Source organism: Neovison vison, chromosome 1 (assembly GCF_020171115.1).
Source record: "Neovison vison isolate M4711 chromosome 1, ASM_NN_V1, whole genome shotgun sequence".
NCBI classification, from domain to species: Eukaryota; Metazoa; Chordata; class Mammalia; order Carnivora; family Mustelidae; genus Neogale; species Neogale vison.
Window position 1 is genome coordinate 127361490 of NC_058091.1, and position 144179 is coordinate 127505668.

Below are 144179 nucleotides of genomic sequence, written 5' to 3' on the forward strand. Positions count from 1 at the left end.
AGATTTATTTATTTATTAGAGAGAGAAGGAAGGAGGGCAAAGGGAGAGGAAGAGAGAGTTCCAAGCAGACTCTGTGCTGAGCCTGGAGCGAGACACATGGCTCAAAATTAAGAGAGATATGGGGGCGCCTGGGTGGCTCAGTGGGTTAAGCCACTGCCTTTGGCTCAGGTCATTATCTCAGGGTCCTGGGATCGAGTCCCGCATCGGGATCTCTGCTCAGTGGGGAACCTGCTTCCCTCTCTCTCTCTCTCTGCCTGCCTCTCCATCTACTTGTGATTTCTCTCTGTCAAATAAATACATAAAATCTTAAAAAAAAATTAACAGAGATATGTATAAAATCCTAACACACAGTGGAGAAGTGACAAAATTAAAGCTGTGCTAGACCGCTCAATAGGAATGGTACACTGCTAAGTTTTCAGTTACAGAGTAGAATAGATAGGCTCCCATGGAAGAGCATTTCCTAGGACCCAAAAGTTGAGTCTGCTTGAAGAGTCCCTCCCTTTGCACCTCCCCTCACTCATGTTCTCTCTCTCCCTCTAAAATAAATACATATTTAAAAATAAATAAATGAAGATTTATTTGTTTTAGGGAGAGAGTGTGTGTGGGTGTGCAAGTGGAGGAAGGGGCAGAGGAAGAAGGAAAGAGAGAATCTCAAGCAGATACCCTGCTGATCCCAGAGCTGGACATGGGGTTTGATCTCATGACTCTGAGATCATGACCTGAGCCAAAATCCACAGTCAGATGCTTAACTGATTGAGCCACCCAGGCACCAGGTTCTGCCTAAATTTTAAATGACTAAAAATAATCTATGAAAGCATCATTTTAGGTCTAAAAAAGAAAAAAAAATAAGGAAAACCTCAAAAATTTGAAACTGGGAAGAAATGTACCAAAATGTTAGTAGGATAATTTCTTGGTGGGAGAAATATAACCTATTTTTCACTTTATGGTGTTCCATATTTCCTAGCTTTTCTCCTAATAGCAAGCCACTTACAAACTGATGCAACTTTGTGGTTGTTGTTTTGTTTCCTTCAAATTCAGTGTGCAAATATGAATAAGAATTGTAGGCATGTGCACTGAAATGCTTAGGAATCCCAGGAAAAATTTTATCTAAAAAAAGCACAGCAATATGCAGATAATCTATAATCTTCAAAATGATTGTGAAGACCAATCTGAAATATTATTTTAATTCTATGAATTTTAGTTACTACAGGTATTATTTTAAACCTTCACCTATATATTTGCAGATCAATATACACTGATGATCATAAGATCAATATCTCAAACTAAATCCTATAGATGAAAAAAGCACAAGAATGAAGTTACAATTTATAAAAGAGTACAACACTAAAGGATGGAAATACTGTCTCAAATATAAAAATCATCCTTGCATATTCATACTGGTCTCATATTTGTTTAAGGTAGCCTTCTCTTCCTCCAAGTGTTTTACCCCTGCTCTCATCTCTTTCTCTTTTACTTTGGTAACTTTCAGTAACTAGTATTTGTATATAACCTTATAGACTACAGTGTACTTTTCACATATATTGTGTAATTAAGGGGAGCCACTCAGAATATTGAAATAAACCCGGTAATGTAGTAGAGTTGTCTAAAGTATTTCGAATAGTATACCTATAATTTCTTGTAGCAGTAATATTATAACCTGGCATTTATAGATTTTTGTTCCTGAAAAAATCAATGAACTTATGTGTACCTAAAAATTAGAAGCCATCTCACTGGCACCTTCATTTTAGAGTTTACAAGCCATTCCTATATTCTGTATGCATTCTAAAAAGTTCTTAGTATTGAAGTATAGTTGACAATGTTAATTTCAGGTGCACATCATGCTGGTTCAACAATTCTGTATATTACACGATGCTCACCAGAATAAATGTAGTCACCATCTGTCACCATACAATGTTATTACAATAACATTGACTGTATTTCCTATGCTGTACTTTTCATCTCTGTCATTTATTTATAACTGGAAGTTTGTACCTCTTGATCCCCTTTACCTATATCGCCCTTTCTTCCAGCCCCCTCGCCTCTGGCAACCACCAGTTTGTTCTCTGAATTAATAAATCTATTTCTATATGTTCGTTCATTTGTTTTTTAGATTCCACATAAGGGAAATGATATGGTGTTTGTTTTTCTCTGACTTATTTCACTTGCATTAATACTCTCTAGGTCTACCCATATTGTCACAATAGCAAGATCTCATTTTTTATGGTTGACTAATATTCCACCAAGTACATACCATACCAGCTTTAGACATTCATCTACTAATGGACATTTGGGTTGCTTCCATACCTTGGCTATTGTAAATAAGGGTGCATACATCTTTTAGAATTAGTGGGGTTTGGGGGGAGTAAATATCCAGTGGTGGGGAATTATGAGATCATGTAATATTTCTATTTTTATTTTTTAGGAAGCTTCATATTCTTTTCCACAGTGGTTGCACCAATTTATACTCCCACGGTGCACAAGTGTTCCTTTATTTCCACATCTTTGCCAACACTTCTTTTTTATAATACCTATTTTGACTGATGCGAGGTGATATCTCATTGTGGTTTTGATTTGCAATTCCTTAATGATTATAGAGGTGTTGAGCATCTTTTCATGTATCTGTTAACCATCTATATGTCTTCTTTGGAAAAATGTCTATCCATGTCCTCTGACTACTTTTAATGGGATTACTTGATGTTGAGTTGTAGGAGTTATTTATGTATTTTGAATATTAACCTCTTACTGAATATATCATTTGCAAGTATCTTCTCTTATTCAGTAGGATGCCTTTTCGTTTTGTTGACAGTTTCCTTTGCTATGCAAAAACTTTTTATTTTGGTGTAGTCCCAATAGTTAATTTTTGAACTCATTAGGACATTTAATACAAAGCAATTTCAATTTTCCCCAAAATACTACCTAGGACTTAAAACTTGGGACAGTGCCAACTAACCAACAAAAGGAAACAGTGGATTTACTTCCATGGAGAAAACCAAAGTTGCTACCAAAAGAGGAAAGAGCTCTCAAGAGTCCGGTAGCCAGTATCTTCTTCAAGATATAAGGAAAGTAAAGAAATGGTTCTCCTATAGAAATAATCTAATTCTGTCAGCTGTTTGTATGTCTTCTTTGGAGAAGTGTCTGTTCATGTCTTCTGCCCATTTTTTGACATGATTATTTGTGTGTGTGTTGAGTTTGAGGAGTTCTTTATGGATCTTGGATATCAGCCATTTGTCTATAATGTCATTTGTGAATATCTTCTCCCATTCTGTGGGTTGCTTCTTTGTTTTGCTGTTTCATTTGCTGTGCAGAAGCTTTTGATCTTGATGAAGTCCCAAAAGTTCATTTTCACTTTTGTTTCCTTTGCCTTTGGAGACTTGTCTTGAAAGAAGTTGCCATGGCCGATGTCAAAGAGGTTATTGCCTATGTCCTACTCTAGGATTTTGATAGATTCCTGCCTCACATTGAGGTCTTTTATTCATTTCAAATGGATAAAGAAGATATGGTCCATATATATAACAGAGTATTATGCCTCCTTCAGAAAGGTTGAATACCCAACTTTTATATCAACATGGACAGGACTGGAAGAGATTATGCTGAGTGAAGTAAGTCAAGCAGAGAGAGTCAATTATCATATGGTTTCACTTATTTGTGGAGCATAAGGAATAACATGGAGGACAATTGGGAGATGGAGAGGAGAAGGGAGTTGAGGGAAATTGGAGGGGGAGACAAACCATGAGAGACTGTGAACTCTGAAAAACAAACCAAGGGTTTTGGAGGGGAGGAGAGTCGGGGTTGGGTGAGCCTGGTGGTGGGTATTATGGAGAGCACATATCGCATGGAGCACTGGGTGTGGTGAATAAACAATAAATTGTGGAACACTGAAAAGAAATAAAATAAAATAAAATGAAAAAAAATGGTAACAAATGAAAACAACCCAAATGAGGGAAAAAAAATAATTCTGTAGCAGATCTCCTCACGGATAATATCTTGTCAGATTCTCTCCTAGTAAGAATCAGATTCTCTACTAATAATCTACAACAGGAAGTCAGTCATCAGTTTAATAAACACCAAAAGGAAGCAGTATCTATTCCAAATAGTTTGTTGAAATGGCAGAAGGCTATAAATAGACAGAAAATAACTTGAGGAAGCAGTGACAGATACTGACAACATCCCCAGGGTATAAAAATGGCATATGCCCTGGAAGCTTTGATTTTATGTTTTCTTTGGTCTCAAGGATATTTGTAGTACATAGCTATCTAGCATTTCTTCACTACTTTGGATTTGTGGCTATTAGGTTATACATTTTAAATTGTGCCTAGTTCCCTACTAATTTAAAAAGTTCAAAAGCAAACATCTATATAATTATATTTTATAATAATTTCAACAAGAAAACATTACAGGATACATTAAAACAAGATGATTTAACAGAAAATAAAGTAAAACACATAGGCTAGCCCAAGAGAAGCAGCAGGGAAGACATATCCATTGGGAAGGCAGTCTCATGCCCACAGTCCTTCCATCCCACTCAGCCATATAAGAACAGGCCTTGGGCAAGAACACTTCCTTACCAAGGCAAAGAGTCCACACAACCTGTGTTGATCTTATCACCTTGTGTAGGAAGATAAATCCCTGTTTCCGGCTCCTTTGTGTGTGCTCAGTGTGTGCTCCTTTGTCCTCCTGCTGAAATGAGTGCCTCAGAGGCCCTCAGACCTGCCCCTAGCATTCAGTATTTCAGTCTCCACCAGGGTGGGGGGTTGGGGGGTGGGGGGTGGTGTCAGGCCATTTGTCCTGCATTGGCTGTTAGGGGATCCACTGGCCATGGGGGACCAAAGCACACTGTTAGAGCTGATCTTGTTCTGCCTCTTCCATACATGAGTAAAAGCATTGCTCCATTCAGTACTTGACTGTGTTGTTTTCCTTGGCAACTCTGATACCAAGACACAGCAGGCAGAAGTGTCTGGACTTCTATTCCTGGTGCTAGCATAATGAGAAGCTATTCTATCCTCCATATAGTTGGAGTCTTCTCTGGACATGGGTAACCAGTACCCAGTGTTCGACTTAACAGGAATGGCAAAAGTAATCCCTCCCTCTTTTGTCTATTTGATTAACTTTTCTAACTATCACTGTAGTTCTCTAAGTATGGTCCATGAATCATTAGGGGTCCCCAAAACTTTTCTGTGGGGTTGACAATGTCAAAACTACTTTCATAATACAGGTTTCCCTCATTATCTGAAAGCAGAGCATTCCTATGAAACCTTCCATTAGGCAAAATGGGGTAAAGCGAAGAAGTGATTACCATTAATTTATTTTTTTTAAAAATGTTTTAAGTGTTTCCAGACCCCATAAAACCCCCTTAGGCTATTCTTATACCCTGCAACTCATCTTGCTAATGGATGCATGAAGTAAGTTGAGCTAAAGCACAGATGCTCACAGACACAGTTCAAAGTTATAGTGACTCTGCACTGAGATGGTGAGCATAGTTCCTGGGGAAAGAGCTTGGCAGTGCTGTCCTCCCTATTTGGGGGGCATAGCCTCTGTAACTGCCCACTGCAAAACAGATGCTCACAACTATTTCCATCTTACAGAAAAGTGGAAATCCTCTAAGGCTTTCATTTAGTTAGTGAAGAAAGACTATGACATAGGTCTTTCATAAATCCAAGATGGCAAAATGCAAACTTCCAAAAAAACAAGCGATACCTGTAATACCAAGATGCTATTTGCTTTGGGCTGTGCTTATATTGTACTGATGGCACAAAATCAAAGGTGGTAAAACCACCTTTTGGCATCTTAGTACACCAAAGGCAGTGGCATCAAACTGTACAAGCAATTCTTGTATTCTTCATGGTTTTAATTCACAGTAAACAGACAGTAAGTCTATTGAGATGTATCTTTAACTTTACAAAATTAGGGACATATAGTCAGACATAGATTAAAAGGAGACAATGTAATTCATACACTAGAAAATCATTTTCCACTTCCATGTGCTTTGATTATACCAAATTGTATCAAACTGCCTGAAATTATGCAAACAACAAGAGGTTAATCATACAGTTGCACTAAGATGCGCAGGTGCCATGACTGTTCATGTCTAAAATACAATTTCCAGAATATCACTTAAGATGAATGAGTAAAAACAGCAACAACAAAAAGAAATGTTCTAAACTTATGAGTGAAATTACTGAGCAGATTTAAATAAGTCATCATAATGATAAGTCTCCTGAGATTACTTCCATGTTCAGCTTCACAGAAACCTAAACATTATGAACACTAAAAAATACACTAAAAATGACTGATTCCCTTTCTTGGTGACTGATTCCTATGCACTCCCACCCATCATTTAGTTTCAAGAAAACTTTTTCCATATCAAGCACTTTTACTAGCATTTGAAATTTTAAGTGTCCTCCCTTGGAGTTCTAATCAGTCATGTGTCAACTACAATAGAAACATACAAATCCAAAAAGTCTCTTTTGACATTCACAGTGTAACAACTTCGGTCTAAGATACCATGCTACATAGAACGCTTCTCTCATCATAACATTTTAACAGGTGAACTCATGTCATTTCTTCCTTCTTTTCTGCCTTTTATCAATTCTCTGTTTTGAAACTACTTTGGACACTTTAATTATACCAAGGTTTTGAGATTGTATACTATAAACTCATTATAAACCAACAGTAGTAAAGCTCTCAGACTAGGTCTTTTATCTTTCCAACCTGATTTTAGCTCAGAGGATATCAGCCACAAGAGAGAAAAGCCCCTTAGCAGGAATTGTCTAGCTTCTTCAAACAATGTTCTTGCTTCATGTGTCTGGGGTACATGAGGACTGTTGTTTTGACCACCTGGAGTTAGAATCTGCACAAAGCATTTTGTGGGAGTACTCTACATTGATAACAGAAAAGGCATCTTTCTCAAGTTTTTTGTATTTTTTTGTCTTGTTTTATGAATAATCTTCATTCTAAAATTGTTGATGTGTTGTCTGAGTCAAAATTTATTTCCAGTTCAAAACCGTAATGCCACCTATCTTTTAGAAGAAAATTAAAATGTAGTTCTTGAGGTTTTTCTTTGTGCTCTGGTAAACTGGCAAAGCTTGCACCTATATATTTAATGAAAGTATTTCAACCAGTTGCAACTTGAGCTTCAAGTCCTTCCCCAGGGAAGAAAAAGGATTGGGCATCATGATTTCCTCTGATAATTGTCAGAATCTCATGAAATTTACTAGAATTTAAATTTGAACTCATTAACAACACAGACCTATAAATAGAACAACAACAACAACAAAAAAAAAAAACCCAGAGAAAAGAATGTATGATAAGGTGTTTTAAGACTGGTATTAAATTCTCTTGTTCTCACAGTTTTATTGAGATACACTTAACATACAAAGGGGCTAATGTTAAATGTGGTAGAGACTACAAGGCATAAAATTTAAAAAATAATCTATTGTGTGAGGCGCCTGGGTGGCTCAATCAGTTAAGCATCCGACTCTTTTTTTTTTTAATTTTTTTAAAGATTTTATTTATTTATTTGACAGAGAGAGATCACAAGTAGGCAGAGAGGCAGGCAGAGAGAGAGAGGAGGAAGCAGGCTCCCCACAGAGCAGAGAGCCCGATGTGGGGCTCGATCCCAGGACCCTGGGATCATGACCTGAGCCGAAGGCAGAGGCTTTAACCCACTGAGCCACCCAGGCGCCCCTGAGCATCGACTCTTGATTTCAGCTCAGGTCATGATCTCAGAGTCATGAGACTGAGACCCCTGTTAGGTTTCGTGCTCCGTGCAGAGTCTTCTTGAGAGTCTCTCCTTCTCCCTCTGCCCTTCCCCTCCTTGCAAGCCCTCTCTCACTCTCATAAATAAATAAATAAATAAATTCTTCTAAAAATTATCTATTATGAATGTGGAGGGAATAATGTTGCTAAAAAGACATCTAGTCATCTGTAATTCCACCCACTAACACAATGATACACTTATATACAGGTCTACCTCACAAATTTGCTAGCTGAGGGCTTTTTTAATAGATTCATTTTTTTAGAGCACTTTAGCATTACAGAAAAACTTAACAGAAAGTACAGTATCACCATATACAGTAGTCTCTCCTTACCTGCAAAGAATATGTTCCAAGACCAACAGTGGATGCCTGTAACCTGATAGTACTGAACCACGTATATACTGTTTTTTCCTATACAAACATACCCATGATAAAATTTAATTCATAAATTAACACAGTAAGAAATTAACAATAATAATACACTGTAATAAAAGCTATATGTATGTGGTCTCTCTCTCAAAATATTTTATTGCACTAGACTTCCTTCTTCTTGTGATGATATAAGATGATAAAACATCTATGTGATGAGAGGAAGTGAGATGAATGATGTAGGCACTGTGATGTAGTGCTAGGCTACTACTGACCTTCTGAAGATATAGCTGAAGGAGGATCATCTGTTTCTGAACCATGGTTGACCATAAGTAACTGAAACTGTAGAAAGTGAAACCATGAATCGGGGGCAGGGAGGACTACTGTAATCTCTCTCCCACCCCACCCTGTTTCCCCTATTATTAACATCTTGCATTGGTGTGGTACAGTCTTCACAATTAATGAACCAATATTGATTCAATTCAATAATGAATTATTATTAACTAAAGTCCCTGGTTTCCATTAGGCTTCACTCTCAGTGTTGTACATTCTTATAGGTATGGACAAATGTATAATGACATGTATACATCATTATAGTATCATACTATGCTATGACTTCTTTCACATACTAAGATTTCTTTCACTTAGCAATGTGCTTGTAATATTCCTCCATGTCTTTTCATAGCTTGATAGTTCATATCTTTCTATCACTGAGTGGTATTCCATTGTATGGATGTACAGTTTGTTTATCCATTTAAAAACATAGCCAAAGAAGAACGTAGTCTACTGAAGACTACTGCATTCAGTACATACAGATGTCTATTTCGCAAATTGCTGCAAATAAAAAAAATTTTTTTAAATATAAAGTGCTTTAAATTTTAGGCAGATTTACAGAATTTTATAAATTTTAGTGAAATGAAATTTAATGAATGAAATAAATTTAATGAAAAATTAAATCACAATAGATTATTGAGCCTATAACACATGGAAATGTTAACAATATGCTAAGGAGGTGGGTAGGAGCAAAGCTGTATTGGGCTAAAGAAATTATTTCAAATGGTAACATGAACCCACAAGGACAAGAAATGAAGAGAACCAGAAATCGTAAATAAGAAGGTCAAGGTCAAGGGTGCCCGACTGGCTCAGTTGACAGAGCATGTGACTCTAGATCTTGGGGTTGTAAGTTGAGCCCCACATTGGTAGAGGTAACTTAAAAATAAAATCTTTTTTTAAAAAAAAGTCAAGGTCAATATAATAAAAGCTATAAATATGTACTTGCTCTCTTACTGCTTCTTTAAAAGATATAAAGTAATCATTACAACAATGTATTGTTGGGTTTGTCACAACAATATATACAATATGTATAACAATTATGCCACAAAAAAGAGGGAGATACGGAATAAAATTAATTTAGAGCCAGGCTTTTAATCTCATAGGAATTAAGTTAGCACAAATCTAAAGCTGAGTCTAGTAAATTAAGATGTTTATGGTAAGCCCTAGAGCAACCACTAAAAAAATGCTTTTAAAAAGAGTAAAAAAAAAAAAAAAAAAAAAAATCTATGAATAAACTTAACCAAGGAGGTGAAAGATTTGTACTCTGAAAACTAAAATACATTGATGAAAGAAATTAAAGATGACATAAATAAAAAGAAAGGTCTTAAGTCCTCATGGATTATAAGAACCAATATAGTTAAAATGTTCATATGATCCAAAGCAAACTCAATACAATTCCTATGAAAATACCAATAGCATTTTTCACAGAACTAGAACAAATAATACTAACACCCGTGTGGAAACACAAATGATCCCAAATAGCCAGAGCAACCTGAGAACAAACAAAGCTAAAGGTATCGTAATTCCAGAATCTCAAGTTATACTACAAAGCTATCTAATCAAAACAGTATGGTACTATCACAAAAACAGACACATAGATCAGTAAAACAAAATAGCCCAGAAATAAACACAGGCTTATATCATAAATTAAGCTATGGCAGAGGAGGTAAGAATATACAATGGAAAAAAAAAAAAGTCTCTTTAACAAATGGTGCTGGCGAAACTGGACATGAAAAAGAATGAGGCTGGATGACTATCTTACACCCTACACAAAAATAAACTCAAAATGGATTAAAGACCTAAATGTGAGACACGAAGCCATAAAACTCCTAGAAGAAAACATAGGGAGTATTTCTTTGACATCAGCCACCACAAAATTTGCTAAATATGTGTCTTTAAGCAACAAAAACAAAAGTAAAAATAAACTATTGAGACTACACACACACACACACACAAAAACAACTTTTGCACCTCAAAGGAAACCATCAACAAAATGACAAGGCAACCTAGTAAATGGAAGAAGATATTTGCAAATGATATGTCTGGTAAGGAGTTAATATCCATAATATATAGAGAACTCATATAGCTCAACACCAAAACAAGACAAGACAAATAATCTGATTAAAAATGCACAGAATATCTGAATAGATATTTTTCCAAAAAAGAAACACAAATGGCCAATAGACACATGAAAAGATACTCAACATTACTAATCACTAGGAAAATGCAAATCAAAACTGCAATGAGATATCCCCTTATTACCTGTTAGAATGGCTAGAATCAAAAAGACAAGAAATAATAAGTGTTGGCAAGGATGTGGAGAAAATGAAACCTTTGTACACTACTGGTGAGGATACATATTGTTGTCGCCACTGTAGAAAACATTACGGAGCTTCCTCATAAGATTAAAAATTACAAATAGATAGGGTGACTGGGTGGCTCAGTGGGTTAAGCCTCTGCCTTCAGCTCAGGTCATGATCTCAGGGTCCTGGGATCGAGCCCCGCATCAGGCTCCAGAGAGCCTGCTTCCCCCCTCTCTCTCTGCCTGCCTCTCTGCCTACTTGTGATCTCTGTCTGTCAAATAAATAAATAAAATCTTAAAAAAAAAATTACAAATAGAATGATCCAGCAATTCCACTACTGAGTAATTACCCAAAGAAAATTAAAACACTAATTTAAAAAGATATATCCAGGGGCACCTGGGTGGCTCAGTCAGTTAAGCATCCAACTCTTGGTTTTGGCTCAGGTCATGATCTCACCGGTGGTGAGATCAAGCCTAGCATCAGGCTGTACATTCAGCAGGGTACCGGAATGACACTTTCTCCCCCCCCACCCACCACATATGTTTTTTTTCTTTCTAAAATAAATACATCTTTAAAAAAAAAAAAAAGATACATGCATCCCTGCACATTATTTACAATAGCCAAGATATGGAAGCAATACAAGTGTCCATCCATAGATGAATAGAGAAAGAGGTTGTGATATATATATATATATATACACACACATATATAAAATGGAATACCATTCAGCCATATAAAAGGATGAGATCTTGCCATTTGCAACAACATGAATGGACCTAAAGAGTAAAATGCTGAGTGAAATTAGACAAATACTGTATGATTTCATTCATATGCAAATTTAAGAAACAAAACAAATTAAAAAAGAGACAAAGAAAAAAAAGATCCTTAAATACAGAGAAAAACTGGTGGTTGCCAGTTTTGGAGGTTGCGTGTATGTTAATTATACTTCAATTTAAAAAAAAAAAAAAGGAGACAGAGTAAACAAATATCATTAGAGTAGCTGCTCCATTAGGAAATATTCACCTGGGGCAAAATAAAGCAGTAAAAGAGGGACAGAGGAACAAAAAAACACATTAGACATAGAGGGAAGAAAGTAACATGGCAGACATAATCCAACTTTATCAATAACATTGAATGCAAATGAATTAATCATTCTAATCAAGAGGCAGAGGTCATTAGACGAGATTTAAAAAGATACAACTAGGTGCTGTCAATAGGAGACACTACAACAGTGATCTATCATGCCAGCAGCAACCACAAAAGGGACATTTTGTAATGATAAATGTGTCAATCTAAATGGAAAAGATTTGTAAACATGCATGCACCTAGTAAGAGAAGTGAAAGGAGAAACAACTCAACAATAATTGAAGTTTTTAAGACCTCACTTCCAATAAGACACTAAGACTCCAAAGTGTGATCTGACTAAAACAGAACCCTTATTTCCGACTTAAAATCTGTTCCTCCTTCAGTCTCTATCTCTGGAAGCAGTAACTGCATCCATCCAATTGCTCAAGCCACACACCTCTAAGTCCAGTGACTTAGACTCTCTTGAGCCCCACATCCAAAGAATCACTTAATTCTATAGCTTGTCCTTCCAAAATATACCCAGAATCCAGCCACTTTTTCCATTTCCACCCTACTTGAAACCACCACCATCACTCAGGAGGATTACTTAATTATACTCCTAATTGGATTCCATCTTTCCTTTTCTGGTGCCCTGCTGTCTATCTCCACATAGCAGCCAAATGAACCCTCCAAAATAAATTAAATCAGGTCATTCCTCAGCCCTAAACTTATTCTATACATTTGAAATGAAATCTAAATTCTACTACCTCCCCTTCCGGCTTTTTTCCTATTCCTTAATGACTGCACTTTCTTCACACTGAACACTTTGTTAAAAATAACAATGTATGTATGTATGTATAAAAGGTGAGAAAGAATAGGCAGTACCATATAATGTGAATAATTATTTATAAATTATAGTCAAATATAACTTTTATTGAAAAAAATTTAAGTTTTCATGAATAATTCATGTAGTAAAGTATATAAAAAGTCTATGTAGAAAAACCCTTAGGCGCAATGTGGTGATAGTATTTAACTATATACCAAATATGGGAATAAACCATGCATATTACCAAGAAAATCATAACAAAAGAAATTTAAAAATACAAAAATCGGAAAAACTTTACATGTAGAAATAGTGTTTACTAATATATGATCCAGGCGCTTTCACATTCATTGTTTCAGTTAATTCCCATAAAAACCATTTGTGATGAGAACCATTATTCTCATGTTACTGATGTGTAAAATGAGGCTCAGAAAGGTTAAATAAAATGTTTGAAGTGGCAGAGTGGTGAAGCCCAGGTCAACTCCCCTTGAATGGTCATGTTCTACATACAATTCTAAATAGCGCTTCATCACGGTCATATACAATAGCGCAAAACTGAAATGACATACACATCCGCCAACAAAGGAAAAGAGACGTCACCTAGTTATAAAAATGTTTACTGAAACTAGAATTATGTAAAAATAGAAGGGTGTGTTACATGAAAAAGTGAACTATAGCATTCTACTCATGAGTACAAGAAAACTTGGTATTTTCATATGGGAATTGGCCAAAATAAGCCAATATGTTAATGTTGGTTCAGTTTCGACAATAGAACTCTGGGTGTTTTTGTTTTGCTTTGCTTTTTGTATTTTCCAGATTTTTCGTGAATGCATCAGAACTGTTTTTAAAACAAAACAAAAAACTAAATTTCATGGAACAAAAGTAAAAGTTTTTGTTTAGTAATTAAAAAAAAATTCAGCCTCCAGTGTCTTCCCAGTTACGGATTCCGAGTCTAGATCTAAACTAGATAAAATCTTAAGTATTATCTAAAAGGGGATCTACATTCTTTTAACTGACATCTGAGAACTCTCCTCGGAGCAGGAGTTTTCTTCAAAGGATTTTATGATACACTTTTCATTTTGTTGGTAGCCTACGCTAAGAGGAGCCAGTTAAGAGCTTATCAGGATTGATGACTGTGCAGCTAAGGCTGTCCAAACGTAATAATCTCTTGCCATGGGAGGAACATAATTCAAAAGCACTTTCAAACTACCCCTGGAGTGTGTATCTTGAACGAAAATAATAATACTTAAAAGGAACCAAAGATGGTAAGGAAAAATAAAAAGTCATGAGTACATGCTTGTGCCCAAAACCTTGTCTCTGGGGCAGAACACTTTGTGGTACTGTTTGGTAGCGGGGATCCAAGCGTTGTGGATTTTACGCTCCCCGTCTGCAAAACACAGTCAACGTCCACTTTTTTGAGTTAAGCCTTCGCTGGGGTCAGCAAAGCGTGCTGGGTCCCCTGGGCCCTAAACCGCGGCTCTCGGACCTACTCACACCAGTCGGATCGGCCCCGTAGCTCCTGAAAACCGCCCTGGCTGGAAAGGTACCAAGAGCGGCGAGGCCGACGAAGGCGAAAGAACGCAGGCTCAGGGCCCGAGGAAGGAAACGCCGCAGAGGTTGGGCGGTTTCTCCAGGCGCGACGAAAACGTACTGATCCGAGAAAGTAAGAGCCGTGGATACGGGGCGGGGAGTACAAGGGACCGCGCGGGCCACTGCCGCCCTCAGGCACGCCCACCCCTTTCGCCAGACGCACGCACGTACACACGTACACACGCCCGCGCGCTCTTCCCTGGGCGCGCGGACGGAATGCCCACGGTCGGGAAGCGCGAGCTCGCCGAACCCCCGCCTCTTCAGGGACTTCCGGCCGGTGGGTTCGGCCTCTACGCAGTCCTTCCTGCGCGGGCTGGGTCTCGCTGTGTCTGCACGTTTCCGGTGCGGCGGTTCCCGAACTCTGGGAGGAAAAGCAGAAGAGTGAAAACTTGGACTTAACATTGTCTCTTAATAAACGTTTGCTGAATTATTAAAGTAGTAAGTGCTGTTTGCCTTAATTTTAACTCCGCCTTGCCTAAACCCCATTCTTCCAAAACTACAACACAGTTTCGGGTGCACGCTTGACAAATCCCTCTTAGTGCCGTAGTAACCTACTAACTGGTAGTAACCTACTAACTGGTAGTAACTACTAACTGGTAGTAACCGTGTAAGGGAAAGCGAATTGGCGAGAAAATTCTAAAGGAAATTTGCCAGCATCATTTTCTGAAGTGTTTTGTTTTTGCTTTTACTATGCTCTTTTTTAAAAATTGGAAGGGTTTGTCCGAATCTGAGTTTGAACCAGTCATAACGTGGCTTCAAACCTGAACAGCTTAGCGTCTATTCTCCCCACTTGTTCTCCCTTACCCACACTCGTACAGCATGGTGAACATTGTCGAATCACTCTGTTACACATTTGAAACTAATAAAACATTGCATGTCAGTTACACTTACATTAAGAAATTTTTTAGATGGTGAGTGCAATGTGTAAACCTGACGATTCACAGACCCGTACCCCTGGGGCAAGTAATACATTATAATGTTAATAAAAATAATTAATAAAAAGTTTTTTTTTAAGAATCATACAGCAGAGGTGACAAGGCAGATAATACTGTGGTTGAGGAAATTGAGATTTGCCTATGAGCTTTCAGTAATAAGCTACTCAGCAATAAGGAAGACGCTACAGCCTTGGAACCCAAGGAAAACAAGATATCCGGATGCCCATCCAGTGCTCTTTCCATTACTTTTAACTCAAAAAAATATATATATTTTTTTGAGTATTAAAGAGCTGTGTGTGTTGCAAGGGGCGGGGGGTGCTCAACAAGTAGATGCTAAAAAAATGACATTTCTGTGGGAAGCAGCAGGGTAAGAGATGGGAACGACTGGAATTAGATTTCACTTCATATCCTAGCTTCACACTTGGTAACTAAGTCACCATAAGTTACCTTACCTCCTGGTACCAGTGCGCTAGGCTTCTTTTGCCTTAAGGTATATTCTACTTTATATCCAAGATGAGATCTCTTACAGATTTGCACTTACTTCCAAGAATAAATCTGAAATGGTTTTGTACATACATACACTATGTTCATATATTTTAATTTTAAAATTTATTTTTAAATAACTTTTTGTTATTTTAATAAAATCTGAGCCAATCTGGATACAATGTCACATGGCCTTGCCTTCATGGGGGGCTGGGGCAGAGAATATAGTAAACCATAAATATAAGACTGAATTCATGCTACTTTTGAAAAGAAATATAGGGATAAGAATTTAGAGGCAGAAAACAATTAGAACTCTGAAATCCCAACCCACACACTATTAGTACATAAATAGACATATGGTTGAATATATAAACCATCTTCAACCTATTTCTGAAAACTTTTTCCTATGAAGAATGTCTTCCAAGTTATACCTGAGTCTCATCGTTAAGGAGAAAGAAAAATCCTTCCCAAAGAAAGCAATATAATTAAGGACCATATAAAGAAATGCTACAGTGGAGTCAGGAAGGAGAAGGAATCCACAAAAATTAGTACTTATCCAAGGATTAATGTCCCATATTTAGAGAGTCCACGAAGGTAAAACGTCTAACATTTTGAACATGTTTAGGTGTAAGCCAATGAGGGACTCCTTTTGTACAAACATTTGTAAATCTTCCCTTCTGAAAACCAAGATATATAACAAAAAGGTCAAATTTCTATGGTGAAACAAAACTCAGTTTGGTTTCAAAAGCGATCGTCACCCTGATTTTGGGTTCCAGAGTATAAAGAAAGATATTTTTGAAAGAGAACGAATATAGTAATGAACGTGGTGTTAAAAGCTCTCCCAAGAGCTAGTAAATATTTTCTCATAAAATGTTTCATTTAATCGATTACTGTAGAACTCATTATAGAAAAAAAAAATGACATTGATTTGGATCAAAAATACTACTGAACCAGCAAACCCAACGACTCTCGAATTGCTACCCCCAAATTAAGCAAAAGCTGAAAGGAAATGCAAAAGATTCAGGTAAATGTATTAATAATAATTCCATATTAAAAAGACATTTACGTTCTAGATACAGTCCTCACCTCCCAGAATTCTCAAAATGTCTTTCTACAAACTTTCTCTTAATGCCATTTCAGATTGGATTATCTAGCCAGTAATAAGACATTTACTATGTTCCCATGCAACCCAGCAGCAAAATCACTTTGTTTGCCCTCGCTCGTTTAAGAATTAACTCAACTCGTGGGCCCCTCAGTGAAACTTGCTCTCGAAACCGCACACGAAATAACGATATCCGACTCCCTCTCTCCTTTATATAGCAAGTTATCAGAACCAAATGTCCGGTGCCAAGACTGACAAGCGGGTAAGCCTAAAGCACTCACCCCTAAACCCTTAGCAGGTGCCGCCTATACCTCCTCACACCCAACCCCCATCCCGGAAGTCGCGTCATGGCGCTCGTGCGCCATGTCCCCGGATGCACTTCTATATCCGGATTCTTAGAGCGGAATCAGAGCTCCGAGGTTCCCTACGCGGTTAGCACATGCGCGAGGGCTGTGCTCCCTCTTCCTCCACTTCCACTAGCTTCTACCGTCCGGGAAGCCGCCGCCACCGCCGCCGAGGAGTCAGGAAGTTCAAGATGGCCGCCGCGGAGACTCTGTCGCTGCGGGAACAGCCAGAGTAAGTAGTCTCCGCGAGCGGTGCGGAAGGCCGGCGCCCGGGAGACTGCCGAGTGGGAAACCGCGGAGACCTGCACGGGCGGGCGGGAAAGTTAAGGCCTAACGGCGGGAGCCAAACTTTGCCTTTCCCCGCGTGATAGGTTGTTGGGCGGGAGGCGTGGGGGGCGGGCGGGCGGACGGCCTTCCAGCTTCGCTCTCCCGGAGGCCGCGGCTGTTGGGTCGGAGGCGGCCGCGGCCTGCCGCGCGTCGTTGCCCTGGGAGGCGTACGCGCGAGCGGCCTCTACAGGTCCCGTGCGCGAGGCGCCTGCCGCGACTGTGCGGTCGCGCCTTAGTATTCCTTCCTCTGGGACCGAGCGGAGCTCCCTGGCTGCAGACTCAGTGGCATCGGAGTTGGGCACCCGAGGAGCAGTGGAGGGAGAGGGGCAAGCCACAAGACTTTGCAAGTCTTAAGACGTCCTGCGTTCGTCCCGCTGCTGGTGTCCTAAAGGACTTGAAAACAGGAAAAAGGGATGCTAGGGCCACCCTCTTTGACCCTCCTAGAGCTATGTAATAGTTTGTCGCTAGCGGGATACTTCCCCTGTGCTTTTACTCCAGCATCATTCGTTAATTTTTTTTTCCTCCTTTGCTTATTGGCAGCTTATTTGCCAACTTCCAAACTTGAGACAAAGTAAGATCAAGTTCTTGGTTTTGAGGCCTGACATTTTTGGCCTGAGTTTGTAGGGCTTCTTTGGGAGTACAAGAGGAAGAAGTAGCTGCTTCCAAACCCAGTTTATGTCTGTAATTAAGCTAACGTAAGAATCGACGTGGCCAAGTGAAAACACAATTTGTATATGCTACAAAGTCTAATCGTTGCTTAAAAGTAGTATTTTGTTCTGCTCATGTTGGGAAAACTCAAACAAGAACCGAAAACAGAGTGGACTTTAAAACAATTCATAGCGCGGTCGTTTTATGCATTAGCATTATCCGATTTTTTTTTAATCCATTTTAGGAAAGAGGTAGATATAGACTCCCAGCAGTTAGGGACTGGGAGGAGAAATTTTTACTACCAGGCGCCCCAGCATTTCATTGCTATAATTCTGTTCTAGACTCCTCAATCATTTGCTTTACTCAGAGAATTACACTGTTTTTCATTAAGGGCTTTTGAAGATTGCTCTATTATCTTCACAAATTGACTTAGAAGAGAGCAGATGGATTTTAAAGTTTTAATGAAACTTCACCTTTTTGTTTCTCATTGAGTCCACAGTGTGGCATGTTCCAGTATTTATGCCAATACAGTACAGATGTTAAGCAGCTGTTTCTTTCTAGCAACCTCTTCAAAGTTCTATAGTATTATGTCCATTTATTTGATTTCAGGGACTGTTCAGATTAATTTTGAGGAGTGCTTGAGTCATATTTTATATGCATATTCAAACTCTAGACTTAATAATTAGCATTTATTTATACCTCTGCAGTATGAGTGCCCCTGAAATAAATGGTCCTTAATTCCACCTCACCTCCCCCACAGAACTCTTGTTATAAATGGAGTATTTGGTCTGTAAGTGTTCCACTTAGTTGGAAATGTTTAACAAATAAAATAAATTTTGTATGAAAGCAAGTACTGTGTGTGCTCCTTATAGTGAATGCTGGAATATAGTGTCTAAACAGTTCTTTTAGAGGACACCAAGTAGTTTACAATTGTATGAACTCTGTTCGAAGTGGAACATTTGGGAAGAAATAAAAAATTTTAAGTACTTCAAGGCCTTTTAGTGGCTTTTACGTTTGTCCATCTCTTTAGCTCAGTCTCTTTGATGGTTTTAAACATTTAAATTTTTATCTGCATTCACTTATTTGCACTTACCAAGTACTTACTGTTCAAAGCACTGAACAAAATATCCTTATAACAACCCTATGGATGTAGTTGCTTTTTTACAAATGATTAAACTAAAGCACAGGGAAATTAAGTTAACTTGCCCAAGGTCACATTAAGTGACAGATCCAGGATTTAAATCCAGGTAGTCGAATTCTAGAGCCCTGCTCCTCTGTTGTCTAGCCATCCACTATACATGGTGGCTCCTTTTAAAAACAGCCTTTAAGGTTTGAAATCCTTTTTATTGACTTCCAGTGTCCCAGAAAAGGTCCATTTTATTTTGATGTGACAGCTCTAATTCTTTGAAGCTTAATTTTCCACACCCGATTTGGAAAAGGACGGGTGGAGGAGTTCATTTTAAGACTAGTTGGTTTTTTTGAATCCGTTCTTATTTTTACATCTACATTAATTCCGTATTAAAGTAGTTGAAGTTGTCAGAGAAACAGGCTTAATTACTTTCTTTGTAAAGAAGTAATGGCATTCACTTTGCTCGCCATTCTCTGTTTCCAGAGCATAAATTGAATGCCTCCCAAATAAGATGTCACTAAGAGTATTCTCTTTTAAAAATTTGAAATAGGAAATTAAAATAACAGTAGTGGTTCCTAATCAGTCTTTATTTTAAAGTTGTTTCATTGTACCAGATGCTCAGAGACCCTTGAATGAAGGATGAAACTTACACGTTGCATTTAACAATAAATGATAAAACCAGTCTTTTAATATTCGCATATAGTCTGCACTTCAAATCAGCTTCGTTTCCAAATAATGTGATTTGAAGGATATTACTCAGTTCTCAGTAAGTACTGTTTTATGACAAACTTGTTATAGACCATATTGGTTTAAATATAGACCTGCTAAATGTGTAAATTGCAAAAGTGTTAGATTGCAGAACGTAAATGCTAAAATGTAAATTCGCATATATGGAACTTAAATACCTGTGTTTATTACAGATTGAACTATGCAAGAAGACCATTTTGTTATCAGGGTACCTTTCTGTAAAGTTTTAGAAGAAAGTTGTTGATGTTGAACCTAAATTAGCTGCTTTAGCACAAGCTTGTTAGGTGTAATATGCCATCAATTCACTGAGTTCACAATTTCCTGATTTATGTATCAGACTTCAGCTGGTATTTTCTACGGAATTTGCATTGAGAGAGCAACTTGAGGGTGAAGGTCTACGAACCCTAGCATAGGAGAACTCTAGAACTATTAAGGTTAAATTAATGGGCCCTAAGTGCTTTTCGCAACTTTGTCAGTACTGTAATCATTTCTTTAGATAACATTCATTAAGTTACATTAGAAACTAGGGCCACTCAGATAAATAACTCTGAAGTGACACTGGACATCACGATATAGCTTCTAAATTCTCAGAAGCTTTAGGAGCTAGATTTTCTCTTGAAGGAAATTACTTCCTCGTTGGGTAAACTCTTAAGAATTTTGATTTGCAAGTCCTCGAACACTTGTAAATTGTAGAAAGCACTAGAAGAGGATTCAAAGAGTAGATTTTTCTTGGGGAGGGAGGTAATTAAATTTAAATCATTTTGAGGTACTGCATTCACCAGATAGGTGTATGCAGTGGACATATAATTGAGCAAAACCAAAATGTTTCCTATTAAGAGATCAGTGTAGTATAGGCAGTGTAAGCCGAGTTGTAGTCTAGTGAATACAATTTTTATGTGTTATCTATATAAATCATTTCATTGACACAACAAATTACTTACTGAGTACCTGGTTACTATAGGTTCAGAAGTTTACTAGGCCTTAGGGATAGAACAGTGAACTAATAAGTAAATTACAATTCTGCTCTCACAGGGCATATGTTACAATACAGAGAGGCAAACGAGAATTAGGTGGTGGCAGTTAATTCAGAGAAAAAAACTAAGAGCAAGGGGATATGTCTGTGGTAGGGTGAGGGTAATGATTAAAATGAATTGGTGAGGAAAACTTGACTGAGAAAGTAATTTAAGCAAAGATCTGAGGCTGGGGAAAGGAACCAGTAATGTATATGTCTGGGAAAAGCATTCTAGGTGGAGAAATGGCAAGGACCAATACCAAGGCCCTGAGATAGGTTTTTTGTTTGTTTGTTTGTTTTTTAAAGATTTTATTTATTTACTTAACATAGATCACAAGTAGGCAGAGAGGCAGCAGAGAGAGAGGAGGAAGCAGGCTCCCCAGCGAGCAGAGAGCCCGATGTAGAGCTGGATCCCAGGACCCTGGGATCATGACCTGAGCCAAAGGCAGAGGCTTTAACCCACTGAGCCACCCAGGCGCCCCCCCGAGATAGGTTTTAACTGTTGTTTAGGGGGAGCGATGTGGCTAAAGCATAGTGAGTGTGGGAGGAAAGTAGTCGGATCAGTGTATTGGGGAGATTGGGCAGATAGTATGGGGCCTTGTAAACAGTTATGGTTTTTACTCTGAATGTGATAGGAAGCAATAATGAACTGTCACACAGAGTAGTGATATGATCTGACATTTTAAAAGCATCCTCAATCAAATGGAAGAGCTCTTGACTGACTTGTAATACTAGCCTTCTCACTAGCTTGATGTGTGTTTGACCAAAGGCAGGACCCTTTAACTTTCTTGAAACTTAGTCTCCTCTGTCCTGGAGACTTAGACAGTATTTCTTCTGTAATTTGTGTGGTAACCTTTTATATATGAACTTATTGCTACAACACACCTGTGATTTATCAATACTGTTATTTCCCCAGTGTACAATTAAGAAAACTGAGGCATGGGGGAACAATTTGCCTAAGGTTACACTAGGTGTGTCATGTTGGAAACACCATTTGAACAAGGTAGTTTGACTCAGTCCATGCTTTTTGACCATTTTACTGAAAATAATAATCTTAGTGTCAGCCCTGACAGCTCTGCAATGTCGTAGTGAGAAAATTTATTTATCCAGTAAGAGTAATCTCTTCTGAGGCACTTGGTTTGTGCTAGGCACTATCATGAGCCTTAATAACATCTGTTAACAACAATGCAATCCTGACAGCTTGCTTTGAGTAGGTACTGTTTTCTCCATTTTGTAGATGAGGTGCCTGCAGAGCAGAGATAACTGAAATTTGCCTGAGGCCACACAGCTAATAAGTATTGCAATCAGGATTTGAACCCAGATAGTCTCACTCTGGAGACTGGTTCCTGAAGACACGTTAGAGGGTCTTTAGATAGTTTGAGTTTTAGCTTATTGACTAGAATTTTGTACTTTGAGACAGATTTTATATACATGAAAATTATTGTCAGCCTTTAAGCAGGTTCTCCATACTTGTATCCATACCTTAAATTAGCCTAATTCAGTTTTTCTCACATGTTTCCCCCTACAAGGTGAGTTTTGGGGGGGAAAAAAAAACATACACCATCACTTTCTAGATTGATGGGAGATTTCAGGTGAAGGGATGTGGTTACTTATATGAGGATACAGCCTGTATAAGGAACAAAGCTGAAATGACTTTGTATTGGGGCACCTGGGTGGCTTGGTTGGTTAAGCATCTGACTCTTGGTTTCAGCTCAGGTTTTGATCTCAGGGTCTTAGAACGAGCCCCATGGAGGTCCCCCATACTCAGCAGGGAGTCTGCTTAAGGATTCTCTTGCTCCCTCCCCCTTTGCGCACTCTCTCTCTCAAATATAAACCTTAAAAAATAAATCTTTGTATCTTTATTTAAATCTGTGATCTCCCCTCTCTGTTCGCCATAATAGAACTATACTGGGTTTAAGTCTTAGAAAATTTGACGATCCCGGAGAACCTTACTGTATTTATTCTGTCATCTTCATTCCCCATTAGAGAGAAGTCAGTCCATACTAAAACCTGTCATCCAGAAGATCCAGCTTTCTCTGCAGTTCCCTTCAGTACGCACAGTTCACAGTACCAAAATGGAGATTGGCAGTCTGACAAAAATTAAGGTTCTTGCTATGTGGTAGTTGTATGTTCTTCATGTTCTCCACACCACCTCATTATTACCAACCAAGAACTTTTCAAGCATACCTCTAGTATGTCACCTCCCTCTCCAAGCCTTCCAAGTTTACTGAAGACTGAGACCTGGCTGGGGGACCAGACTCCCCTCTGACTCCTGCTATAATGGCAGTGTCCTTACAGACCACTGTCTAGCAGTCTAACCCTGTAGATCTGGGCCTCTGACCCCGGTGAGCCTCTGACTCTATCTCAGCCATTATAGGAAGAATCTCCTGTAATATCTTTTTATCTCCTGGAATTGGTGCATTTGAGATCTTAGCATTTAGATCAGTTTCTTCACAAGTTTGATGCCTTGGCAACACTGATCTGCTTATAGTTTGCTATTTATAACTATACCTTTTGTCACCTTCCCCCCCGCCCCATCTAAAGTATTATTTTCCTTGTTAATTTCTTACTCATTCTTTAGGACATTATTACTCAGCCTTTATTTTCTGATCCATATTCCTTCTCAATAAATATTTCTTCTCACCTTTCAGAGTCTCTGCTTAACAAATAACTTGGGTTTTTCTGTGATCTCCTTGATCTTTTTCAGAGTGATGTTAGGTGATCAGTGTTCCATCATGCCCTTATTTGTGTCTTTTATCACTGCATTCTTCCAGTGTTTCATGTGACTTTCTTTGCCACTGGACTGTAATTTCCTTGAGGATGGCTGGTACTAGTCTTTTTCCTGCTACCTCCCTAAATGCCTGTATTAAGTGTAGTAATTTTAAAAACATATTAAAAGAAATTGAATTCAGGGTGCCTTGGTGGCTCAATCAGTGAAGGGTCTGATTCTCGATTTCGGCTCAGATCATGATCAAAGGGTCATGAAATTGGGGTGCCTGGGTGGCTCAGTGGGTTAAGCCTCTGCCTTTGGCTCAGGTCATGATCTCAGGGTCCTGGAATTGAGCCCTGCGTCAGGCTCTCTGCTCGGCAGGGAACCTATTCCCCCTCTCTCTGCCTGCCTCTATGCTACTTGTGATCTCTTTCTTTCTCTCTGTCAAATAAATTAATAAAATCTTTTAAAAAGGGGGTGGGGGTCATGAAATTGAGCCCGGGATCTGACTTTGTTCTGGGTGTGGAACCTGCTTAAGATTATCTCTCTCTTCCTCCTCCCTCCCCTTTCCCCTTCCTTCTCTTAAATGAAAAAAAAAATTGAATACCTTAGTTCTTAACTTTGGCACAAATCATAAATTTACTAGAAGTACAGGAGTACATAACTTGAAGGACTTAGACAAAATAATCCATATCTTCCTCCAGAAATAGTGTGATTGTCAGAATCCAGATGATTTAATGTCTGGGATGTGATGTTTTAGTAGGAAATGATTTTAAAGGAGAAGGTTAAATAATGCTATTGTATTCTGTGTTTAGCCTGGGGTTAATGAACTGCAAGGATTTAGCAAAATAATTTGGAATCATAAACTCAGCATAGTCTAAACATTTAAGCACAAAAGTTACCCCTTTGGTGTAATTAATTTTATTAGCATTATTTTTGCATGGCACCAATCAATATGAGCATACTTTGGGAAGCTAATCTCTCGTTTGAAATTTAAAGAGATTAAATAGCCCATTGAATAAATACTGGTTGAACTGTAAGCTTTGGCTGATATTGAACTATTGTTGACCTACAGGAGATCCTTTGATGTGATTCAGTCTAATACCACATGGCTGCTCAGTGGCCACTACAGGCTGAGCTTCATAACTCCTGGTCATATCACTCTGAAATTTTAACCCTTGGAAGGTGTGTTACGTTCAACATCAGCCACCACTGCACATTGGTAGAATGCCTGCTTTGGATATAGCTGAATACTGGTGGTAAAGATTTTAAAAAGAAGAAAAGTATACTTCTCAATTTAAAGTGGGGAAAGGTATGGGGGAGTGGCGCGTAGATTTGATTTTAAGTCTGTGTGGGAAATTATGGTTTAAAAGCAAGTTACTGAGTGACTGTAAATCAATATTAACATTTTATTATACTGGTTTTGGACTTTCTTTTTATTAAGTATACCTCATGTATGTAGTCTGTGTATTTGAGTTCAACCATTAAGTTAAATCGCTAAGTCAGTTTTTGCCATATATCTTTGCAGTAAAATGTCTGAAGCTGTTCCAAAAATATTTCAGTGACTAATTTCTTGTATTACATTGGGATGTATTTTATTATTATTTTGTTGTGACTAAATGCTTGATAAATGATAGAATTTTGAAATGTGTTTGATACATTTATAGGATAGAAGATGCTGATAATTCCGAAAAGAGTGTAAATGAAGAAAATGGAGAAGTATCAGAAGACCAATCTCAAAATAAGCACAGTCGTCACAAAAAAAAGAAGCATAAACACAGAAGTAAACATAAGAAACATAAACATTCCTCAGAAGAAGACAAGGATAAAAAACATAAACATAAGCATAAACATAAGAAACACAAAAGAAAAGAAGCTATTGATGCTTCTGACAAAGAAGGTCTGTCTCCAGCAAAAAGAACTAAACTTGATGATTTAGCATTGCTGGAAGACTTGGAAAAACAGAGAGCCTTGATTAAAGCTGAACTTGATAATGAGTTAATGGAAGGAAAGGTCCAATCTGGGATGGGGCTCATATTACAAGGTTATGAGTCTGGCTCTGAAGAAGAGGGGGAGATACATGAAAAAGCAAGAAATGGAAATAGGTCTAGTACCAGATCTTCAAGTACAAAGGGGAAACTTGAGCTAATGGACAATAAAAATAGTACAAAAAAGCGAAGTAAAAGCAGATCCAAAGAACGGACTAGACATAGGAGTGATAAAAAGAAAAGTAAGGGAGGTGTTGAAATAGTTAAAGAGAAGACAACTAGGAGCAAGTCAAAGGAGAGGAAAAAGTCCAAAAGTCCATCCAAGAGAAGTAAGTCTCAAGATCAAGCAAGGAAATCAAAATCTCCTACGCTTAGAAGGCGATCTCAAGAGAAAATTGGGAAGGCCAGATCTCCTGCTGATGACAAAGTTAAAATTGAAGATAAAAGTCGGTCAAAAGACAGGAAAAAATCCCCAATTATAAATGAAAGTAGAAGTCGTGATCGAGTCAAAAAATCCAGATCCCCAGTTGACTTAAGAGGTAAATCCAAAGACAGAAGATCACGGTCCAAAGAGAGAAAATCAAAACGGTCTGACACGGATAAAGAAAAGAAGCCAATTAAATCTCCCTCTAAAGATGCTTCTTCTGGGAAAGAAAATCGGTCACCCAGTAGAAGACCTGGTCGAAGTCCTAAAAGAAGAAGTTTGTCTCCAAAACAGCGGGATAAGTCAAGGAGAAGTAGATCTCCACTTGTAAATGATAGAAGGTCTAAACAAAGCAAATCACCTTCCCGAACTCTGTCTCCTGGTAGAAGAGCCAAGAGCCGATCCTTGGAAAGAAAACGAAGAGAACCAGAAAGGAGACGACTTTCTTCTCCAAGGTAACTTGTTTTCAAAATGTTAATACTTTTTACCAATGCACCAGATTTTAAAAAGGAGAAACTAGAACTTGTGGACAATAAAAAATAAGGTAATATAATCAGTTTTATGGTTTTAAGTAGTCTTAAGGTAGTCTTACGGTAGTTTTACGGTTGTAGGTAGTCTTACGGTAGTCTTATGGTAGTTTTACGGTTTCAAGAAGATCTTGTCCACTAATCATATTAATATTTGTACTTTTTTAATGAGTAGCTTGACTAAAAGATTTAAAGATTTATAAATACAGTTTTTTTTTTCCCCAAGTTCTTAATTTAGTATCAGATTTGCGGTCGCTCCTTTAAATCCAAGTAATTTGGCCGATAAATCACATAGACCCATTTATGTAGTCCCATTTATAGGAAGTGAGGGGAATTTATATAGTACTTTTAGCCCATCAGTTTTTTTCCCTCAAATTCTTGTGATTATCCCTCCTCACAAAGTGGAATGACTCTCATACTCAGTTTATAAGTGAGAAAATTTGTAGATTGAGAGATTATTCCGTTTACCTCGCATCATAGAACTAATAGGTATTTAAGGCACAAGAAGGATTTTAGCCGAGTGGGTGGGGATTATTTAGACTAGTTTAAACTACTTTAGAAACTGATGTTTTTAATATCTTTATATTGAATGATTGGATATGTGAAATTATCAGCCAGGTTTAGCTTAAAAGAAGATTTGCTTATACTACGTAAAGATAAAAAATTCCTGGCCACATGTTGTGTGTGAATATAAATACAAGCTGACCTTGAAGTTTAAATCGTTTTCTGAAAAATTTTAAGAACACTGTTTGCACAAAGTGCTGTATCTTAGATACTCTTAATTCTTTTAAGTGGCATTGTAATTAAATGGTCCCCTTCTTCCTTTAGCTTTCTAAATTGAGACAGTTAGTATTGCTGATTATGTCCTCTAAAGTGTTTCTAAATCTTTGTTTCTTTTGATTTGTCTTCAATTTGAAAAGGAAATTCTGAGCAGTTTGTTAAGGACTATAGTTGAATATTTGAAACAGTTTTTTTTTTTTTTAATTACAGAAAAGGTACTAATTAAAGAGAAATTCAGATAAGGCAGAAGCCTGTAAAGTCTTTCCCTTTTCATCTCTCCACTACAAGTGATAAGAATATGTCCTTCTAGTTCTTTTTTATGCACATACAATTATATGAATGTTCTTTCTTACAGAAATGGAGTCCTACATGTTAAAGTATGATCTGCTTTTTTTCCTGAAATTTTTCTGTGACAGTAAAGATCTCTTTTAGCTCTTTATATAGCAACACCGTATTTCATAGTATATATATACCAAGTTGAACTTTGAACAACATGTTATGGGCACCAGTCCTTTACAGTCAAAAATGGGCAGATAACTTTTGACTCTCTGGAAACTTCATTACTAATAGCTTACTGCTCACGGGAATCTTTACCAATAACTGAACACATATTTTGTATGCTCTAGTATTATGCATACTGTATTGTTATAATTAAGTTAGAGTTAAGAAAATCCTAAGGAAGATTAAATACATTTGTAGTACTGTACTGTAAAAGCAGTCTGCATGTGAGTGGACTTAACTCCATTCAAACCCATATTCAGGGGTCACTTCTAATCATTTACTTGTTGAAACACGAAAATTATGGTTGGTTCCAGTTTTTCAGGATTATTTGCAAAGATGTCCATTGTTTATATGTGAAGTTTTTAATAGAATAGATTCATAGAAGTGAAATCGCAAAGTGTAAGGTAATGTACATTTACATTTTATAAAGTATTATCACATGTCTTTCCAGGAAAGTTATATAATATGTATTTCCTTTAGTAGATGACTGTCCCTTTCTCTAAACGCTCAGTTACATTTTCTTTGTTCTAAGGTTAAGAGTGAGTGTAAGATGCTGTTACATGGAATATATTAAAAATAAGACACTATATTACAAAGATGTCAAAATTTAGACAAGTTTTTATTTGAGTTGTTTTTCTGGAATTAGAATCAGTGGCTTAACAAGGTGAATAACCTTTATAATTTTTCAAATTGTGAGATCAGAGGAAGTAGACCTTTTACTGTAGTGCGTACCATAACACCAAAATGTCATTGTGATTTTCTGAATTCAAGTTTTGTTGCAAAACATGTTAATCTCTGCACTGTCTTCAGGTTAGTGTGCCTTTCTTAAGATGTCTTTTATGTGCAAAACAAATTCATTAATATATTTTTCTATTAACCTGTATTTGGTCCCTTTAAGAACACGACCTCGAGATGATATCCTCAGTAGACGTGAAAGATCAAAAGATGCCAGCCCGATCAATAGGTGGTCTCCAACCCGAAGAAGAGCAAGTAGATCTCCCATTAGAAGACGGTCTCGTTCACCACTCAGACGTAGTAGGTCACCCAGGAGAAGAAGCAGGTCCCCTCGGAGGAGGTAGAGATATGTTACGTATATTGACCTTTTTAATTCTTTAAACTCTGTATGCTTCTCATATTAGCTCATTTGGTGGGTTCATATTAGCTCATGTGGTAGGTTTTCTTAAAGACCATTTTTCTCTGAAAAATTGTAGCTGCAGTACCAGATGGTTTTCTTTTTTCCACCTTGTGATATTTCACACACACTGATTTTCCTTTATCTTTTTTTCAAATTTAAATCAGTGGTTCATTAAAAATAATCTTTTGAAAGGGAGACATTTTTTTCCTACTTCTTGAGAAAGATAAATCCTACATGAACTATGCTTACAGGTTTGTTTTGATTTGTTTTGTTTTAAGCAGAATGGATCATAAGGTAATAAATAAGTAGCCCAGTTTCCAGTCTTTATGTAATTGCAGCTCTCCATTTTTCTATTAACTTGTATTTGGTCCTCTTAGAACATGATCTCAAGGTGCTATCCTCAGTAGTTGTGAAAGACTCTTGGGCAAACACTTGTTTAACTCAACAGTAGTAGAAACCATTTTTCGTGAAGCACACGTAGTGAGTTGGTTAATCAAAATGTTGGTTTGTAAAGCAGGAATCATTTTAAAATATATGCATTAAATTTATTTTAAAGGTATATCTGTTTTAGGGAAAGCATGCAAGTTAGGGGGAGGCAGAGGGAAAGAATCTCCCGCAGACTCCCCACTGGGCGCAGAGCCAGCCGCAGGCCCCATCTCCCACCCCTGAGGTCCGGACCTGAGCCAGAACAGAAGTCCACCACTGAAAACCTTAACCAGCTGAGCCACTTAGGCATTCCTGTGTTTAAACATTTTAACTCAGACATAAGTGGACTTTCATTTGCCAATTTTTTGAATGTTTTTAATTGAACTAATACATTAATATAGTTTAAAAAGACAGCACACCAAAGGCTTTTATTCCAGTTGGTAGATACATCATAGCATTCACTCCGAGTATTTTTGTATACTAGGTTTCTTGAAGCAGAAGTGCTTTGTCGGAGGTTGTGTGTATTTAAATTTTTGAAGTTACTGCCATATTATCTATTGATTTCTTACTTTGGGCAGTTATGTATGTTTGCTTTTTCTTTTTAAGTGGACTCCATGGTCATCGTGGAGCCCAGTGTGGGGTTTTAAACTCAAAACCCCATCTGAGATTAACACCTGAGCTGATACCGAGTTGGGCACTTAACAGACTGAGCCCCCCAGGCACCCCAGCATCTCTTTTTTTAATTCCACGCATCACACTTTCTCTTCTACCTAATTGTATAACATTTTTCTATGTTGCTGTTACAGTTATTATGCTCTTGCGCATATTGCTCTTTGTTGAGCCAAGTAGTCAGGGGAAGGGGACAAGGAAAGACCTTACTCCTAATGCTTCTGAACTTCTGGCTCCAAGCTGGCTAATGGGCCTGTTTATACAATTACTGTAGAATTTGTTTTCCATTTTCTGTCCTCCGGATATTCCCTTATTTCTGTCTTATTTTGTGATTCCCTTTCCTGTGTCCAGCATCATCAGGTTTTACTTCCTTGCTTTGTTAATGCATCTCCAGTAGCTTTCTATGAAAAGGATATTTTGGGGGACCTTTGTTTTTCAGAAGCCCCCGCCCCCCGTTTTTAAAATCCCCATTGCTGATTTGATTTGTCAAGGAGTAGAATTGTAAATTGAAATAATTTTTTCTTAAGAATTTTGAAATTGTTACTCCACCGATTTCTAGTTTCCAATACTGCTAGTGAGAAGTCCTGTTCTGATGCTTGGGCATTTCTTAAAGGACTTGCTTTTTCTCTCTCCCTCTCTTTATAATAAATGCCCTGTGTTCCTGAATTCCAATATAGTGTGCCTTGGTGCATGGCTCTTTTCTTTCCATTAATTTTGTTGGGCACTACATAGGCCCTTTAAAGCCAGAATATTATGGCTGCCTATTCTGGGAAATTTTATTTCTTTGGTTTTGGTTTTGGTTTGCTTTCTTGGCCATTTGCACCCTCCTTTACTAGACCTTCTTTATTGTTCCATTGATATCCCCCCCACACACAGTCCTCTTTCCTGTTTGTCCTTTGGTTCAATCTAGGAGATTTTCCCATTCACCCTTCTTACCTTTCTATTGATTTTTTCCCCCTGTGCTCGTGTATATTTATTTTTTATTTCTAAGAGTTGTTGGCTGTTTAATTTTTTTTATGCCCTTTTACTCATGTTTTATAGAAGTAACATCTCTTGGGTCAAAGGTGATAATGAGTTTATTTTATGGAATTTCTGTTCTTAATAGTTTTCTTACCTATGCTTTGTTTCTTCCCATATTTCTTTTGTTCCTTTACCTTTTTCATTTGAGCACTTTACACATAAACAGCTGGATCCTTCTTGTTTCCTATTCTCATTTAAAACTTAGCCACTGTGAAAGCTGAATGGAAGCTTTCTTCCATTCTGAGAATGTAGAATTTGTGTATTGGTGGGTATCACTTCAGTGTAATTAACTCTCTTTAGCATATCAGTGACTGTAGCTCTATTCTTTTGGGCTATCAGTTTTCCAGAATTCTCTCATCTTCTGGAGAATATTGACATGGCTGCTGGGAGAGTTGTGGTTCTTCATAATGTAGACTTCCCCTTAATCCTTTAATGTTCAGTACTGTGCCTCCCTGCTACCTTGGGTCAGTTTTTATAACAACCTACACCTCTCTATAAAATAAATTTTAAGTATTATGCCAGAAGGTGTAGGGGAATGTTTGGCATTTTCCGCTGAGTAAGGAATGGGACTGTACAGAGGCAAGCTGTTCCTAAGGCTTTCAACCAGTTCTTTTAGCTTTCACCTCACACTGCATCCAACAGAATATGTTGTCTCCAATTCCTGAGGCTTTGTTGGGTTTTGTGGCATGAATTTACTGGTTTCTTACTTACTTGTCTATATTGGACTAATATTTAAATTTGATTTGTTACTATTGGACTAATATTTAAATTTGATTTGTTACTATTTTATCCAGTTCACACATCAAGATTTTGTTGACATTTCTGTTGTCATAGATCTTCGCATTCTCTTTCCCTGAGGATTTTCTTTTCAGTTGTTCTTTTCATGTTATTTTAGTAAGGTTTCTTGAGAAATGTGACATAGCTTGGTAGTCAGATGTGACATTAACTGGGAGTTTGCCAATTCTTTGTAGACTTAGCAACCTTTTCTCTTTGGAGTTCCATAGCATCTTTCCAACATAAGCTTCACCTTTAATGCTTGAGCCATGATACAAGTTTTTGTTAGACATGAGGCAAGACCTTTATACACTTACAAAAACATCTGAAGGCCATATTAATTAGACTTGGAATTTTTGTCACATTTATCTGTTCTATACCTTATTACCAGTGATCTCTTTTTAAATTCGGTTTTATTTAAGCATTCACATAAAATCACCTTTTTGGTGTAAAGTTACCTGAGTTTTGACAAACATATAATCACCATAATCAAGAACATTTCCATTGCCCCCAAAGTTCTTTTGTGCCCCTTTGCAGTCCAGTAAGAACAATAGCTGTGTTTTAGTTATCTTCAGTTAAGCTGATTACCCCAATCTTTCTGATAATGTCACTTAACTTTAAATTTTAAATTAATCGCTTTTTAAAAGATTGCATTTTTAGAGCAGTTTTAGGTTCACAGCAAACTTGAGCTTTTGAAAAGTACAAGTTCCTATATACTACTGCCCCCAACACACCCACAGATTCTCTACCTTTAATTGATCTTTAAAATGTGTGTATGTATAATTCCCTCCCTTCCCCCCCCACCCCCAAAATAGGGACAGAGGTCGGAGGAGCCGGTCACGTTTGAGAAGACGGTCTCGATCACGGGGTGGTCGTAGACGTAGGAGCAGAAGCAAAGTAAAGGAAGATAAATTTAAAGGAAGTCTTTCTGAAGGAATGAAAGTTGAACAAGAATCTTCATCGGATGATAAGTAAGAATGGAATTTCCCATAATTTCCCTTTTTCCAATTTAGACAAGTACTATTGGACTTGGAAATATTTTAATTTCCACCTGGATATTATAAGTGACTCTATTTTATTTTATTTTTTTTTTAATTATTTATTTATTTATTTGACAGAGAGGATCACAAGTAAGCAGGCAGGGGGGTAGAGCGGGTGGCAGGGATGAACAGACTTCCCGCTGAGCAGAGAGCCTGGTGCAGGCCTCAGTCCCAGGACCCTGAGATCATGACCTGAGACGAAGGCAGAGGCTTAACCCACTGAGCTATCCAAGTGCCCTAAAAGTTTATTTTTTTGTACATATTCTATAGGTAACGTGGCAGAGATCATGGTTTTCTGAATTTAGAGGTTTCAATTTTGCCTGGAGTAAATATGAGCCTTCCCTTTTTCATTTTTACTAGAGACAACAGATCTGTTAGGTAGCCCTACCAATCTTGATTACAAGTTTTGCAGTGGTTGGGGTTGGAGGGATAAAGTAATTTTTAAACTTTTCAGTTTGTGAAAATGGTTACCTGCTTTGCAGTTGAGGCTGTCTGTTGTTAGGAAAGCCTATCACAGTGTGGAAAATACAGAAACATTTCAGTGTGTCTAGTGAGAAAATTTTTTTTTTTTAAAGATTTTATTTATTTATTTGACAGAGAGAGATCACAAGTAGACAGAGAGGCACGCAGAGGGAGAGAGATAGAGGGAAGCAGGCTCCCTGCTGAGCAGAAAGCCCGATGCGGGACTCGATCCCAGGACCCTGAGATCATGACCTGAGCCGAAGGCAGCAGCTTAACCCACTGAGCCACCCAGCTGCCCCGAGAAAATTTTTTAATGTGAATTTAGTTGTCTGGTTGGAACATCTCAAAAAATAAGATAATTTAGAGCATTGATCCTCAGCTGGGAGTAATCTGCCTTTCTGAGGACATTTTGGCAATATCTAAAGGTATTTCTGGTTGCCATCTTGTGGCTAGAGACCAGAGATACTATTCAACATCTGCCAGTGCACAGGGTAGCACATTCTCCCATAATGTATTGTCAAAATGTCAATAGTGCTAAGGTCATGAAAGCCCAGTCAGAGCTATGTGATATGCAAGTTAAGTTAAAGACCTATTGAACATAGGTTCTGATACCTTTAGACTACAGTTTGCTTACTAGTCTCTAGTGAACATTCAGCAGCTCATAAAAGAGGCTGTGTGGGGAGGAATTGTAAAGATTTGGAGGTCTTCAGGAGGAAATTGGGACCAGTCAGGGCCAGTGTCTGGAGGTAGAGCCACATTCTCTGTCAGATTATATGCATATATTTACATCTGCATTTTTTATAGGAAAAGGATCCATAGCTTTCTATGACCCAGAGAAGGTACTAGTTTTATGTGTCTCATTCTTGTTCTGTTAGGGGTTAAAACTGAGCCTGGCTAGGTGAAATGACTTTAGTAATACAAGGTCATGGTAGAGCCAGGGGTCACTTTTTTGAACTTAAGGGTCTTTCTTTTGTTCTCTAGTTTGGTGCCATGAAAAAAGTGAGGAGAAAAACAAGATATAGAGGGTTAAATTACTTGGCAGGATTCTAAACCAGGCAACTGAGAGAGTTTATAAAGAGTATAGAGTAAGATGGCTTAAAACTTTCGCTGGAACTTGTGGATGACCTATGTTTTCTAGTTTTTATTTTAATACTGTGTAACAGTTACGACTTTCTAATTAGGAATGTTTAGAATTAATTATGTGTATATATGTGTATTTTTTTTTTTTTAAAGCCTTGAAGACTTTGATGTAGAAGAAGAAGATGAAGAAGCCCTAATAGAACAGAGAAGAATACAGAGGCAGGCAATTGTTCAGGTATGTTATATTAGTAAAGTGTTGAGTAATCCTTTTTAAATAATTACTCTCCAAGTAAAAGGGGTTTTACTTTAATAAAGAATCAATGGTAGTAGCAATTGAGGAAGTCTTAAAGAAGTATATATGTGAAATTATCTTTATGAGATTTGAAAAGATAGTTTCTTAAGTTTAAATGGTTGTCCTTTTTTGTTATATAGGATTAAGATATAAACCTTTTATTAAAACAAAATTTGAAGGTTTTTTTTTTTAAACCCTCATAAATGAGTATAGAATAAATTGGAGGAATTTCATGTACCGAAAAATTACGTACTTGTTTCTTTGTGGGGGGGGGAGAAGAACCATTTTAATGTCTAAAAAAAACAAATATTGTATACAGATTCTTAAGTAAATGTGATTGCTTAAATGGAACATCTCAAAAATAATTTTAAATGTAGTTTAGAAGTAAGTGATTTAGAAAATGGGGTGGGGAGAGGGTGTTGTACATAGGTCTTTGTGTAGTCATTTAATAATAAGATTACCTGCCTTGGAAGATTGTCCATTATGTCTCAGGCACCCTGAGATAGAGCCATGGCCACTAGATCCTTTGTGGATGGCAATCCCTGTGAAGTGTAACACCTTCTCCTGATAATGGGAAGGTGAGTGATAAAGTTGAGAACACATTCTGGAAAAAGTGAAAAATGTTTATATGCTATCAGGAAGACAACAGGCAAAAGGAGAGAATAGTTTGTGCCAGCTTACGTACACATACATAGCAAATCATAAATAATGCACTAGTAGGTCAGAGCAAAGGAAAACTTGAATCACCAGAGGATGTAGGGCAAAACTGGAATTCCAGGAGAAACTTTTCTGGGGCAGTGATGAAATTGTTGTTACTAAACTGATATCCCTAGAGACTTGGTTGAATCTTTTTTTGTTCTTGCCCAGGTCCACAATCCCTTATCTCCAGCCCTTGGGGCCAGATGTGCTTCAGAACTCAGAACTATTTGAATTTTAGAAAGGTAATACGGTGCATCTATGTATATTACTTAGCCCCATCAGTGGGGTCTAGAACAGCACCCCACTATCAAACACATTAGTATTTCTACAGTGAGACATACTGTGTTCACACTGGGGGAGATAAAAATAATAACTCAAATAGTATCACATCTGTTCAGGTGAGGTTTTGTCACCTAATGAATGTGCACCAAACATAGAAGAACTTTTTCAGAATTTTGTGGATTTTGGAAATAAATGTAAGGGATTGTGGATCTGATTCAGTCAAGACATCAATACCTTTTAAAAATTTTTAACATTGACAGTGTCTTGAGTGCAATAACTTCTTGGCAAATACGCATCAGATTTTATGAAAATAATATGTTGTATTGTTGTTACAGAAATATAAATACCTTGCTGAAGATAGCAATATGTCTGTGCCATCTGAACCAAGCAGCCCCCAGAGCAGCACCTGTACACGGTCACCTTCTCCAGATGACATTCTGGAAAGGGTAGCTGCTGATGTGAAAGAGTATGAACGGGAAAATGTTGATACATTTGAGGCCTCAGTAAAAGCCAAGCATAACCTAATGACTGTTGAACAGAATAATGGTAAGTTAGATTTTTGTTTTGGTATGTTTTTCACTGAATTTTTAGTTCTGTAAATAATGAAAGAGATTGGGGATGGGTATAAGTGAAAGGGATTAGAAATTTTGCCCCTGCTAACTCTTAGAGTAATACAGTATTAAATGTGTCCCAGCAAATGTCCTTTATAAATGTTTTCAGTTGGTTTGCGTAATGTAAACAGTATTATACTGAATCTGATGTATTCATTACCTTCTGTTTGAGCCACCTGGCTGGTTCAGACAATAGAGCATGTGATTCTTGATCTCAGGTTTATGAGGTCAAGCCCAGTATTGGGCATAGAGCTCACTTTAAATACTTTTTTTTTTTTAAGATTTTTTTATTCATTTTTTTGACAGACAGAGATTACCAGTAGGCAGAGAGGAGAGAGAGGAGGAAGCAGGCTCCCTGCTGAGCAGAGAGTCCAATGCGGGGCTCAATCCCAGGCCCCTGGGATCATGACCTGAGCCGAAGGCAGAGGCTGTAACCCACTGAGCCACCCACGTGCCCCCATAGAGCACACTTAAAAGAAAAAAAAAAAAGAAAATGTCATTTCCTTCTGTTTTGCTTGCTAGAGTAATTTAAAGCAAATCCCAGCCATGATTTGATTGATTTCATCTGTAAATACTTCATTGTGTATCTATCTCTTCTAGATAAGGACTTTAAAAAAAAAAAAAGAAAAGAAAAGAAATGAAAAAAGCATTACTTGGGCACCTGGGTGGCTCAGTCTGTTAACTGTCCAGCTCATGATTTTGGTTCAAGTCATCTCAGGGTCCTGGGACTGAGCCCCATTTCAGGCTCCTTGGTCAGCATGGAGTCTATTTGAAGCTTCTCTTTCCTCTTCTCAGGGGAGCAGCCTCCCCCTGCTCGTGCTTTCTAAGTAAACAAAATCTTTAAAAAATAAAAAACATATCTAAAGAATTGGTCATTTTTATTTTTAAGTCTTTCTAATTACAATTGGTTGGTTTGAATCAAAATCCAAGTAAGATGCACATATCTCTTTTAAGATTTTATGTATTTATTGACAGAGATCACAAGTAGGCAGAGGGTGGGGGTGGGAAAGCAGGCTCCCTGCTTACCAGAGCGCCCGATAGGGGGCTCGATCGCAGGACCCTGGGGTCATGACCTGAGCCAAACGCAGAGGCTTTAACCCACTCAGCCACCCAGGCACCCCAAATGCACATATCTCTTAATCTCTCAGTCTTTAATAGTTATTCTCATCCTTCCCTTCCCCGCTTTCCATTTTCTTGTGATGATACTGAGGCCATGTGTCCTATAAACTTTTTTTTTCCAATCTGATTTTACCATGTTCTTGTTTCATTTATCTTGTTTCCTCTATCCTCTGTGTTTCTTGAAAACTAATAGAAGTGTTAGAGACCTGAGTAGATTTAAATTAATTTTTGGGGGCAAGAATACTGCCTAAGTAATGGTGTGTACTTGCATTGCATCAGGTGGCGTATGTCGTGTGTGCTTGTCCTATTTTGATTGAGATTGAGATTGTGTGTTTAGGTAAAATAATCACATCTGTCCAAAAGCTGAAGTTGCCCTTCAGCTGTTCACCTGGCAGTTTCAGCAGCCATTGGTGATCATTCCTTAGATCCACTGTTTTTCATGGAGGTTGAGGGCATGTGGACACACTCCAAAGTGGTGATTCTTTAATTTCCATATTTCTTTTTGAGTTATTAGCTGTAATTCCGTTAAAAAAAAAAGAGAGATTTCCATCCTTTGGTTACCCAGGAAATACAGTTTGTACAGGAAAGTCGGGATAAATGCTTGGTTGTTTTCTTTTATTGACTAATACTTACCATAGAATAGAATTGGTACATTAACAACCTCTGGAGATGACTGGTGAAATTGGGGTTTTGTCAGGTTTTTATTATTTGGTATCATGTACTTAAATTCTCTCTCCAACTGAGATGGGGAGGGAGGAAGCCTTTTTAAGTTGGTTTCCAGTGTCTTTTTGATCCAAACCCTAAGGATATATTGGTATTAATATATTTATTAATGTGTTTCTTTCTAGGACTGGTTAGCAACTCAGGTCAGGTAGTATTTAGGCTTTTGTAATTTATGTTTTTTTGTGTGTGTTCCAACTACTGAACCCTGCTCTTGTAATGCAGAAGCGGCTGTGTTCCCAAGAAAACTGTGTGAACACCAAAATTTTAAATTTGATATAATTTTCACATGTCACAAAGTATTCTCTTGTTTTCCCCAAAAACCTTTAAAAATGTAAAAATGGGCCATATAAAAACAAGCAGGGGACCAGATTTGCCCCACTCTGTAGTTTGCAAACTCCCGTTCTACTACATTGGAAGGTATCACAGGATCACCTTGCACATTATCACGTTCCAGAACAGAAACCACTATTGCTCCAAGGAACCGTGGTTCCATTTAATAGCAAATGCCCTTTAGACTTCACAAAGCACTTAGGAGTGCTCATTATTCATGGGATTTTTCAGTGGGCAAAGCTAGGACATACATACATTTTTGGAAAGGGGAGTTCATACTGAAAAATTGCCCTTTCAAACTTGAAATTATAGGAGTTTTAACATTGATTTTTTATTTTCTTATAGTGAAAAATGTGATCCTTAATAACATGATTATTTAGGTTATTTTGAAGCTTTTTTTTACATAGTTATCAGTATGATCACCAATACTGAATGTAGTGAATGCAAATTGAAAATTTAATGGTTCTTTTTATCCTTGGGGTACATTCTAAGGTGTAAAGTCATTTGAAATACTTCGGTATGCTTAGACCACACATTTGATAGATTTAGGTTAATTTAATTTGCTTTTGAGTTTTAGTATCTTCTGTTTGATTATTAAAATGTTTTTCACATGTGTGTATATTTTGCCCACACAAGCACACACTGAATTCAATATGCCACTTACTGGTATGAAAAGATCTTCATTCCTTTTTACAGTTATGTGCTATTCCAGTGTGATGAATGTGCCAAGGTTTATTCGAACTGTGTCTTCTAATGGTGGACGTTTGGGTTGTATCCAATTGTTGATTATTCATTGGAACATTAATTATAGTGGCATTGCACTCATTTTTTTAATGCTTACACTGTGTCTTTGAAATGATTTCCCAGAAGTGAGGTTGCTGGGTCAAAAGAGTGTAATTGTGCTCTGTTGCCTTACTCTGTAAGGCTTGCACAGTTTTTGCCCCCTGCAAGTAATGTCTGAGTACTTGCTTATCGGGGCCTTGTTACCAGGATATTGTCCTACTTTCGGGTTTTTTAGCCCATCTCAAAAGAGAAAGGGTATTTTGTTGTGATTTTAATTTGCATTTCCCTTACTATAAGTGAGATTGGATTTATGTTCTTATACTTAAAGCCATTACATTCCTTTTTTTAAGGAGTTCCTTTTATTTTGCCCAGTTTTTCTCAGGGTTATTGGCCTTTTTAGGGGATACATAGAGATCTAGATCTGTAGTGGGGTTGTTAACCTTTTGAGATTTAAGTTGCAATTTGGAAATAGAATTTTTTAAAGAGGAACTTTGATTTTAATACATAATCATCATTTAGCTATTAGCATATTAATTTAAATATTGGAGAAAACAGTGGAGAAAGTACTATCATTAAGCCTTTCAACTTTCTGAAATGCATCCTTTTAGTAAAAAAATGCATAACTTCATACATCTTAAGTGTTACAGAGTGACTTTAAGTTGTGTATTAATGAAAAACATGTACAAGTTTGAATTGCTAGTGATATTACATTGATGACTTATTTGTGTTTTAATTTGTATCTCTTCGTTTTTCAAATTATTACTGTCAATTTCCATTAAGGTTCATCTCAGAAAAAGCTCTTGGCACCTGATATGTTTACAGAATCTGATGATATGTTTGCCGCCTATTTTGATGTAAGTAATTTTAAATCCTAAAAACATAACTCTTAAACAAAATATATATAGGGGCACCTGGGTGGCTTAGTTGATTAAGTGGCTGCCTTTGACTCAGGTCAGTGATCCCTGGGTCCTGGAATCAAGCCTCACAGCAGGCTCCTTGCTCAGTGGGGAGCCTGCTTCTCCCCTGCCTGCTGCGTCCCCTGCTTGTGCTTGCTTTCTCCATCTCTCTCTGTGTCAAATAAATCTTTATTTTAAGAAAAACACACACATATATATATATGTGCATGTGTGTGTGTGTGTGTGTGTATAGTAAGTATGTGTTTGTGTTGTACAAAAAGAGAAAAAAAGGATAAAGCGAATTAATAAATATTAACATTTGGACAGTCTGAGTGAAGGGTTTCTGGAAACTCTTTGTACTAGTGTTGCAACATTTCTCTTAAGTCTAAAATTAGTCAAGATTTTAAAAACAAGTATGGTAGAGCAATTCAAGAGCTTCAGGAAAGTTAAACACCAGATGACTTAAACGTGTATTTTTTTGAAACTACTATTTTTTCGTTTTACAAACTGGGTTGGGGGGAGGGTTGTGGTGCATAGTTAGCTGAAACAAGGTGATGTCAGTAATTTCCAGGCCTATATTAGAACAGAGTCTCCTTTGGACTTCGATACTGTGGGTGATTGAGAACTTAGGATTTGGATCCTAGTACATTCACTGAAGAGTTGGGAATGTTATTACAAGGAAGTGATTAAGAAATTTTGGGTTTTTTTAGCTATTAGTGACTTTTTTGAAAAAATCTTAAAAACATATTTTAAAAGTATGAGACCATTTTCATTATAAATTCAAGAGAACATGAGAAATAGGGAAGCTTTAGCAAGGGAAAGTGGATGTAAAATAGAGAAATTAAAAATAGAGTAAGATTAAGCAGTCTGTGTCCATCACCCTGAAGACATTGGTCATTGGCTTAAGTAATGTATCTCTACTTTGCAGCAGGAACGTCAAAATGAAGCTTAGGTTAAGAGAGAATGAAATGATTAAGCCATTGAAAGTATCCGTGCACATCATTTGCTTGGACCTGGAAGGGTCTTCTGGGTATCATGGAAGATGGTGCATCATACTCCTCAGAAGTCCAGATACTCTTAATTTCCCACACGAACTGTTAGTGCAGCATATATGTGAAGAGAAATCATCAGTAAAAGAAATGTGAAAATTGGTAGGAGAGTTGAATACTGTTAACTGAATGCCCATCTGTAATTTTTGTCCTCCTTTGTCTGTTAATAGCTGTTGAAAACAATATCTGGTTTTTGAGTTTTTATTTTCATTTATAATCCCCTAGTCATAGTCCTAAGAGTTTTTGAAGATACCTTTGTTCATTTTTCTCCTGAGCATCATTGTGATGTGAGACTTTGCTAATTGTGTTTCCAGGTACATTGCATTTACGTAGCTCATAGTGAGAGTTGACTTAATTTGGCTAAAATGTTTTTCTTAAGTTATAGCCGGTTTTCCCCATTTTGGTTTTAAAGGAAATGCTTTAAGTGTCTGCCTGATTAGTAGGTAAATAGCTTTTGTTGCCTCCTTCATTTCAGAGTGCTCGTCTTCGGGCTGCTGGCATTGGAAAGGATTTCAAAGAGAATCCCAACCTCAGGGATAACTGGACAGATGCAGAAGGCTATTACCGTAAGTTCACAGTTCTGATTAATTTTAGGTTTGTTAACAACATTTTTTAGAAGTATGTTGCTTGATGCAGTCACACGCTGAAGAGCTCTGAAAGTCACATCCCAGTGCCATCACTTAAAATGGATGGCACATCTAATAGCTGCGTGAAGCCATGTTCTATTCCATTAAGCAGCTCAGGAGCTTCATGCATAGAAGTGAGGTAAAGACTTGATGTGCAACCTAAATCTATTCAAAGTTGTTTTCAGCCATGAGATAATCCTCCAGGAGGAAGGGGGAACGTCACTTCCTCGTCTTGATCTGAAACCAAGAAAAACGACACACAAGGAACTTGGGATGCCAGTCATGCAGTATTTGTCATTCAGGACTACAGTTGGAAACACTTCAGTGAGCACATTTCTTCCCTACTCAATGTTAAAATCCTCAGCAGTTAATAGGAAGTGGGCATGCAGCTTGAACCACATTATGAAAGAGTGACTGATGGCGGCTCATCTTTGATTCTCTGTGGTGTCTAGGAAACCAGGCACACAGTAGAGATTTGACACTTTTTTTTTTTTAAGTGACTGCACTGTGTTTCTTTGTACTTTATTATGTGTATCTCGTAGTTTTGTTAAGTATTTATTATGGTCAAAATTCCCATTTTTTAATTTACTTTTTTAGGTGTGAACATAGGTGAAGTCCTAGATAAGCGTTACAATGTGTATGGCTACACTGGCCAGGGTGTCTTCAGTAATGTTGTACGAGCCAGAGATAATGCAAGAGCCAACCAAGAAGTGGCTGTAAAAATCATCAGAAACAATGAGCTCATGTAAGTTCAGAAGACCTATGTACTGAAACCTAAAAACACAGGTATTCACAAGTGAACATTTTAAAAAAGTAACACAATCTATAAAAGTATTGCAGTTTTAAAATGACAGAAGGCTGGTAGTGAATCTGTTGCCTTTTTTTCTTTTGTATAATAGAGGTAATTGTCAAACCCATAGGTTTTATTAAGCACAGTCTCTACCACACACTGAGCTGATGTTAAAGTCAACTTGCCATCAGCTTTAAAACACTGAAAAGAACTGTTATATTATAGATACACATAAACATCTTCAGCTACCATAGGCTTAGAAAACATTTTTAAAGCCATTTTAAAAATATGACCTATTTGACAAATGATAACCAAAATTCTAGAGGAAAACCAAATACTAATATTTGGTAAGACATCTGTTCTTAGACTCTTACATAGTGTGGTTCCATTTTTGTTAAAATAGCATTTACATCAAGATGTCTTTGAAATAAAAATAGGTAAGATTTGGGGCACCTGCGTGGTTTAGTCATTTAAGTATCAGACTCTTGATTTCAGTTCAGGTCATGACCTCAGGGTTGTGAGATCAAGCCCATGTCCAGCTCCGAGCTGGGTGTGGAACCTGCTTAGGATTCTCCCTCTGCCCCTCCCCTCTCCCTGGAAAGAAAAAAAAGAAAAAAAGAAAGAAAATGTACAAGATTGAATATCCTTCAGGCAAGGTGGGTTTATTCCTGCAGTATTTCTTTCTATTAATTATTGTGGAAATAAGCTCCAGGGGAACCGTATTTGACTAAGTATAAAATACTGTGTGAGTGACATACAAAGTTGTCATTCCTTAACAGAATTACTATTAGTACTTAAAAAATCCGAGCTACTTACCATCTATGATACATCAAACTGGAACTAGTAAATATTATTTAGTTTTCTTCTGTATTCAGTTTTGAACTAATTCTCTTTTTCTTTTCAGGCAAAAAACTGGCTTAAAAGAACTAGAATTCCTGAAAAAACTTAACGATGCTGATCCTGATGACAAATTTCATTGTTTGCGACTCTTCAGACACTTTTACCACAAACAGCATCTCTGTCTCGTATTTGAGCCTCTAAGGTACACTGTCAACCCTGTACATTACTAAAAATTTAGATAAACAGCACGAGAAATTTCTGTGTGTTTATTTTTACTAGTTAGCTGGTTTTGTTGTTTACTTTTGGTTAAGAACTAGCTTTGTGACAATCATTAATGTAGAAAGTAATTGACCTGTGTGTCAGACACTAACCTAATGTAGCCTTCAGCTCAACAAGAGATTCTCTGAAAGTTAAATACGTCAAGAAAGGATCACAATGTAATAAAAAGAAATGGGAGTAGTGAAGTAGAAATACAGTTTTGATCTTCAAAAGTATGGCTTCAGTTTTGGACTTTGAAATGTAAACCCATTCTAAAATCAATCGGAACTTTACCACTGTATGTCTTCCCTTCCATTTATTTTGAAAATTGAGTTTTATTGGAGAATTGTCTTACATACACACAGGTTCGTGTGCTTTCATTTCAGTGTAGAGTAATTTGTTAAACATCTGAGAGGGCTCATGAACAGATACTTTCATTTTAATTAATATTTTGGGTTTGATTTGATTTTATGCTTGAACATATTTTTGCCTTTTTTATTTCCGTTTTGCATTTTAACCCCTAATTTTGTGGGTTGTTGTTTTTTTCTCTCCTAAAAGTATGAATTTACGAGAGGTGTTAAAAAAATACGGTAAGGATGTTGGTCTTCATATTAAAGCTGTAAGATCCTACAGTCAGCAGTTGTTCTTGGCATTAAAACTCCTTAAAAGATGCAATATTCTACATGCAGATATCAAGCCAGACAATATCCTGGTAAGTTAAACAATCATGCTGCCTTGTACATCCATATAGGTTATGAGTAATGTGATAACCACTGTATTATTCTAGAAATGATGTCTTAAAAGAATAACTCAGCATACTACCCATTACAAAGGACTTAGCCAGTGTTTACTTTTTTAGAAATGAGTCCGTGAAATTTTATAGTAAAGTACAAAGAAAGAGGAAATAGGCTGTTGTCTCAGTTTTATCCTTTAAGATTGATGGATTTAGAGTACACACAAATCCCAAAAGGGCCTTAATACAATAATGATGGGCTTCCTCTGGTACCTAAACACAAAAAATGCACATCTTGCTGATTTGAAATAGTGTTGACAGCTCTTGGTTCTCTGATTTGTGGTCTCACAGGCTTAGAGACATTTAAAGGAATTATCTCTTAAATAGTTGTATAGAGTAGTGTTTTTATAGGTGCCCAGGAAGGGCCCAAAGACAGAAGAGCTCAGTTGTGATTAGGTAGGTGTTAAGTTGAAAGGTGTTCCTTTCACATTCCTCACCTCTTAACTAAAGACTTCTGGAGTGGTAATACACAACTTTCACGGGGTTTGTGTTTCTTAAATTTAGAAATAATACATTTTCATAGGGGAATGATGAATGCACACAATGCATACATACCACTTCCTTCCCTGGCCCCATTTCTTTAACCCTGTTCTGAGGTATTCAGAATTGGGGGTATGTTCACAACTTGGGGAATTCCTAGCTTGTCTGCTGATAACATTCCACACTTTTTTTTTTTTTTTTTTTAAGATTTTTAAAATTTATTTGACAGAGAGATCACAAGTAGGCAGAGAGGCAGGCAGAGAGAGAGAGGGCAGCAGGCTCCCCGCCAAGCAGAGAGCCCAATGCGGGGCTCAATCCCAGGACTCTGAGATCATGAGCTGAGCCAAAGGCAGATGCTTAACTGCCTTGAGGGACCCAGGTACCCCATATTCTACCCTTTTAAAAGATTATGATCCCATTAAAGTTCATTAAGAACACCTCATCAATAGCTTAGCTTTTACTCAGATTTTTTTTCTCTTTTAATACCTTAAAACATTTCCTTCCAGATGACCACATTAGTTATGAAACATGCCGTTGTAGTAGATTTTATTTGACTTCACAGTCTGTTACACATCTAATATAACTTGGGTGTAGAGGAGCTAAATAATTACAGTGAAATAAATGAATTGTAGACTTCATGTTACGAATGAATTGTAGATTTGTCTAGTCAGCTTCATAGTTAATTTTTACCTCAATTTTATTTCTCTTGTAAATTGTGAAATATATCATCTGTATCAAAGCAGGTATACAATATGTAAAATTTAAAGGTAACTAACTATGCAGTGAACATCTGTGTAACCACCATAGAAGTTAAAGAATAAGACATTTGCCAGAATCTTAGGAGCTCTTGTTTTTAAAACTTTGTTTTCCTTAAGTTAATGCTACGCTAGTATAGGTTTACACCTGGACTTCAGACCCTGGATGTTGTCTCCTTCCTGAGAAAGGGGGAAAGTAGACATCAGAAACTAGAGGGAGCTGTTTGTGAATGAAAATCCAAAGCTTTTAGCCCAGAATCAACCATCAGTGTGGTAAGGAGTACCATGTTCCTCAGGGAGGATAGATGTTGTCTAGCCAAACTGGTGGAGTGCATATAAGTGTGGATACCCAGCAATTGTTAAAGGCATTTTAGCCAGCCCAAGAGTCCTACTGATAGGTTCTAATTTTAAAATTGTCCCAGGATTTCTCTGGGTTCTAAACTGCATCCTTAAGTAGCTGAATGCAGTTTATACCTCAGAAAGCTTCAAAAGTACTTTTGCATTTGAATATACCGATTTTCCTGGTCCTCCAGGAGAAGAGAATGGTTATGGATATGGCAGTGAGAAATAATCATTTCCATTAATAGCTTAATTCCGTGGGTATCATCTGTAATGGGCCAATCTGTAACACTGACCAAACTTTATGATATCCCAGTAGAAAGTGCGTAAGGCTATTTATTTAAACTGCTATGTTTCTTTGGGGTGGGAACGATAGGCCAAGTTCAAGTCCCAACTCGGAATTTGTGTGTGTCTCTTTTGAAGGGGGGAAGGGACTCTGGAATATGAATTATCTTCACTTGTTAATCCTGAACATGCTTCTGACTCATGAGTGGCAGCAGCCATGGGAGCAACTCCAGCCTTTCTCAGCAGATGTCACTGTTACTGTGTATGTTGAAGTATTTACAAAGGAAAAAAGAAACAAATAACTAATATAGAGTTCATATTTATCAGTTGTGCCAAATGTATTTAACATTTTCTTGACTAATACCTTCTTTATATTTAAGGGATTTAATATTTTTTTAGACTTGAAGTGATTGCTAAATTTGGGATGGTCTAGCAGCTACGGATGAAGAATGTTTTTATTCTGTTTTTGTCCAGATTTAATCTGAATCATCCTCTGCTTTCATTGCTATCATAATTTTCTGGCAACTGAAAGTTAACTTCAGTCAGTTGAAAGTTAATCTAAGTCTGATTGTTTATTAATGAATTATCTTCATGTTCCTTTAAATAGCAACTCAACTTTATTCAGGTATTCTGGGCATTTTTAGAAGATGCTTTGCTTCAATGAGATTTTTCTCTTACTCCTCCCCTTCTCGAAGTAACATTGGTTAAAATTGAATGTACTTGGTATTATCCCATACTTCGTTACTGAAAAAAGTTCTTTTACTAATTATATTCAAATATTTGATAGCTCTTAATTTTTTATAATTAGGAAATTGAATTATAAGATAATTAGAAAAGGAATTGTAAAATGGGTAACTTTGTTTTCAGTATTGGAAGTAACTTCTCAAAGCCAATTATTTTTATCTGATTACTTGCCTTAATTATTTCTGGCATGAATTAAACTTCCATGATAAAATGTTTTGCAGGTTAATGAATCAAAAACTATTTTAAAGCTCTGCGATTTTGGGTCAGCTTCACATGTTGCGGATAATGACATAACACCTTATCTTGTCAGTAGATTTTATCGTGCTCCTGAAATCAGTAAGTTTCTTCAAATGTTTTTTGACCTGGGCCATCATACACAGTGGAAACAGCATATTTAATGTCTAAGTACTGTTTTCCATCGCACTTCAGCAGCTGCACGAGGTCATTGATGAGGAAGGGAACCGTAGCAAGTTCATCCTCCTCAGGTGGAATGGTGGTAGTTGTGACAGGAGTCTTGATCATGTCTGGCAAGAGTAGCAAAACAGTTGTGGAAAATCCTCGGCTTTAGAAGACTGCTCTTGATTACACAAGGTCTGATTATCAAATTTATGGATTGTATGGGACCTTTGTTTTTTGCTCTTCCTGTTGCCTTGGTTGAGGCTGGTTAGCACCTCCACCAAAGGTGAAATGAGAAAAGAAATATTCATTTCCTTCTGCCCCCCCACCCTTTGAATTCCTTCCTCATTCCCTCATTTTTTAAGAGTCTGTTAAGAATTAGTGGGGAAAAAACATGAAGCTAATGCCAAAGTGAGGTATTAAGATTGCAGTTATGTAGGCCAAGCTAAAGTAAACCCCCATTAACGAAAACAGTTGATTGTTTCTCTCATCGTGTATTAAACTTCGGTTTTGTTTTCAGTTATAGGTAAAAGCTATGATTATGGTATAGATATGTGGTCTGTAGGTTGTACCTTATATGAACTCTACACTGGAAAAATTTTATTTCCTGGCAAAACCAATAACCATATGTTGAAGCTCGCCATGGATCTCAAAGGAAAGATGCCAAATAAGGTAGGACATTAACATGAGCTGTTTTGGGTGGTTTTTCAAGGTCTTAGCAATAGTTTACTGTAGACCAGTGGATGGCTGCCACTTTACTCATCACTAATGGCTATAAAACCATTTCAGAAAGGCAGGTGTATGGTTACTGTGATTGCTTAGCTCTTTTAAATTTCTGCTGTTTAAAAATAATGGTTCTCATCATCCAAGAGCTATCCGAAGTGATTAAGGGAACTCCATTTTCCTGTTCACCTCTAATGTCTCTTTGCTTTTCTTTACTCTGTTAAGCAGGAGGGTAGGGTCCTACAGTTTAGAGTAGAAGTGGAGTTGAGGAAGAGAGATTGATGAGCATAAATTTGTTAAGCACCATACTTGTATATATATGACTGTTTCATATCTTTGTTCTTCCCTTGTTCCATTTATTATCCTTTAATGATGGGCAGAGAAGCAGCCTTGGGAGCACACCGTTATTGGTAACAGCACCAAACATGCTTGAGAGGTGGAATGAAAAAAGATGCAGGTCAGGTTAGTTCAGATGTGAAGAAGGGCTCAGTTGTCAGAGAATGACGGGGTGAATATTGGAAAAGGAACTTGATGGCAATCAGTTTATTAAAGATTGAAAGTTATTTGGGAAAGGTACCAAGAAAAACTCACTTAAAATTGACCTCTTTCTAACACAAAACTCACCCTTAATGCTTCAGGTACAATAATTAGTTTCAGAAATGAAGCAGAAATTTCAGGCATTTATAAACCTGTCCCAGGGCCATATCTTAAACTTTGGTAATTTTAGTTTATTTGCTGAATTTATGAGCGAGTACAGATTTTGCCCCATATAAGTCAGAAGCCATTATGTTTTTTATTTGTTAGGTGCTGTCCCAATTCTCTCATGTTGGACTCGTTTAGAATAAGTTACACAGGAATTAGTTATGTTGGTATTTGTTTTAACAAGGTCTGACCTGTATCATTTCAGGGCTCTTGGAATATAATTTGTGAAACGTCATCGGGTTTCTTAAACTGCCAAGAGAAAAGGCCCCAAATGTGTACTATTTTTCCTAAGAACAAATGATTTCATATTTGAGTCTCAGTTTTGAGTAGTGAAAGCATAATGTGATATTACAATTGGTTTAAGTCATTGCCTGGGAAAATATAATTTCAGGTTATTAAGTAGTTACAGGCACAGCATTTATATTAGCTTTTTCGAATATGTTAAACCCTCCAGAGCAAGGAATCTAAGAGATTCCTTAAATGAGAATAGAAATCCAGAGAGACTGAATAAGTCTTATTTGTGACTTGTTATGTATTAAATTGTTGGTAGGCCAGACTGTTTCGTAATAGTTCAAAACCCAAGTTTTATTTTGCTTTATTGCCAGATGATTCGGAAAGGCGTATTCAAAGACCAACATTTTGATCAAAACCTCAACTTCATGTATATAGAAGTTGATAAAGTAACAGAGAGGGTAAGTCCCTTTTAACTGTGCTACGTTAAATGATTGTCTTTCTGTAAACAAGCTGAATACTGGGTGGTACTAGGAGCTGTGAATATTTAAAACACTAAAAATAATTTCTTTTTGCTGGTGGCCAATTCCTGAATAAAACACAATGAGGTTATGAGAAAGAGGAAGGGAATTAAAAATGTTTGTCTAGTATAATGACTCTATTTTTATGATAGGTCATATTTAGGCCCTCTTCCTCTGTTCTTGGGAGCATTTTCTTTCTCTGCCCTCCTATCCAGCTTCTGGACTGCTTACCAGAGTGATCTTTTTGAAAAAACAAATCTTATCATGTTATTCTCGGTGCTTAAAATCCTTATCCTTTTGTTGGGTTCCTCTCTGATGAACTCTGTGGTCTTGAGCAGTTTGCCCACCCCCTCAGGGTCTCTGTAACCTCCCCCATTCCACACTTGGCAGTCAGCTGAAGGGCGTGCCACGTCATGTCTCTCTCTGCCTTTGTTCACAGACCATCCTGACCTTACTTGCCTCCTCTCCCTCCTCATCCCCTAAAAATAACTTACCAACTTCAAGCGTCAGGGGAAATACATGCTTTGTATGAGCTTTTCCAAATCCTCTAGGTTGAAGTATAGGGACTTTTCCCCTTTTTTGCCCCATTATATGGTCTGTTCCTAACTTTGTCAGAGCACTTAACCAGCACACAGTTCCATGTCTGTCTGTCACCACTTCAGGGCAGGGAGAGGAGAGTTGAAACAGGAAGTGCTTCCTGTTGTTATTACTAATTACTGTTATTGCTCTTAATCATATAATTATTAATTATGTAACAGTGTGGGGATTTTCATAGACTTCCTGTTAGCAGTTCGATCTTTGTACAAACTTACAGTATGTTTTTTAAAAACCTTCATAGCTAACTTGGGGTTGTTTTTTTCTTTTCTGGTGGGGGGGGGTGGGGTTTTTTTCATTCAGTTTTCAGTTGGTTCTTACAAAGATAAAGAATAGGGGCATCTGGGTGGCTCAGTCGTTAAGCATCTGCCTTCAGCTTGGGTCATGACCCAGTGGTCCTTGGATAGAGCCCCACATTGGGCACCCTGCTCAGCAGGAAGCCTGCTTCTCTCCCTTTCCTACTCTCCTACTTGTGTTCCCTTTCTCGCAGTCTGTCAAAATGAAGTTTTAAATGAATAGATGATATATATATCATCTATACAGATATATAGATGTATATATCTATATCTATCTATGTATATATCTATACAGATATATAGATGATATATATATGTACATATATTAAAATTTCCGATAGACCAATCAGTCTGATTTAAGATACATATGCTCAGTAACTCTATAAAAGTAGACATAGACATCTTTAAAAATTATTTTTAGGAGAAAGTTACTGTCATGAGCACCATTAATCCAACCAAGGACCTGTTGGCTGACTTGATTGGGTGCCAGCGGCTTCCTGAAGACCAACGTAAAAAAGTACACCAGCTAAAGGACTTGTTGGACCAGATCCTAATGTTGGACCCCGCTAAACGAATAAGCATCAACCAGGCCCTACAGCATGCGTTCATCCAGGAAAAAATTTAAATGAGATGAAGAAGCTCCAAGGGTTTGAGTAATTAAATACAAAGACTGAAGAAATTTCACAGCAGTTTATTAATGTATATAAACTTATAAATATTTCTCCAGCAAATTTGAGGAAGCATGATATATTTGAATTAACACCAAGGGTGATATTTCTTTTAGAAATGTTAGTTAATCTGTTTTGTGTCTTATGTGAAATTTCACTGTAGAACTGTTTTAATTGCCAAGACTGCACAAAATTACAGTGCTAATGTACATGGTTGCAGTTCACATAAAAGACAAAAGCATCTGTTATAAAATGAGTAGTAATACTGGGTGGTTGATTTATTTTTAGCAAACTTGGCTTCATATTGGTCTTCAGATAAAATGGCCAGCATAAATGCTGTTTATATTCACGTTTTCCTAGGTGTGTGTGTGCAGGCCACAGCAGCATGCCCTTGGTGTAGTCAGTGCCGAAAGGGGTCTGTTCCTTCTTGAGCCTGCCTGCAGGGATGGTCTCCTCTTTTAAAGCAGGTTGTGTACAACATTCAGTACACTGAAGGTAAGCTAAACCATCAACATCACTGGTGTTTTAAGATGTTATTTTATTGGAACAGTTGACAATGAGGGATATTAGCTTTGTGGCAGAATTCCCTGCATGTGTGATAGCTGATGTTGTGTTATTTTTGGCATTGCAACTGTGGCGTAGTTACAGTTTCCTTTCTGTTCATCGCATTTAAAATCGGAAGAGTGTGCGCTTGATGGACACAGCGCCTTCAGTGTACTGTTTCTTACTGACTTTCAGTTTTTTAGACCAACTTGCTATAGACTTTATATACATTTTGTTAGATACAGTTCGTAGTGACGTAGAGACAAGGCATCGTTTTCCTTTACTAATGACACATGTTGAGGCCTAATTCTGAAAGTCCTCATATTTAAAAGTTAGACAACATAATGAAATTTTTAACTATTTGTATGTCATTTTGAAAGTGTACTGCTTTATGGTAAAAGTGTTTTTCATTTGTTCATTGTTTTCATTATTTGTGATCATGTTGTCTTTCAATACAGGCATAAACCTTCCACTCTTGAACAAAGCAGCTGCTTTTTAAAAGCGGTAATTGCTTCTTTACCTTTTATTTCTTTTGTAAATGAAGCTTTTCTTTAAGAATGTGACTTTAAAGTGTTGTCTATTGCATAAAACAGTTGACACTCACTTATTGTAAAGTGAAGATTGTTCTCCTGCATGTGAAGTGGACCATGCAGATTTCTGTATGTTCTCAGTATGCATCACTAGATAATAAAGTCTTTTGTGAACAAGGCATTTGTAGCCATTTTTAAAAGTTTTTGTCTTCAGTGCTGGTAAGTCAGGTAAACCATAAATAGTTAAAAAGCAACCTTTCATTTCTTCCTTTAAGTCTTTAAAAGATTTTTTTGTTAAAGATGTAAGCTTAGCCACAAGTTGATTGTTTTATTAATAATCAGGATCCTAACTATTTCATCAAAAAAAAAAAAATCCTACAAATATTGTCAGCTTTCAGTGTAGTGAGATAATTCCTGTAGGTTATGGGGTGTAATTCAGGATTTAACTAATGTTTCTGCTATTTTCTCACTTTTCCTTTTGATGGTGCGGAAAGAGAAAAGGAAAACGGGGCACAGGCCACTCACCGCCTTCTCCAAGGGGTCTGATTTGCTGAGACACCAGCTTCACCTTCTTAACAAGGTTATTTCTGACAGCATGTGTAGATAAACATTTAGCAACAATTTAAAACCAAATCATGTAAATCAGCTTGGTTTTGCAACACAAAGGAATTTGTATTTTTAACATGGTAGGAGAGAATTTTCAGAAATGTATGTACATCTTTTCTGTTTGGGTGGTAAAATTAATGCTTATCTTCCTGAGCATTGTGGAAAATAACCAGATTTTGGGGGTTTAAATAATATTTTTAAATTGTAAATGGGATTTTTTTATTCACCCAGGCACCTAATTACAACAAGCATGCACATTTTGGTGCATTCAAGAATGGAAAATCAGAATAGCAGCATTCTTCTGGTGGGTTTTGCTCCATTTAAAGACATGAACTACAGCCAGGAAGGTGATAGATGATATAATAAGCCAACTTTGAATCTACACCCCGTCTCTTCATGGTTTAGACTTACTAAAAATAAATAAAAGGTGGTTTCCATCTTCAGGTAGAGTGAAGCCTTTTAAATAAGGCCTCACGGGTGCAGCTTGTCTACCTTCCCAAAATGGGTAGTGATTTTCCCACCATGACTTACTTTATTTTGGTGATAATATGCTGCATATTCAAGTCTTTTGTAGTTATTTTCACTCAAAAGTAGTAAACATTTTGATGCTTCTGGTGATTTTCATGGCTTCATTTTATATAAGTATTTAATAAATAAGTTAACTTCCACTAGAAACAGTTCATCTTATGCCTTCAAAACTATTACCTATTCCTTAAAAAACAAAGTTGCTTGTTACTTGTTCTTTGTGTTTTAGGTGCAGTTCAGTGGAAGATGATGACAGCCAGAAGACATGAGCTAAGGTTTCTGTCCTATAAAAGATTTAAAAAAAAAAAGAAAAAGAAAAAAAGGAATTCTCCATTTAATTTTTGTCTAATTTTTTAGTTTTCAGCATTATGATTTGGGTTTCATTAATGTTTGGCACTTAGAGTAGTAGTGCTATTGTGGTGTCCATCTGTAAAGTGCTTGTTTTATCATACTTTCTGCTTCCCTCCCTCCCTCCCACTAAAAGCAGTGGTTAAATGTAGTAATATTATGGAAGGCTCTTGAATGTGAGATTCCACATAATACATGGCCATCAAAATTGGTTCCTAGGAGTTACTAGAAAAATAGAAACCACCACAATCACATACATCAAAAAGTAGTTTTTAGCTTTAAGTATCTTATCTCCTTGGCAGAGGCAAAAGAATAGAAAGTGGAACTTGAAGAGTGCTGTTGCCCAACTCCATTAATACTCTGTTCCCTGACTTTCTCTTTCAGTAACTATTTTTGTAAATAACTTCAGTCATGGTCTTAAGATAGATAAATATTTAGAACCACTGTCAGTTTTTCTTCTTAAGTGAGAGAAGTAGATCTTTGTTCCCAAATTTAGCATTCCTAGGTTTGTCTACTCTAAAGGAACCCTGCAAACATTCTTTATATACATATACATGATTTTATTAGAATTAGTAATTTTGCTGAGGCAGAGATTTGGAACTCTGTTTAGGCCTCTATTAGATGGTGGTCATAATTTAGTGAATTCTCTTTAGCCTGCATTCATTTTTCAAAGTAGCTATATAGTTTTTAAATAAGTTAATCTCTGATAAAGCATTTGGGTTTTTTTAGACTTCACAGCAAAATATCACATGGTTGTCAGACGTCAGGGTTCCTAAGTCTTAGGACATAACCCTAGAAAAGGTCATAGTTCTTTCTGTAGTCAGGGGGTAAGTGAGATCCAGAAACCAGATATGCTGTAGTCCCCGTTCTCTATGTGGACCTTCTTCTCAAAGGTATCAGACATCAGGTGGGAGCATCGAGGTTTTGAAGGAAAGGGAGTATCTTGCAATAAATTTTAAAGACCTTCCCAGTATTTCTGTTTTCCTCTTAGTCCTTATTAGTTGCATCCTTATTATTCCCCAATGTAGAACTCATTCCACTCTACTACTTTCAAAATGAGTTTTTTAAGATACTCTAATTTTTTTTTTCATTATAGTAACCACCTTTTTTTTCTCCAAAACAAATACTCAGGACATTTCTACAATACAAAAAATGTATGTTTTATGGTATGTGGTAGAGGCAGAGAAATGTAATAGTCTCAGATCTATTTGATATTTGCATTCCTCCTACTATGCTCTACTTGTTCTTTATCATTTTGTAATACTAGCTGGTTACGTAGAAATAAGATCTCTGGAATGAAGCAGAGGAATCAAATATCTTCAAATTTAAGCCAAATAGTTAAAGAATGCCCTTTTAAATGTTGGAGATAGGAAAAAAAAAATGGATACTCAAATAAGTAATTTCCTTTCATTAATCATGATGACATCATTGGAAGTTGGGCTTCATAAAAAGTGTTTCTTTCCTTTTCATACCCTAGTTCAAGCATATTTTCAACATGAGTTTTATCATCCTTCTAGATGGGATGTCTTCCTTATGGAAATGTTCATACAAATTCATTTGTGTTTTTTTACATGTCAATAATGTACAATTGACTTTAAAAATGTTTTCCAGTTACTTGATAGATATCATCATGGCATCTTTAATTTTTTTTTCTCCTTCTATATGTAGGGTAAGGGACTGTTCTTCTGAAGAATCTTTCCATTTAATGATCAAGATATGGAAGCTGGTCTCTGAAAATAATATGTATCCCAGTTACTGTGGTATCATGTGAATTGTAACTTGCATTTTAGCAGCAATGTTTCCAATTATTGGAAAACTTAATAAAATATGCCTCTTGTTACCATACTGTTTCCTGATATTTCCTTTGCTGGGGTTTGCTATTTTACGTTTAGTTTTAAGTTAAAACCGCATTCTCTCTCTCAAGGTTTCTGATATGCTATTTCATTGGTGTTCATAGATGTGCTTTGAAAGGTATTTTCTGCCCAAATATGATTGGCAACTGTCAGATTAAATTTAAATATTTATGTTAAAACTTCTCAGAAGATATCTGATATGCATTGTGAACCTCAGTGAAGGAGAACGGTGTAGAGAGAAGTTTACCAAACCACTTGGCAGAACCTGCTGCGTGGAAACAGCCAATTTAGTATCTTCCTTACAAACATCAAAATACTTCTAGCAGCTAAGTGCAGAACATCTGCCAAATAGAAACATCATAAGTAAGGAGGTAGCTCCCTTTTCTGTAATGATTTAAATCAGTTGGTTCATTGTACATGGGGAAGCCTGACAAATAGGGACCATATCCTTAGAGTATCCACTTCTCATTTTCTTCTAAAGAAATGTCCTCAGCTTAAAACAAAAAAACTGTAAAATACCTAAAAGAGGGACAAGGAGATCTTATCTTCAACATAAAGCAGGATTGGCGGAGGCAGGGCCAGAGTGGCTGGCTGTGCCGGGTGCACCCATCTAGCAGGTGCTATTTTCTCTACCTAATGGTCAGTCCTAGTTGTTCTAAGAAATGGGCCAGAATGGCAGTGACTCTGGACGGCCGCCTTGCAAAGGCCCCAGCTGTAGTGTTCCACTTGGGCTGGCAGAGGATGAAGAACTACATATTCTGTCTAAAGCAACTGACAAGGGTCACGAGATCCTGCTTTTTATTAGGGAAGGTAGTATGCAGGTTGCATTGGGTTTGGTGGGGGCTGGGGGTGGGGGGTTATGGCAAACTTGGAAGAGACTTTTCTCCCTGTGCTTTCATTGATGAGAAAAGAATCTGCCTCGGTTAAGATCCAAAAAGGAGCCAAGAAAAGGTGTCAGTACTGGACAGCCAAAGTATGGGAAATTTTTAAGCAAGCCAGAAAGCCAAATTCAACTGAAGTTTCCTGAACAAGAATCACTTCAATTTATAGGTAGCTGCCAAGTGTTTCTTCAAAAATAGTGGTGGAAGTTGGCTTCCAACAGGTTTGAAAAATTGCTAAGTCTTCCAAGTCTTTTGGTAACTACAGTACTCCCAACCCCCAATGATAAGTTTTTCTCTTAGCCAAATATTGCCTGTTTTACTCCCATCATTTGACAAGATGAATTTAGGATGGCTACATCTACTTCCCATGTATGTGCCTTTTCTGACCTCATTTTAGGGACTCTGCTTTAAAAATTCCACTATTCTTACTAATCATATTAAAATAAGTACCTGTGCCTTATAATTGAAATCAGCATTGCTGCTAAAGCATTTTTTACATAGTTAAATTTAAAACAATTTGGGACTAATAGGAAACTCTGATAAGTGTTTCAGTAACTAGCTCCTTTTTCAGGTCTAATGGCAACCTAAATAAAGTAGCTCGGTTATGTTTCCAGTAAGATTTGCCCTGCCTGTCTCTAAGACATCAAAGCCTCCCAACCCCACCAAAGCAATCCTTCGGTGCAGAAATCTATTTCTTGGAACTGCGGACACAGTGATCTTCCATTACCCCTACCTCTGAAATACTCCTCCCTACCTCCTGTTTCCTCTCTCCGATGTCCACTCCCACTCTTGGTCTTCCTGGAAACAAGGGCTTGTGTCTTCACTCCGCAGCGTGTTCCTGATGGTGGACACCTGTCTTGTAAGAAGCAGGACGTGAATAATCCTGAGTTGTTATTCCAGTGACGGTTAATTTAGTCCCAAGGCGGCCCATTTCATCCAGTCTGCCCTCCTGTGTCATTCATGTCTTTCCTCTGATCTGCTTTTTAATTTGCCAGGCACTTGATTCAATCCTCACATGATTATGTGCGCTGAAAGATCCGCTACCTTCCTGACACATTAGGAAAGTGAAGAACTGAGGTTAAGGAACCTGCCTGAGGTGCAGATCGGTCACATGGCAGAGCCTGACTGTGGAGAAGGCCCTCATGACTGCTCTCACATAACCGTTCTCGAGGCTGGGCCGAGTCCTTTCCCTAACCCAGGGTATCTACATACCACGCAATGACTGTTTGGGATAGAGTGATGAACAGAACAGGCATGTCCCTTTCCTGAAGCTTTTACAAATAAAAATTACATCATTATGACCCTAAAAGTGAAGGGATAAGATCCAAGCAGGTAAAGAAGGTAAAAATGAGAATGGGTACGAAGGCTGCCAAATAAGGCTCAGGACTCAAGTGAGAATTGTAAGAATGAGAAGAAAGGTGGTTGAGAGGGGAAGCTGGGATGGTATGAAAGCACGAGTCCATTTTTTACATCCCAGAAGGGATGTTCTACCACTTGGGATAATGACACAACTGTATGGGGTTTAGGTAAAATACTGTTCTGTGGTAAGTTATCCTGAACAGTTCATTTTTCTGTTGTCGTATTGATACAGTTCTAGAAAGTTCTTTGAAATTAATCTAAAAACTAAACCTCTCTCTGACCTCTGCTTCTAAGTAAATTCTTTGAACCTTATTCTTTTACTAAAAATAGAATAGAGGAAAATGAAACCACAGTTGCTTTCTTCAACATGTGTTTGAAGTGTCTTTTAGTTCATCTCCCCTATCCCAATCTTGAATATTTCACCTTGCTTTTTTTGAGGGGAGCAGGGGGGTGCAGCAAAGATGATAAACAATATTGACCATGCCTTGGCAGTGGGCTGGGAGTAGGGAGAGCTTTTTACTTCTCATTTTCCTTTGGGCGATGCTTGAAGTTTTCATCGTGTTATTTTTAATGTTTACCAAAAACTCATTTGAGGGCAACCCTATTGGGACCCCTCTCACTCCTGAGAGCTTTCTCTGTCTCATTTAATAAAGCTATTTCTTTCCTCACAAAACAAAACAAACTCATTCGAATTCACCAAACATCCACTGAAACCAAAGCACACTACACCCCCCCGCCAAACATCCATTTTACATCAACTTTTTCCTTTAAGATGTTTTTCAAAGTGTGATCCAAGAACCACCTGCATGGGATGTTTGTTTATAGTGCAGGTCCCCCAGCCCCACTCCTGGATTCCCCGTCCTTGGCGCTGTGAGAGAACCCCAGACTCCATTTTTTTTGTTTCCCTGATTAGGTGCAGTAAGGTGTGTCAGTCACATGGTCTCCCTACACCCACACACTTTTCTTTTGAACAAGTTAAGATGCTTTCCCTGCTTGCAGGGGGCAGGGCAGTTAAGACTTGCAAGAACAAAGATCTTTGGAAAGTTCCATTAACATGACATTTTGGCTGCTCTGTGTACATCAACCTTTTCTCATTTTTCCTTTGACATTCCAAAACTGTTAGGTCTGAGTGGAAGAGGGTTGTTTCATGCCTACAACTAGCTTTTGGCCCCAAGAGAACAGATCTTGCTTTCATGTATGTGACAGAAGACCTGGGAAAGCAACAATCTTTAAAACACTGGAGGATCTAGAGGACCTTGCATATTAATTCAACAAAATCACAAGTAGTTTAGCTTTTAATGGCCAAGCAAATACCAAAAGATAGGTCAAGATGATAGACAAAGGAGATTTTTAGAGATAGTAAAGGAGAGGAAAGAAAGGTATCAGAGTGGGAAAAACTAAAAAAATAAATTCGCTAAGAGGTAATTTACTCTTAAAGCTGCAACAGAAAATGAAATACACCAGCAACCAGTCGATTACAGCATTTACTGATGATGGAATTCTACTGGGAAACACAACAAAAGAATAATCTTTTGAATAGTTTACTAAGGGAAACATTCCTTTGAAACACGACATGCAAAAGAATGTCAAATACGTCAGGATGGAAGCTCTTGGATTTATATATAGACACCTCACCAGTGCTTTTCACAAGTTCCACTCCACAGCACAGCAAGTTCTTCACGTGTGTAATACCTGTATCTCGGCATGACGAACCGTATTTTTTAGCCAAGCTTCTTGGCAATAGATTTGCTCACATTGAGATATAGAAGAGAAAAGTTACTTTTGATCAATGGGTGAACACTTGTCCTTGCCTACAAAGGAAGGTGATAAACAGTTTAACTTCTGAATATAGAATGGTTTGTTCAATTCTATGTTTTTCTGATAAGGTTTCTTTTTGGTCCTTGGTGCCTTATTGTCTTCTCTCTGATTTTCGGGAAAAGACAGGGGTATAGGCGAAACTGGTATTGGAGACCTTGGTGGCAGACATCTTGTTGAGACCATTTTAACCAACGATTGAGTTGTTTGGGAACTAGTGGGCTTGGCTGAGAGTTCTTGGCATGGATTTAAAATGGAGCTTTTGAGATTCCTAATGTCATCACAAGTTGGAATCAACTGTTTGGTGGTGGATGAACTTTTTAGAGGTGGTGGTCTAGAAGTCCATTTGCATGTGTTGCCAGCATTGCTCCAATTCCATTTTGAAGCATTTTGTTCAAGTTTGCAAGACCCAGAACTGCTTTTTCTTTTTTCGCGACTTTTATCTACACAAGTTGTCTGAAGACTCAAAGAGTCCGAAAGTTTTGGCTGTCTCATTTTGGGGATAGCTTTGGAGGAAAAGGGTCGTTCAGTAGCTGACGGAGCACAGAAGGTAGTTTGTAGTCTGGGCCTTTCTTTTTGTATAGTCGTGTGTTGTAATCTTTCCATTTCCAGTAAACGGGTTATCAAACGTTCAACAGAGCTTTCTGGAGGTTCCACCGACGCTTTCCAATTTTCAGATTTTGAGAGGGCTAACTTGTGCAAGTCCAGACTATTGAAAGGAGAAGGGAGAAAATCAGGATATGGAAATACTTCAGTTGGTTCCTCTGTGAAAGATTCCTCAACGTTTTCTATTGTTTCTGGCTTTAAGTTCAGATCCATCTTTTTAAAATAGCTGAGCAAACTATCATTTGCTTTTTCACTTTCTGATAAATCACTTTCATCTGTTAAGTTTTCTTCCATACTGCTGTTTCCGTATTTCAAACTCCAATTTGGGGCAGATAAAGTTTCACCATTATTGTTTTCCACAGCTGAACATAAATTAATATAAGGCTCATTTCTGTCCTTAAAAAAGTCTCCATCAGCATAGGGCCAGCAGAGGCCCGATGGCACCTGTAGGCCAGGGTAAGAACCAACTTGCTTATCTACTGAAGCAGTAGTCAGTGAGTGGTTCAGTGTGAAGAGCCTCATGGGGTTATTGGTTACGTTAAAGCCAGTTTCCACTGCAGACTTCTTGAAATCCCTTTAAAAAATGATTTAAATAGTGAATGGTTTGTTGACTAGAATTAAAATGCTGTTAAAATGATAATCGATAAGCAAAATCATCAAAGACTGGGTAATGTTTGGTTTCTAATGGCCTATGCATATCTATCTGTAAGAGAGATATATTCATTTCCAAATATGCTCAATTATATAAAACTACATACATTTTTTAAAGTATAGATTATAATATTAACTAGACAACCCTCTGTACATGTCCAGGTGACTAGATCATTCTACCCACAAATGGCTAGCTATTTGTATGAATGCCCACTAGGTTAAAACTGGTAATTATATCTATTTGCCTATGAATATATTGTACATGCCATGATGATGTCTGAGAAGGGGGCTCTCCAACTCAAACTGAAATTATAGTGAACCATTTAGGGACCTGGGATTAGATGAAAGGAAACTCAAAGAATGTAATTAGGTTACTCAATAAAGTCTACTTTAGCCACTGTGGTTTTAAAAAATTATGCTGACATAAAAGGAAGCAAAACAATGTTTACCAAAAATTATCCCTTAGTAGAAAAAGGAATGAAGGAAGAATGGAAGGGAAAGAGGGAGGAAGGGAGGGAGGAAGGAGGAAAAGGAGGAATAGAGAGAGGAAGAGAGAGAGAAAAGAAACTAACTACACAATTAAAAAATTATCTCATAGTAATTTTCTTTTTTTTTAAAGATTTTATTTATTTGACAGAGAGAGGTCACAAGTAGGCAGAGAGGCAGGCAGAGAGAGAGGAGGAAGCAGGCTCCCTGCTGAGCAGAGAGCCCTCTCATAGTAATTTTCATTAGATGGTGCTCTTTTATGAGTAATGCTTCTAGGTAGTTTATTAGAATGAAACTGCGAAAGAGAGATGCCATAGAATATTGAGTTTCAAGTTCTTTTTTTTAAAGCTTATTAGAAATACCGACATTGGAAGAGCTGAAGCATTAACTGACATATATAGTCTCACTCTCTTCTCGCTTCCTTTAATGCCAGTTTACAATAAAGACAGCAAAGTATTCTTGAGGGATTTTGAAAAACACTTTTATTTCTATAGAAAATACTAAAAAAATTATTGATTCAGGTAAATATTAGTTAAACTCACTTGCCTTTGTAAAGCAATAGAAAAGTCACTTTAAATCTACAATTGAGAAGAGACACCATCCCTGTTGTTTAGAGAAAAGAGCATGGAATCTGGGGGTGAGGACGTAGGTGTGAAACCCTTTGCCGCCAGAGGTAATGATAGTACCAAACTTGGGGTGGTCTGAGAAGCAAAACAATTACATGAACATACTTTGCAAAAACGTTAAATGCTAAATGAAAGGTATTTTATTCTTGATGGCATACTGAGGAGAAACATTTCGGTAACGGAATATTTCACTGATAGGGGACTTCCAACTCAACAACATACTCAGGCTTCCCCAGGATTAATAACAAATACCTAACAAACACCGGATTCTGTTTAGTCCTCACAACAACCCCACAAGATAAGCATTATTTTCTTTTATGGGGAAGGGAACTGAGGCACAGCGTGGCTAAGGTCACACATGCAGTAAGGGGTGGAGGTGGGATTTAAACCCAAGTGGCGGCGCCCCGCGCTGGTCATCCTAGCCACTGCCCTCCACTGACTCAGTTGATGTTCGCTGTGTGTTAGTAGGGTAACATTCAATTCGTTTCATTTGACCTCTGACCTTGAAACCCTTGTTCCCAGCAAAGTTCGTTCTAGTCAAAGTAGCCTTTCCTATGCCCCTTACACTGACGTTCCCTTAGGACATGAGTCACTGTTCCCTTTAGCACTTCTTGGATTCACGCCTCGAATTTTGGCATGACGCTGAGTTTTGTCCTGAGACTCCCGGAAGGAAAGTCCTCTGGGAGACTGCTCCTCAGAAGCAGGGACAAAACTGAGGAACTAATTCTAGTTCTGACCCAGAACTTGGGCTCTCCATTAAACCACACACTGTATGTTAAAGTGACCTGGTGTTCAATAAACGGAATCGCCACATGTTTTTTCTCCTTGTCTATCAGAGGACTCGTTAACTTATTTGTAATTAAATGTATCTCACTAATTTAGGGACGTACGGAAATAAATATTCTCTCACCTGTTCTCCATGGTACTTCCTTCGTTAAAAGGATAACTCCACAACTGAAATACCCCTTGTTTACTATTCTGATAACAGAACAACATGGACATTTTAGTAACTGTACGTGTTGAAAGAAAAATACTTTGATTATGATGACTAAATCTCACCTGTGTTTTTTTGTGAGCATGTTCTGACAAATTTAGGTCCAGCACCAGTTGCTCTATTGGAATTTCCAAATGGTTCTATAAAGCAGCAGAAGACTTTTAAACACAATACATCTCTATTCCCTGTTACTGTTCTAAGAATGTATAGTTCTTGTTCTAACCAAGAAATATAGAGTAAGATCATATAATACTCCCTTTTATACATGCAGATATCACTTGTTTTTACTGACTTCAGCAGGAATTAGCATAATCTGTTACAAATACCAACACTGTGAACTAATGAGCCTTGAATATCATTAAGATTATCTTTATTTTACTAACCGTTAAGTGTTTACTTATTTTTGCGCAAAAAAAATAGATGAAAGATTAATTGACTCACCACTTCAAAACAAAACATTAATCATTTTAAATGCCTCATCATATTTTAAGTGCTGAGACTACTTTTCTTTTGGCAATGACTACGAAACACTATAGTAACTACAATGTTAATTTTCATTTCTGACATTACTATATTGAAAATATATATAATAAAATATTAACTTAATGACCAGTTTGCAGCCCTGTAGAACAGAAAAGGCTTTGACTTGTTTGAAGAACTCTATAGAAATGAAATTGAAATTTTTAAAGAAAAATTTTTAATGAACATACATATAGTTTCAAAAGTGTTTTGTGAATTATTTAAAGCCAAACATTTATCCTTACCTTGTTAATTTTGCCTGAAAGAATGTATATGGAAAAAATGACAATTAATAGTTACATAAAACTGGTTGTATGAAAAACAAACCCCCTTTAATATGAGTGGTTATTCATATTATAAATATGAATGAACATAAATTTGCAGTATGTATAAATACACACATCTAGGATTTCTTACCACCTGCTGCACTGTCCTTTCCAGGTGGGAGATTTTTATTTTCAGGAGCAGGTACTTCTGAATCCAAATTCCGATGAGACAAGTTCTAGAACAATATTTGTTTTAGAATAAACTTAATATTAAGAACACTTTAAAAGCTCAAATACATAATTTTTTATGTCTGTGGCTAAAATATGAGAAAGGCATAAAATTCTGTGACCCATTCTCCTTTATATAAGGACACTACCAGTATTTTTGAGAAGCATGCAGTGTTCTCTTCTCAAATTATTATCAGCTTGATAACATCTATTAGGAGAAAGGCTTTTACAATAATTTATGGTTTCATTCTTATTTTGTTAAAAATAATGACACACAGGTTTTCAAAATTCGTTTAAAAATTTTATATTTTAAATTTTAAAAATATAATAAAATACCTAGTTCAGTGTGTCCCTGGTACACAATGGCACATTCACCCAATTTCCTGTATCTGAACACCAGATCTATAAAATCTTTCCATCCACCAAAGAAAATTCTCTAATCTTCAAATTGTACTCAACACTGACCAGCCTGCTACTCATTCTAGACTCCAGACATTGAAACACACTCAGGAAATATTCAAAAGCAAGTGAAAAAATGAATAGGGAATGGTACTAATATGTACCAGTATTTATGTTCCAGACATTGTGCTGAATGCTGTGCGGGAGAAATGTAGGGTGTGTGCAGAAGAGGATTATAACAATTTATCCTGGAATAGGGAAAATGAAGAGGTGAGGAGTTTATTTTTTTTAAGTAATTTTTTAAGAGCAAACTCAGTTGTTTTCTATCTCAATGGAGAAAATCCTTTGTAAATTAAACTCAGCAATACACAAATAAAATGTTAGGTATCACCCCTAAACTAAAGCAGGAACAGGGAGAATCAGCTTAAATACAGTACAAGAACTTAATTGGCCCACAAGAAAATTATGTCCTGCTGGGAAGGTAGCTGAACATTGGAAGGTAGGCTGCAGATTATCTTTGGAGATTAATTCCCTGTTCCCCAAGATGACACGTAATTAGGTCTAGTCTCTGTGAAAATCACCTGGGGAGCATTTTAAAAATGATACTTGAGGGACACCTGGGTGCCTCAGTTGGTTAAGCATCTGACTCTTGATTTCAGCTCAGGTCTGATCTCAGGGTCATGGGATCAAACCCCAGTTGGGCTCTGCACGCAGTGGGGAGTCTGCTTGAGATTCTCTCTCTTGCTCTAGCTCTCTCTGCCCCTTCCCCTGCTTGCGCTCTCTAAATTAAATACACCATTAAAAAATGATACTACTTGATGCGGCACCTGGGTGGCTCAGTGGGTTAAAGCTTCTGCCTTCTACCCGGGTCATGATCCCAGGGTCCTGGGATTGAGCCCAGCATCAGGCTCTCTGCTCAGTGGGGAGCCTGCTCCCCCTTCCACCCCCGCCTGCCTCTCTGCCTACTTCTGATCTCTATCTGTCAAATAAATAAATAAACTCTTTTAAAAAAATAAATAAAAAATGATACTACTTGAAAAAAAATTGCTGTTAAGGTCTGACTCAGTATGATGAAGGTAAGTCTCAATTATTTATATTTTTAAAACCATCCTGACAGATTATTAGACTTCTTTCATCTCTCTGATCCTTGTTCACTAATGTACAAAATAACATGTGGCAGAAATACCCTTACAGTGAAGGGTAAAAAGGGAAGCTGATAAAAACTGCAAGGTGAGATCTTTTATAAGATTAATATAACCCAATCTGTCAACCGCTAAGGGAGGCTATCAACTACACATGAGGTCTGCTGGATTGCAGACTTCTTACAGGTTGGGAATTGATAACGCTTTCTGACATCCCCCCTGCCTTACCAACATTTCTTACAGAATACCTATGAAAAAATAAAAAAAGGTGAGCACAGCCTGAGGAAGCAAGGTAGCATCTTTCAGGAAATCCAGTGCAATAAGAACCGTTTCCAAATTCAGAGAGAAGCTGGTTAATTTTTCCTTTGTTAAAAGAAAGAAAAAAATTCCCACTTGACATTCCAAAAAGTGCCAAGAGGACAACTCAGTGCAAAATGCTCACAGAGAGAGAAAGCTGCAGGGATGTAGGCAGTCAGATTCAGTGGGAGGGAGCTCTTGACCAGGGGAGGGGCCCAAATGCTCAGGTTAACACCATTAGCCTTACCTCATGGGAGATGTTGGTTGCACGCGAGTTGGTACCACTGTTCTCACCATTTCTTCTCCCCATTTTGCTCCTCTGTTTCCTTAAAATCCTATACAGGTTGTGGGACAGGCACATTTATGGGTAAGGTACACAACGCTTGTTTTAAAACCTTGAGCTTTGGTTCCAGTCTAAAGGAGGTCCAACAGTGCTTCAAGTGCAGAACGGGACAATGAGGGTGCATGAGGGCTAACAGTACGAAATCAGCCAGAAACAAGGGGCAAGCCAGTCCAAAAAAAAAAAAAAAAAAGAAAGAAAGAAGAAGAAGACAAAAGTCACCGAGAAAAGCAAATTGTAAGATCTAACTGATGGAAGATCAGGAAACTAAGGTCTTAGGTGAGAACAGACACATTATCAGACAGAAAGATAAAATACAAATTAGAAAGAACATGGTGAATTATCTGGAACTTATAAAGCAGGGCCGTGAACTCTGCTTTTAATTATTCAAAACAGGTGCTACGTTTGAAAGCAGGATTAACCTTACAGGCAGGATAGGCACCCCGTGTGGGTTTCGGGGTCACTAAAAGGCCCACAGGGCCAAGCACCACTCTCCAGGCCCAACGACCGCGGTATGTAAGCCCACCGCTGTTTAAGGTAGAAGGATCCGAGAACTACCAGGTAACAGGTAGAACCACCACAGGGTTAAGGTAGGACTATCCGGAAAGAATCACAAATTAAAGCCACTGCAGTAATCAGTGTATTTGCGAATTGTTCACAATTTATTGTCCTAGAGGGAAAGGTGTATCCTGAAGAAACAGAGAATACAGTAAGTATTGCTCCCCCTGCTCCATGCTAGGCCTGGGATGCGACAATGAAGAGGAGGGAGTTTGACGAACAGGTGGCGCTACGTGGGGACACCCACGTGTGTGCCACGGAGGAGGGCGCCGGGCGCCTGGAGGTGGGGCCCCAGGACGCGGGGCCTTCCGGTCAGGGGTCTGGAAAGGAGCCTCGGGGCCGAAGGGCAGGGAGGTGCAGGTGGGCGGCCCAAAGCCCGCGGGCGAGCAACCCCTCCCTCTCGTACCAACCCACCCCCCGCCTCCCCCGGGCCGGGGCCGCTCGATCGCGAGCGCGGAGCAGGGGGCAGCAGGTGGGGCTCGCGGGCGCGCCCCGGTCCCGGCCTCTTACCCCACCGCGCCGCAGGCCCACGTGTCGTCCTCGGCGTCGTCTCCGAGGGCGCTGCCGCCCCGAGGCCCGGGCACCTCCGCGTGCGGGGCGAACGGCTTGACGGGCGCCCCCTCGGACTCGGCCTTCCTGCGGCGGGAGGACAGGGAGGGCAGCGGGCGGCGGCCGGCCGGGAGCACGGCCCCCTCGGCGCTGGACGGCCCGCGGGCCGCCGGGACCCGGGCCGGGCCCAGTGAGGCCAGCCTCGGCCGCGGCGGCGGCTCCGCGGGCCTCCCCCGCGGCCGGGTCGCCCGGCAACTACCATGGAGCGCGGGCGCCCCCGACGGCTGGGCGTTCCACCGGGGCCACCGGTATTCGGGGGTCACCAGGCCGCCAGGCCCGCGGCACGGGCGGCGCCACCGGGGGAGGGCGCCGAGCCGGAGCCCGGGCCGCTGCGCCCCTCCGCGCCCCCCCAGCGGCGGCCAGGCCCGCTCGGCCATCGCGCGTGGAGGGGCCGCCCTCGGGCTGCGCAGGGGCGGAGGTCACGGCCGCCGGGACCTTCCCAGGCCTTCTCAGGGCCCTGACTTGACCCTGACCTGAGAGCTCTGCGTGGCGCCCCGTGGGGCCCTGGCGCCAGCAGCTCGGGGTGCAGTGCGTTAGACCAAGCTCGCTCTATGTATTTGCACCTATAATGTACGGTCCTGTCTGAGCTTATAGTATATGGTTTTTAAATAATGAAAATGGAAGAAGGAAGGTATCCCAGCTGAGAGCAAGCCCACCGCTGGTCGTTCCCGATCAGTCCTTGGTCTTACAACAGAAAGAACAAAAGCTGATTTTTTTTTTTTTTTTTCTACCTGGGATACATGTAGACGATACGAGGCCAATTTTGCCCTCCAAGTGCCTATCTCTTACTTCAGTTCACTGAAATAAGTGTGTGGGGTGGCAGAGGGAGGAATATATATATATATATATATACACACACACATAAATGGATATATTATAGATATATGTGGATATCATATATACGGTTATATTATGTATATATATACAGGAATATAATATGGATATATACACATTTTGTACAAATGTATATAACATAAGTATATATATGTGAATACTTACATATTTATGATTGACATGTGGGTGTAAGTAAACAAAATGTTTACTAAAACGTTTACTAAGAATGTCAGAGATATTTTTTATAATGAGGCACTGACATTTGAGAAGACATTTTTGCAATCCTTTGCTGATGATACTATTGCGTTCTGTTGGGTTGAACATCCGACTGTGGATTCAAGCCCCAAAATGCTTCTAATGCATCTAAATGCACTGGTTCTTAACATTTGGGGGGAAGCGATGCCATGCTCTTCTGAGAGTCTTACCAGAAAAATGCACATAGAAAACCAAATGTCCAACATAATTTCAAGGGTTTGTCAGCTCTTGGATCTCCCTCCCCCACCTCCTACCCAGAGGGGTCTGTCTCCTTCTTCTGCACATCTGTTTTTTTTTTAGTAAGGCCAACTCTGACCCAACTTCAAAGACACCTTCCCATCCACATTACTCTATTTCATAACACCCTGTTTTAATTTTTTCTCTGTACTCCTGGTACAGAGACTCTGTGGTTTTCTATTGCCTGTCTCTTCCCAGCAGAGTACAAAACTATGATGACAGAGGCCTTGCCTGTCTAGTTCATTGATATACCCCATCACTTTAAAACTGTGCTAGGCATGGGATGCCTGATGGCTCAGTCAGTTAAGTGTCTGCCTTCTGCTCAGGTCATGATCCCAGAAGGTCTTAGGATCGAGTCCTGCATTTTGCTCCCTGCTCAGTGGGGAGTCTGCTTCTCCCTCTGCCTGCAACTCTCCCTACTTGCTCTCTCTCTGACAAATACATAAAGTCTTTTTTTAAAAACTGTGCTAGGCACATAGTAGGAGCTAAGTAAATATAGGAGAATGAATATAAGATTAGCATAGGCCTCTTTGGAGGCCTCCCTCCTAGGTGCTCTCTTCTCCTTCAGACTATTTTCCATTCTGCTGACAAAAAGCACTGATCTGCTCTAATGCCCTCCTAATCCCAAAGAATAAGCCAGGCTTTAGTGTCTGCTTCTCACTTCCAGTGCCTACATATATGCAAACACCTCAGATATTTTGCAATTTTTCTAAACACTCTGTCTCCTCCAGGACATACATCCCCCCCCCTCAATAATAGCTCCTTCTTTTTTCCCTCCTCCCTCCTTTTACCCACCTAGTTAAGTCCTATCCATATAAATCTAGCTCACAAATCATCTTCCCTGATGCCTCAGGGAAAGATAAATTGCTACCTCTTCCAAGACCCTTCATTCACATTATTATGATTTATTTGCTTACAATTCCCTTCTCACAGTTACATTATAATTATTCATTTACAATATCTCACTCGCTATATTTTCCAATGCCTTAAAGGCAAGACCTGGCCTTATTCTATCTGGCCTGGTACCTGGCATATAGTAGGTACTCAATAAATGTTGGAATTAATTTAATTACTCCAAAAAATAACATTTGCAAGAAATAAAATTTGGTTACCATGGGGCAGGCACAATGCTGAACATTTTATGTAGATTAATCAATATTATACTTTCAACAACACAATGAAATTGATCCCACTAGTTATTCCTATTTTACAAATAAGCAACCTGAGCCTTCAAGATACTCTTTTTCCCAAATTACAGTTACTTGAATTGGGTAAATATTGGGGTCCATGTGCTCCCAGCTAACACATTCTACAAATATATCTAGCTGGGAAAAAGATTTTTTTTTCTGTTCTCCTGACAGGAGATGAAAGTGATGTGTGCATATCTGTATTCGTGCCCGCAGGTCATTTATTTAACTTCCACACATCCCACCGTCCTTGCTTTATGTTGGTTTCTGCATTTTCCTTTGGTTTCAGAACATGGACTGATCCCTGATCCCTTAAAGTCCCTCTGAGATTCGTCATCCATAAATACATCCTCTAAGATTCTCTCTCTCTTTTTTCTTGACAGAACATATTCCTAAAAACCTTTATCAATTCGACTCTCCTTCCTTTCTCCGGAGACTTTTTGAATGCTTTGACATCAGCATAAAAATCATAAAGTTTTAAAACGATAGTGACAGCCTCATCCCTGTAGAAAGTTCTACAGGAGAGCACGCAGTCGGGACGGTGAGGAGACACGGCTGAGAGAGAGGGAAAGTAAAAGTGAGACACTGTGGTCATGGGAAATATAAGGGCAAGGACGAGAATCATACGCACTCCGAGACTTTGAGTCTGGGTTGGCCGTCATCCAGCCTTGAAGGAAGTCACTAGACAGTGGACTGGTCTCCAGATTGGGGGCAGCTCTAACAGTCCTTAGCACAACAGAACACACCTTCCTTTGAGGCCTCCCTAAGGCCCCTCTGGGAGTTCAGCTCTTAGAGGTAGCATCAGGCTTGCCTTACTTTAAACCTGTATCTCTTTAGCTAATCCAGTGAGGAAAGGTGAGGTGATGTTCTGTCTCGTGGCGTTGAACAAGCTCTTACATTGATGACCACAGAGGTGGTCTGAATTGGTGGAAAGAAGGGAAGCCTTGGGCCCATCCCTTGGTCGGTAAGCATGCTTTGCTGCTCACCTCAGTTTCCCCTACTCTGAGAGAGGTGACAGTTTGGGCCCACAGAAGACTCGGAAAGCACCTTGATAAGACATTCCTTTTTGTAGCCCAGGGTGAGGCAAAGAAATGTCAATGACGACACTACTTAGCTTCTAATTATCCTGTGGGGAAATCCTTCCTCTTCAGTCCACCTCTTTCAAAACTTTTCCTATTTTTAGGTAACCCGCGTGTTTGCCTCCACCTCCCTTTATTTGCCCCTGCTGCATGGTCAGCGTCACGGCTGGCTATTTACTGCCATGGAATCTTGTTCAGTGTCATTATGTAAATATTTTTAGGAAGTCAAGACCATATTTTCTAATTAATGACATGCATTTTTGTTCTCAGGTACATACAAGGCTATGCAGTGGGAAACGCTGCAGTTCAATGCTGGGCAATTGTATTTCGTGTGTGGTTAGGTACCCAGTCCTGTGCTTCCCCTGTTTCCAGCTTCTGCTTTCCCTTTTACAGGTAAATGTTTACAGAAATGGAGTCCTCAGTCGGGGACAATCAGATTTATCCCCGACTGAGGACTCCATTTCTGTGAGCATTTACCTGAAATGTCCTAACTTTCTTGGGTGTGTACAATTCCTTTTTAGGAAATACGTATAAAAATATTATTTTTAGTTAGAAGTTGTTTTTCTCTTTTAAAAATTCACCTTGAACACTTGGCTTCTTCGTCTAGGAGACCATGATTTTGTTGCAAAAGTGTCACAAATCTTTAAAATATATTCATTCCTAGAATGAATGTGATAGAGCTGCCAGGAATATCTTTCCAAAAGACAAACAGACCCATGGGCAAATTCTACACCTGTAGAAGTTGCAGCCAGGACTTTAGAATAAATTCTCCATTGTATATGTCCAGTTCTATTTTAGATTTTTCTGCAGGACTTGATGCCTGCCGTTGGAATAGCTTTATGGCTTCCTGTCCTTCAGACATGTCTATGCTCTGCAGTCGTGTTTTCTTGGCCTTACATCACCAATACACTTGGAAGCTTTAAGTTTCAGGGTCAGGACTTACTTTCTGGTGCCAGGAAAGGTGTAGCCTGGGTCCTCCTCCTGGCGGCTGGAACCCTCCCACCTCATCTGCTTTGATCGGAACACTCTCTTTAGAACGCTTTCTTTAAGAAACTTGGAGATGATCTTTTCCCTTTGGACGTTACTGAACACTTTGCCTTCTGGAAGCCAGCTGATCTTGTCACATCCGCCGTGGCAGAGAGGAAGGGGAAGGTGTTCAGGAGACACAACAGCCCTCTTTGGAACAAAAAAAGGAATTGCCGTTTACCTAAAAGTCATGAATAAGAGATCAGCCTAACTAGAAAAACAACCCCGTGTCCTGCAGGTGATATGCTGTGGGATCAATTTAGTTAATAACACAACTGTTGCTCTACCTGAGCGGCACGGCTGGCCCTTCCTAGCAACTCACGGTCGCCATAGAAAGGGAGGGACTGGCTTAGGAGGATTCTCTCTCATCTTTTCTTTGAGAAAATAATTATATGGTACCACTGTGGTTGTGGAAATGGAAATGCATCGAGCATGGAAGAACGGTGTTGGAAATAAGCCAAAATCCAAACAAAATACAAAATAGAAGGGTCTGTTTCATCAGAGCACATTCCTTCTGTAGGCTGAGACCTGGCTGGCTGAGGTGAAGATTACAGAACTAGTTAGCAGCAGGGGGGAACTGGGGTCCTGAACAGTGTTCTCTCCACTGCGGCACAATTAGAGAAAACCGAAGGAGATAGATTCCTTGGAGAAGTCTTATCCGTTGCAAAAGACATGTGTCCATCAGATAGTTTACTTAAAAATAAAATATCATAATTATGGCCTACTTCTGATTTCAGTCATTAAACCAGATAACTAGAAACACTCCCTCAGTTGCTATGTAAAACCATGATTAAGAACATATGGTGGGGGATGAAGGGTACAGTATAGGGAATACAGTCAATAGTATTGACATCGCATTATATAAATACATCTTCATCGATTAATTTATATTGATATATAAATTTATATATAGCATATTATATAATAGCATTATATATGTGTATCAATTACTTTATATTGATATATCAGTTTATATATAAATGCATATATATAAATTTACACGCAGTATAAAGAATCAATTTTAATATATCACTTCCTTGGCCTGTTGAATGGCTTAAAACATGGTCTGTTCTTTTTGGTTTAAAATACTTAGAGTGATACACTCAAGTTTGCTTAGAAGAAAGAAGTCTCCATCTATCAAAATATTCTACCCCTCCTCACTTCCACCCTTTCCCTTCTCTTCCCCAAAACACCCATGACATTATGAGAATCACATTCCATTCAAGCGGTTCTGATTCTATAATATATTTTAAGTATATTTAAAATACACCTCTTGGGGCGCCTGGGTGGCTCAGTGGGTTAAGCCGCTGCCTTCGGCTCAGGTCATGATCTCAGGGTCCTGGGATCGAGTCCCGCATCGGGCTCTCTGCTCAGCAGGGAGCCTGCTTCCTCCTCTCTCTCTCTCTGCCTGCCTCTCTGCCTACTTGTGATCTCTCTCTGCCAAATAAATAAATAAAATCTTTTAAAAAATAATAAAATAAAATAAAATAAAATACACCTCTTTGTGTATGTTTAAAAGTCTTAATTTTTAAGTTTGCAAATGGAAAACGAACCCAAAAGCTAAGAAGTGAAAGTTGGTATCTTCTGCTCTGGGCACTAACATATCCGACGATATGATCCTGGAGTTTTTATAGTCTTGGCCAAGGGGTTTTACGTTTGGTAAAAAGCTGGCCAACTCTCCCAGCCCTTGCCCTCTGCATGCCTGGCCCCCATGGCTTTCCCCATTTCTGATCACTCTGCAATTCCCAGCCAGTTCATAGGACAGAGCAATGACAGTGAGCCCGGCCCCCTGGGTGCAGCATGCTGAGATCAAGTAGTAGCTAGAGCCACCCTTAGTATTTGCATGTTTGCCCCAAATCTGGGAAGAGCCCGTGGCATCTTCTGTCTTGCTCTGGGTGGTGCCATCGAGTGTGGGAGCTTAAGATGATTTAGTACTTCTGTCCAGGGTCCACAGTGAAGCATGGCTTCTGCCAGTCAAGCTAGAATTGAGCATTTGGTTTCCTCTGTTCAGTTTGGAGAAGAGAATAAGCAGCAAGTGGGCTCCTTACCTGTGTTAATCTGGACATTTCCTCAGTTTGGGATGATGGAGCTCGTTCCTCAGTTCTGCTCGGGAACTGTGTTGATGTCAGCGCTCTCCCTCAGGGCCCCGTCTGTCTGTGAAGTCGTAATTAGGCACACCCAGTTGGCATGGCCCAGGCGGAGCCCCAGCTGGAGAAACGGGACTGGAGGCGTGCACCCTGGCCTCCCCTCATCCCTTTGGGAAAGCGCGCTGTTTTCCTCAGGTATTGCTCATGGTCAGACAGGAAACCGGAGTTTCTGCCTGAAATCCCTGTATGACTTGGCAAGGTGTTTTTGACTGGCCGATTTCCTCTGGTCTGAAGATAGGAGGAGCACTCAGTGTTCCAGACCAAGGTCCAGGCCATTGTGACTCTCAGAACGCTAAGCGATCAGAGACCAGAGAAGGGATTCCATAGCATCTCCTCAGAGATGGAGAAAAGTGTGGAGAAGGAACAACGACAAGGGGTCCCACCTTTTCAATTTTCTGTTTGTCCTTGTCTCGAACTCAGTGGGTCACTATGGGGACAGCCAAGAACAACCACTTCCCCCTGAAACTTCCTCTCCTAGGCAAACCCAAGACCCCGAAAAACTATGCGCAGCCCGAGGTTCTGTGTCACACCTTCGAGACTCTGTCCAGCCTTCACAGACTGCTGCCTAACCATCTGATGGAGAAACTTTATTCCTACAAGAGTGAAGAGGACAAACAAAACTGTACGTGGGTAGAGAGTGCTGTCAGTTCTTTTAACAAACACACACCTTACACTGGCACAAACTCCTGCTTCCTTTAGCCACAAAGACTGTTTTTTGTTTGATGTTTGTTTGTTTGTTTTGTTTTGAGAGACAGAGCAGGGGCTGGGGCAGAGGGAGAGAGAGAGAACCCCAAGCACACTCCCCGCAGAGCGCCGAGCCCCACAGGGGACTTGATCTCACAACCTTGGGTTCATGACCTGAGCTGAAATCAAAAGTTGGGGGCTCAACCGACAGCCATCAAGGTGCCCCAAGAACGGACTCTCTACAAGGTGGGTGTGGTCCATCCTGGAGACTCTCGGCCCTATGCGTAGCCTGCCCAGCCATGGCCTCCACCGTCGCTCCTTCCCATTCCTTTTCTTTCACTGGTCTTTCATGTTCTGGGATAAGTCTATAACTCTTCTCTCAGCAAAGCTTACCTATGGAATGATGGAAAGTGGACTAAGTGGGAAATAACCACGAAATTTAAGGTGTAGATGTGATTTTGAGATGAGTGAGAGAACTTCAAGTTGAAGGTCAGGCCTTTGCTCTCTTTCCTGCTGCTTCTTCCTCCATTTGTACCTCTCCAGAGAGAAGCCGGATATTCCCCCCACCCCACAAGGCCTACAAATGACCTCCTCTTTCTGGAGTTTGGAGTGGCCCACCACTGCTGGAATTCCATCAGGACAGTTGATAACTGGACTGATTTGCAGAATTGAGTGGAGCTTGGCTCCTGAATTGGCATGTTTCAATGAAGCAAAGGTAGCTGGTAGCCACTTGTGCCCATGAACTTTAGAAAGCAAAGTAGCAGCTGCCACAGTGATTAAGACACAAGTCATGGGTAGGAAGGTTTGATGGCAAATTTGTCCATTTGTATTCTGGTTAGTCCTTGGTCCCTGAAAACACAGTTTTATGAATTGACCCCAATATCTAGATTACACTAACAATTACATAAAAATAACCAAGGAAAATATAAGGAAACTACTAGAAGTGATACATGTCATAGATAGGCAATTCACAAGATGAAATGCAAATTATCGATAAGCATGAAAAATGTTCAAACACTCTGGTAATGGAGGAAAATAAATCAAGGTGGTATTTTTTAGGCCATCATACTGCTGAAATCTTGAAAGATCAATTGTGATGAACATGTGGGGAAATTAATACCCTCACAATCAGTATTAGCATGCTTATTGATTCAGACTTTTTTAAAGATAATTTGAAAGTCTTTGTCAAAATTTAAAATGTATGTTACTGACTTATTAAATGAGTTGAACTTGGCAAAGAGTAAGTAGAAAATAATTTTCATTTTTCTCACAACGTCCCCCTTTAGCCCATTCTCTTGCTCTTCGCTCATCGCCTTTGGGTGAAGTTACAAGCAGACCTTACAGCTTTCCTGGTCATGTTCATTCAGATAACAAAAAGTCCACTCTAGTGTCCAAATTCCAAACACCTCAACTAGAGTAAAAACCTCCCTGCTTCCTACTCCTGTGACATGGTGGGGCCTTTTATTTTTTTTTTTTTCTTTTTCTCTATCGCTCCTTCCCTGCTCCCTGGCTGATATTGGGTCAACAAGGGTGAGGGTAGGAAGAACTGAAAAGTCTTCTTTGAGTGTGAAATATCAAATTGTCACCAGTCATTCGTACCTTCTAGGGATGGCAGCTTTCCAAAGCTGGCTTCTTTTTTCCTGGGCATTTGGTGGGTTCCCTTGCTGGAGATCTCTCATTCACTCAGCCTCCTGCTGACATTTCCCCTCTCCCATCCCCACCCCTGCCCCAGCTTCTGTAGGCTGGGCTCCCAATGTATTTCAGTGGAGATTGCCTCACCGGTTGACAGAAGCCCTCTTGAGAGCCTATTCAAGATGACTCAAAACTAACCCATTTCAAGGGGTTTGCATATAGCATGTAGAAAACTTGACCCCCTTGTCCTTCACACCTTCACCCAGCTGGTGAAAATGCAGCCGGCTCCCAACACTGATCTCTGTCCCTGTGGCCACAGGCAGCTGTGCTCCTAGCCAATTATCTTATACTCTGAGGTGTTAGGGTTGAACTGCATCCCCCAAAATGATATGTTGAAGACTTAACCCCCCAGTATCCCAGGGTGTGAATTTATTTGGAAATAGGGTCTTGAGAGAGGTGCAGATGTAATTAAGATGAGATCAGACGGGAGTAGGGTAGTAGGTTCCTAGTCTAACGCGACTCTCCTTGTAAGAGGACAGAGATACAGAGGGAGGAGATGGCCCTATGGCAACAGAGGCAAAGACTGGACTGATGCTTCTGCAAGTCAGGATAACACCAGGAATTGCAGCAAATACTAAAAGCTAGGAAGAGGCAAGGAAGAATTCTCTCCTAGAGGTTCAGAGGGAACAGGGCTTGGTTTCGGACTTCCAGGCTCCAGAACTGGGAGAGAATACATTGTTGGTTTTACGCAACCCAGATTGCGACACTTCACTATGGCAGTCCTAGGAAATGAACACATCAGGCATTAGGGGACACAGCCCAGCTCCCCAACTGGTTCTTTTACTTATTTATTTACTTGTTTGCTTTTTTATTACTATTATTTTTTTAAATTTAAAGTTAGGTCACATATAGTGTAAGATTGGTTTTGGGAGTAGAATTTAGTGAATCATCATTTACATGTAACACCCAGTGCTCAACACAAGTGTCTTCTTTAATGCCCATCCCCCATCTAGCCCACCCCTCCTCCACCTCCTCTTTAGCAACCCTCTTAACTATGGTCTCTTATGTTTTGCCTCCCTTTTTTTTTTTTTTAAGAATTTATTTATTTATTTTATAGAGAGAGATTGAGAATAAGCAAGAGAGTGGAGGGGCAAAGAGGGAGGGACAGGGACAAGCCGACTCAGTGCGAGTAGGGAGCTTGACGCGAGGCTTAATCTGGAGACCCTGAGATCCTGATCTGAGCTAAAATCAAGAGTCCAATGGTCAACCAACTGAGCCACCCAGGCACCCCTTCCTCTCTGTTTTTATCTTATTCTATTTTTCCTTCCCTTCCCCTATGTTCATCTGTTTTGTTTCTGAAATTCCACATTCGCGTGAAATCGTATGATTTTCGTCTTTCTCTGAAAGACTTATTTCGTTTAGCATAATACCCTCTAGATCCATCCACATTGTTGCAAATGGCAAGATTTCATTCTTTTTCCATTGTACATGTATGCCACACCTTCTTTATCCACTGTCGGTAGTGCTGCTGTAGACATTGGGGTGCAGGTGCCCATACGAAATCAGCACTTTTGTATTTTTTGAGCAAGTGTCTAGTAGTGCAATTGCTGACTTGTAGAGTAGTTCTACTTGTAACTTTTTGAGGAACTGCCATATTGTTTTCCAGAGTGGCTGCACCAGTTTGCATTCCCACCAACCTTTTCTCCACAGCCTCGCCAACATTTGTTGTTCCCTGTCTTGTTAATTTTAGCCATTCTAACTGGTATAAGGGGGTATCTCATGGTGCTTTTGATTTGTATTTCTCTGGACCAAGTGATGTGGAGCTTTTCTTCATGTATCTGTTGGTCATTTGTGTGTCTACTTTGGAGAAATGTCCATTCATGTCTTCTGCCCATTTCTTGACTGGATTTTTGTTTTTTTGGGTGCTGATTTTGATGAATTCTTTGTAGATTATGGTTACTAGTTCTATATCCAACATACCACTTGCAAATATCTTCTCCCATTCCATAGGTTGCATTTTGGTTTTATTGATTGTTTCCTTCACTGTGCAAAAGCTTTTTATCTTGATGAAGTCCCAATAGTTCATTTTTGCTTTTATTTTCCTTGCTTCCAGTGATGTGTCTAGTAAAAAGTTGCTATGGCCAAGGTCAAAGAGGTTGCTGCTGCTTTTTCACCTCTAGTATTTTGAGGGGTTCCTGTCTCACAGTTAGGCCTTTCATCCATTTTGAATTTATTTTGTGTATGGTGTTAAGGAAGTGGTCCGGTTTCATTCTTCTGCATGTGGCTGTCCAATTTTCCCAATACCACTTGTTGAAGAGACTGTCTTTTCCATTGGATATTCTTTCCTGCTTTGCCAAAGATTAGTTGACTGTAGAGTTGTGGGTCGCAGGTCGTTCTCTTAAAGTACCTTCATCTGCCAGGGGGAGGAGAGGTGCTACAGTGCACAGCATTACAACAATTCAGCCTAAAGAAATCCTCACATGCCTTAAAGAATGTTTAGCTTTTTCTTGTTTGTTTTTTTTAAGATTTATTTTTTTGTCAGAGAGACAGCACAAGCAGGGGGAGCAGCAGGCAGAGGGAGAAGCAGGCTCCTAGATAAGCAAGGAGCCCAATGTGGGGCTCAATCCTAGGACCTTGGGATCATGATCTGAGCCAAAGGCGCTTAACTGACTGAGCCACCCAGGCATCCCATGTTTAGCTTTTTTTTTTTTTTTAAATAAATAGGTATGCTGTACATAAGTAAGAAACTCCCATCTACCAGATTTTCCTCAGAATGTGTGGCCTTAAGACAAAACTGAGACAACAGAAAAACTCACATTTTAACCTCCCATTACATACCTATGCCCTTTGACTTAGCAGTTCCCCTAAGTTAGTGTCCTAGAGAAATTCTTGCACCTGTGCACACAGATGCAGGAAGGAGTGTGTGCTGAAGCATTGTTTATCATGGTGACAGATTATAAATAGCTTCATGTCATTCAATGGCAGAACAATTAAATAACGGATGCATCTGTATTGAGGAATACTATTAAAAAGGAAGCTGATGTTTAAATATTTACAAAACACACTGTAGAATATTAATAAATGAGCTGCAAAATAGGAAACACTGATTCCATTTATACCAAAAGAAGACTGTATACCTGGACGTACAAACATGTGTGTACACGCAGAGGGAAGAGTTCTGGAAGGAGATGTATTCCAGCCCTTGGCTACCTCTGGAGAAAGAGGAATGACATGTTTCCTTTAACTATGTATACTACTTTAAGTTGTCTGACTTTATTCCGATGGAAATTTATCCTGTACTTTTGCAATTAAAATGCAGTTTTACCATCGAATATGCATTCAGCGTATATGTGAGGTAGCAGAATCAGGTTTTGACTCTCTCGTGATATTTCAGTTATATGTTGATTTCAGTTTTGTTCCCTTAGCCTGCCAATGGAGACACTGATAGGTATTGATACACCTTTAGCCAGTGGGAGTGTTCCTGCCAGGTAAAACCACCGCTCCTGAGCACTGAGATGGCTTTGTTTCAGAGGGGTTGGGCCGTAGAACTCCTCACTGCGGTCGGAAGTCAGTTGAAAGTGAGTGACGTAGCTGAGGTGAACAACGTTCTCAGGCAGAAATGTTTCCTCAGAGTCCTGTGTCCTTGAAGGACCTGGGCCTGAAGCAGAATCCAGTCATTGAGGGGACATTAGCCTCTGAGACCTTGAATTCTTCACTCAAAGGCTGTTTCATTTCCAGAATGCCATTTCTAGTGATTGCCTTGATCTGCAAGAGATGACCCCATTTCTCACACTTTCATCCGTCAGATCATGAATTCAATAATGGATACCAATGGCTCCCTGCTACATGTCTAAAGCCTCTGTCTAGTCGAAATTTCACCTGGCCTTAAAATGGGTTTTATTTCTTCTCACACCAGCCCCATCTGCACCTGCCGGGGAGCTTTGCCTGCATTAGACTGTATTTATTACCCAGAGCCATCAGAAGAAAAGAAGAAAAAAAGAAAAAAAAAAGAGAGAGAGAACTAAAAATTTATAGTTAGAAACACAGGGCCTTTTTTTTTCTGGATGTTAAATAATAGGAAGTTAAATCACATGAACAACATAAAATGAGGAATGAGGAGCCATTATACTATATGCGTTTAGATCTACCGTGCCCAGATAACTGTCCCCCAAACATCACAAGCATCTGTGAGTGACCCTCTTCCTCCTCTCACCCCGCGTCCCAGCACGGCAGCGTAAGGAGCTATCCTGAGATCATGTTAGTATTGGTTCTATGATGTTTTTTAAAGACTGTCCAAACCAATGTTTCAATGACTGGCACCAAACCAAAAACTAGAAAGTGGGCAGAAGTTTAAGGCTTTTGTATGTTGTTTTTAATGCTTAAGAAGATGACTCTCTTGGTTAATTCACTGCTCCCCACACCCCCGACCCCAGATGCTTCAGGAGGCTGCTTAACTGGATATAGGGAAGGACGAGGCAGGCGGAAGAGTGGTTTCCAAAAGAAACCACTTGGGGGGTGTGGGCTGGGGAAGGAGACCAGTGGGGCAGCTCTCGAAGCAGTGTGTGCATGTGTGTGTGTGGGGGGGTGGGTGTGCGCGCATGCACGCGCACACACGTGCGTTGTTCACAGTCTGGCCAGCCACCGATGGCCACCAAATCCATGACTTCTGTGTGTAGACTGGAGAAGACAATTATGATATGTGAAAGCAACAAGTCATTTTAAAGCCTGAAGTTCTAAGTTACTTATTTATACTGCCTCTGGTAAATACACACACACACACACACACACACACACTGGCTTGTGTACTTGGCTCAGGTACTTGTGTACCTGATCTATGCTGATTTGTCTTGTGATTACTAATTCCTCCACCCATTCTTCTGTCCATCCATCTGCCCATCTCACATGTATTGCCCTCAGCACATTAAAATAAGAAATACAAAACCATCCAAGTAGCTCTCAGTCCAATATACCTAAAATGTCACTATAAATTGATATTCAGTATTATTATACTTGGCAATAATTTCTATTTTAATTAAGTTTTATTTATTTAAGTGATCTCTACACCAACACAGGGCTCAAACTTTCGACCTCGAGACCATGATCTTCTGACTGAGCCAACTCTTCCAATAATTTCTTGAGGCATCAAATACCTGAACTGAGTTAATTAGTTCAGTTTAATATTAACTTCAGCTTTGAAATTATGACAACCAAAGCAGAACATATCCTCTTCCTATGATTCCAATGCCTGGGAGAGCTTCTGGGTGCCCTGCTGAGAGATTCTGAGCTAATACACTGCTTCTAAGAGTAGAAGGTAGAAGCTGTCTGGGCCAGGCCTGAGACCACTGGGCAGGAGCCCCAGATTCCAGCCCTGTTTTTGACTCACTTGGAAGGATTTTCAGGCCTCTAAGGGTCAATCTATTAATCATGACATCATTTAGTCAGATTGCCGAGCTATGGCCCCGTGGTTCAATTCTTGGTTCGTTGGCGTCTGTGCCAATTACCCTGTCCAGCAGAGACCATTAGTGGTTCAGTCTGAGAAACAAGGGAGGCTGGACGAGTTCTGATCTAATTTCTGATCTAATTTCTATTGTAATTAAAATGCAATTTTATCATTGAAAATGCATTCAGTGTTTCCTGAATCCCCGGGGCTCAACTCCTCTTCCTGCGTTAGGTTGATGACAGTGTCTTAGTTTCTCATACACCCAGATGGATTGCAGAGCCATGCACAAAGCAGCCTGAACACTGATTGTTGATCCTCTGATCATTACCAGTTGGCAAAGAAAAAGCTTACACTACAGTGTAAGTTGGTTATGTCACTAAATCCATAGTGTAGTTCTACTGACTCCTTTCCCTTCCTTTCCATTTGGTAGCAGGGCTTTCTTAATGAAGGATGCAGGGTATTGAATCACATTCTGGCACAAGCTCTTGGTTCCATGAGAGGAGCATTTGGTTAGGGGCCAAATGAGGTCAACGTGAAGCCATGCATGTGATGTAAATGTGGAGTGTGGTTAACATCTCTGAAGATAGAAATAATTGTGCAGTCAATTGTCATTAATTTGAGAATCAGGCACAAATTGTTTAAATAGACTTCAGTATTCGTGCTGGTGCCAGCACGTTGGTTTGTATGTTCATTCACTCATTCATTTGCTCTGTAGTCTATTAGATGTCCAGGACCAGGCTCGGGTCTAAGTGGAGCTTAGTAATGTTTTTGCAGTGAAGGCATGGCAGTTCAATAGTAATTATGAAGTAGCATAAATACTCTTTCTCAAATGAGTGCCATGTTACTCTTGCTATGCAAACATGGAAAGGCACGCTGAATCACAGTAAATGTTTCTTCTATTACTAGGTCAGAATTCTGAATTCTCTGGCTTAGAAAGGATCTTAGCAAGACACCAGTTCCCAAAAGAGATTAATGTGACCCCGAAGCCAAGTAGCATGCCCCTGTGGAAAAGGAAATCCATCAACAACTCGAATCGCGGGTGGAAGAAATGCTACTTGTGGAATAAAAACTTGGAGGTACCTCCAATGTCGACCATAGCTGTCAGGTAGGTGTCTAATTTTTGTCTGCTGCCGACATATTTAGAGATATAAAGGGTGACCACAGATTCTATTTATGCCTGAGCTTAATAAATGACTTAATGTGGTCTTTGAGATACATGATAGGCTTGAGAACAAGTATGGCTGTTAAAGCACATAAGCCCCATTTTCACACAGCCAAGTGTCTGGAGGAGTCCTCAGTCAGAGAAAACTCAGGGACACAGGAGTGGGTGTGTGTTCCCCAAGAGCCATTGCATTGCAGGTTGGTGAGCAGAGATCTAGCAGGGCTGGAATGGGATTCTTGGAGAGGGACCCAACACTGAGCTATGGCCCTTTTATGCTGCATGAGTCAGGAAGCAGGAGCTCATCCCCAGCATGACCAAGGGCCCAGGATCCAGTAGCTTTAATAGCTTGACTTGGTCTGTCCTCTGCCAGATTTTACATGGACAGAAATGGGAGCCATTTCAGGGTCTTCAAAAGAGGGCTGACGAGATCTGATCCGAAACCACCTTGGCCTATTGGGGAGCGAGGGTGGTAGCAGTTGAGGGGGGGTGAGCATCAGACCAGGTGTTAACAGTGGGGATGTGGAATTGCCTGGATTCTGACACTTGAAGTTATAAGCTTTGGGGCACCTGGGTGACTGAACCAACGTTCAGCATCTGACTCTTGAGTCTGGCCGGGGTCAAAGTCTCGGGGCCCTGGGATCGAGCCCCATGTCTGGCTCTGTGCTGGCTGTAGAGCCTGCTTGGGATTCTCACTCTCCCTCTCCCTCTGCCTCCCCCCTGGTTCCTGCACACGCACTCTCTCTCTAAAAAGAAAAAAAGAAAAGAAAGAAAGAAAAAAAAGAAAAAAGCAAGTTATAAGCTTTGGTTCCTTGGCAAATTATCTTTGTTGGTCTGTTTCCTTCAGTAATTATGCCAGACAGATGATGTCTCCATATTTGTTTCTTTAGTATTGCTGTACGTGTTGCTGTACAATAGCTAATAAAGGATTTCTAGTTAGTCCTTAGTGGGTATTCAAAACATGTTGCCAGGCTCACAGGAGAAATATGTAATTTGCTATAAAGACAGAGTTCTCTCTGCTTTGAGGGTGACAGACCCAGGCAGAGACATCCAGCTTATGAATTTGCCTGTAGTAGACACTCCTACTGTGGTCATTGTTCTATGGAAATAATTTCCTTGTCTATTTTTGTACGCCAGTATTCTCAGTGGCATAACTTGACAATTTGACTTAAAAATCCACCTTCACAGAAGGCAAAGATACATTATAAAAAAATTAGAACAGTGGTATTTTCTCCTTGGACAATACAAGGAACTAAATTTGTATCTAGATTAAGGGTATAACTTATTTTAAGTGATGATTCCTGATGACTTAAGATTATTTAACCATACTTTAGAGGCCTATAAAATAGAAAAAAGCAATTTCACAATCGTGAGAAGTTTATACACCTCAGTTTCAGGCCATAATGTCTTGACATGAACTAATATATTTTAATTTACATCCTAGTTTGTTTGGTTTCTGAAAAGATAGCTCGATTGTTAAAACATAAGAAATGACATATTTATTCACTTTCTCTTCTAGGAACATTCATTGGCTTTCCTTAAAAAAGTTAGGACTCGTAAAAGCAGGCATCCCTTACTTGTTCTTCACATTAGGGGAAAATAATTATTTTGTTGGCTGTTGGTTTTTGCAGGTTACTTTTAATCAGTTTGAAGAAGTTCGTGATTGTGGCTGGTTTGCTTAGTTTTTATCATAATGGATACAAAAGCTTTCTATCCATCAAGTTGATAGTATTTATCTTTACTATTAATATGGTGAATTGTATTGTTTTTAAAAATATTGTTATCACAGAAGAATGTACACAACATAAAATTTCCTATTTTCCCCAGTTTTTAAATGTGTACAGTTCAGTGGCATTAAGTACATGCACATTGTTGTGTAAACCAACATTGTCCATTTCCAGAAATTTTTCATCTTCCCAGAGTGAAACTCTGTCCCCACTGAACACTCATACCCTATTCTCTCATCCCTCCAGCATCTGGCAAACATTATTTTACTTTTTGTCTCTATGGATTTGCCTAATCTAGACCCCTCAATAAGTAAAACCATACAGCATTTGTCCTTTTGTGTCTGCCTTATTTCACTTGCATGTTTTCAACGTTCATCCATATTGAAGCCTATGTCAGAAGTTCCTTCCTTCTAAAGGCTGAATATTCCATTGTCTGTATATAACACATTGTTTTATCCAAACAAAAAAACCCCACCATTTACTGAAAATGTCATCCTTTCCCTGTTGAATGGTCTTGTCACCCTTGTCAAATCATTTGATCATCAAAAACAACATTTGAAAAAAAAAAAATAAAAAAAAACAACAACATTTGATCACATATGCAAAGATTTATTCTAGTCCATTGTTTATAGGTCTGTTCTTATGCCATGCCACACATTTTGTGTGTGTGTATAATTATGTTATATATTATTCCATATTGGAGGTCCAATATTTGACATGTAAATGTTTGATTGTTTTATCTTCTTGCTGTATTAACCTTTACTATCATGTCTTTATCTCTTATTTATAAGTTTTTTAGACTCCTCTGTCTGATATTAGTATAACCATCCCTATTATCCTTTGCTTACTATTTGTAAGGAATATTTTTTTTCATCCTTTCATTTCTGAACCATGCACGTCCTTAAATCTAAAGTGAGACTTAGGGCACCTGGGTTACTCAATGGGTTAAGCCTCTGCTTCAGCTCAGGTCATGGTCTCAGGGTCCTGGGATTGAGCCTGCTCCCTCCCACCCCCGCTGCCTGCCACTTTTCCTACTTGTGATCTGTCTGTCAAATAAAATCTTTAAAAAAATTAAAAAAAATAATAAAGTGAGACTCTTATATGCAGTATATTAACTGAATCCTGACTGGTTTTATTATCCATTCTATCAGTCTATGGTTTTCGGAGAGTTCAATCCATTTACATTTGAAGTTAATTATTCATAGGGAAGCACTTACTTTTGCCATGTTGTTTTCTGTATGTTTTACATAGTTCCCTCATTCCCTGCATTACTGCTTCCCCTTGTGTTTAGTTAATTTCTTATACTGACACATTTTAATTCTCTTTTCATTTCTGTGTACCTTCTATGGGTATTTGTGTGTGGGGTATTACCATGGGCATTACATAATAACATCCTAAAGTTATAACAACCTGTATTACAGATTATTAACTGCATCTCATATGTAGTTGTAACAATCTATAACAATGTATCTTTAATTATTACCAACTGAACTCAATTGCTGCTCCACCCCTCCACTTAATGTTATTTGTTACATATTACTTTTATATGTTGCATATCCATTGATATAAATAAATTACATCTTATGCATTTGTCTTCTAAATCCTATAGAAAAAGTAGATTTGCAAACCAAAATTATAAAAATACTATTTTTACATTTGTGCATGTATCTACCTTCACTGGAGAACTTTATATATTTATGTGGCTTTGAGTTACTATCCTTTCATTTCAACTTGGACGTCATTTAGTATTTCTGGTGGGGGCAGATCTAGTGGTAATGAACATCCCGTTTTCGTGCAGGAATGTCTTAAATTTCTTCCTTATCTTTGAAGATGTACAGTTTGCCAGATGTAGATTATCTTACTATTTTAAATATGTCATCCTAACTGCCTTCTGAACCATAAGGTTTCTGGTGAGAAATCTAATAATCTTTTTGGAGATCAACTTTATGTGATGAGTTGCTTTTCTCTTGCTGCTTTCAAGATCCACTGTCTTGGACAGATCTGATTATAACATGTCTCTGTAGGTCTCTTTGTGTGGATCCTACTTAAAGTTCATTGTACTTCTTGGATTACTATATTCACATCTTCCCTCAAATTTAGCCATTCTTTTTTTCTTTTCTTTTTTTTTTTAGCCATCTTTTTTTCAAATAACCACCCTAGCCCTTTCTCTCCTCCTTGCCCACCTCACTCCTTCTCTGCCTAGGACTCCCCTTGTGTGTACATTGGTTGGCTTGGTGGAGTCTGTCCCATAAGCCTTTTAGACTCTATCCACTTTTCTTCATTCTTTCTTCTTTTAGCTCCTTGAACTTGATCATTTCAAACAACTTCTCTTTAAGTTTGCTGATTTTTCTTCTGCTTGTTTGAGTTTGATGTTGAACCCCCTCTAGTGAATTCTTCCATTCAGTAATTATAATTTCCAGCCCAGGATTTGTTTGGTTTAAAAAAATAATAATGTGCACCTCCTTTGTCAATACTTGTATTTTCTTCACGTGCTGCTTTCCCGATGTCCTTTAGTTCTTTGTCCACGGTTGCCTTTAGCTCTTTTGAGGTATTCGACATTTGTTTTGAAGTCCTTATCTAGTAAATCTGATAATTTTTTGGGAAGGGGGAAATATTTCCAGAATTTTTCCTCCTTCTATTGGGTTGTTTTTGTTTCTTTGCACACCTTATAATCCTGTGTTGAAAATTGGGCATTTTTGCAAAAACAAGTTCCTCTTCCACTGATGGGTAGACCTTCTCTCATGAGTGGGCCTGTGAGTCTTCAGCTTAGCCCAGGACTTCTCAGGTATTTTCTGGGCATGCTTCCTGTCTAGGCCTGTATGTTTGTTTGTTTTAGTTTTTTTTGTTGGTTTTAATTTTTCCTCAGATGCTTTCAATGTCTAGAGTCTCCAGCTTCTTGTCAGGGCCTTAAGTGCTCTATATGATTCCTTTTCTGTGATTTCCCTCCCCATATTGGAGGGTATGCAGTCAGCTGTACCTTTCATGTTTCATTGCATGCCACTGCTTCTTGTGGTTTCTTGACTCCCATCCAGACTACGCCAAACCTTTTCCTCCTGAACTGTGAGTCAGGCAAGACAGCAAACAGTCCCTCAGGCAGCCCACACACAGCCCAGAAGGTTGCAAACAAAGTTCAATCTGTTCCTTCCATCCCAAGGCAGGGAGCTAGGAATTAGGCGATTTCTTCCAACCACACCATGCAGGGTAGCGGGTGGGGCAAGGGCAAGTAAGAACACCACAGTGTCCTACAATTTTCAATGTATATTTTCTTTGTTGGACATTCACTGGTTTGCTGTAGATGTTTGGCTTCTGTAGAAATGAGGGTATTTAGGAGAGTAAAATATTTCATGCCAGTTTGGCAGCCACTGGAATTACTCCCTCGTCCTTCTCAATAGATAAGGCACTAATCAAAACAGGAAGTTACAAGGATGGTTAAGGGAGTTTGCAGGTATGCCTTTCATAATATACCACATTGGACAAGAACTATGTCATACATAATTACATAATAGCTGATCCAGACCACTGCTTTAATTTCCAGTGAAATAGCCCCATCTTCCCTTCTTGCCTTTTTATTGTTATGGGGACAAACATGGAACTAAGATTGTAATTTCTTTTCTAATACTACTACTGCTCAATTTGCTCCCTTGCTAGGTGGTTGAAGAGAAACATGCAACCCATGGAAGACCTTCAGTCAGTGATCCAGAGGCTGCTGGTGTTTGGGCCAATTACGTCTGTCACCCTCTGTGGTCGGCAAAGCGCTATCGTGGTGTTCAAAGACATGACTTCAGCTTGCAATGCTGTGAATGCTTTTCAAAGCAGGACCCCAGGCACCATGTTTCAGTGCTCCTGGCAACACAGATTCATGTCGAAAGATGTAAGACTCCCTATGACCCAAATCTCACATAAATTCTTAAAGCTTCTGGTACATAACTCGTTGGTCATCAGGGCTCTAGTGAACTATGATAATCATAAATGATATGTTAGCGTGGAGAAAAGGCACAGTTTATTAGTTCAAGTATTGAAAATCAGAAATGACAGCACATCCCTTCCTTTGAAACGCATAACACTGCTGTAACAGGCATCACAGCTTGGCTTTTTGGGAGAAGAAGTTCATAATGGCATTCATGCACTCGCTTGACAGCCATCTTTCCTGGAGGATGCTGCTTTCTTTGGCGTTAATAGCATGCAGCTTTTCTTTCTCCTGACTTCTGATGATCTGCTTTGAAATACGCATGGCCTGAAAACACAAAACCAACAGTAAGGCGAAGGGGCATTCTAGAGGGAGTGGAGTTTATTCTAGAATGTTGAATTATGTTTCTCCATGGCTCACGGAATCCTGTCCTGCCTTCAGATATATGTGTAACATAGGACAGTGCTTCTCGAACTGTAATGTGTGTGCGAACCGTCTTGGTAGATGTGGGAGAGGACTTGGGATCACACATTTCTAAAAAGCCTCAGAGAGACACTAAAGCTTCTGATTCCAGGACCACATTTTCAGCAGAATGAATATAAAAGCAGTCAGTCACGAGTCATCACATATAAAAACCAAAGTGCTACACAGGAAGAATCTCCTAAAAGTCAACCTGATAAAGCTTCGCTACTGGATTCAAGAAGAAAAGTGCTCGGCAAATACCGCCCATCCTCCTCCTCAAAGTTATCCCCAGAAAGAACTGTCCCTCTGCCTTCATACATATCATCGCACTAAAATGACTCCTTGAGAAGTTTTTTTAAAAAAAATCAGCATTTCTAACATCATTATGGTTATTTTTAATCTCAAATTTAGATGTGCTTAAAGCCAACCAAGGTATATCTTGTTTTTTTTAAAATGCTTATTCTCTTAAGGCAAATAAACTATTTCCATGGTTTCTACTAGGAGAAAAAACGAAAAACCGAAAGACAACACTAACATTCTGGGGGAGCTTTGAATATGCTTTCAGCCTGGTCCAAACTTCTTTCTGAAAGCTGCTATCAGGAAAAACTTCAGTAACAAGTCCTTGAGCACAGGCTTCTCCAGCAGTTAACTTTTTCCCAAAAATGAGCATCTCTGCTGCCTGAAACGAAAGCAAGATTAAGACATTAACTTAATGAAACACAGGTCAGTTAACCTCAGAACTAACCTCTGAACTAACCACTTGGAGGAGACAGATGGCAGTTCCTTTATAGTCTTTTGAGGCTGCCAGTATTTCTTAAGGGGGAAACTGAAGACCTCGATAGGCAATGCTTGACAAACTGTGCAGAGAGCATCTCAGGCTCTCCGGAAGATTCGCGAGTATTTTTGCTTCTGTATGTCTGTGCACAGAAGGCAAGATCAGGGAGCCCAGGGCAGAAAGGACCTGAAGTAGATGCTGATCCTTTAACCCACACAGCTAGAATTTTCCGTCTTATATACTACAAACAATTATAAAAGAAAAAAGAACTTTAAAAAGAAAAAAAAAAAAAAAAGGAAGATCCAGGTCACAGTGAATGCCAACCAAACTTGAGACACCCAAACTTTCAAACTTCCCTTCCTTGGAATCTCTACGCAGTGGTCCAGCTCTACACTTTCCTTTACCTGCACAGGTACTATGAATTAGTTCACCTGGCCAAAGAAAAGGGAAGAAGGACTAATACTCGGTTTCTAACAAAACAGAGGTCACCAAGAGGATATCCTCTGTATTTCCAGCAGTGCTTTTGGAAAAATATTATTTCATAGTCAAATGCCCTAAGCCTTGGAGTCGGCTCTGCGCAACTTTTCAAAGCTAAAATCTGTCATAAAGACTCAGGACATGTGATGGAATAATGAGCTTTAGAAAACTATATATTTGCAGCAAAAACCTGGCAGTCAATGAAAACAGGCTCCATTCCAACCCCACCCCATTCAGAGCTCCAAGAATTGGCTAAGCCTTCCCTATCCTTGGCTCTTTGCTGTTGGGTCTCATCATGCACAGAGCCTGGCACCTGGGCTTCCAGAGACATGGGGACAGACCTGCACAGCCACGGAACCCTTCTGGAAGCCTGAACACATAGCTAAACCTACTGATGTGGAGGCTGCTATGACTGGGAGCAGCTCTGGAAGGCGTAAACCCCCATGAGGATGGCTTCCAGGGGATGCTGCTCATCCCAGTGTGACCCCAAGCTGGCACAGCCCTGGTCCTCTAATGACTTGATGCCACACAGCAGTGGAGGACGAGGCACCGGGCACCCAGGGGCAAAAGCAGATCCTAGTCCTGGGAGTTGGGGAGAGTTTCTAATTTTCCCTCATATCAGACATTTCCCATAGCTTATCTGCTCTTCTATATTTGAAACTTTTAGAGTTAAGGAGCAAATAACTCACTTTTCTTCTGTTTAGATTATCAAGAGAAAGAAAAGAGTATAGAATTACTTTTTGAACAGAGGTTACTTTTTAAAAAAGATTTATTTATTTGAGAGAGAGAGAGTGTAAGTGGGGGTGGGGCACAGAGGGAGAGAGAATCCTCAAGCAGATGCCCGCTGAGCGCGGAGCCTGACACAGTACCTGATCCCAGGACCCTGAGATCATGACCCGAGCCGAAATCAAGAGTCAGATGCTTAACCAACTGAACCACCCAGGCGCCCTCAGAGGTTACTTATTACAACTTATTTTGAAGGTTTCCAGGAGTTACCTTGGCTGGGCCCATTATCTTCGGAAAAGTGTAAGAGGAACAACCTTCTGGAGTTTGGCCAAGGTGACTAAAAGGAGTGTGAAATGTTGCCTATTTGGAGAAAAAAAGAAAAGAAAGACAATTATTTTTTCATGCGATTTTAAAAAATCATTATTTGTATATATCCTCACGATACTAAATTGGGAAGTTTTGTTTAAATTAGGGTTACTGTGGTATTATCGAACACAAAGTTCACTCTTAAATACGCAGCTTGGTGAGTTTTAAGGAAGGTACATGGTGACGTAGCCACCACCATGTCAAGATGTAGAATTCTCTCCATCACCCCAAAGGGCATCTTGTGTCCTCTGGAGTCAATCCATTACTGACACCCTCACACCACCACTGCATCTGTTTTCTGTCCCTTGTTTTGCCTTCTCTAGAATGTAATATAAATGGAATCATGCATTCTGTACCCATTGGTTCTTAGCATAAGACTTTTTGGGAGTCACCACGCTACTGTATGGGTGGCTCGTTCCTTGTCATTTTGGAGTAGAATTCCATCGTATAGACACCGCAGTTCCTATATCCACTCACCAGCTCAAGCCACTGGTGTTACTTCCAGTATTTTGGCTATGATGAATAAGACTGTTAATGAAAACTTGTACACAGGTCTCTGCATGAACATGATTTCAGTTCTCTTGGGTAAATACGTAGGGGTGGAACTGCTGGGATGTGTGGTAAACTGTGGTCTAAGACCAACAAAAGAATTTCCAGTGTGGTGTACCAGGTATCACTCCCCCCAGCAGTGAATGGTTCCAGTTTCTCCACATCCTTGCTAAACCTTGTTACTGTCAGTTGTCTTAACCTGAACTGTCCTGGTAGATGTGGAATAGTGACTTGTGGTTTTAAATTACATTTCTGTAATGACTAATAATGGTGAGCATCTTTTCATGTGCTTATTAGCTCTTTTTATAACTTCTTTGGTGAAGTAACCCTTATAATACTTTGCCCATTATTTTTAAGTTAATAAGTTATCTTTCTTAGTGACTTGTAGTTCTTCACATATTCTGATTGTAATAGGTTCTTCATAGGGTCTTTTCATATTTTTTTTTTTTTAAAGATTTTATTTATTTATTTGTCATAGAGAGAGAAGCGAGAGCAAGCATAGGCAGACAGAGTGGCAGGCAGAGGCAGAGGGAGAAGCAGGCTCCCTGCCGAGCAAGGAGCCCGATGCGGGACTCGATCCCAGGACGCCGGGACCACGACCTGAGCCGAAGGCAGCCGCTCAACCAACTGAGCCACCCAGGCGTCCCTTTTCATATGTTTTAAGGAGCCATTTAATACTTTACTTTTTGTGAGCTATGTATCCCTGTCCATTGCCCATTTTTACATCAAGTTGTTGATCACTTTATAAAATGTATTTTTAAAAAATATATTAGAGATTAGCTTTGATAGTATCACCTGGAAAACAGTTTCCTCAGTCAGTCATCTGTCTTGATTTTACCTCAGAGAGGTAAAGCTGAATTGCTTTAAACACAAGAATCTATTTAATTGCTTTAAATACAAGAATCTATTTAAATACTGGTTATTTAGACCATAGTGTCATCTTTAGTTTTTGTTTTTGTTTTAAAGTAGATTGCAAGCCCAGCATGGAGCCCAGTGAGGGGCCTGAACTCGTAAACCTGAGATTAAGAACTAAGCTGAGATCAAGAGTTGAATAATTAGCTGACTGAGCTACCCAGGCCCCCCTTGTTTTTCTTTTTTTAAAGATTTATTCACCTATTTTTTGGAGGGGAGGGGCAGAGGGAGAGAGACTCTCAAGTAGACTCCCTGTGAGCGCGGAGCCTGACACAGGGATGGATCTCATGACCCCAAGATCGTAACCCAAGTTGAAACCAAGAGTCAGAAACTCAACCGACTGCACCACCTAGATGCCCTCCGCCCCCTTTTTTTAAATTTAAGAAATATTTTTGTGTATTTCTTGATGAATGAGAAGTCCTTATGAAAGGAAATCAATTTATAATTGGCAATATATATGCAGAACATTTAGACTTCATATCCCATAATCAGGTATGGCTCTCTTTCTTAATGAATATTGTTAGAAGACATAAATATATAATATATGCAGCATATAAGTAAAAATGAAAATATCAAATAAAAAGTTACTAACGTCACTTATCACTCCCTCCCCACAAAAGCAAGCTTATTCAAGAAGATGTACTGAGAAGTCACAGCCTAAGGAGTCTAAGAGGAAAGTGAAAGAAAACATCAACCGCAGCTAAAGGGCCACAAACAGGTATGTGCAGAACTGACAGTATTTCTTTTCAGAAATAGAGCAGTAAATGTAATTAAGGGTCAGACTCTGGCATCTGACTGCTTGGTGACTCTAGAAGCTTCTTAGCCTCTTCGTGCCACAGTAGATGCCTTTGTAAAACGGAGACGAAGTACCTATCTCATAGGGTGCTGTGTGCATAAGTGAGTACGCATCATGTGCATCAACAGAGGGCCCAGGATGTCGCGGGCACTCAAATACTATTTTTATGATTTCTACCCTTTTATTACCTCATAGGGGAAATGTATGATTTGCCAACAAAGAAGCTAATGGGCATTGTTAACTCTCGCCTCTTGCTCGTAATAAAGAATAATCTGGTTTTTAAAAGTGTTAAACCCACATTTAATATGGTATTTGTTTAAGAAGCCAATAATGGTAAATCCTATAAAATGCATTCCTCTCCACAGGTTCTTTCTTCTGTGTCTCTGATTTTAAATTGAACCTTCTTTTAATTCAATTGGTCAGCAGTGATCACTATTTGTCAAATATCTTACTCTGGGCCAAATGTTTTAGCACTGAAAGTATCTACATATGTTTTCTTTCTATTTCAGTTCCATTTTGTATCATAGGACTGCAGTCCTAGATAACTTGAAAAGATGATGGATGTGACAGTCATTTTAAATTCTGAGGAAGAATCTGGAGAATATTTAAATAGGATGATGTATCTGCCTTCTAAGTACTGAAGAATGAGATCCTTAAGTTTAGGTCAGGACCTCCTGACCTCACCCCTGGACAAGACCAGGTGATCAATCAGTCCTCTAACATATATGATGTGACCACAGGCTATTGATTTCTGCCTTTCAGCAAAATCTTCTACCTATGAAGGTTAGGCAGCCTGACACCTAGATTCTCAGTTGTTATTTTCATGGGACAATTATTAAAAACAATTAGGTCTGACAAGATGCCCAATCCAATCAAACTGAAACCATTGGGGGGGGGGGAGGAGATGAATTCAAGAGATAAAGATCTTAAAATATGGTCATGTCTATCAGAGAAAACACCTTCAGACAAAACTAGGCATCTCTTCAGTGGTAAGAACCAAATGTTTCCCATAAGGTTGTAGAGCAGGAAACTGTACCACTGCATAAGCAAAAAGTACTCTAAGAATCGATACCCTAAAAGTGGTTATTAGTTCTACAGTAAAAGCTCTAAGATACATGGTCATCACATCTTTGTTTATAATGACAGAATGGGAGAGAGCCTAGGGTTCAGAAGGCAGGGACTGGTTATGTCTAAGTGGTAAGCTAAGAAGTGATTTTTAACTTAGCCCTTCGTGCTTTTCCAGATTTTTCAAAATTTTATCTTCTACTATGATATACGTTAATACTATAGTTAGAACAGAAATTAAAATCAATGCAATTCAGTGGTGAACACAACACTAAACCGTTTAGGTAAGTAACTTGAGCTTTCATTTACTTATCTGCAAAGAAGGGAGTGAGGGTAGATAGTCCTTTAAAACCCCTTCTTATTCAAAAATTCTAATATTCTAAAATTCTAAACCCCGGAATTTGCTTACAAGGAAAAAGGTATCAAATTATCCACTTGCAAAACATGCAAAAATACTGTCTCCCCCAATCCCACCAATATAGCCAGCTTTCAAGATCTCCTATTTTAAATTAATTGGAAAATCAAAAGTTGAGGAACTGTTACATAATCTGATTAGAATATAGAACCAAAATAGTTGGAACAGTGTTCACAACAATACTGGTGTTTAGGAAAACCAAAGTTAGTAATGAAGGATAAATAAACAATTCAAATTAAACTAAGAGTAATTCTTTGGGAAAAAGCAAAATTTAGTCCATTCTATTATATCATGTAATACATTTACTAACAGCCAACAATAAAAGAGAATTCAGAGGACCTCATTTTTACTCCATGACTTTCTATGTTGCTGGGAGCTCACTCACCCTGTCAGTCGCATACACAAGATCAAATAGCCCGAGTACGGTGACGGAGATTCCCACAGCTGGACCGTTGACCACGGCAACCAGAGGCTTAGGAAAATCTATGAAAGAGCCTACAAAATTCCTACAGAAATGGAAATACAAAAGCATAGTTAAATGAGCTGGAGGGGATTTTGCTAAGTGAAATAAGTGGAGCAACGAAAGACAATTATCATATGCTTTCACTCATACGTGGAACATAAGGAATAGAGCAGAAGACCACAGGGGAAGGGAGGGAAAACTGAATGGGAAGAAATCAGAGAGGGAGACAAACCATGAGGGACTCTGGACCCTGGGAACCAAACTGAGGGTTACAGAAGGGAGGGGGTGGGAGGTTGAGGCAACCAGGTGATGGGTACTAAGGAGGGCACATTTGGTGATGAGCACTGGGTGTTATACGCAACTAATGAATTGTTAAACACTACATCAAAAACTAATGATGTACTATATGCTGGCTAACTGAACACAGTAATGATAATAAACAATGTCCCAACGCAGCATGACTGAAGTACAGTAAGGAAGATAGCATGAGTCTGAAATGAACTCTGGCCAGCCTGGACACCCATCTAGATGGCATTTGATGGAAACTCATAGACTGAGTCCTCTATGCTTGACCTTGGTTCAGCCTCAGCCAGGTCAGGGCTGTAGGTCAGCTGCAGACTTAGAGATCGGGATGGCTGGCTGAGCATATGTTGCAGTATTATAGCTTATGGGAATCAGGAACCCGGTAGGGATACATGAGTTAAGAAGAGAGAGGCCTTCATGTCCTCTGTGCTGAGAGGACTTCACACGTCCCATTACCAGCAATCATGGCAATCATGCATTTTTCTAGCTGGATGAGAATTTGCTAAATCTCCCTGCTTCACTATGAGAGAACTTTTTTTTACAACTGTAGTTAACTTTTATGCTTTCTAATTGAACCTCACGTAGAGCAGCAGGATGAATGGGAAACAGCAGTTAAAGTGGTAAAATAAGTGCCCACCACTGATAGAGGTGGTCGGAGAAATGCGCTTGTCCGAGTCGCATTAATGACACTGACACAAAGAAGCATTTATCTTACTTCTGCTGGCCTAAATGCCACTTTGATGAATATGAACAAGTCCGCTGGGATCAGACAAATATCACTCTTACCTCAGTAAAATGGCACTATTTTTAGCTTTCGCCTCTACTCCTTCAGGAGGAATATTAGTGAAATTAGTCAGGTCATTTCCACTAGAGTAATAATCTCCATTTCCTGTAAATGAAATCAACAGATTCACCAATCATTCATTCTGTAATTACTGAGTATCTGCCATGTGCCGGGTTCTACAGCAAGCACTGCAAATACACTTGTGAACCAGCCATGGCTCTTGCCCTAATTTATAGACAGGTGAGTAAGCTGGACATTGATCTAGAAACATACAAACAAATGTAGATAATACAACTCTGATACAAAGGGAAAATACTCAATGATGATATGAGAGAGTCTAACAGAGGATCTGTTTTAACCTGAAGGTTTAAGGAGGGGTGTTTCTAAGGAAGGAAAAACTGAACTGAGATCTGAAGGACAGTTAAGGTTGGCTAGAAGAAGGGTAGGAAGAATTCATGCAGAGGGAACAGCATGTGCAAAGGTCCTGTGAAAAGGGCTAATTCTGGCCACTGTACCAGAGCAGAAAAAGCCAGAGGGGAAGCTGGTATAGGAGGAGGACGGGCAGCATGGACCATTCGGGGCTTTGCTGCTCCATTAAGACGTTTTGACACTGAAGGTGTTCTGTGATAAAGCATAATTTACAGACAAGAACACCAATTTTAAACATTCAGTTCAATGATTTTTAATGATGGCAAATACCTGCATGATCACCATCTGAAACAAGATGTAAGACCTTTCTACCTTCCCAGAAAGTTCCCTTAAGCTCCTTTCCAGCCATCCCACCCCACCCTGCCCTGACACAACCGCTTTCTGACTTCAATCACTGTAGAATACTTTTGCCTATTTTAGAAATTTTATAAGAGGAATTCTATATGGACTCTTGTGTCTGTGTTCTCTTTGCTGAACTGTGTCTTAAAGATTCACCTATGTTCTCGAATCAGTTCTCCATTCCTTTATATTGCTGAGTAGCAGTTCACCCTATGTCCAGTCAACCAGTCATGTCATTCATCTGTTGGTGGACATGAGAGTTATTTTTGGCTCCTGTGAACTAGATTACAAATCATTCAGTGGACACCTGTTCAATTTAGCTGAACTAATTGCTTAGGAGTGGACTGATAGGTCACTGAGCTGACAGAGGTTTTATTCCATAAAAAGCTGCCAGTTTCTGAAGCAATCTCATCTTAGAAATGTGGAGAGGTCCCAGTTGCTCAGAATCATCACCAACATTTCATGTCTGTCTATCTTTTAAATTTTAGTCATTCTACTGGGTGAAATATCTCACTGATTTTAATTTCCATTTCTCTGAAGGCTAATGATATTGAGCACCTTTTCATGTATTTATTGGCAATCTGTGTTATCTTCTTTTATGAGGTGTCCAAGACCTTTATCTCATTTTTAAATCTGGTTGTTAATTGGTTTTTTTTAAAAGATTTTATTTATCTACTTGACAGAGAGAGATCACAAGTGGGCAGAGAGGCAGGCAGAGAGAGAGAGGAGGAAGCAGGCTCCCTGCTGAGCAGAGAGCCCGATGCAGGGCTCGATCCCAGGACCCTGAGATCATGACCTGAGCTGAAGGCAGAGGCTTAACCCACTGAGCTACCCAGGTGCCCAGGTTGTTAATTGTTAATTTCTAATGAGTTCTTTATATATTCTGGGTAATAATCCTTACTCCAATTTATGTAGAGCAAAGAGTCCCCTACCCCAGCCTGTAGTACCTGTATATTCATTTTCTTACTATTGTCTTTGATAAGCAGATATTTTAAATTCTGATGAAGTCCAAGTTGTACATAGTTTCTTTTATGGCTAAAGCTTTCTGCATCCTGTCCAAGAAATCTCTGCCTACCTCAAGGTCACAAAGAGATTGTTTTCTTCTAGAAGCTTTATGTTTCTGGGTTTTATGCTTACACAACTTTTAAACTAGATTTTGTATAGGGTGTAAGATGAGGTTGAACTTCATTTTTCCCCATATGGGTATTTAGTTGCTCTGGCATCATTTGTCAAAAGATTTTTCTCTTTCCACTGAATTGTCTTGGTACCACTGAAGTTTTAACTGGAGGAGAAATAAGATTTTTATTTGGATAAAGATTCTATTGGATCTGTGAGACTGGACAAGGCAAGGGAGAGAGGAGGACAAAAGAGAATCATAAGGATGAGTAGGGACTGTTTCAGTTCAGACAAGAGTCCCTGGTAGCTTGGACTAGTGCAGAGGACAGAGAACAATGGGCTACTGATGAAAGGAAATGGGATTAGACTGGACGGAGGAGGTGAGAGAGGGACAAGGTCAAGCATGAATGTCTGTGTAATGAATGGTCTATGTAACAGGGCAAATGTGGAGCCACCCACTGTGATCTGGAACACTGAGAAAGCTCCAGAGAGAAAGACGTGGGGGGTGACACCTATGAGGAAATGCCAGGTGGAAATACTGGACGGGAGCCCTGGCGAGTGTCTTGACCCAAGAGATACCAAGGGGGGAAGCACCAGCATATGGACTTTTGTTGGAGAGAGGGCATGGACGCAGAGTCTGGCGAGAATAAGAAGGGAGAAGAGAACAGTGCCTAGAACTAAGCTTTCAGGAACCCTCCCTTCTGATGACCACACAGAGGATGAACCTGCAAAGGAGATGAGAGACAGCAGACTGGAGGGCAGACCTAGGGAAGCCTAGGGAAGACAGAGGTTTAAGAAGGGGGGGAAGACAGAGGAAGGCTGAAAAATGGCCCTGGATTTAATGATACAAAGGTCAGAGTGGGAATCTAAGCAAAAGGTAGCGACCACACTCGAATGGGCTCAAGGGCAAGTTTCAAAAGAAAAATTCAGAAGACATATTTGTTTTGTAGTTGGGCTTCAGTTATTCCTGGGGAACTGAGAAACAAAGAGCTATATTTGTTTTCGACAGTATTTTTACATAATAAATTTATTCTTTTTTTCTTACATTACTATCAGGAGCAAATGGTGTCATAAATAATATTTTCAATAATTTTATGAGTAATAAAGCTTCTTTTCCAAACACATTGTTATGCTGGTCTCTAGTGTATATATAAAAAATTAACAGCTGAACTTTTCTGTGGACACAAAACAGAAGTGACGGACCAGAGAAGGAAAAGAAAAATGCCTGGGAAAATTCAGGAGCAAAGAAAGAAAATCACAACCACTAAAGAATGATGGCATTAGGGGCAGCTGGGTGGCTCAGTGGGTTAAAGCCTCTGCCTTCGGCTCAGGTCATGATCCCAGGGTCCTGGGATTGAGCCCTGCATCAGGTTCTCTGCTCTGCGGGGAGCCTGCTTCCTCCTCTCTCTGCCTGCCTCTCTGCTTATCTGTGATTTCTCTCTGTCAAATAAATAAATAAAATCTTTAAAAAAAAAAAAAAAAAAGAATGATGGCATTAGAGGCCGTAAAAAGGACAGGCATTGCTCAAGATGCAATCAGAGTACAGGATTGAGAATAGTGAGCAAAGCAACAGAAGACAAGAGTTAAGAATTCAGAGATAATAAAAGTTAAGAATCCCAGCAGACCAGACATTCCTTCTATAACTAGAATTTCTTTCAAATGAACAGATCAACTGAAACAAAAACATTCAGAGATACTATCAAAGAAAACTTAAAAAAAGGCCTTACTAATGAGTTTTAACAGGATACATATGTTCTATGCAAAAGTGATAAAGAATGGGAAAGTACCCCCTGGTCTTCTAGGGGGAATAAAAAGATCTTATAAAAACAAAATTAATGGTAGCCTCAAACTTCTCCAGGGCAACATTCTATGCGAGAAGATAATGGAACACTACTTAACAGACCATATACTCAGAAGAGAGGTCTGAGGAGCACTGGAAAATGCGTGCTCCCTTCCTCGCCTCTCATAGGGGCAACCAAGAGACACTGTCCAAGGGGAGTCAGATGAGCTAGAGATAGGGATGGGTACCACGCAACTGTAACAGCAATTACTAAAAGCCGGAAAAAAAACTTTCAAACCATGAGAAGTAAAGCACACACCAAGTCCAATCCAGATCACGAAGTAAAAAATAACAGTCAAAGGAAACGTAAGTAATAAGTATATGTAAGATGCAGAACTAAAACATAACAGATTTGTCATATACATAAAACAGGTAAAGGGACCTTTACAAAAAAAAAAATTAAATTCAGATTGGATCAAAGAGGGAAAAAAATCTAACAATGTGTTCTATTAGACGCAGACTGTAAAAAGTAATTCAGAAAGACAGAAAGCCAAAAGGATGGGTAAAGGTTTGCCAGGCAAGTGCAAATAGTATCAAGGCAGGTGTTAAGGCATTAATATTTGACGAGGTTGATTTCAAGGCAGAGAGAGCCTTAAGTGAGACAAAAGATGACCATTTTATAATAAAGGATAACTATTCACTAGTCTTTTAGTATCAATAAGATAAAAACTTGCTTTAAAGCAATTTTTTTGACATGAAGGAGAAACTGAAAGAAACATAATAGCAATAAATGCCTTTGCATTTTTCAGTCTAAGATTAGAAGACAAAACCAGAAATGGGGGAATCTAACATAAATTAGAAAGGTCAGTCTAACTGATATATTTTAAACTCTATCTTCAAAGAATGAACTTATTTTTGAATAGTTCCTGGATGATATAAAAAGTTAGCCATTTCCAGTTCTTCATTTTCAAGGTAGAGAGTTCAATATGGAGCTATAGACACAAAGCTTAATAGATTTTTAAAAAGTAAATCTAGTGGGGCACCTGGGTGGCTCAGTCAGTTAAACATCCAACTCTTTTTTTTTAAAGATTTCATCCATTTATTGGACAGACAGAGATCACAAGCAGTCAGAGAGGCAGGCAGAGAGAGATGAAGGGAAGCAGGCTCCCCGCCAAGCAGAGAGCCTGATGCGGGGCTCGATCCCAGGACCTGGGATCATGACCTGAGGCAGAGGCTTTAACCCACTGAGCCACCCTCGTGCCCCTAAGCGTCCAACTCTTGATTTCAGCTCAGGTCTCATGGTCATGAGATTAAGCCCTGTGTCAAGCTCTGTACTGGGTATGGAACCTGTTTAAGATTTGATTTTTCCCTCCTCCCCTGCCTAACCTTCCATTCCAAAATAAATAAATAGTAAATCTCATAAAACTGATCATCTGATTATAATTAAGTGAAACCAGTTATCAGTTAACAGAAATGGAAAACCAAAAACCAACCAACAAAATAACAACAAAAAAGCCTTTCTGGAAATCTAAGAAATTAACATTATTATTATTTTTTTTAAAGATTTTATTTATTTATTTGACAGAGCGAGATCACAAGCAGGCAGAGAGGCAGGTAGAGAGAGAGGAGGAAGCAGGCTCCCTGCTGAGCAGAGAGCCCGATGTGGGCCTCTATCCCAGGACCCTGAGATCATGACCTGAGCCGAAGGCAGAGGCTTTAACCCACTGAGCCACCCAGGCGCCCAGAAATTAACATTATTATGTAATGCTTGGATCAAAGAGGAAATAGAAACCAAAAGTGGAGAATATGGAAAATAACTATAGTAAAAGCACTATTTATCAAAACTTAACTTTTCAGTGTTCTCACCTATAAAATAAGTAATCATAGGGCCTAACTTCACTGGGTTTGTTCTAAGAAAGCTTAGAAGAAATGAAAAACTTAAAAAAAAAAAAATAACCTTTAAAAAGAATAGAATATATCAATACTGGAAAAGACCTCACAGCTATTTACTCAATTTCCTATCTGGTTGGAAATCCCCCAAAGTAAACTTAATTATTAAGAAATTCAAGAAAATGTCTTACCTGTTAAAACGGTTATGGCAGAGTCATCCTTGCTTGCGGCTTCAAGTGCAAGTATGATTTCTTGATACATCTATGTGAAAGGGGGAGACAAGAAAAAGAAAGGAATACTGAAAATGACCACCGTTGTGTGGGATTCACTAAAAGTCAGTCTGTAAGCCAGTCCTCTGCAAAGCGCCAACTGTGATGCTGGTTGTATTTACATAACTAAAAAGGCGGCCCAATACAGTTGAAAGGATTTTCAATCCTTTTACAATTACTTGGTGTGTGTTACGTACCATGTACTCTTGCGGACACTGGGGGATATATCCACCTTTCCCCGAAAGTGAATGAATAAGACCTAGTCTTTGAGCTTTTGGAATTAATAGAGAGGGGGAGCTCTAAACTGGGTGGAAAGTACATCATGGCAGACAGCTTGGAGGAAGCACTGATGTCTAGCATGGGTGGGATGGGAGGCAGCCGGGGGAAGATTTCTGAAGCAGTCTGTCAGCTGGGACCTCAAAAAAGAGCGTGCATGTCCCAGGCAGTCTGGAAAGTGTTAAAGGCTGGGATTTCAAGAAATGTAATGGTAGCCAAAGACAATGGGTCCAATATTTTAAATTAGCAGCGTCTGTGAAAATCTTGGAGATGCTGTTGTTACAGTTTTTAATGCACTGGTGTCATTTCTACCTCAGATAAGACACTGGTGTGGGAGAGAATGATGAAGAGGGTTGGTATTTACGGATACACAGACACTGAAAAAAAATATGGACTTGACATAATAGACAAGTAAAGGTGAAGTTGTATTCCCTGAGGGAGGAAATGAGGAAATAACTCCATCATCATTATTATGGTTATGATGACACAGCATAACTGGGTAACTGGCCAGAGCTGGGATTATGACATGGATATATTAGGGTTTTAATTTAGGTTTTCCAGCTTATTAGTTATGGGAATTTGAGCACATTCTTACTTATTTATTTTATCGTTAAATAGTATTAGAAGTAGGACCCTTGTGGGAATTAAAGAAATCTCTGTGTGGAAAGTGCTGACACACACTAGGCACTCTGCAAAGAGCGGCTGCTATTATCACCACCATCATCACTATCATCACCATCATCATCACCGTCACCACCATTATCACCACCATCCCCATCATCACCATCACCACCATCATCCCCATCATCACCATCATCATCATGATCACACAGAAATGAGGCAATGGCAATGAAGTTTTGAGGATCAAATGTTTTACCAAGTCAATGGCACATATCCAACTCCATGAAATTCTTATTTAACACTATTTTAAGTGAGCAGACGCCTTCTGCTATAATATAGATGACAAACCCAATGAAAAGGATTATAGCCACGCAAATTTTACTTGCAGTTCAGCACCAAGCATCCAATTAATTACCTACATGTTTTTCAAAGGGAAGGGGTAGAAGTGGTTATTTTTTATTATCATTGTAGTTTGATGAAAGACTCAAAGATCAAAGGAGCTCTTGTGAGCAGCTCATCTGGAGCAGAGTTGGGTTATGCTATATTTAAAATGAAGGTCGTCTTTCCTTTCTCCCTCTACTTGTATAAATAAAGGCCCATGCAACTTGAACAGTAGTCACAAGTCTAAATGAAAGGAGCAAACTCTGGGGACAGTCTGTGTCAAACTTAGAGAACTTCTACACCTACTCTCTTATATCAATGTATGTTTCATTTCTATTAATTTATTTGTGCTTCTATCATTAGGAGAGTTGCAGTGCTTTTTTGGACACATAAAACCTACCCAAAGCCAACAAATTCTAAATAACAAATACCCAACTCGGTTGTATGAAGAAGTAGCCACCACTACTAATCTTCCTACACAAATCAAAGAAGAGATCACAACAATAGCAACGATGCTGAAACATTCTAGTTGTTGAGTGAAACAGACAGAGGGAGGAAAGAAAAGTAGGACAAACTCCCAGGGCAAGTCACATTACCTGTTCGGTCAATGCATTCTTTTTGGCAGGCCGGTTCAACATGATCTTTGTGATGCCCTCTTCAGAGGTCATCACCACTGTTTCGTATCCAGCTTGTTTCCTCTCTGCTTCAGGCTTCCCTTGGCTAGAGGAGTCAGACGAAGAACTCAAACCAGACACCAAATCCACATAGTTCTGCCTAGCAGTTTCCTGAGGAGAAGATGACAAATAGCCTCGATCCTCAGTCAGTAAGCAAGCACTGTGAGAAACTTAACCGTGCTAAGAAACAGCACCTTGCAATGAAGAAAGAAGAGAGGTCTGATTCAACAGAATCCAACCAGATCTCACAGGTTCTACCTACAGTGGTTTAATAGTGAGAAGCACCCATCTTCCTCCGGGAATAGAGCAAGTAAAATAAAAGCAAAGTAGCAAGTAAATGTACCTTGGGCAGACTGCCAAGAGCATTCCATGCCTCCCATTTGGCCTTATTGATCAAGTCAAACACACCTGGTTTGGGGGTATTACAAGGTCCTTCAGTGGCCTGGGAAAAGGAGAGGGGCAATTATCAGTTATGTGTCCATGCAAATTAGAGTGTCAAATATTTAAGATTTAAAATGTACAGCTAGCATGAATGCGCCTTCTCCTCCCAAACACTTTCAGAAGATACATAAATTCATCTTAACTTTCCCCTTGCACTGTCTTTGATGCTGCTGCTAAAAATATACAACAGAAAAAAGACCGGAGAGACAAAATGTGCCATCAGCTCTCGGTCCCTAAAATAAGTTATAAATGCCTGAATATGAAAACAAAGTCAGACAAGGGTTTTGGCAAAGTACTTTTTAAAAACTCCTAATAGTTAGTTTTGTATCAATGATCCCATTTTTCACACACAGTCAAAATATTCAAGCAAACTATCTTCAAACGTAACCAGCCAACAAACATTTGGAAACCTACCATATAGTCTGAAACCCACTCAAAGGCACAAAAATATTCCACAAATTCAGTGGTGGATTTCTGCGAACTGAACAGAGTTGAACCTGGGGTAGTAGGGATGGGAGAGAGCCAGAGCCACTGGTCCTACAGAAACTTAAATGAAGGCTACGCAAAGAGGAACCATAGAAAACAACTAAATTTTACTTGTTTGAGAGTAGGTGGACTGAATGTTTTGAGATGAATATCCCATGCCGCTTACGTAGCCACCTGTAAAAAGTTTAAATTCCACCATTAGCTGAAAGAGGAAAGAAGAAAGAGGCTTTGAGAAACAAAGGCAGTGGAGGAGGCATAGATTTTCCAAAGACAAAGAGGGAGGGTCACCCTGCAAGAAGGAGATCTCTGGAGAGGGAGAGGCAACACGGTATGCAAGCCCCACTCCCGGCACCCAGCCTGGAGTCAGGAAACAGTACTTCCCCCAGAACAGATGTGTGGTAACACACAGGGAGTACTGCTCACCAGGGAAGCTCACTTAAGCTCTGGTGGTCAGAGTTTTCATTTGGGGCTCCACGGCATAGGCATGGCTGATTACGTAGCCAGGAGCCCTCACTCTAAACTACTGTGAGATTCAGGCCAACAGAGACACTCCTTAGCAGGCCTGACCTTTCAAGGCTTAGGGATTACTTCCCAGAAGTTAAGCGCGAAGTCCTGGCCTCTTTCTGAGCAAAGTCAAATTCTAGGACACTAAGAGAGGCTCATACCGATCATGGGAAGAGGAACACAGATCACACACAGGAGCCCAAAACCAGCTGACTTCCCAAGGTTGCCCTTAGACATCACAACTTAAAAATTTTAGTTTGAAATTTTTGTTATACAAATTTTCAAACATATAGATGAGTAGAATATTATAACGAATTCCAAATACTCAACCTAACTCAATAACCATCAATTTCTGGCCATAATTCCTTTGTCCATCCTTTTCTTTCTTTCCTTGCTTCCTTCCTTCCTTCCTTTTTCCTTTTTCTTTCTTTCTTTCCCGCATTTTAGTGACTCTCAAAGTGCCATTCTATTTCAGCCCTACATAGTTAGTGTGCATTCCTCAAGAACATCAACATTTTCTTATATAACCATGGTGTCTTTAATAATAACTCCTAGGTATCACCTAATACTCAGTCCACAAATTTCTCCAGTGGTCTCAAAACAGTTTTTCAGTTGATTTTTCTCTAGTCAGAAGCCAAATAAGGTCTACACCTTCAGTGGTCATCTCTTTTAAGTCTCTCTGGCTCCAGAGTGATCCTGGTGGGTTCCTTTTGGCTGTAACAGTACTGCAAAGACGAGTATACAAAAACTCCCATGTAGACACTCTTCAGAGGAAAGGAAGCAATACAAACCTTCATAATACGAAAGCTGCATTTCAGTAAAACACACGGCAGATCTGCAGATCTATCTGAGTAGCCATCGGCTCAAAATGTCTCTAGGTTACGTCAGACATTAGGCATTTACCTGCTTATAGAGTGCATAGAGTTTGAGCTTCACTTCATTTCCTGGGTCCTCCTTCAACAGTTTCACCTGATTCATCGCATTCTCAAAATCCTTCTGACTGGCTCCCATTGCTGTTTTGCTCACGTGCAGCTGAAGTGCCGGGACCTTCAGGGAGCTGCAGACAGGCAGGCTGATTTCTAATGGCTGCCAATCCGTATATACCAAAACGCTCTGTTTCTCCTGAAATATGTTCCCTGTACCTGACCCTGTACAACAAGATGGCTGCAAACGGTTAGTGGTGTAAGGGCCACAGGCAGGCTGTCCCAATATGGGCCCCTTGGGCACGGGCAGTATTTTGAGTTAAAAGCAAGCAAAGCCCAGCAGAAGCTGGAAAAGTTCTCTGACTCCACCTACTGCCCAAGTTTACCTTGGAAAGAAGAGCCTGTACCAGGAAGAGACCCATGAAAAGATTCCTTTTTAGCTAAGACACTTATCTGTGTAATGGGACAATCTTTGTTTTCTCAAGATTTCCTCTCACCTTCCTGCTAGTGGGCTTCCTCTGTATTGTATCCTCAGACTCCTAACCCTTCTCCTTAGCTCAGAATATAAGCTTCAAAATGTAAGTCATGTAAGCCTCACGCAGCCCGTCTTTGGAATTTCACGTTTATGTGGATTCCATGTGGGTATGAAACGAAATTTGATTTTCTCCCATTAATCATAATTCCTAATCCAGCTAGAAGGACCTTAAAGGGCAGAATAAATTTCTTCCTTCCCAACAGTGGTTTTCAAAATGATCCCTAAAAAAAGAAATACAGAAGCTACCTGTAGCAATCTTAAAATAAAGGAAAAGGAAGCTACAATCCAGCACAGCAATTAGAGCAATTCTAATTAGATACTGATAAAAGCCAGGGGATTGTGAATGGCCACGTCAATTCTGCCACAGGGAAGAAAGTAAATGAAAGGCACTGTAAGATGGAAATGAGCAGGAGACTGAGACTGAAGAGGTCAAGTGCACAGAATTCGGCCTTTTGTGTCCTAACAGCCAGAAATCCTGTCTGCCCTTGTTGCTCCTTTGATTACGGACCCATCACCCTCACTGATTAACAAAGTATAAATTATGAACAGGTCAATTCTTTCTGTTCAGCAAAATGTGTGTCCCAACCTATAGGTGGAAGTGATATTGGAAAGATGCTGGGGTTCAGAGCTGATGGCCAAGAAAGAATTCTTGAGACGTCTTTGGTGCAAAAAAGGTGATTTTATTAAAGCCCAGGGACAGGACCGGGGGCAGAAAGAGCTGCACCTGGGTCATGAGGAGTGGCCCATCCCACACTTACTTTCTTCTTTTTTTTTTCTTTCTTTCTTTTTTAGATTTTTTTTTTTTTTTAAATAAACATATAATGTATTTCATCACACACTTTCAAGTTGGAAAGGGGTTAGGGATAGCCTAAGTCTCTAGCAAATTTTGGAAGCAAGGTTTCCGGGACCTCCAAGGACCAACTATTGTTAGGAAAAGGTCATTTATTACTGTCTAATGAAACCTTAGTCATTAGACTAAGTCTTCACTGTTCCCAGTGAAGACCCTGGCATATAAAGTTAAAGTCAGTGGGATCCAGGAGGATTAAAATAATAGAGTTTTAATAATGCCCACACCCAATGTATTACTTCCTCTGCAATAATACGACTTCAGATGTGTATCTGTGGGTCATAAGCTTGGGGGATGACTGTCAAGACGTATCTTGGTGGGTAGAGATAAAGGACATTTCCAAAGGAATTCTTATATGTTAATGTGGACTTACAGGAGCCTGGGGGCTGGGCTTAGGATTGCTTTTTGCCTTTAGCAAAGTATTAACATTAAGGCAACAGAATTCCCAGAGGAATGTCACTTTGTCTATTTCAAGGACTCATCAATGGGCTGTTAAGTAGTAAGGAAATTTAATTTTTCTTTTGCTTTTGTTTCCCACATCAGAAGGAGGAGAGACTGGGTTAAGATACAAGAAACGTTCAAAAAGATGAGCTGTTGTGGGCATTCCAGACAAAGAGCCACTTCTTAGTAGGTGGGGGACTTATCTAGAGGAAATCGAACTGCTATGGAAGCTAGTCTGTGAAGCTGTGCTGATAATGCGTAATGACTCACCCCGAGAAGGTTAACCAGCGAGCTAGGAGCAGAGCAGAAACAGGGAGCACAACCAGGCAGAGTGGTTTAGTAGGCAGAGGAAGAGAAAATTTCGGTGCACAGTATTGAGGCCACAAGCAAAAAATTGATGTTCCCAGTGAAGACCCTGGCATATAAAGTTAAAGTCAGTGGGATCCAGGAGGATTAAAATAATAGAGTTTTAATAATGCCCACACCCAATGTATTACTTCCTCTGCAATAATACGACTTCCAGAGCATAAAGAACCCCTAGGTTCAAACTCTGAAATACTAGTAATTCAGTAAATTAGTAATTTTGCAATTTCTAATTACTAATTGAAATTAGTAATTCAGTAAAGACTTCAATAATTTTTACATTAAATAACTGAATTAGTTTCTCTCCAAAAAGGGAAAAACTCTGCATCCTACGTGATGTATGTTAAGCTCCAAATAGAAAACGAAAGAACAAAATGTCTATCACAAAGCCTAAACGTGCAAGCTCTCACAAAATACGCACAAACTCACTTATTTGAAAGTAAAGTGAGCTTTAAAAAATTACGAAGCACTACCGTTTAATACCTAAAATCGGGAAAATCATTTATAATCCCACCACCTCAATTTTTACATAGCTTGTGTCCCCCGCGGGTTAACACTACAGAAGCGTTCCCCAGGAAGCAGTCTGACCCCACACGGAGCGGCCTGCGCTTCTACAGCATTCAGCAGAAAAGCCAAGCGTGCCGAGATGTTCTACCCGGTTTTAGCGAATTAGGTTGGCAACCTACCAGCAGCCAGGGTGGAGGGCTGGGTGGCCCGAGGGGAGAGCTGAGCGCGAACGCCTGCGGAGAAGAGTGGCAGCTCAGGCCTCCACGCGCGTCCACCGGGACCATCTCGCGCCCAGCCGAAGAGAGGGCGCGCGTTTAAGGACACCTGCCATCACTCCCTCCCTCCTTGGAAAAACCATAAAAGCACAGCCCTGCGGCTACGCGGACAAGATAAGAGACAGGGCAGCTCCCGCGCGCGGTGACCGCCTCGGCTCGCCGGGATCCCACGGGCGACCCTGGATCCCCGGCTCAGCACTTACCCCCCGACCGCTCTCCGACACCAGCACCGAATCAGTCGACCGACTACCCCGGCCATGGCTACCCGGAAAGGTGGGCCGTGGGCGGAATTCTGGGGTGGCATCTAGAACCTGGATGGCCCGGAGGCAAAGGGGCGGGGAGTGGAGCGGGACCCGATAGGTCAGGATAGGGGGCGGGGCCGGGGCCCGGGGTGAGGCCGCGATCCGGAGAGGATGGGAAAGGGAGGGGGAGGCGAAGAGAAAGGGGAAGGAGGGGCAGAAGACGGAGCGGGTCGCGTCGCGGGGGATTAAGATGGGCTGTGTGGACGCGCGCCCCCTCCGGGGCGGGAAACGGAAAAACAGAGCTTGGAGGCGCGGGCTGTCCGAGCTCCTTGGGGTGCGTTCGGAAGAGCGAAGGTGTGTCATGGGGACCCAGGAACTGCCAGCTCTGGGGCGATCGCTTCCCTACGCACCTCGACGTCCCTTCAGCCCCCAGCCACCAGGAAGGGGTTGTGCATTAATGGGGGAAAACAGTAAAGGTGTGTTTAAAACACACACACACGCGCGCGCGCGCACACACACACACGCACACCACCTAATTTACCGCTGCGGAAGATGAAAGGTTTACAGAGCCGGTAGAGCACCTGGGGATCAGAAATGATCGGCCCAGTAGTTTTAAACCCGTCTTTTCATGTCAATAACTGTGGATATTTTCGAGTTCGGACAAAGCATTCAAGAAAGTATTTTCTCTGGGAAAGAATCCTTAACAGTTGGAAGGGTCTTTGACTGTCATCTCCCCCAGTTCAAGAACAATAAAAATCACTGGTTTAAACTGGGCTGAAAAGAAAACCACAGGTGCAAAATAGAGTCACTTACGGTAAGGCTGCAGGGTTAGCAAACTAAGTTTTAATATAAAAATAAGTTTCAGGAGCGCCTGGGTGGCTCAGTGGGTTAAAGCCTCTGCCTTCAGCTCAGGTCATGATCCCAGAGTCCTGGGATCGAGCCCCGCGTCGGGCTTTCTGCTCCGCAGGGAACCTGCTTTCTCCTTTCTCTCTGCCTGCTTCTCTGCCTACTTGTGATTTCTCTCTGTCAAATAAATAAAATCTTTAAAAAAAAAGAAGTTTCAGTTTCATATCCATTCACCCCACCCATGTAAACCTTTAACCAGTCAACAGGAAATTTATGGATAAACGCCTTCTGTTATCTTAGAAGGGTGACCTTGCCAAAAACCAATGCGTTCTTTGCTAATAATTTCCTCCCTCCCGCTTCTCCCTTTAAAAACATTTCCTTTTCTGCAACCCAACAGAGTTCTTTTCTATATGTTAGATGGCTTGCTACCTGATTCATGGGTCATTTAAAAAAGTCCGTTAGCTCTTCAAATTTACTCAGTTTAAATTTTTGTGATTTACAGTGCTCAGGGTGCAATATCCAAGTAGGCCTGGGGGCAGTCAGATTTTGAAACTGACACTGGAATACTTATGGGCCAGGCTAACTGTAATTCTTTCCGTAATCCTGTAGGGAAAATGGTGTTGTCCCATTTTGCTATTGTGGAAACAGAGGTCAAGAAAGATTAATTAGGTGGCTTGCACAAAGACCAGAGACTGGAATTGGTCAGAACCCTGTTTCAACTCAGAGCTCAGAGTTGAAGTCCCTAGTAATTTTATTATTTCATGCTGATGGCCCGTTAGGATTTGTGCCTCATCAGGCAGATCTGGGTAATAGTGCAGGTGAGGCAAGACGGAAGGCCAGGGTAGAACAATTTAGAATTATTCTAAAACTTAAGGTAGTACAAGGTAGTGACTGGTAGGCTGAGCTGTCTCTCAAAGACCTCGGTCCTGTCCTGGGCTGAGTTAGGTGACCCTCAGATGGAAATACACTAGTCAAAAATTGTAGAAATACTGGGCAATACTCCGGACTCCAGAAGAGGAAACACCTCTCAAAGAAATATTAATATTTTTAAGAAGTCCCTTAATCCTGAGCGTATTTGGGTTGGGAAACACTTCATAATACAGGTGAACTCTTCTCATGTTTATGTCTACTACATTTCACACAGAAGAGTGGAGTTGGGAAATTAGCTGTCTTTGCCAATGTATAACTTAAGCAAAGTAGAAGGAACATTTGTCCAAGATTCACTTAACTCGTTCATTAGGGAACCAACCGTTCAAAGTTCAAAAAACCAACAGTTCAAATTTCAAAAAAAAAAAAAAATTGAAAAGCGAGTTTATATAGTCTGTATGAGAAAAGAATGCTGGAATAGATGCAAGGTTATATACAAAATTTGTTAATGTCTACAGAGCAATAAAACCATAAAATCTAGGGTGATTTTTTTTTCTATTAGACAAATTATTGGCATCTCTGTTGGTTGTATTTACTACACTACACTCGTAATTCTCCCCAACCTCCCCTCATGATTACATGTCTTGTGGTGGGTCACCTTGGTCTTCTGAAAAAATTAAAAATTCTTTGCCTGATCTAAAGGCCCTCAAGATTTGGACCTGGCCTCCTAGTCCAGTTTATTTCCCACCGACCCCACACTTGAAACTTCCATTGCAGATGAACTTGGAATGCCCTGTTTCTCTGAATCTTCATATCATCATCCTATCCAGGAAAGTTGCCTCTGGCCCTCCACTGGGTATATTCTCTCCTTCTGAGCGCCTATAACGCCCCTACTTCTCTTTCTCCTAGCACCTGTGTGTCTAATTAGTAATTTGTCTCGTTAGTCACCCAATGGCTCATACTAAGAAGAATTCCACATACATTAAACCCTGTTTTCTGACACGTTGCTTGATACAACATAGTCTGTAAATTGTGTGTTGAATGATGGATGAGTTATTGAAAATGTCTCTCTAGGCCATGTTTTTCCACCTTTGATAATAAGTTGTGAGTAAATTTCAGTGTTTTTATTAAGTTGTCAGAAGGAATTAATATCAATGTTTTTGTGCTTTGAACTATTTCAGTGAGGAAAGGAAATTTGACTATTGCCAGGTTCCTGCATTAAAACAAACTAGAAAACATGGGATCAAGGAAACTATGGTATTATTTAAATCTCTAAATTTCTGTTAGGGGGGAGGCACAGAAATACATTTTCTTCAATTAGTCATTAAAGATCATTAGTCCACGTTCTGTGCTCCATATCATATCTATTTCTTGCTTGAGTTCTGCGACATTGCTTGCGATCCGTTAAACCTCTATTATGTTTTCTTATTAATGGTAACTATTACTTAACCAAATTAATCCTCCTTTTTTCTGTGTAGGCTTTGTATCATCCTCTTATACAGTCTTCTATGTTATAAAAATATATGATAAAAATGATGTTAAAAATGATATTCTGGGATCTATGCTTTTGCGCATTATTTGTCTTTTTCAATTATTACAATTTAGAGAAGAAAGACATTTCAGAAGTAAACATTTGACTTACTGTAACACCTCTGCCCGAGTTCCCTATGCCTGAATAATTTGTTCATTCACCCACATCTATTTTACCCACAAAGTATGTGTGCGTGTTGCGCAAACATTAAACCAGTCTTGTGCTGATTACCTTTCCACCCCTTTTCTCACGCAAAGAAATCTCCCTCAGGAATTCTGCTCTGAGAATGATTGGGACTGATAGATATTAGCATGTAGGAAATAGCATGTACTCCTGGGCCTTTCAAGTTATTCACAGATATGTGCAGAGCCTCAAAATATTGGAGTTGCCCTACACGCATGTTCCCAGCTGAGGGGGAATAAGGTGACGTTCTGTCTTCTTCTTCCAGCTCTCATACTATAAACAAGTGTCTGTAAACGAGTGTCCTTTTCATGGTCTGTTTAGTGTCATGTTTCCCACATTTGTGTGTGTGTGTGTGTGTGTGTGTGTGTGTATGTGTGTGTGTGTGAGAATTATTGGTGGTGGTGATGTTGATTTGCCGTTGAAAATGGCCTCCAGGGGCACCTGGGTGGCTCAGTGGGTTAAGCCTCTGCCTTCGGCTCAGGTCATGATCTCAGGGTCCTGGGATCGAGCCCCGCATCGGGCTCTCTGCTCAGCAGGGAGCCTGCTTCCTCCTCTCTCTGGGCCTGCCTCTCTGCCTACCTGGGATCCTCTCTCTCTGTCAAATAAATCTTAAAAAATAAAAAATAAAAAAAATAAAATGGCCTCCAAGCGTAGTGTGTTGAAGTGCTGTCTAGCATATCTAAGTGCAAGAAGGCTGTGATGTGCCTTTTGGGGGGAATTTGGTGCTAGATAAGCTTGATTGAAACATGAGTAATAGTGCTGCTGACTTGAATTCCATCCTGAAGAAATTTTTAGTGTATATTAAATAAGTTGTCTTGAGGGCACTTGGGTGGCTCAGTGGATTAAAGCCTCTGTCTTTGGCTCAAGTCATAATCCCAGAGTCCTGGGATCGAGCCCCACATTGGGCTCTCTGCTCGACAGGGAGGCTGCTTCCTCCTCTCTCTCTCTGCCTGCCTCTCTGCCTACTTGTGATCTCTGCTCGTCAAATAAATAAACAAAATATTAAAAAAAAATTCTTATCTTAAAAAAAATAAATTGTCTTTAAACAGAAACATGTATAAAACAAGGTTCTATACTGATTAGTTGATGAAAATGTCATGACCAGAGGCTCCCAGGAACCTAACTGTATTTTCTCTTGGAGCAATGTGGCTCAGTATTCACTAATTCATTGTTTGCAGTAAATTTAGAAATGCTCACTTTCACAAATAATGAGAGTTGACTGTATATGCAGCTATGTTAGCCTGGATTCCAGAAGCAGATCTCCAGAAAGAGTGAATTTGGAAATGATCCCAGGAAACGTTGGTATGGGGTTAGGGAAGTGAGACAGAAAAGCAAAAGCAACCAATAAAGGGTGAGTTAATAAAGCAAATGACTTCTGTGGGCAGCTGAAACTCAACCCAGGCACTCTGAGAGCCAATGAAGAACACATACCATGGAGTTTAATTCCATTATGGTCCAAGTTCATGCTTTGTATGAATTCAATTCTTCTAAATTCATTTTAAATAAATTTGTCTTAAGGCCCAACATATGGTCTATCTTGGTGAAGGTTTCACGTGTCTTAGAAAAGAGTGCGTATTCTATTGTTTTCTGGTAGATATTCTTTAAAGGACACTGATTTTCTGTCTACTTGTTCTGTAAATTACTAAGAAAGGAATGTTGATATAACAAAGTATATTTTGAACTTGTCTGTCCACTTAGGCTTATCAGTTTTTGCTTCATGTTTTATTGGTTGGCATACAAATTGATGATTGTATGTCTCCTTGATTACTTGACCATCTTTATGTATTGTCCCTTTTTATCCCTGACACGTAATTTGATATTAGTATAAACAATACAGCTTTCTTTTGATTGCGGTCTCTGTGGTTTATTTTCATCCTTTTAGTATATGTACATCATCATAGTTAAAGTAGGTTTCTTGTCAGTAGAACATAGTTGTTGGTGGTTTTTTTTTTTTTTGAATATAGTTGTTTTTTATTTAAGTCCAATCTGACAATCTTTTTTTAATGGTGTTTTTAAAATCATTTATAATTAATATGATAACTAATACGGTTGACCCTACCATTTTGTTATTTTTCTATTTGTCTCCTGTGTTTATCATTCTTCTGTCACCTCTTCCTGTCTTTCTTTGAATATTTTTTGGTATTCCATTTTAATTTCTTTGCTAGATTTTTTGGCTGTATCTGTTTGTGTTTTTTTCCAGTGGTTTCTGTACAGATTAAAATATACATGACTATGTTTTCAGTCTACTTAGAGATCATATTTTATAGCTTCAGGTAAAATAGAGAACTTATAACCATACAGGTCACTTTATCTGCCCCCCCTTTATCTTATGGCTGTTAGATGCATCACATTTACACCTTCCCAGACAAGGCTAATTTTTTGCTTTCAAACTTTATACATACTTTAGGGAACTTAAAAAAGAAAAATATCACTTTTTAAAGACATTTATCACTTCTATTGTTTTTCTTTTATTCCTGAAGTTCCAAGATTCCCTCTGGGAACATTTTCCTTCAGTCTTAATTCCTTTAGCAATTTCTCTGATAGCAGATATATTGGCAATGAATTCTCTGTTTTTCTTCATCAAGAATAACCTTATGTTACTTTCGTTCTTGGAGGGCATTTTCACAGATTATAGAATTTTGAGTTGATATTTCTTTTGGCACTTTCAAGATATTGCTCCACTGCCTTTATGATTTCTGATGAGGAATCCTTAGTATTCTCTAGTGACTGTAGTGTTAGAGTTGTTGTTCCTCTTTATGTAATGCATCATTTTGTTATGGCTGCTTTCAAGATTTTTCTTTATCTTTGTTTTTCAGCGTGGCTTTGATGTGTATAAGCATGTTGTTCTTTGAGTTTTTTGTTTGGGGCTAACTAAACTTCTTGAATTTATAAATTTATGTCTTTTACCAAAGTTGAGGAGTTTTTAGTCATTATTTCTTCAGATACTTTGTCACGATGTCTCTCTCTTCTTTACGTCTCCAGTGATATTGATATTATCCCATAGGTCCCTGTGACTGCTTATTTTTTAATCCTTTTTTTGGTCTATTCTTCAGATTAGATCATCTCTATTTTTTAAATATTTTTATTTATTTGAGAGAGAGAGAGAGAGATGGCACACACAAATGGGGGCAGGAGCAGAGAGAGAAAAGCTTCAGGCCGACTCATCACTGAACATGGAACCCAGCTTGGGGCTTGATCCCACAACCCATGAAATCACGACTTTAGCCAAAACCAAGAGTCAGACATTGAACCAACTGAGCACCCAGGTGTCCCTGGATCGTGTCTGTTGATCTATTTTCAAATTTTCTGATTCTTCTCTCTGTCATTTCTATTGTTATGAGCCTACATAGTAAGTTTTTTTACTTTCAGACATTCTATTTTTTCCCAAGATTTATTTATTTATTTGAGAGAGAGTGCATGAGCAGGGGATGGGGGAGAGGGAGAGGGAAGGTAGACTCCCTCATGAGTGCAGAACCCCATGCAGGGCTCTATCCCAGGACCCTGAGATCATGACCTGAGCCAAAACCAAGAGTTGGACTCTCAATGGACTGAGCCCCAGGTGCCCCAGACATTCTATTTTTTCATTCTCAAATTTCTTTTTGGCTCGTTTGACTAGTTTCTCTTTCTCTACTGACAACACCTATCTTTATTTTCATTTTAGAAGTGTTCACATTTACCTCATGGGGGAATGTTATAGTGACTGCTTTAAATGATTGATTCCTGTTGGTTTTATTCCAAACTGCCTTATGGGTTTGGTCTCTTGCATTTGACCTCTTGGATTTTCTCGGTCTCTGACACCTTGCCACTCCTGCTTGTCTGGTGGGCAACTCCACCCTCATGGCCCAGTCCTGCATTGGGCAGTCCAGCATTTGATGGTGCCACATCAAAAGTATGTTTTGGGCCCTCAGCTAGGCTATTAGAGCTTTGATGATTAGATTAGGACAGTTAGTTCTTCCCCTCAAGAGTGTCTTCAATCATGCTGGACAATTTGACTTAAATTAAAGTGAATGGATTCATTGATAGAAAATCCACAGGTCCAAGCCAGTCGTGTAATACTTCATTACAATGTGATTAGTATCTCGAATAACTCTCTTCATTCCAAGTATCTGTAGAATTTCATGCATCAGAAATGTAGTGCACATTCCACACTTCTCAACACTTGCAGCCCAATTATAATTGCAGGCAACCCTCATAAATCTAATTCTGTATTTTACAGAGACTTCGTAGGTACCCAGGCCAGGTGGAATTCATGTCTTAGAGTGTCACTGTCAATCACAGCAAGTTCAAACCAAGCATCCGTTAACATAACCTGCCATTCTTCTGTCATGCTCACCTGCTTCATTAAGATATTGGCAGCATTTAGCAAGGCTGGAAAGTTGATTGATTCATTCATTCATTCACTCATTCTTCAAGCTTTCCTTTAGCAGACATTTATTATCCGTCTGGCAGTAGCAGAGGACGCCATTGGAGTGTGTTCCGAGGCTTTTATGTTGAGCCCTGGGTACCTGTGGGGTGACAGGCTTGTTGAGAAGAAGCTAGGTAATGATGGATCTCTACTGTCCCTGCTGATACAGAGAAGGGAGAGTGAGTCTGCAGCAGAACAAATCCAGGAAGTCACACACTAGGGAGGAAGAATGTCAGGGGCCCATCTACTATAACAACAATAACAACATCAAGAAGAGTTCAATAACTCTGAAGTTCAACAATGTTAATAAGCCACAATGTACCACATGTATTATCTGAAATTACCTTAGGGATAGGCACAATTATTCTTGTTATTTTACAGATAAAGAGTTTGAAGCACAGAGAGTCTAACTAGCTTGCCCCAAATCTGAGTCAGTAAGCAGCTTTCTGATCCGGAAGCTCGAACTTTGATCCATGGTGCTCACTCCCACAGTGATCAGAGAACCAAGAAAATGATTATTGTGAAAACATACAGAGTTTCTGCTGAGCAATACTTTTCTAAAAAGCCAGAAAATACGAATATTATGTAAAAAGATCAAAAACCTTATTATTTATTCCAATGAATTTAATCTATGCTAAATTGAATTTAAATAAATGAATTGATATGAATGGAAAGAGATTACAGATTAGAGGGGTGTGAGGAAAACTCTTGGGAAAATACATTTAAGGGTCTAAGACCATCTGACACAAATATGTGCAGATTTTTATTTTCTTAAAGGAAACAGATGAAATTAATGGATTACAATTGTTATTGATTGTTTTTTAAGATTATGGTGAAACATATAACATAAAATTTATCTTAACCATTTTGGGTGTACAGTTCAATATTGTTAAGTACATTTACATTATTGTAATCTCCAATCTCCAAAACCCTTTTCATCCAGCAAAACTGAAGCTCTCTACCCATTAAGAATAACTTCCCATTTCTTCCCCCTGTCCTGGTAACCATTCTTCTACTTTTCGTCTCTAACTTTGACTACTCTAGGGACCTCATATAGTGGAATCATATAGTGCTTGTCTTTTTGCAAAGGGATTAATTCACTCAGCATAATGTCTTCCAAGCTCACCCATGTTGTAGCCTGTGTCAGAGCTTCCTTCCTTTTTAAGGCTGAGTAGCAGTCCATTGTGTATGAACACCACATTTTGGTTATTCATTCCTCTGTTGGTGGACACCTGGGTTGCTTCCACCTTTTGGCTATTGTGAATAATGTTGTTATGAACAGGTGTACTCTGCATTAAATTCTTTTGGGTATATACCCAGTTGTTGATTATTTTTAACCAAGGATCTCTAAATATTTTGTGACTCTCTTTCCTATAAGTTCTATGTTTTAATAAGTGAGAAGAATAGGCAATTTCTGCGAATTTTCTGGGGGATAAAAAGCTCTTGGTTTATAAATTATATGAGTCAGATTTCCATTTTCTACAGAAAAATAAGACTAGAAAGCAACTATACTTTGTTGAACCAATTGAGTTAAGAGAGATTTGGTCGAACAAACTGAGTTATGATAATGGTCACCACCAGCCCATAAGTTATGCCCCAGAGCAAGTCAAAAGACTATGAGTAACTCCCAGCTTTGGAGGATGTCTGAACAGAGTAAAGACATTCAGCTGGAAAACATGGGGCTCCCATGGTCACCAGCCTTCAGTTAAATGAGGAGCCCCATGCAAACAACTGAAGGAGCAGTTCAGGCAGTATCTGAATTTTTCCCAGCGTTGCATCTTTTTGGGAATCAAGGGACCATAAAAACCCTTTGGGCCAGTCCCTGACCACAGATAACCTGTGATTTCCCTATCTTTTTCAATGAAAAAAATAAAGTTTGGTCTGAGAGGAGAGAATACCTGCTTGTTTTACAGGTGTGAGGAGACTTGAAGAATCTTGTTTTTCTTCTCTTAAGAAGAAGATCAAGGTCAATATGAGTCCACATGGCACACTTTTATTTGAAATAGAAAGGATAAATCAGGTGGACCTAAGCAGCCCCATAAACACATGGTTTAGGCAGCCCCTGGCTTGCAAAATTGAAACCCGTATTTGTCTCTGCTCTGGCACTAACCGTTCTTGCACAACCGTGCTTATTCCAATCTCATTCTGGTGGCCCCATTTTCAGTTATACCATGAAACGGAGTAAATATTTGTTGACCCAGTGTGTTTGTTGGCTCAGTAAGCCCTTAATATTTGAACAGGCAGACTCAGAAGAGTTGGAGGTGGGAGTAGCCCTTGTGGACGTGGCCAGGGAGGGCCTTCAGAATGAGGAAAGAAAGTGGATACTTAGGAACTGGGGAAAGATGTTCTCTCTTCAGAAGACTTTTTCTACTTTCATGTTGGAGTCAAAGCCCACACTGCGTGGCAAATGCAGGCTTTTAGATCAGTAGTATGCACTGTTGTAGGATATACAATAATCTTCTTTAATACAAACAATCTTCTTTAAAAACTCCATAGAAGGTAGAGACTTCTAAAGTTAAGCATATTTCAGCGAATTCTATTATGTGATATATTCAAAGGAATAAGGACTCACTCGGTAAAAGGATATATTTTTAAAGAAAAATAGTAACTAAGCTGTTTTCTATTGCTGATGCTGGGTATTTAACGGCAATAAGTTGCTTCTTAACTCAAAGTAACGACAAATAAACCAAAGGTCATAAATCTTTTTAATTGTAGCTTTTTAAAGTTGTTTAATTGTGGATATCAAGGCAATGATTTCTCAGTTTGTACTCACCTTTATGAATTTTCAGAAGCCAGGATCTACTTGTCTCTGGCTACTATACTTTTTTGAATTCAAATTAAGTACTTAAAAAAAATATTTTATTTATTTATTTGACAGAGAGAGACACAGCGAGAGGGAACACAAGAGGGGGAGTGAGACAGGGAGAAGTAGGCTTCCCGCAAAGCAGGGAGCCTGATGCAGGTCAAGATCCCAGGGTCCTGGGATCTAAGGTCCAGGGACCTGAGCCTAAGGCAGACACTTAATGACTGAACCACCCAGGTGCCCCGTATTAAATATTTTTTTGAAAAAGTTCTATTTATTCATTTGATTTAGAAAGAGAGAGGGCATGAGCAGGGGGAACAGCAGGCAGAGGGAGAGGGAGAAGCAGGCTCTCCACTGAACAGGGAACCCAATGTGGGCCTCAATTCCAGAACCTTGGGATCATGACCTGAGCAGATGTTTAACTGGCTGAGCCACCCAGGTGTCCCAAATTCATATTAATTTCTAATTGCTGATCTCAAGCATATTTAAAAACATATATTCTGGATATATTCCAGATATTCTGGATAATTTAATTCCTTTTTATTGAAGATTTCCACAGAAATAGGTTAACTTTTTTTTTTATAAATCATAGATATTGAAAATTGGAGTTTATTCCCTTATGCCTTCAAGAGATGCTTATTGAAGAATTATCATGTACCAGGCCTGTCCTAGGCACCATGGAGATGATGGTAAACCAGATAGAGTCTTGCTTTCATAGAATTCATATTCTATTGGAGGGAAGCAAATGATAACAGGCAGAAAAATAAAATAATTTCAGGTATTATATAGGAAATAAAACAGGGTACTGATTTTTTTTTAAATAATCTCTATGCCCAACATGGGGCTCAAACTCACAACCCTGAGATCAAGAGTCATATGTTTAACTGACTGACCTAGCCAGGTGCCTCGAACAAGGTACTGATTTTAAAGGTGCTAGGAAGGAGTTTGCCAAAAAAGACTTCTCAGAGGAGGTTGGGTTTGAGTTTAAACTCTGGCAAGAAGCTACACATGTGAATATCTGAGGAAGAATGTTCCAAGCAGAGGAAACAAGTGACAAGGCCCTGAGGCAGGAAGAAACTTGGGAAATTCAAGGAACAGAGGAAAGACTCATGTGGTGTGAATCTGGCAAGAGATGGAGAACAGATGAAGTTAAGAAGGAAGAGTAGGAAATGACCAGAGCATTTAGGACCTTGTGGGTTATGTTCAGAGTTTGGATTTTACCCTAAAATTCAAGAGAAGTCATCAGAAAACTTTTTAAGTAGGTAAATGTTTTATAAAGACCAGTCCAGCTATAGTGTTGGAAAAGGGATCAAGGGGGGAAAGCGTAATTAGGGGGTCAATGTTGTAGTTCGGATAAGAGAAAAACCTGAATCAAATGGAGCAGAAAAGGTGAAGAGAAGTCGTTCCATCTAACATGTATTTTGGAAGGAGAGCCTAAAGGGCCTTAAGATGAATGGATAAAAAAAAAAAGAATTAAGGGTAATTTCTAGACATTTGTCTTGCTGTGGTGATACATGTCAGATAACACTAAAGCCTAGGACAGGAAGAGTTGAGTGCTGTGGGAATGAAGAGTGTTTTGTCTCATATAATGTGCCTTTTTTTAAAAAATTTTATTTATTTATTTGACAGATAGACAGTGAGAGAGGGAATACAAGCAGGGGGAGGGGCAGAAGGAGGGGGAGAAGGAGGCTGCCTGCTGAGCCAGGAGCTGACCCTGGGATCATGACCTGGGCCCAAGGCAGACGCTTAACGACTGAGCCACCCAGGTGTTTTAAGATACTGTAGTGATTATATAAAAATATAATGTGATGCAACTGTTATAAAAACACATATTAGACTTCCAAATGGAGGTGTTAGGTTGCAATTAAGGTAATTAGATTCAACCGCTGTTCTTGAGCACCCGTTTGTGGGTGGGTCTAAGAGAGACCAAAGAGAATAACACAGTACATCTACCCTCAGCAGCTTCCCATCTACTGGGAGATTCAGACAACTAGGTAAGTCCACTTGGAGAGTTAACTTGGTAGTCTTAGATTTAACTACTAGCAAGCAGCCCTGAAAGCCCCGTGTCTTGGAGGCATGGGCCAGAGAGGTAACATCTCCTTTCCAGGGCTGCTGTGAAGACATAGATAGAGCTGTGGCTGACTTTGGTCTCAGGGGCTGCAGGACAGGGCTGTGGCAGGGAGTCCCTCACACTGGCTTTGCCAGGGAACGAGCTGCTTCAGACCTTACCTATATCTCAGCAGTGTTTCTGGTTTTAAGGTTCCTTCTGAGCTCAGGTGGGTTTCTATCTAAGGTCCAGGCAGTTATTTGTGCTATCATAGTGGTGCAGTCAAGGAGAAAGTGGGAAAGAGAGAATCCCCTTGGAACAGAGGAGAGGTTCTGGTAAGTTCCAAGAGCAGATCAGAGTTAAGTAGACTTTCACAGGTGGAGATGGGTAAGGGACAGGTACACTGGAGGTCAAGTGGTAACCAAACTTCCAGCTGAGGGAGGGTAGGGTGTAATCCAGGATGGTATGGTCTTGATTGAATTAGAAGAAAACATTATTACTGCAAATATAATCTGAGGGCAAAACTGTTAGCCTCTGAATCAGCCCTTTGCAAAATATTAAAGTGACTTAAAATTATCATCCTATCAGAGAAGCTGTGTGGAGAGAATGGGTGAGATCGACCTAATGAAGATGGAAGTCTTCAGGAAGGACATGGGCAGTCTGTTATTTACCCTGCAGAGTGCAATGCCTATGGTTTTTGGAAAACCCAGAAACAACTAACATTTGTTTTCAAATCGCCTGGTCAACTTGCTTAAGGACAGATGACTTAAGCTGACTACTATTTTCTAACTATTGAAGCTGGAGAGCCTAAAGCATGAGTCACCTTGTCCCTGCAGTTGTCCTCTGTCTTGTCACCCCCTCTCCTGTAAATCTTGTCTTTAAAGACCTTTTTTGGCCAGACTACAGACTGTGTTTCCCTCTTATGAATAAATGGCATGCAAGTAAACCACGTTTCTAAATTTTTCCTTGGCACCGGTCAGGCCCCTTGGGTTGCAGCAGACTGGAATCCGGTGCATTTTGGTGTCGACATGCAGACATTCTGGTCTGGTGAGGGGTAGTGTGGTGGCAAAAATGGCCTGAATCCTTCCTTCAGGTATTCTAGAAAGTACCCCAAACAAGAGTTTTAGATATTTTCTCTAGGAAAAAAGGTAGCATTTGATCAATTTTTAAAAATCCTTAATCTTCCTGTTTCTTCATTTATTTAATGAATGAGAACACCCTGATTTACTTCTTGTTTACAAGTATCACTCTGGTATAGAGGATGGGTTGGGAAGGTATTTCTATCCACAGAGATGGAGAGCCAATGTGGCCATCATCTGGTGTTTATGGAGATGGTGGCACCTGGCTAGCAGAATAGTGGAATGGAGCAAAGAGAGCACATTTAGGGGTATATTTTGGGAGTAAAATGTTCCTGATGGACTACTGGGAGAAGTCAAGAAAGGGGAAGAGTTAGGGTTGGCTTCAAGTTCTTCTGGGCTGAGGAAAACAAAGGGCTGGGTCAGAGCATTCTGAGAGAATGGAAAACATGTTGGGTGGATTATATATCAAAAGTCTAATTTTGAATGTCATAAGTGTAAAGGGATTATAGGAAATACAAATTAGTATAGTAAGTAGAGAGTTGGAAAAATAGGGTTGGAGTTCAAAATCAGATCTGACTTAGAGCTGTTTTCTGATTGTTTCTGGTATTTAGGAAGGGCATCAATATTTATGCATAATGACCCCTGTTTTAATATATATATATATATATTTTTTTAAAGATTTTGTTTATTTATTTATTTAGAGAGTGCACAAGTTGGGAGAGGGGAAAAGGTAGAGGGAGAGAGAGGATCTGAAGCAGACTCCACACTGAGACAGTGCCAGATGCAGGGCTTGATCTCAGAACCAGAAGTCATGACCTGAGCTGAAATCAAGAGTTAGACACTTGGGGCGCCTGGGTGGCTCAGTGGGTTAAGCAGCTGCCTTCGGCTCAGGTCATGATCTCAGTGTCCTGGGATCGAGTCCCGCATCGGGCTCTCTGCTCAGCAGGGAGCCTGCTTCCTCCTCTCTCTCTGCCTGACTCTCTGCCTACTTGTGATCTGTCTCTGTCAAATAAATAAATAAAATCTTTAAAAAAAAAAAAAAAGAGTTAGACACTTAACCAGTTGAGCCACCTGGGTGGCTTGTTTTAATTTTTATGTCAATTTGAAGCATCAAAAATTATGTTATAAAACTATTTCAGTGAGAAAAACACCAAAGCAGAAAGTTTCTGACATGCAATATCATTTTTTTCTGATAGCCATCTCTATGAAATTCATACTTGAAAATTGTATTCCCTAATGATAAATCACACGTCCTTACCCATAAAAACTCAAATAGAAGGGTCCAGTTTGTCTTGTATCCAGATATCTTTCGAATATTTAACAGATATTTAATAGTTCTTACTCTTCCATTGCTGAAAAATTCTATCCTAAAGCCATTAGGCTGGTAGAGCAAGGTCAATGTCTATGTAATGGGGAGGGTAGGTTTTTGCAGTTATATTGTTTTTATGTTGGGGAATGTCCTTGTTTATAAGAAATATTTGCCAGCATATTCAGAGGTGAGGATTGTTATAACTGCGACTATTCTCAAATGCCTTAGGAAAAAAGTTTTTTGCATAGTGCTTGCTGTCTTTTCATAAGTTTGATATTATTTCAGAATTTAAAAAAGAAATGAATATTTTTCAAATGATTTTCAAATGATTCACTTAAACTTTCTAGTTTACAAATTAAAACATTTTCTGATGCAATAGGAAACAGTAATAGCATTTGAATTAGCATAAACAAAAGGAAAATGTATTATAAGGATTTAAGAATGCTTCCTGGAATCCAAGAACAGGAGAGAGTCTCAGGTATGCATGGGAATTGGGGATTGAAGGTGATCAAAATACTTTGTCTTCACTTCTGTCAGTGTGTCTTCTTGGTTCTTCTCTTTGCAGACCACTTTCCTGCTTCTCAATCAAGTATGGCTTCCACCTACTTCAGGGTTTCACATACCACAGTTTAGGTATTCAGAGAAAGAGAAAGGCTTATTCAGCTCAGGGAAAGGGTTTCCCTCCATCAGTCAGCTGTTGCCAGATGATGGAGTCCCATTGTACTAACCTGGGCATTCTTTAAATGACCACAGGGACAAGATGGTAGGGCACAGGGCCAGTTTCCAGAAAAGGGGAGAAGCTTCCAAAAATGAAGAGAACTTTACAGAGTTCTAAAATAAACCTTTAGTTTATTTTATATTGTATATTTATATACAATATTTATTTATATTCAGTATAAATATAAAGATATTTATGTATTTTTTCATATATTTATATTTAATATATATTATTGTGTAGAAATACATTAATATATTAGATAAATATAATATAAGATATTTAATATATATTAAATATAAAGACAAAATATAAAATATAAAAATATAAATTTAAAATATAAATATAAATATAGTATATAAAATATAAATACAAAGATCTAACATGAACTTTTATTTTATTTTATATTGAATATTTATATACAACATATACAATTATTATATTTATAAAATAAAAATTATTTTATAATTATATTTTATATATAAATTATTTTATATATGTCTGTGGACAATAGTTATATTGTCCACAGATCATGACATATTTTCTTTTCCCTCCTACTAATATAATTCTTATTTCTGTTTCATCTTCCTTTTTGTATTTGCTGCCATTTCCAGATATTATAAAATGGTAATGGTTGTAGAAGCCATACTTGAGGGTTTTATGTATGAAGTTGACTTTTGGTTTAGTAGCGGGAATCTTTCTCACATTAATGAATTATCATTTCGGATCTAGTTTCTGAAGAGTTTTCAACAGAAATGGATGACGGATTTTATTGAAGATATTCTTGGTATTAATGAAAGAATTCTCTTTTTTCCTGAGGCCTTGTATAGAAGTAATATATTCTTAATATTCAACTGTTCTTGAATTTATAGGTCAAACCAGAGGTTGGCAAACTGCTGCTACTGGCCCACTCCAGCAGGCCTGTGTTTGTAGTGTCCTGGAGCTAAGCATGGTTTTTTACATTTTTAAAGGGTTTTTTAAGGAAGGAAGGAGAGGAAAGAAAAGGAAAAAATGAAAAGAAGGAAGGAAGGATGGAAGGAAGGAAGGAAGGGGAGAAGGAAAGGAAAGGGAAGGGAAGGAAAGGAAAAGAAGGGAAAGTAAAGAAAAGAAAAAAGAAAAGAAAAGAGAAACAAAAATATGTGACAGAAAACTTACATTTTTCGTCACATTTTCCCCCTCATTTTAGCTTTTTCTTTATTTCCCTCTTAACAACACAAATAACTAGGACATACTTAGATTTTTTGGTCAGTTCTATAAATGTTCTGCTTTCTCATTCATTAACTGCAACTTTGGCCTTTTTGGTGTTCTTTTTCTTTTCTTTTACTTTTCTCGAAGATCTTCTTGGTGCTTTCCTTTTGTTTTTCTTGCCTTTTCGAGTTATTATTTATTTTCTTCCTTTTAAACTAATTGAGAGTAATTAAGTGTAAAACTTCCCTTTTGAGTACAGTTTTGATCATATTCCCTATGTTTTGAATGTAGTTTGTAAATAGTAATTTTAAATTCCTTTTTGTCCCAAGAGGGGAGTTCTTTTAATTTCCATGTGGTTGTTTTTTTTTTTTGTGTGTGTGTGTGTGTGTGAGTGTGTGTGTGTGTGTGTGTGTGTTTAAGCATGGCCTGTCTCCTTTCCTTTGTTCTCTCTTCTCTCAGTCCCTCCCTGCCCTCCTCCTGTCCTTCTCTTTTATATGCACAATGTACTTTGGTTTTTGTCTTTTCATCTTGCATGCTGGTTTCAACAAAAACGTTTATTTTTGTTTGTTAAATTTTTATTTAAACATGCATTTCTTGATTTATAAAAATCAATAATAAAACCACACTTTAAAGTCATCTCCATGCATAGAAACACATTTATCACGCTTTTATTTCTCTAATCCTTTCTTTTTCAACTTCTAGTCTTTTAAAACATATTCAAATGCAGTTTCTCTTTCTGTCTGGATGTATAGTTTTTTTAAAAGGCATTTCTGGGGGGTTGAAATACACCATAATTACAGAAAAGTACATAAAATTTATGTACAACCTATCCAATATTTATTACTAATTTTTCATTATTAAAATATTTTTTAAGAATGGTTTTGTGTTTTGTGGTCAATTTACTATCCTCTCTTTGATGACTATTTTAACTTACTGTTAAATTTTAAATTAGTTTTAATGCTCAGTGCAATTATTTTTATATAATGCCAGTAATTCTCAATCTATGTAGAGTAATGGAATGAAGACCTAGTAAAATCGTTAAGACTTTGATACATCTTCCAAAGATAATGTATGCATTCACATGTACAGTTGGCCTACCCTTTTCACGGGATTTAAGGGTACCATTCAGCACAGTGAAGAATAGGGACTTTGGTCTCTTGTTCATGGAGTTCCTATTTTTCATTTTTCTCATAGTCTGATGGAGTATAACTAAAGCCATGTAAAAAAACTACACTTGTGGTGAAATTCAGTGTCTTGGATCCCCTTTGTGATAAGTTAGCACAGAAAAAGAAGTTTGATGATTTAGTTGGAACTTTTATTCATCTTTTCTTTTTTTTTTTTTTTTTGCTTGAATTGGGGAGAAAATTTCGAATGCTTCATTCTTATTCATGTTGTGTGTGTGTAAATATCTTTATAACCTCCTTTATGAAATTGTTCTTATTAGATAAATTCTGGTTAACAGTGTACTTTCAGTAAATAACTTTGCAGCATAGGCTAGGACAGATCGCTGATAATCCTGCTGATTTTAACTGAGAAGAAAAAAGACTATACGTTTAGAGAGAGAAGCTCAGTGAACCAGAAGAGTAGTGAAAAAGAAAGGTACACAATGCAAGCAACGGAAAGTGGTGATAATGGTTTTTTCCTCTTGAAGGGGTGTGTGTGCAAATTATAACAAGTAGGGAGATTAATTTAGGGAGAAAAAAACTTAATGTTCTGAAGAATGAGTGAGGCTGAATGAGGTAAATTTTTAACTGAAATATGACTGACTTTAATATTACAGTTGAGCAGACCATGGGGAAAATGCGAAGGCTGAATGGAAACAGGATTTATAAATGTAACAGCAAGAGCGGGGAAAAGCAGATGTAAATTATAAGGAGAACAAAGGCTAGTATTTCGTGTGAAATTGATGATTCTCATGAACCAGTTGCATGGGCTGGCTTGTTGTTAAAGTTGTCCAGACTTTCACCTCTTTCTTCCTCTCCCCTCCACCTTCCCTTTCCTGTTAGTGAATCCTTAAATTTGGCCACCAGAGTATTCCCCAATGGGTATTAATGGCTTATGTTTAGTAAGGCTTTTATTTTATTTTTTAAAGGATTTTATTTATTTGACAGGGAGAGAGAGAGCACAAGCAGGAGGAGCAGCAGAGAGAGAGGGGGAAGCAGGCTCCCCGCCGAGCAAAGAGCAGGAAACGGAACTCCATCCCAGGACCCTGAGATCATGACCTGAACCAAAGGCAGACACTTAACTGACTAAACCACCCAGGTGCCCCACTGAACAAGGTTTTTAAATAGAAAACATGTAATAGCAGATATCTAATAAATCTAATAAAAAACTGATAATGTTGTGAGATTAAGATATTTTATATTGCTGTAGTTCTATTATGTATGGCTTAATAACATAGGCTATTAGTCAATATATGGCAGTATAGAAAGTTAGCTAATCAGCACAGACCCTCGAATCATGGACTAGCTAAATTATTGAGGCGTCACGCTGGAATTTTAATATATGTAAAAACTGTATTCAAGTTGAACCCTCGTAAAAGATATAAATGAGAGCAAACCATACGTGGTTGGCCTCTTATTGAAAGTTGCTAGCTTGCCAGTGTCAACCTCATAGCAAGAATCCCACCACAGGAATCTATTCCACAAAATATTCATGAGAAATGTACACTGACCATTTCTTTGGAGTGGTAGGTGAGGTTCACCTTAACATTATAAAGCGGGCAAATAATATAAATCCTCAGAACTTTTTAAATTCTAAGTTTTTATTCGAGTTTTACACTCATACAATTTATTTATTTTTTAAAAAAATTTTATTTATTTATTTGACAGAGAAATCACAAGTAGGCAGTGAGGCAGGCAGAGAGAGATTATCTTCTGGCTATCAGTGTTACTATTAAGAAAGTAAGGATATTCTGATAACTGACCTTTTCATATGGTACAGGGAAGCAGGCTCCCTGCCTTGCAGAGAGCCCCATGCGGGGCTCAATCCCAGGACCCTGAGATTAAGGCAATGGCTTAACCCACTGAGCCACTCAGGCGCCCCACATTCATACGATTTAAGGAGCCCACTGAAATTATAAGATTTGTGAAGGCAAAGAGGAATCTTCAACATATCTCCCCTGCCATGTCGGGTACTTTCAACTCTTTTAGCTGATTTTGGTATGCCTTCCATATTTCTAAATAGTAAACTTATTTTTGTTTTTTAATTTTTGAGTTTTAGATGTTTGCCTATTGACTTCCCACTCTTGAAGATGAAGTTTTATTTTACTCCCTCCCCCGCCTTCCCCTCCCTCCAACTTATCCTGTCCCTTCATCCTAATATAGTCATATTTTAATTCTAATTAGATTAATATAATTATTCTGACTCTTTTTGCTATTATGAGCCAGACTATGTAGTAACTGTGGTTACTTTTCTGTCCTGGACAGCTTTTTGTTTTTCCTAGAGATTATGAGGTTCTGGTTGTTTACTTGAAAGGTTTTCCATTTATTTGTTACAAACTCAATCCTGAATTCTTCACCATTTGTCTAAATCTCCTCTCGATACATTCATCTGCATGAAGTAGTTTATCATTTTTTTTCTTCCAAAAGGAGTCTCTCAAACTTTTTACCTGTTTTAGACCCGACCTATTGCCTTCTGTTGATGCTAGATGTCATCCAAATTCTTCCTTTACCATTGTGGTAGATAGTCCCTTTGCCTCTGACTAGTGTTGGAAATCTTGTTTCCTATGTTATGCATCATTATCTTTCTTGATTTATTTACTTGTTTTTGTAAAGCATATCATCCAGTGGCTTTCGGAACATTGTACATAGAAAGTAAATTTTGAGATGGTATACATCTCAATTATCTTCTGGCTATCGGTGTTACTATTAAGAAAGTAAGGATATTCTGATAACTGACCTTTTCATATGGTACTGTTTGTTTTGTCTTGATTACCTCTCTGGAAGCTTGTTAAGTCTCCTCTCTATGTCCAGTGTTCTGAAACTTCGCAATGAATCGTCACTCTTATGCTGGGTAAATCTTTATCATTATGTTGGGCCTCCATAAAGCTCTACCCTTTGTGGAATACATCAATTCCATGCATAATGTAACATGCATGATAGAACATGCGTGATGCAACCTATCCCAGAAGAAGTAGTGAATGTCTTCTACCAGCTGTATATAACATATAAAAGAAAGTTTCCTTAAACTCAAGCACTCAAAGGAAAATGAGAACAGCAGCTTGTGTGTATGTTGGCACCATTTAACATTTGCAAAATTGACTCCCAAGAAGTCATTCTGGTACTGCAATGGTTCTCAAATTTTGCTATGCTTTGGAATCACCTTGGGATCTTTAAAATGTCCTGATGCCTTGCTCCCACACTCCAACATCCTTATTTAATTGCTACGGTGTGAAATCTGGGCACTGGGATCATTTAAAACTCCCCAGGTGAAGTGGCGGGGGGGTGGGAGGTTGGGGTACCAGGTGGTGGGTATTATAGAGGGCACGGCTTGCATGGAGCACTGGGTGTGGTGAAAAAATAATGAATAATGTTTTTCTGAAAATAAATTGGAAAAAAAATTAAAAAAAAAAAACAACTCCCCAGGTGATTCTAATGTACAGCAAAGTTTGGAAGCCTATAAAGAGAACGGCTAATTGGGAATCCTGGATTGTGGTCTACATAGTTGTATGGGCAAACATCGCTAACTCAAGGTAGAGTTGAGGGAGGGTGATGAAATTTAAGTGCTTCAGAAGAATGTGGAAGATCAGACTTGAAACCCTACAAGTGATGCCATGAAAGCGAGCCTCACTGCTAGGCCAAACAAATATTTTAATTCATCTTTTTTTTTCTTTTTGACATGTAATTTTGTGTTACTATGAATATGTATTAGGTAATGATTCTGCAAATAATGACCTCCTATGATATCTTGCTGAAATCTTGCAGAATACTTCTAAAACCTCAGAAACTATTGGTGACTTTAGTAGTTCTCAGGTATCGACCAGGTATAATATATGATGTGAACAAAATTGGTGTTCTCCATATCACTTTGCATAGTTTGCAGTGGAGACAAGGACCAGATGACTACTGGGAGCAGAGCTATTGCCCATCCCTGTGGCACTGAGAAAACTATGCAGTCAGGAGAGCATTATTGAAGAATACCTTTTCCCAAGTTCCGGTCTACAAAATGCTGTGATCAGCCAAGACTGGGCAGTTTCCTTTTGCAAAATGTTTATTTCTTTTACTTAAAATATTTATATTTTTTATTAAGGTAATGCACAAAATTTAGAAAGTCAATAGTATGGCAAAGCCCAGACTAGCTGTCCCCTGATAATATCTCTCATCAGACCTGAAGGCTAGTTTTTAAAGGCACTGCTTTTAATTCCTTGAGCCATTAATTAATTTCTTTCTAGATAATATTCTTACTTTTAAATTTCTTGATATCTGCATTTAGTAATTAGGAATTGATTTTGTATTGCAGAAAATGAAGATTTTGACCCTTTTTTCTCCTCTCCCTTCATTTGCTTTTCTCTTTTCTCCATTCTCCCAGTGGAGTTTTACCACATTTTTGGTTAAATAGTCAGTCATTGTTGTAATTATATAAAAATTGTTCACAGCTGAACCACCCTATATACTCTGATGATATTTCTGCATCTTTTTGACATGGGAACAATTTGGTAGGGGAAGAAAGGCCCCCACTTTGCACCACTGCAAACAGGGATGCTTTTTGTGATTGGTCTAAATGTGGGTTTGAGTGAGAAAAGAATCTCTTGAGAGGAAAAAAAACCACTTTCCATTCCACAGTGAGGAACCTCCTTTCAGGCATTCTCTTCATGCATTTTTAACATAATTTTAGTTGCTCCTCAGTGATTAATAAAATATTGAATATTGATGATGGCTGCTTTCCCAGGTACTCTGGGGGAATATACTGACTGAAAAAAAGGTACAAGTTATCCATTACAGCTATATTTTAAAAATGGGAATAAAAGTATATTATTTAGTTTCCAAATATTTGAGGATTTTTATTTTCAGAGATCTTTCTGCTGTTGATGTTTAACTGTGGTCAAAGAATGTACTATGTATTTTGTATGACCTAAATCCTTCAGAATGTGTCGAGACCTGTTTTATGGCCCAGAATGTGGACTGTCTGGGAAATGTTATATGTACACTTGAAAAAACAAATGTGTATTTTAGAATTGTTGAATAAAGTGTTCTATAAATGAATTCAGTTATGTTGATTTGGCTGATAGTATTGTTTGGGTCTTCCCTGGTCTTCCTGATTTTCTGTTTATTTGTTCTAGCACTTACTGGGAGAAGAATATTAACATCTCTTGCCATTGCTGGGAATTTTTCTACTTATCTTTGTAGTTCTATCAGCTGCTGCTCACATGCATAAATTTCAGGATTCTTATATTCTCTTAATCACTACCTTGATCCCTTTATCATTACACAATGATGCTCTTTATCTCTACAATATTCATTGCTCTGAAATCTACCTCACCTGTTGTTATTAGAGGCACTCCAGTTTTCTTTTGATTAGTGTTAGTACAATATATATTTTTTCTGTCCTTTTACTCCTTACTTATTTGTGTCTCTTAATGAGTATCTTGAAAGCAGCATACAGGTGGACATTATTCATCTTTAATCCAATCTCTCCCATTTAAAGTGATTATTAATATGTGTGGGCATAAATATCTCACCTAGCTATTTTTTTCCATCTGTTATTATCCATTTACCTTCTTCTTCTTTTTCTTTTCTTCTTTTTGGAGTTATGACTATATTTTATCTCACCTTTTATTACATTTTCCCCTTTATTGGCTTATTGGCTTTTATCAGCCATAACTTCTCTGTTGTGTTATTTTAGTGCCTGATTTAGAGGTGATAGTATACATCTTTAGCTTTTATCATTCTCTACATTCAATTGATATTGAACCACATCACATATAACATCAGAAACCCATAACTTTAGGGGTGCCTGGGTAGCCCAATTGGTTTTTTGGCTAGGATCACGATCTCAGGGTCCTGGGATGGAGCCCCACACTGGGCTCCCCACTCAGCAGGGAGTCTGCTTGTTTCCCTCTCTCTCTGCCCCTCCTCCACTCTCTCTTTTAAATCTATCTATCTATCTATCTATCTGTATGTATGTGTGTGTGTGTGTGTGTGTGTGTGTGTGTGTGTGTGTATTTTTAATTTAAAGGGAGACATCTGGGTGGCTCATATGGGTAAGCATCTGCCTTCAACTGAAGTCATGATCCCAGGGTCCTGGGGTCGAGCCCCATATTGGGCTCCCTGCAGCAGGGAGCCTTCTTCTCCCTCTCCCTCTGCCTGCTGCTCCCCCTGCTTGTGCTCTCTCTCTCTCTGTGTTAAATAAATAAAATCTTAAAAAAAAAAAAAAAGAACCTTGCAACTGTATCCTTCCATTTCTCTTCCCCCCTTCTGACTTTTGTGCTATGGTTGTTCTCTCTTCTATTTCTACATGTACTACAAACTCAACAATACATTGTTATTTTTAATTACCTCTTAAAGAGATACAAATAGTAGGAAAAGAGTAATGATATTTACTTACATACTTACCATTTCTGGTACTTCAGTTCTTCTGTGTAGCCCCAGGTGTCCCCATGGTGTCAAGCTGCTCCTTGCTGAAAGACCTCCTTTACCACTTCTTGTAGTGCAGATATGCTGGCAATGTATTCTCAGCTTTTGTACACTTGAAAAGTCTTCATTTCACTTGAATTTTTAAGTTTTAGAGTAATTTTATATTTACAGAGAAGTTATAAAAATAGCAGAGAGAACTCCTTTATGCCCCTTACAGTGTCCCCTGATGTTCCTATCTTACATTGTCGTGGTATACTTGGCAAACAAAGGAACTAATGTCCATGCATTACTAACAACTAAACTTGAGATTTTATCCAGATTTCACTTTTTTTCCCCCAACTAACAGTTTTTTTCCTATTCCAGGACCCCATCCTGGATACTATGTAGAACTTAGTCCTCATGTATTCTTAGTTTTTCCTGGTCTGTGACAGTTTGAAATTGCCTGATTTTCTTTTTTTTCCATTCATGACAAGACCAAGAATACAACAGAGGAAGTTCCCTACTTAACACCATATCAAGGGTACATTTACTGTCATGAATTCTCACTGGGAATGTTAATGCTGGTTGCTATCGAATTAGTCTTTGTTGCCAGGTTTTGGGACTGTAAAGTTACTATTTTTCATTTTTCATAATATATCCTTTGAAGCAAGTCACTAAGTCCAGCCCACACTCAAGAAAGCAGAAGATTATCTTGGCACCTGGGTGGCTCAGTCATTTAAGCATGTCTGCTGTTGGCTCAGGTCATGATCTCAGGGTCATAGGATCAAGCCCTGTGTCAGATTTTGTCAGATTTCTTGCTCAGTAGGGAGTCTGTTTCTCCCTCTCCCTCTGCACACACCCCACCCCCCAGCTCGTGTGCTTGCTCACATGCTCTTTCTCAAATAAATAAAGAAAATCTGAAAGGAAAGAAAGGAAGGAAGGAAGGAAGGAAGGAAGGAAGGAAGGAAGGTAGAAAGAAAAAAATAGGAGGTTATGGTCCACATTCTGGAGAAGGAATATCTGCTTAAAATTGTTTGGAATTCTTCAGTAAGGCATATTTGTCTATTCTCCCCAACTTAAAAATTTATGCATTATTTATTCCTATCAGTGTGTAGGCTGAAAGCAGCTTCCCAAAGATGTCCACATTCTAACCCCTAAATCCTGTAACTAGGTTACCTTATATGGCAAAAGGGATTTTGCAAATGTGACTTGGGGACCTTGAAATGAAAGATTATCCTGGAATATTTGGGTGGGCCCAATTCATAAGTGTCCCTTTAAGAAAGAGGCAGAAGGGTTAGAGTCAGAGGAAGAGATGATGGAAGCTATGACTGGAGTAGTACAGACATCTTCTAGAAGCTGACAAAGGCAAAGATTTTCCCCTTTTCTCCAGAGGGAACACAGCCCTACCAACATCTTGATTTAAGCCCAGTGAGAGTAGTTTTAAAGACTACCAACATGGGGTGCCTGGGTGGCTCAGTGGGTTAAAACCTCTGCCTCGGTCATGATCCCAGGGTCCTGGGATTGAGCCCCACATGGGGCTCTCTGCACAGCAGGGAGCCTGCTTCCCTTCCTCTCTCTCTCTCTGCCTATTTGTGATCTCTTTCTGTCAAATAAATAAATAAAATCTTAAAAATAAAAAGACTACCAACATCCAGAACTTTAAGATAATGAATTTCTGTCATTTTAACTGCTAAATATATGGTAATTGTTAAAACACCAATGGGAAACAGACACAATTAGTATGGACTTGTGTCCATATACAAAGTATATTTGTGTATACTTTGGGGGGTCACTATTTTTGAAAAATATTTTTGTTGGGTAAAGAATTAGAGAGGGGGTGGGGCACGTGGGTGGCTCAGTGGGTTAACCCTCTGCCTTTGGCTCAGGTCATGATCTCAGGGTCCTGGAATCGAGTCCCACATCAGGTTCCCTACTGAGCGGGGAGCCTACTTTCCTCACTCCCTCTGCTGTCCCCTGCTTGTGCTTTCTCTCCTTCTCTCACTCTCTGTCAAATAAATAAATTATTAAAAAAAAAAGAATTATAGAGGGGCACCTGGGTGTCTCAATTGGTTGAGCCTCTGACTTTGATTTCAGCTCAGGTCATGATGTTAGGGTCGCAAGATTGAGTCCTGAGTTGGGCTCCATATTGGGCATGGAGGCTGCTTAGGATTCTCTCTCCCTCTTTCTCTCTCTGCGCCCCCCCCCCTTGTGTGCACTTTCTCTCTAAGAAAAAAGAGAGAAAAGAAAAAAGTTATAGATTGATAGCAATTTTTTCTTTCAGCAGCTTAAAGGTATCATTTCACTGTCTTCTAGCTTACATAGTTTCTGGAGAGAAGTCTGCAAACATCCTCCTCTTTGTTCTTCTGTATACAATGTGTCTTTCTTTCCAGCTATGTTTAACATATTGACCTTATCTCTGATATTAGACAATCTGACTATGATGTACTATGGTATAATTTTCTTCATGTTTCTTATGTTCAAGTTTATTGAGCTTCTTGGACATATGGATTTGTAGTTTTCAACATATTTTTTTAAGCCTTCAAGTATTTCTTTGAATTGTTTTTCCTGTCACCCTCTCTTTTCTCCTTTGGAGATCACAATTTAATATACATTAATCTCTTGAAGTTGTCCCATAACCTACTGGTACCCTATACAGTTTCTTCTGGCTCTTTCCCCTCTATGTGTTTTATTTTTGTTAGTTTATATTATTTTTTCCTTCAATTTCACTTATCTTTTCTTCTACAGTGTCTAAATTGCTGTTAGTTCCATGCAGTGAATCTTTCATCTCATACATGTATTTTTATTTGTAGAAGTTTGATTTGGGTCTTACCATGTTCAGTCTTTTCTCTAGTCCCATGAGGATATGGAATACAGTAATAATTACTGTTTTAGTATCTTTGCTACTAAGTTCATTATACGTGTCTTTTCTGGATCACTTTGGATGGGCTGCTTTTTTTCTTCATAATGAGTTATGTTTTCTTGTTTCTTTGCATGCCTGGTAATTATTAATTGGTTGCTAGACCTCATGATTTTATCTTGATGGGTGCTAGATATTTTTATATTCCATAAATATTCTTGAGCTTTGTTCTGGAATATGGTTAAATTATCAAATAAATAGTTTGCTTCTTTTGGGTGTTGTTTCTAGGCTTTGTTGGGGATGATCAGAACAGGGTTTAGTCTAGCATTGATTTTCCCCACAATTAAGACAAAACCCTTCTGAGTATCATACCTATTTTCTGTGAATTATAATGTTCTCCACTCTGACTAGTGGGAGCACACAGTGTTCCTGACCCTGTGTCACACACTGTTCCTGACCCAGTGTATCACTGGTGATTGTTCCTTCTCATTCTTTTGGGTAGTTTACTCCTTGCTCTTGGGTAATTTTCTCATGATCATGTACCTGGGGAGGACCATCTGCATGTCTCTGGAATTGTCTCATTGTTCAGCTCTCTCCTTTGGTACTCAGTCCTGTGAACTTTAGCTGTCTTGACCTCCCTGGATTCATCTGTCTGTCTCCTTAACTCAGAGAAATCAGTGGGCTCTAACCAAGGTCCTACTTTCTGTGCCATAGTCTGGAATATTTCTCCAGGCAGTAAGTTGGAGATAACTGTAGGCATCACTTTATTTGTTTCTCTTCTCTCTGGAACGACTAGCTTGTGCTATTGAAAACCGTTGTCTGAAAACCATTGTTGCATGAATTTTGTTCATTTTTTCTAGTCATTTCAGATGAAAGAGTAAATCTGGTCTCCTCTACTCCATCTTGCCTGAAAGTAGAAGACTTATAAATCTTCCCACAAATCATTTTTTAATTGGATGACTGAACTATAATTTATTTAAGAAACCTCTGTTGTTTATTTGTAATTACTAAATAATGTTTTATTGTATTGATGTGCTATCACCAGTCATTTAATAAGGAAACTATTATTTGGCTTTTGGGCTGAGATTTGGTTTTCATTTGTATAAACAACCACATATTTGTGTCTTGCATAGTTTGTTTTCCTACAATATATTTCTAGGTATGGAAGACTGACTGTATGGTAAGGGCCAGAAGGCTGATTTGTCCCAAATGCCCCTAATAATTATTATCTTGAGAGTGTATAGATCCTGTCCTCTACCTGTCATTTCCCACAAGCAAGATATGTAGAAATGTTCAGCTTTCCAGTTTAGAGGTTCCAGAGGTGGCCAACCTGGGCCATCTCCTTAGTAAAGAAGGATGTCAGGACTTTGATCTCTTTGGAGTGTTTGTCACCCAGGGAAGGGCAAAGCTACAGATAGCTGCTGGGCTAGTTGCTATACTATACAAACTTATTGCATGCAGATTCCAGCAATGGGTGCTTTGTCTAGTCTGCTGCTCTTGGACTCCCTGTATATAAGTTCCTCCCAACAAGCCCATGTCTTCATTGCTGGCTTTGGGTTGTTTCTTGGGTCTCGCTGGGTCATCACCCTCCCTTGGCTTAGAGTCAGCTTGGGTGTGGCTATACACTGGGTTATTGGTTCACATCTAGATCAGTCATCATGTGCTGTCAGGTTGGGCTCCAGAGAGATGGAGCTGACTTACATGTTGCCCGCATGTAACTTTTGGATGTCAAATCTTCCTCAAAATCACCTATCCTCTTGATTCTTTTATGTCATCTTTGGTACATATCTCCTCATTTTGATGGGACCCTCTGTCATTCCAAGTTTCAGAATCATCAGCACATCTGAAAAGACCAACATTTAGGCCATTCTGTGGGCCAGACTAGTCTTAATTAATATGGTCTTAGCATTCCCCATACTATGTTGCTTAATAACATTCTTCTTCCTCAATTAATTTGGTTTATATGACTCATATTCTCACATGCACCAAATATTTATTTTTCTACTGTAAAACACAAAACTTTGCATTAGTCTTGTCTATAGTAATCATAGCACTCAGAAATCACCTTTAGCTCAGTTCTACCATGAGTAGATCTGGAGAAAGATGTAGCAACAGACAAAACATTATACGTGACTAATGAGGCATTGTTATTGGACTAAGATTTGCTTTAGGATGAATTCTTTCTCTCCAGCCTCCTTAGTCTGGATGGACCTGTTTCATTAGTACCAGTATCATTAGTATCAGTAGAATTAATCCAAGCTGAGACTCATGACCACATATACAGCATAATCTTTCATAAGAGAAAACTTGTACTCAGTGGCATTTACACATAAGTCTAGCATGACGGACCACAATGAATAAGGCAGAAGGAATTTTCTTCATTATGTTTTTAACTATGGAAACTCCAGATTTGAGATAAGATTTATCGTTAGAACAGTGGAAATTGTTTCAGGACATTTCATTTTTTATTTTTCACTCATAAGATTATTTCTAGAGATAGACACACGGTATAAAGAATCAGGTAGGAAAGTCCAGGAGCATCAGGGATCAGATGTGGTAGAGTCAGAGCCCTATCACAGGTCTTTCGACTCTTGATATTACATTTCCAGCATGAGCTGGTTAGTCTGTTCAGAAGAATTAATGATAGCTCAAATGCCCAATTTTGTTTTAAGTCACTCTTTCTAAAATGCTTATTTACTTTACCTTGAATAAGTTCTTTGTTATTGTATGTACATGTACATATATATGTAAGAACATTAAATCATCACGGTGATAGAAGAAATCTAAGTGGGCACTTAGTCCTTTTTAGATGAGAAATTTGGAGCCAGAAGAGGAGGAAGGGCCTTGCCCAGAGACACACAGCCAGCCACGACTGAAGCAGGAACTCGTTAGGTAGATTGAACACTCAGCCAATGACTTTATTTCCTTAATTAAATTCAAAAACAAAAACAAAACAGGAACAGCTGACCAAAGTGAGCATCTATGTGTGTATGTGACAAGCAGGATGGGGAGGCAGATAGAGAAGAGGAGAGAGGTAGACATTTGTAAAATAATCTTTAATATATGAACTAACAAATCAGAAATGACATGACCACAATAGGTTTGGGCCCATGGGCTAGACAACTTATTTTTGAAATAAAACACACACACGCAAAACTATGTACGTTTTTTTCAAGCCCCTTAACATTTGAGACCTAACCTTGTAATCATTGCACTTCATATTTGGATGAAAATATGTGATCTGGGTTCTGAAGAGAAAATAATGTGTCTCTCTCTTAACGTCTCAGTAGGTGCTATAGACTGATGGTGTCCTCTCCAAATTCATATTTCACGTATTTTCACATAATAATTCACATAACCTCTAATGTGTTGGCATTTGAAGGTGGGGCCTATAGGAGGCGATAGTTCATGAGAGGGATTAGTGTCCTTATGGAAGAGACTCCAGAGACCCCTTCAGTCTTTTCTCACCCCCATGTGAGGACACAGGGAGAAGATGGCTACCTACGAATCAGCAAGAAGCTTCTCACTGGACACTGAATCTGCCAGCACCTTGATCTTAGACGTCCCAGCCTACAGGGCTGTGAGAAATAAATGTTGAAGTCTCCCAGTCTAAGGTATTTTTGTTATAGCAGACTGTGTGGATTAAGGCAGTAGGCTTTCAGATTAGAAACATAGACAAAGATAGGCAAATTAAACAACAGAGAAAGGAAGCTTCACTTCATATCTCTGTGACCAATGCCAGTCCATGAATACACCAGAGCATGAAATTCCAGAAAGAACATCTGACCTCAGAGTGACTACAGGTAAATCAAGTTCTGCAACACCAAGAGGAACCCATTACCTCTTCCTCCTCCTGAGGCCGCGATCAAGCCAAGATCAAGGGCTGTGGGGCAAACAGAAGCTCTCGGCAGTCTTCCTACTAGAATAGTGATTCCTTAGAAGACCAAAAAATGCTCGGCTCTGGCTTGGAGCTACTATTTTTCTTTAAAAAATAATTCAACAACTTATTCCTGAGAGTTTACTCTGTGCGTGCGCTAGAGTAGACCTGCAAATGCCATGGTCAGTAAAGTGGACATACTGCCCGCCCAGAGGAGTTTATGATCTATAAGGGTGAGCCAGGTCTTACTTTAATATAATAATGGAATGCTCACTACTCCTTGACTTTTTTTTTCCTTCATCACCCAGTTGGTTATATGTATAGATATACATATCTATAATATGTATTTCTATGCGTGTGTATCCGTGTGTGTGTGTGTGTGTGTGTGTGTATTCCTGGAACTGAAAATTTATGATTATTGCTTTTTGCTCTTGGAAATATAGGAATAGTGTCTGTTAGATACCAAATATCTTCCTTTCCCTTTTTCCTTCTGATCTTCCTCCTCTCCCTCTTTTTTCCTTTCTTGTGTTTCCTTTTTCTCTCCTCCTCCTGCCCTGAGGAATTGGTGGATAAAAAGAGGACCAAAATGGCACCCACTGATGACTGGAACAGCATTCCCTTCCTCAGCATTGACATCAAGGGGATGGGGAGACAATTGTTAACAATTGTTCATTGTTAAGTGTTACCTCTTCTCTTCCTCAGCCTGGCCCCCAAGGGCCATTATAGTAGGGTCCCACTCTGCTTCTGTAGGATTACTTCTTCCATGTCTGACCAGAACCAATATGAATGTTAGAAAGCTCCTTTAGCCTTTTTTATTTAAGCAACCATTTATTAGGACAGTACAAGAATATGAAAAGAGAAAAAAGAGGAGGATGAAAGTGGGGAGAGAAAGAGGCCTGAATTAGATGTTCACTGTGGAAACACATCAATGCCTACATTGAAAATATACATTTAAAGGGTAAACACACACACACACACACACACACACACACAACTTATCCTTTTAAAAAAAAACAGACATGTTTGGCAGAAATAAAACTAAGAAACATAACCAAATCTCCCCCACAAACCAAAAATCTCCTTTTTCAAAACCTGTAGACACCTGAGGCTCTGGTGTTGGCTTTGGGAGAATGGAAAAAGGGTGTTACTGACCTCGTTTTTGGTGGCAGTACTATGCCCTGTAACAGAGATACCATGTATAAACTTTATAGCACTCAACACTGAACTGGTGACAAAAACAGCAGATCGCCTTTTAGGTGGTCCCAAGTGCTACTGCTCATCACGAGTCCTGGGACTCTCATCTAGTGAAGAGAGTGGAGAATTCAATTTTCCAGAGCCAAAATCTGCCTCCTTATCAATTTCAGTCATTGGTTCAATTTCGACCCATATAGCAAGTGGTCCTCCCAGAATTTGATGATGGCTTCTTTTGTCTAAAACTTTCTTTTCCAGTCATTTCCTCAACTGGGAGTTTCTGAGTATCATCAGATTTTGGCTGCTCTCAAGTTTTGCCTCTGCAATCAGACAGAAGGCTTAAGCCCTTAGCTCTGTCGCTTACCATGTTGATTAAATGGGTCTCTAAATTTGTAAGATGGCAGTAAGGATAATGTAATGTCAAGTAAGGCAGTGGAAGGTAATGGCATAAGTGCTTAACAAGGTGCCTAGTGCACGGTAATGAATAATCATTACAAGGGCTATTTTTAGCTATCTTTGTCAATGTCCCTACCCATGACACTCCAGATGTGGTCCTACAGCTCAAAATAAAGATGAACCATTAGCTACACTACCTTGTTCCCTGTAGGTGCTTCTATTAATGCAGTCTACATGGGTGTGCTCTAAGAAGAGTCAGGTTTCTTAATCTTTAAATATCAACTTAAATTCAATCTAAATTCCATTCAAATCTCCCATCCTGTCTAATGCAAAAATTTCAAATTTCAACACTAGTTCCATCTCCAGGGTCACAGCTTATGTGATAGTGAGAAGATGGGGGTGGATCCTTGGACCCACAGGGTAACATGGTTTCTGATGGCAGCTGTATTGATCAAGCCTACATGATGTTCAAGGTCCTTGGTAGTTATTGCAGAGGTAGGACTACCTTTCAGTGCCTTGGAGCTCTGCCATCTTCTCACAGAGGCTGCCAGGGAATGTGTTCTGGCTGTCCTCTTGGATCCAAAGTACCTTGCTTCCACTTAGCCTGGGAGAAAATATCTATTGCCTGCTTCCAGCCACCCTCAAACTTTCTCTTCAATACTTTCTGTCTTCATCAACCCATGAAATGACTATTGCAAAGTCCTTGAACTTTTACAGAGAACTTTAACTTTAAGCCACAAACTTAAATCTGATGTAAGAGAGGCAAAGCCAGTCTCTCTGCTTGACATGGGGGAGTGGGAACAGGTTCATGTGGAGAAAACCAACAGCCCAGGACTGCAGTGCAATGTTGGCAGTAAAATCATACAATAAAATCATGTAAGCTCATTCTCATTCTTATTTAGGACTTTTTTTTAAAATTTAGGACTTTTATATATTTTTTAATTCCCATTTTTTATGAAGGTGAAATTTGCAAAATATATTAAGCATTTCATTTTTTAAAAAGAATTTAGGGACACTTGGTTTGCTCAGTCTGTTAAGCATCTGCCTTCAGCTCAGGTCATGATCCCAGAGTCCTCTGGG

The 144179-nt window shown here is 39.1% G+C and overlaps 4 protein-coding genes across 15 annotated transcripts; 2 read left to right on the plus strand and 2 right to left on the minus strand.

The window, feature by feature from the left end:
- Positions 1–17144: 17144 nt before the first annotated feature.
- Positions 17145–55720, plus strand: PRPF4B (pre-mRNA processing factor 4B). 11 transcript variants are annotated; one of them, XR_006385624.1, is made up of 17 exons: positions 17145–17333; positions 25342–26541; positions 28793–28969; positions 32734–32889; positions 34654–34735; positions 36109–36319; positions 40120–40193; positions 41760–41850; positions 42508–42655; positions 43605–43742; positions 44357–44510; positions 47416–47530; positions 48111–48262; positions 49621–49707; positions 51079–53308; positions 53759–53804; positions 55546–55720. XR_006385624.1 is itself a non-coding variant. In XM_044258156.1 (15 exons), exons 1-15 carry the CDS (start codon positions 17197–17199, stop codon positions 51280–51282), a joined length of 3126 nt encoding a protein of 1041 aa, XP_044114091.1. In that variant the 5' UTR covers positions 17145–17196; the 3' UTR covers positions 51283–55720. The 11 variants fall into 11 exon arrangements, 1 of the variants encoding a protein (XP_044114091.1); XR_006385625.1 differs by having other exon boundaries at positions 51079–52978; XR_006385627.1 differs by having other exon boundaries at positions 51079–51820; positions 52327–52372; positions 52893–55720.
- Positions 55721–59746: 4026 nt separating this feature from the next.
- FAM217A (family with sequence similarity 217 member A) lies at positions 59747–74190 on the minus strand. The gene is made up of 9 exons (XM_044238419.1): positions 74173–74190; positions 72042–72274; positions 67408–67533; positions 66247–66334; positions 64085–64169; positions 63913–63926; positions 63214–63288; positions 63065–63132; positions 59747–60965 (listed from the first exon to the last, which is right to left on the minus strand). The coding sequence occupies exons 1-9, from the start codon at positions 74188–74190 to the stop codon at positions 59747–59749; spliced, it is 1926 nt and encodes a 641-aa protein (XP_044094354.1).
- Positions 74191–74700: 510 nt separating this feature from the next.
- C1H6orf201 (chromosome 1 C6orf201 homolog) lies at positions 74701–88963 on the plus strand. Its single transcript, XM_044258231.1, has 3 exons — positions 74701–74893; positions 82934–83132; positions 88562–88963. Exons 1-3 carry the CDS (start codon positions 74701–74703, stop codon positions 88884–88886), a joined length of 717 nt encoding a protein of 238 aa, XP_044114166.1. The 3' UTR covers positions 88887–88963.
- Positions 88891–110325, minus strand: ECI2 (enoyl-CoA delta isomerase 2). 2 transcript variants are annotated; one of them, XM_044258209.1, is made up of 11 exons: positions 110214–110317; positions 109915–109968; positions 107023–107176; positions 105032–105130; positions 104611–104799; positions 102659–102728; positions 96916–97018; positions 95749–95869; positions 91531–91620; positions 89818–89961; positions 88891–89147 (listed from the first exon to the last, which is right to left on the minus strand). In XM_044258209.1, exons 1-11 carry the CDS (start codon positions 110312–110314, stop codon positions 88992–88994), a joined length of 1281 nt encoding a protein of 426 aa, XP_044114144.1. In that variant the 5' UTR covers positions 110315–110317; the 3' UTR covers positions 88891–88991. The 2 variants fall into 2 exon arrangements, with proteins under 2 accessions (XP_044114144.1, XP_044114152.1); XM_044258217.1 differs by lacking the exon at positions 109915–109968 and having other exon boundaries at positions 110214–110325.
- Between the last annotated feature and the right edge of the window lie 33854 nt (positions 110326–144179).

Bases quoted from the DNA above. Each gene is read 5' to 3' on its own strand.
- PRPF4B (XM_044258156.1), top strand. From the start codon at position 17,197: ATGCGCGAGGGCTGTGCTCCCTCTTCCTCCACTTCCACTAGCTTCTAC. The intron at 26,542-28,792 runs GTAACTTGTTTT...GGTCCCTTTAAG, and splicing joins AGACGACTTTCTTCTCCAAG to AACACGACCTCGAGATGATA. The intron at 44,511-47,415 runs GTAAGTTAAACA...AATGTTTTGCAG, and splicing joins TCAAGCCAGACAATATCCTG to GTTAATGAATCAAAAACTAT.
- FAM217A (XM_044238419.1), bottom strand. The intron at 63,133-63,213 runs GTGAGATTTAGT...TTCTGTTATCAG, and splicing joins ATGCTCACAAAAAAACACAG to AATAGTAAACAAGGGGTATT. The intron at 60,966-63,064 runs GTGAGAGAATAT...CATTTTTTAAAG, and splicing joins GGAAGTACCATGGAGAACAG to GGATTTCAAGAAGTCTGCAG.
- C1H6orf201 (XM_044258231.1), top strand. From the start codon at position 74,701: ATGGGGACAGCCAAGAACAACCACTTCCCCCTGAAACTTCCTCTCCTA. The intron at 74,894-82,933 runs GTACGTGGGTAG...TTCTATTACTAG, and splicing joins TGAAGAGGACAAACAAAACT to GTCAGAATTCTGAATTCTCT. The intron at 83,133-88,561 runs GTAGGTGTCTAA...CTCCCTTGCTAG, and splicing joins ATGTCGACCATAGCTGTCAG to GTGGTTGAAGAGAAACATGC.
- ECI2 (XM_044258209.1), bottom strand. From the start codon at position 110,314: ATGCCACCCCAGAATTCCGCCCACGGCCCACCTTTCCGGGTAGCCATG. The intron at 109,969-110,213 runs GTAAGTGCTGAG...TCTTCTCCGCAG, and splicing joins TGTCGGAGAGCGGTCGGGGG to GCGTTCGCGCTCAGCTCTCC. The intron at 95,870-96,915 runs GTAAGAGTGATA...CCATTTCTGTAG, and splicing joins AATAGTGCCATTTTACTGAG to GAATTTTGTAGGCTCTTTCA.